This window comes from Asterias amurensis, chromosome 18 (genome assembly GCF_032118995.1).
Source record: "Asterias amurensis chromosome 18, ASM3211899v1".
Taxonomy (NCBI): Eukaryota; Metazoa; Echinodermata; class Asteroidea; order Forcipulatida; family Asteriidae; genus Asterias; species Asterias amurensis.
In genome coordinates, this window is record NC_092665.1 from 1,190,869 (window position 1) to 1,335,047 (window position 144,179).

Below are 144,179 nucleotides of genomic sequence, written 5' to 3' on the forward strand. Positions count from 1 at the left end.
ATTGTTGATCAAACTGCGCCACCAGTTGGCGCTAGCATGGCCAGCTATTAATATGCTAACTACACAATCAATCGTGTTTAAAATAGTTGTGACCAAATTCAACATTATCCGTAAAGATTCAGCACTGAAAAGTCTCTTTTTGAGTTTGTTTCCAAACAATTGAACATTATTTTTTAATATTTTAATAACATTTGTACAAACGATTACTATTTGTTTTTGCTTTGAGTTTATGGCTTTCCATAGTTTTTCAAACTTTTTTGCCCCACAATCTGGCTTTGACATCGCAATAAAAAGTTCATAGGTCAATACTGAGTATGTCACTTGGGTCAGAGTGAGTCTCCATGACAACAGTAATGATCCAACTTGAATACCAGTTCCTCGATCTGTCCCTCAACATCCTAGGAAACAAAACAAAAGAAGACAGCACTGAGTTTATTCACTAACAAACTGAAAACCCAATCAACATTGCAGGCCTACTACCGACATAATACACACTTCTGTCCCTTCTAAACCCACAGAGATCCCATTTTTGTATTTGGTGTGGTTAATGGCCACACTTAAAGCCCTCTGTTGGCCAAGTGTTTGAATAACAAAAAATTGAGGCACTGGGGGTCAAACCATCAGGTCAAATTCTCCAACTAAATCTTTTGATGAAAGCAAAATATTTGACAATAAGTAAATTTCTTCCATCAAGGGCTCTAAAAATCTGCAATGTCAAAAGGACCTGTTACAGTTAGTGTTACTCAAAAACCTCTAACCCAGAATGCTAAAATGCAAGTTTGCGCTTGGGACCAAACTAATTGAGCACATTTAAAGAAATTCTGCAAGATTGACCCCAGATGGCACGATGAAAAGTTATTTGCTAAGAAACACATCAGTTATTTACAAACCTATAGAGAAAACAAAAATCAATAAGTTATTTACAAACCTGTAGACATAACAAAAATCAATAAGTTATTTACAAACCTGTAGAGAAAACAAAAATCAATAAGTTATTTACAAACCTGTAGACAAAATAAAAATCAATAAGTTAGTTACAAACCTGTAGACAAAATAAAAATCAATAAGTTATTAACCTGTAGAGAAAACAAAAATCATAAGTTATTTACAAACCTGTAGACAAAATAAAAATCAATAAGTTATTAACCTGTAGAGAAAACAAAAATCATAAGTTATTTACAAACCTGTAGACAAAATAAAAATCAATAAGTTAGTTACAAACCTGTAGACAAAATAAAAATCAATAAGTTATTTACAAACCTATAGAGAAGACAAAAATCAATAAGTTATTTACAAACCTGTAGACAAAATAAAAGTCAATAAGTTAGTTACAAACCTGTAGACAAAATAAAAATCAATAAGTTATTTACAAACCTGTAGACAAAATAAAAATCAATAAGTTAGTTACAAACCTGTAGACAAAATAAAAATCAATAAGTTATTAACCTGTAGAGAAAACAAAAATCATAAGTTATTTACAAACCTGTAGACAAAATAAAAATCAATAAGTTATTAACCTGTAGAGAAAACAAAAATCATAAGTTATTTACAAACCTGTAGACAAAATAAAAATCAATAAGTTAGTTACAAACCTGTAGACAAAATAAAAATCAATAAGTTATTTACAAACCTATAGAGAAGACAAAAATCAATAAGTTATTTACAAACCTGTAGACAAAATAAAAGTCAATAAGTTAGTTACAAACCTGTAGACAAAATAAAAATCAATAAGTTATTTACAAACCTGTAGACAAAATAAAAATAATAAGTTATTTACAAACCTGTAGACAAAATAAAAATAATAAGTTATTTACAAACCTGTAGACAAAATAAAAATAATAAGTTATTTACAAACCTGTAGACAAAATAAAAATCAATAAGTTATTTACAAACCTATAGAGAAGACAAAAATAATAAGTTATTTACAAACCTGTAGACAAAATAAAAATCAATAAGTTATTTACAAACCTATAGAGAAGACAAAAATCAAAAAGTAATTTACAAACCTGTAGACAAAATAAAAATCAATAAGTTAGTTACAAACCTGTAGACAAAATGAAAATCAATAAGTTATTTACAAACCTATAGAGAAGACAAAAATCAATAAGTTATTTACAAACCTGTAGACAAAATAAAAGTCAATAAGTTAGTTACAAACCTGTAGACAAAATAAAAATCAATAAGTTATTTACAAACCTGTAGACAAAATAAAAATAATAAGTTATTTACAAACCTGTAGACAAAATAAAAATAATAAGTTATTTACAAACCTGTAGACAAAATAAAAATAATAAGTTATTTACAAACCTGTAGACAAAATAAAAATAATAAGTTATTTACAAACCTGTAGACAAAATAAAAATAATAAGTTATTTACAAACCTGTAGACAAAATAAAAATCAATAAGTTATTTACAAACCTATAGAGAAGACAAAAATAATAAGTTATTTACAAACCTGTAGACAAAATAAAAATCAATAAGTTATTTACAAACCTGTAGAGAAAATAAAAATCAATTAGTTAGTTACAAACCTGTAGACAAAATAAAAATCAATAAGTTATTTACAAACCTATAGAGAAGACAAAAAACAATAAGTTATTTACAAACCTGTAGACAAAATAAAAATCAATAAGTTATTTACAAACCTATAGAGAAGACAAAAATCAAAAAGTTAGTTACAAACCTGTAGACAAAATAAAAATCAATAAGTTATTAACCTATAGAGAAGACAAAAATCAATAAGTTATTTACAAACCTATAGACAAAATAAAAATAATAAGTTATTTACAAACCTGTAGACAAAATAAAAATAATAAGTTATTCACAAACCTGTAGACAAAATAAAAATCAATAAGTTATTTACAAACCTGTAGAGAAAATAAAAATCAATTAGTTAGTTACAAACCTGTAGACAAAATAAAAATCAATAAGTTATTTACAAACCTATAGAGAAGACAAAAAACAATAAGTTATTTACAAACCTGTAGACAAAATAAAAATCAATAAGTTATTTACAAACCTGTAGAGAAAATAAAAATCAATTAGTTAGTTACAAACCTGTAGACAAAATAAAAATCAATAAGTTATTCACAAACCTGTATAGAAAACAAAAATAATAAGTTATTTACAAACCTGTAGACAAAATAAAAATCAATGAGTTATTTACAAACCTATAGACAAAATAAAAATAATAAGTTATTTACAAACCTGTAGACAAAATAAAAATCAATAAGTTATTAACAAACCTATAGAGAAGACAAAAATCAATAAGTTATTTACAAACCTGTAGAGAAAACAACAATAATAAGTTATTTACAAACCTGTAGACAAAGTAAAAATCAATAAGTTAGTTACAAACCTGTAGACAAAATAAAAATCAATAAGTTATTAACCTATAGAGAAGACAAAATTCAATAAGTTATTTACAAACCTATAGAGAAGACAAAAATCAATAAGTTATTTACAAACCTGTAGACAAAATAAAAATCAATAAGGTATTAACAAACCTGTAGACAAAATAAAAATAATAAGTTATTTACAAACCCTGTAGACAAAATAAAAATCAATGAGTTATTTACAAACCTACAGAGACGACAAAAATCAATAAGTTATTTACAAACCTGTAGACAAAATAAAAATCAATAAGTTATTAACAAACCTGATAGAGAAGACAAAAATCAATAAGTTATTTACAAACCTGTAGACAAAATAAAAATCAATAAGTTAGTAACAAACCTGTAGACAAAATAAAAATCAACAAGTTAGTTACAAACCTGTAGACAAAATAAAAATCAATAAGTTATTAACAAACCTATAGAGAAGACAAAAATCAATAAGTTATTTACAAACCTGTAGACAAAATAAAATTAATAAGTTATTTACAAACCTGTAGACAAAATAAAAATCAATAAGTTAGTTACAAACCTGTAGACAAAATAAAAAACAATAAGTTAGTTACAAACCTGTAGAGAAGACAAAAATCAATAAGTTATTTACAAACCTGTAGAGAAAATAAAAATCAATAAGTTAGTTACAAACCTGTGGACAAAATAAAAATCAATAAGTTATTTACAAACCTGTGGACAAAATAAAAATCAATAAGTTATTTACAAACCTATAGAGAAGACAAAAATCAATAAGTTATTTACAAACCTATAGAGAAGACAAAAATCTATAAGTTATTTACAAACCTGTAGACAAAATAAAAATCAATAAGTTATTTACAAACCTATAGAGAAGACAAAAATCAATAGGTTATTTACAAACCTGTAGAGAAAACCAAAAATAATAAGTTAAATACAAACCTGTAGACAAAATAAAGATCAATAAGTTAGTTACAAACCTGTAGAGAAAACAAAATCAATAAATAAGTTGTTAACAAACCTGTAGAGAAAACAAAAATCAACGTAACGTTTTCCATAGACAATTTCCTGTCTCATAACGGCATTAAACTCACGTAAAAACAGTTCAAACCTGTGTGCTGTGGACGCACGACATTTTTCACCTCTTCCTCTGAAAAATTTAGACTGCCTAAAAGGTGAATTTCCAGCCAAAACATTGATCAAAATCGACATGAAACACAGCGAAACATGTGTGCCTAGCGTATTTGTAGCAAGGAATTGTGGGATACATTTATGGTAGACGGCCGGCCAAAGGGGTTAAACCATGAAGAGCGAAAGAGGCAATAAAAAAAAAACTTTTGGCAAATCCCTATGGCAAATCTCTTGAGAAACCCACCCCCCCCCCCCCAAAAAAAAAAAAAAAAAAAAAAAACACAATAGACCTTTAATTGAGGCAGGACCAACAATTTCGCATCAAATGACCTGACAATTTGTTTTTTTTTCTTCTTCAAAATAGTGTCACAAACTTAAACTAAGAAGAGAGAACTTTCTAACAATTTTTATATACACTGAAAACAGACCTGGCAATGGTGTTGAACATGTATAACATATCACAATAATAATTATGTCACAGTCAAAAATGTAGGATTTCACTTGGCATCAAAACAGTCAATGGTTTACAAATATTATTGTGTCTCTCAAATTGTGTGATCTTAATACGAAAAAATTTGAACCAAAGAGGCCAACACGTTCAAAATTTTAATTTTTTTGATCAATTGCAAAACACATTATCACATGTAAAAGGTAAACAAATGTCAAAACATGTTTAATAACCCAATCTTGAATCGGGGCAAAGCCGCAAATTCATTAGGTTGGCATAATTTTTTTAATGTTTTTTTTTTACCAAAGTTAAAAAAGATTTCCCACGAAAAATATAAATAAACTAAACCAACACAATACTATACATGGAACTCCTTATTAATTAAACACCCTGTTTGGTCTTTGGTTGGTTGGAATCTTTGATTACATAACGGACCAACCAACATGTGGAAATACTGAGCCAACAGCTGAGTTTTCAGTCGACATGACATGTATCCCTTGCCCACAATCGCCTACCACCACAGGTCAGAAGAGCCGCGCCGTACTATGGTCGGGTACCACCGGTCAGGGATGTACGGTGATGCGGTGAGGCCAGTGTATACTCTCGTTAAACTCAAAACATGCAAACATGCAAACATAAAAGTATCAGGAAATGCGTATTTCTCAATATATCACTCTGAAACTTACCTCGTTAGCCCCAGTCAGCCTCTGATGAACAGCCACATTTACATGAATCCTATGGATGGTCTTGAAGGAGACATTTTGCCTGAAGTTATAAGACGGAAAAATCAGCGTGATCAACGTAAAATGTAGAATTTTTTGGGCTGTTTGTGGAGAGCGCCCTCCCTAGTTTGTTTTAGCCAGTAGTATCAACAGTCAACATGGCGTTACGCACGTGGACAAGCAAAAACTGTTCAACTTTGTAAACTTCAGACAATGTTTCTTACAAGACCAAAGGATTCCGTGTCAAATGAGGCTGTCCATCAAACCCGGAGTATCAACCTACACCATCAGGGTAAGTGACAGTTCTTATTGTTTGATTGTAAGCTACTTTTCCTGCCTTGTTCTGTTGTTTACAAGAAACACCCCTTTCTCATCAGTTCTGCTGTCAAATTCGAAACGTCATTTGTTTACGTTTTTTAATGACTCACCGTTCACCGGATCTCGCCAAAATTAGGCTCCGTGTTCCTTGTTTTACTCGTATCAGCGAGAGCTTAGGCAAGTTAAGGTTGTCTTTATTTATGACCAGCAGAGACCACAGACGATAGATGACAAGTACTAAAAAAAGATGTCAAAACTGAAAGTGAAAGCATTTGAACTGCTGGCTTATGGTGGGCAAGCCCACCATTTTGGACCGGTGCTAATGTTCCTTTATTTGCCATTTAGAAATCTGAATGATTATGAGAATTCGACAATGTTTAGGGGTAGTGTTTGTAAGGTTAGTCCAAGTGTTTATTGGTACTGAGGTAGGTTCGAGTTCGAAATAACTCCTAGCTACTAGTAGTAGTACGTAACAACTAGTACCTTACCAACCCTCATAATACATAACCAACTGGAACTCTGACCAACTCGGTCATCTATTATATTTTTTTCAGAACAATTTAAAACACTATTACGTAGAATTGCAGTTTTCCCTTCAAAGTTCTTAAATTAAATTTCTGTTTGAATGGTAGAAACTATTCCCCATGATTTACTATAAATATTATTTTTATTTGGTTGAATTAAAATGAGAATACACGTTCTTGCTCTCCTTGTGTGGTGTAGATTAGACTAGATTATTTAGACTGAAAGTCATCTACTGCTGAGCTTTTCCTGTCATGGGTTTAGCCTACAGGCCTGACACTAAAACTGCTTGCCTCTGCCCAGTGGTCCAGTGTTTTAAGTTAGACCCCTGGTGGCCCATAATACTTCAAATCGTTATCACTCCCACTTAACCCCATTCAGGACCAGCTAGACATGCATCTTCTTCAAATACTTAACCCCCCCCCCCTTCCCAAAAAGGGGGTGGGGCACCCTCGTTATTTCCCCAGTGATTGTCTTTTCAACAAAAAGTGATTAGCCCAAAAATTTGATTTGTTTTCATGCTTGATTAAAATGTTATTCATGCAAATATTTCTATCTTTTATTTCCTTTGAATAGAACACTCAAGATGATGACAAGCCTTGGTCCAGGTTGACTGAAGAAAGCCTGTGAGATGCAGCATCATCATGAATTCAAAAACGTCATCTCCACACTGGTTGAAGTTCAAGTTTGCTAGTTATTCAATGCTAGGATATTAAGGTACAATTATTTGAACAAAGTACACCCAATATTTCTGCCAATCTCGACCCATCCCAACATATTTGTTGACCCCTTGTGCTTGAAATCTTCAACATACCCTACTTGTCTGCCCAGGCCAAATGTATTCTTCCTTGAACTTCAAATTTGTCCTTTTAACAAATGCCATTTTTCTACCAATCTTTGTCAGTCACCCCACCATCACACCTGATAATTCAAGGAGGCAATAAAGACAATTGCCTCCATGCCACCCCTGGTCATTTCCTTGATGCCCTTAAAATTTCCTCATAGGGTGCCCTTTACCAAGGAGAAAATGCCTTGGTGCCCTTACCCTTTCAAAACAACGCATACAGGCTAGGAATAATACAGTCTGGCAACATTATCACCCATTCACGAATCTGTAATAAACCCCAACACATGACATCACTTTATTCATTATTTTGGTCTTTTTTCTTTCTGTTTATAGAACACTCAAGATGATGATGGCAAGCCTCCGTTGGAAAGATGCACAATCGTGACTGAAAAGAGCCCATAAAAGATGCAGCATCACCAAGAATTAAAGTCATCTCATGACTGCCTCAAGTAACTTCAGTTCAGCTTGGCTAAAGTTGTCACTCTCAGGACTTTAAGGTATGTCGGATGGTAGTTTTTCATCCCAAAACAATATGCACCTACTTGTATGGGCACTCCTTGGTTGGTTGGGAGGGGGGGGGGGGGTTTCTCGAAATGTTACACATCACAATAACCACTTTTTCCTATACACACACACACAATTTTGTTTGTCTTTCTCTGTCCATCCCCCCCCCCCCTTCTTGTTGTGCCAGAACTTTCCCCACTGTTTTACTGAGATTTGGGAAGACGGTTGCATGCCCCCGCCCCCCGTTGGTACCCCTATACAAGTAAAATGTCTTGTATCAGATGAAAGTTTTGTTTGCTTTCTCTGTCCATTTGTCTCCCTTTTTGCTGTGGCCAAACTTTCCCCACTGTTTCACCAAGATTTGATGAGGCAGTTGTATAATATGCCCCCACCCCCGGCTTGTATGCCAATCTGTGATGGATCCGCCTTAATCTATATTGCACCCACTTGCAGGCCTGTATGCTTCGTTTTTAAAAGGACACAATGCACAAAGGCATCTCTTTTATAACTTAGGGCACCCTATGAGGAAATTGTAAACTTCTACTAGAACATTTCAAGGGCACCAAGGCAATGTAACCATGGGGCATTGAGGCAAACGCCTTTGCTGCCTCCATGAAGTAAAAGGCCTGCAGTTTGGCTATAAGTCTAGTCCCTAGGGGTTAGGGCCTGCCCCCATTAATTGTAACCCCCTTGTACTTCAAATCTGTATCTGTTTTGTAGCCATTTTTCTACCAATCTTGGTTCACTCCAACATCATGAACCTTCCACAAACTGTATTAAACCCAGTGTGATATGTAGACATGTCATTCATGAATTAATTTCGTCCTTTGAATTTCTGTTTAAAGAACACTCAAGATGATGACAAGCCTTGATATGCAAGGTCAGGCAAGATGCGTCAGCTGACTGAAGAGAGCCCATGAGATTGCAGCATCCATGAATTCCAACACGTCATCTTCTCATCACCGCCGTAAGAAACTTCAATTGTACTTTGTTTTATATTAAAGGCACTGTACACGTTTGGTTTTTACTCAAAATTTATGTCAGCATAAAAAAACCTTACTTGGTAACGAGCCACGGGGAGCTTTTGATACACCAAGTGAGAAAACTGGTCTTTGACATAATATACCAAATGTGTTCAGTGCCTTTATAGCTAGGATAATAGATGTGTGTAGCGTCTGTTGTGTACAGTCCTATATGACTGTTTTTTAACGGTGAATCATGGGGGGTAATACCTCATTGTGGCAAATGGCGCAATTGCCTCCATGCTGTCGATCAATGCCTCGGTGCCCGTTGAAATGTTCCAGTTATTGACATTTCCCTTCCAACTCTTTAAATTCTACATACTGCTGAGGCAAGGGCAGCTTGCCTTATGTTGAACTCAATGTGCACTTCCAGATGCCAACAAGAAGGCTTCAGGCCTGAAGTATTTTCAGATTCACATTGAGCTTCACAAGAACGAAATATCGGGCCTGAATCACGGGTAATCTGAGATGCAAAAAAGCATTTGTGTTCAGTTAGGCCTACTCCTAAACGTCAAGTCTTTACACCAAGCAGGATTGTTTCAAAACATCGGAAGGAATGCCTTCATGTTCGAGTCAAAGCAGTTAGTTCAGACTACATTTTTATTACTTTATATTCTACATTCTTTATTACATTCTACATTCTTTATTACTTTATAATGTTTGGCATACAATGTAGTAGTAGGCTTGCGATCTTGTTGTACGTGTGTAAAGTCAAGCAGAACTTTTAAACAGATCAGCTGAGTGCGAAACATGCTAAAGATACTTAGTAGGCCCCCCTATGGTTTTCATTTGTGGTGCGTTTGATGTGTTTATACCACAAATGATGATATTTATCTGCAAAACATTGTACAAACCGAGCAGGGACTTTAGTTTTAAACAGAACACAAATATATGGAAGCTTAGAGTGAACATCTGCATTTCCATTAAGTTTTATTATGCTTAGTACTGAAAGCACTGTTTTGTATCTCTCCACCGTTTTATATTGAAAAGTAGACTCCGCAAAGCCACGAGAACCCCCCAAAACAGAGTTATCTAGTTATTTTAGATTTCTTTGATGTATTTAACTTGGAAATTTGCCAATGCAGATGGTCGTTCTAAGCTTCCATACCATTTTTTGAAACAGTTTTGAAGTATGGATCCCTGTCTCTTAGTGCTTATACAACACTATTCTTAATGTAGGTACCAGACTAATTTCTTTACACACTTGTTTGATATAGCTTATGTTATCAAGGTTGTTGTGTATAAAAAGGTCCTTTTTAAACAAGTTTTATTAAATAAGAAAGCTTTAGAATTCAAAGTTGAGTGGAGCATACCATCTGTAACACAAAAAAAAAGAAGTTTGTAGGTTTGAAGCCGCGTACGTGTGTTCTGTGCAATTAGGCTGTTACTATTAGTAGCAAGCATCTACAATTTACGCTAAGTGCAGTTTTACTTTTAGAGTTTAAATAAGCAATTATTTATTAAAAAAGACACTTTCCTGTGAATATGTTTGTCACCAGAATGCGTATTTCATGTAGAATGTCAACAGAGATACTCTGTAGTGTATCACGCACTGTTTTAATGGTGTTTTAAATGTTTTCGATCTCATTTTTTGTAATTTTCAGTGATTTTCATGTGTTTTTTCCCAAACAAAAATTGATTTCAAAAAAAATTAACGAGCATACGTTTCAGGCGATTTTAAGAAAATGAAATAAAAAAACGAAAAATTAGTGGTGATTTTTGCAAGTTTTTACAATTTTTGATTTTCTTTTATGGAAAATAAAAAAAATTAACGAGCGTACGTTTCAGGCGATTTTAAGAAAACCATTCACCGTTAATTTTTTTTTTTTTTTTTTTTTTTTTTTTTTTAATATTAAAATTAAATAAAATTTAATTAAAAAAAAATCTCGTCTCCGCTTCCCTTTCTGCCCGGTCCGCCGCTCCCCCTCTCTCTCTCTCTCCGGGTCCACGCCTCCCCCTGGTGTATCTCCGCCATGTTGCCTCCTCGTCGTGGTCCGGGATCCGTGGGCGTTCCTCTGGTGAGCGTGTCTCCATCATGGTGGTGTCCAGGTCGGGGCTCGAACCCGCACAGATGTCTTCAAGATGTCTTCGAAGCCGCCTCCTTATCCGCTAGGCCATGGCGTTTTCCGGGTTGAATTTTTTTTTTTTAACCCGATGAATTTAAGAACGAAATCAGACGTACGCGCAAGTGTATATAACAGTGGTTTGTCAAGAGTGCGCCCTCTTGTGGCAATATAAACAGGAGAGCTTGAAACAAGACTAGTTGAAATATAGTCTGGTTCCCAGACCCAAAATTCTCCGAATAGGCTTTGTCGAATTAAAGAGGAATCTTTGGTCAGGGGACCAGACTAGTTGAAGTAGCGCCCTCTCTTGACAATATTTATACATTATTGTTATTATTCTAAAAATAACAGCCTACCCATTATAGGTCAGCGGAATTAATAGTTGTTTGCTATTAACGATGTTCCTGTCCATAAGATATACCCCATCGGCCTTTAGCAACATTTTTAGACTTTACAAAATAGATAATAATTATGTTTTATGACCCCCTCCCCCCCCCCCCCCATTTTTTAAAGTTTCTGTTGCCGCTAATTAATCTTTGTCAACAAAAAAATACATGCAAGACAGAAAAAAAAGACAGCCGAAAAGAGGGAACATTACATTATAATTGTTTTCCATTTTATTTACAAATTATTTTAAATTACATGAACCTTTTTAAATAACTTTAATTATCAATTAATTTACCGGAAAAAGTGCATGGTTATTGTTTAGTAGTGATAGATTTTTTACTAGAAAATCATCAACATTCCAGCTCATGTATTTTTACATTTGAATAGGAGCAAACTTTATGCCATGGGATCTAAATAAATATAACATTCTTGTGTTTTAAACATGATAATTCAAAGACTTGCAATAGCTCTATCAGAATAAGATTGTTTCAAAAGCCCAATTTAACGACAGTGGACACTATTTTGGTAATTGTCAAAGACTAGTCTTCACAATTGGTGCATCTCAACGTATGCATAAAATAACAAACCTGTAAAAATTTGAGCTCAATCGGTCATCGAAGTTGCCAGATATTAAATAATGAAAAAAAAATAACCCCTGTCACACGAAGTTGTGTGCGTTTAGATGGTTTATTTCGAGACTTCAAGTTCAAAATCTGAAGTCTCAAAATCAAACACGTGGAAAATTACTTCTTTCTCGAAAACTATGGCACTTCAGAGTGAGCCGTCTCTCACAATGTTATATACCATAAACCTCTCCCCATTACTCGTCACCAAGAAAGGTTTTAATCCAATAATTACTTTGAGTAATTACCAATAGTGTCCACTGCCTTTAACATGTTGTTAGAAAACCCTTTTTAATAAATTGTTTCAAAAACCCAATTTAAAGGCTCTACTTACTCTAAGCAAAGTATTGGCACATACGGGAGCAGGGAATATTGCAATTAGATCATAAGAATGGCGAGCAGAGCCATGAAATTAGGCCTGGTTGATTTCAAGGCACTGGACACCACTGGCGATTATCAAAGACTACGACTTAGTGTACCCAGACAAAATATGCATTAAATAACAAATCTGTGAAACTGGTCATCGGAGTTGCAAGAGAATAATACCAGAAAGAAAACCCTTGTTGCACAAATTTATTTGCTTTCAGATGCCTTTATTAGTATTCAAGTGATAAATTACCACTTTTCTCAAAATCTGTTACTTCAACAGCTCCCCATTACTCGTTACTAAGTAAGTTTTTCAAGCTAACAACTATTTTGAGTACTACTGCCAAAAGTGTCCAGTACCTTTAAACTTAAGATAACAAACTAAGTCATGAACGCTTAAGACATGATTTTCTCAAAAACTTCAACACCTACTTTGGATAATTTTGGTCTGCACTGAACGCCTTTGGTAAAACACATGGTATGCCTAGTATTTCTCACTTGGTGTATCCCACCATGCTTTAAATAACAAATCTGTGAAAAGTGGTTCTCAATAGGCCATCGAAATTGAAAGAGAAAAATGAAAGAAGAAAGAAAACCTTGTTGCACTAATTTGTGTGCTTTCAGATGCCTATTAAAAAAGGCTTCAGGCCTGAAGCCTTTTAATATTTGATTTAGAAATTACCTCCTTCTTACAAACTATGTTATTTCAGAGGGAGTAGTTTTTCACGATGTTTTATACTATCAACAGCTCCCCTTGCTCATTAAGTTACCAAGTTTAGTTTTTGAGTAATAACCAAAAGTGTCCAGTCCGGGTAAAAAAAAAGTACCCGTGTAGGAATCATAAGTTGCTGTCTGTTTCGGAATCAGACGTTGCTGCCCATGTAAGCCAGCTTTACTGTCCATGTAAGAACTAGATGTCGCTATCCATGTAGGAATCAGATGTGGCTGTCCGTGTAGGAATCAGGTGTGGCTGTCCATGTAGGAATCAGATATGGATATTCATGTTGGAATCAGATATGGATTTCCATATTGGAATCAGATGTGGATGTCCATGTGGGAATCAGATGTGGATGTCCATGTGGGAATCAGATGTTCTTCTTTTCTTCCGATTTGGGTCGCTTCCTATAAAATCAGCATTCCCTTCTTGACTTAGATGCCAAAGATCGGCATGAGATCTGCATACAAAAATTAAACGACATTTAATGTGTGTATATAATCCAATTAAAAGGTTTGTCCTGAAAAAAAACAAAATCTAAAAGATTTCTTGTGCCAATTTCTTTTAACCTTGCCTGGTGCATGCTTCCCTTCTTACTATGATCTGCCAACTGTTAAGAGGAATACATGTATCAGTTCCTCAATTCCTTCAGCTTCACTGAGTTTCTGCATTTCTATGTAATCTTCCTTATAGCCCTTATTAACCTATTCTTGTTTTGGGCGAACTTGAAAAAAAAACCCCAAAACAACCCAAAAACTTGAGTGAACAAAAAACTAGGGGGGTTCATATCCCACCAGTGACACAAGTTTTGAACAAAAGTTTCCATTATGGTTGACCTTTCAAAACATTTTTGTACTGACACTCTTGATAAATAATAGGAAATATTTTGAAGGGGCCCATTTCAAGTGTGTTAACCGTTTTATATTATTTGGTCAAGGGGGGGGGGGGGGGGGGGGTTGTGTACGCTGGGGGATCAAGTCCCCCCAAAGCAATGATAAGTAGGACTAGTGTCTATTGTGTGTAATACCATGTCTACTCACCATGTTATGATGTGATGACGATGCTCGCACTGCAAAATGACCTTTGACCTTTGGAAGGACAAACAGCATGCTGGGGGAAAATAACAATGTTTATCCCAAAGAGGTCAAGCTAAAGAATAAATCAATGGAAGGAAATCAGTAGGCCGAATCAAGGACAAAACAGTTACAATTTGTGTTCGATTTGTGCAAAGATTGATTTTTTAAAGAGATTTGTTTTTTCTCTAAAAATGCTCAGCTTTAAAAATTTATTTAAGTTTTGTCTCGAAATTGCGTGGTTTTCCTTTTACTTCGAGAACTAACACAGTCGGCCATTTGTGGGAGTCAACAAATTGACTCCCATAAATGGCCGACCGTGTTAGTCAACGAGGTCAAAGGAAAACCACGCAGTTTTGAGGCATATTTGTGTTGGTCATTGTATTCTACTATGTATGGACCAACATGTCCGATCCAAGGCAACGCGTTCCTTTAACGAACAATGACCTCTAAACAAACTATTTAGTTTACCAGTGTCGTTGATCACCGCTTCTTCTTGCCAACTCCTCGGACTACTTCTTTCATCCATCTGCCTACCCTTCCTGGGTACGAAAACATCCTTATTAAAGCACTCCATCCCATCCCTAGTCCCTCCTTGACGCGATTTGACGCAACTTTTAAAGCCTCCTTTCTGGCCATGGAACGCTCCTCCATCCACAAACCTCGGGCCCTTTTCTGAGCTTGAATTTCAGCAACGAGGAATTTCTGGACGAGTCTGGTGCGTACAGTCTGGTTCTGTACTCCGCTGAGAGGCGTAACTTTAGCAAGACCCTGCCTGAGGAGTTCCTCGTTGAGGGAGCCACTCCTCCAAGGAAACTACAAGAAAATACAAAAAGGAAAGACCAAATAAAAATATTTGTATAAATATAGTGGGTTATGCAGCGCTCATATCCGATACTCAGTGACGCTTAAGGCGCTTAAACATTCAATATTTTCCTGCAAGGTATGTGGGACTACGTTTGAATTATGAGACCTACTCTTCTTACATAGCACCATGTAATGGTTTACAAGGTGCTGTGACGCAATAAGCAGCTAATCAAACCAGAAACACTGGGGCAAAACCTTTATCTTTCTGAATGGCGCACTGCTGGGGTTCTTTTACCTGCGTTACACTACACAACACGCAGGACCAAATGTTTTACATCCCATCCGAAGCATCATAACACAGGTGTCATAACTGGGACTAGAACCAACACTCTGCTGATCAGAAACACCAGAGCTCGAGACCAGTGCTCTTAACCACTCGGCCTCAAGCTCACATTTTAACAGCTTTGTTATTCTAAGCATTTGTTGGGATACACCAAGTGAGGATTTGCTAATTACCCAAAGTATACCCTGCCTTTAAACCAACCTTCCATCTTGTGAGTTCAATAATGCATTGCAGATTGTTGAAGTGATCTACGTACAGCATGTGGAAACGTAATGAAGGATTCTTCGTTAGCTTTTCTTCAAGAAACTCTGCACTTCCATTTTGAAGTTGAACTCCAGCTAGATGTATTGGAAGACCTTTGCACGTATCTTCACAGAAAGAGGAAAGGAATCTGAAAGTTCAATCAAACTCAAAAATAATTTTATAACAACATATATTTAAAGGCACTGGACACCTTTGGTGATTGTCAAAGACCTGGGGTCGATTTCACAAAGAGTTAGGACTAGTCCTAAGTTAGGACTAGTCCTAGGAGATATTAAAAACGTATGGCTAATCCTATAAGTTAGAATGAGCAACTCTTTGTGAAATCCACCCCAGTATTCTCACCTGGTGTATCATTATGCATAAAAATAAGAAATCTGTGAAAATTTTGACTTAGTTGGTCATTGAAGCTGTAAGAAAACATTAAAAGATTAAAAACACCCCTAATAAAAGGCTCCAGGCTTCCTGAAGTCTTAGTGAGAATTTATAATGTCTTTCTCAAAAACTACTTTACTTCAGAGGGAGCCAATTCTCACTATCAACAGCTCTCCATGTTGCTCGTTACCAAGTATGTCTTTATGCCATTATTTTGAGTACTTACCAATAGTGTCCAGGGGTCGATTTCACAAAGAGTTAGGACTGGTCTGAACATAGGAGATATAAAAAATGTACGGCTGGCCTTCACTCATTGTGAAATCAACCCAGTGCCTTTAAAGTTAAAATCTCACCATTCTGTTTTCTTTGCCATCTTGAGAGCAGCCTGAAGTCCAAGATTGGTTTGTGTTCAACAATTAAGTGGACCGGATTTTGTTGAACTTTTACAAAGTGACCAAAAAGTTTCATATTTTTCTGAATGAATTCATCTGGTATGTCCGTCACTTTTTGGAATCTTTGAAACTGAGAAAAAAAGAAAAAGAAGAAGACAACAAATTGATTATTGATAGCTTTTGAAGTTTGCTTGAAATACAAAGTATACTTTTGGTTTTGAAAATGTTTGATTGTTTTAATATAAATGAAGATACAATAAAGTTAACCTGTGAAATTCACAAGATAGTTTTTATCTTCTTTTTAAATATTTTTTTTATAGATAATTGGAAAACACAGTCAGAGAAATGTATCGGACAGTATCATTTCTCAGATTAAAGTTTTTGGGTATAAAACAGTATTCTTTGTCAATAACAATATCACTTTGAAGAGAAAAGGTTCTCCAAATGCTTTATACTATCAATATCTGCAGTACTTCTAATCAAGTAAGTTTTTAATTGCCAGTTGACTTTGAGAGTGACTACCAAACCTATACTTCCCCTTCAGTTAAAGGGTATGTACTTTTTCCTAACAAAAAACACAACGTCCACAGATTTACATTAAACTTACACAGTTTGAAGATTATGATACAAGAAAGCTTTCCTTGAAATTTAACTGAGGTGCTGTAGTTTTTGAGAAATGAGTAAAAGTAATTAATTTTGTCTCAGTTTTAGCATTTAAAAACGTATTAAAACAGGCTATGGTTACGGTATAATATCATAACTGGTTAAGGGGTTTTTACATGCTAAAATAATTTTGGTCTCATGAGACCAAACTGATTTTGTTTTACTCATTTCTCAAACAAAAACTACAGCACCTCAGTTAGTAATATTCGAAGGGAAGCTTTCCACTATCATTATCTTCAAACTCTGTAAGTTTAATGTACCCAAATCCTTTAAAAAGCAAAGAGTGAGGGTTACGTTTATATAGCAACTAATTAATTTGAAGTTATGTTTCACATTTAACTTACCACTCGAACACTGCGTGCAACTAACATGACGCCAACAACTGCAGTGACTGTGATACTGGTCTACAAAACAATACAAAGAAAAGAAACGGAACTTCTTTACTTTATTTGTTTGTTTTGTTTATAATTAAATTAGTAGGGGATAAACATGATAAACAGCTTATCTCTTCCATACGAACAGACTAATGACTCGAGCTGACACTGACACTCTCAACAGTTGAGTTGATTGAGTGGATCAAGTACAGACAGTAATCATCAGTAGTAGTACTCGCTACTACACAAGTAGACTCCTCAGAGTCAGAGAAGTTGTCGGTAATTTGGATGGCAGAGTTTGACGCTTTTGGCAGTTTAAATGAATACTAATAAAGTAGAGGCGTCTGGGCCAGTGGGTCGTGCCCGCTTCTTGTCGCTTGTAAGTTGTTGTGCTGTTGTTGTGCTGTTGCAGTGCCCACTGTGGACAGCTATGAATATGATACGAAGAGCTACTGTACTGTACTGTACCTACGACTGACGGACTGACTACGTACGACGCGAGTCGGAAATTGTGACATTTCTTTCTCACCCATGACTTGACTCACCCTGAACAACTGAATGTTATCGTCCATGAAGTCAGTAAATTTCTGCAATGCGTTCCCCCTGCTGACGGGAAGTCTCTCAATATCTGCTGACACTGTCATGTTGTCAGTAGTGTCAACTTGAACGTTGTTACGCTCGACATTTTCTTTTGTGTTGTTGTTGTGGTCGCTGCTCACGGGCGCCGCCATTTTTAAAACTTCAGAGACTAAGTAATTTGTGTCGCGTGGTGGCGCTTAGAATTAGATTTGGATTTACGAGAGTAAACAAATAATAATAACACTTTTTTTCGCAAAGAGAAGATTCTGAAAATGAGCCTTTTTCTTTTTTTTTTCTTTTTTTTTTGTCTCAATCAGTGTCAGAGATACTGAAACGGTGTAAACTGGTTGGACTTGATTTCAAGTCTGAGGCTGCGGTTATTAATCTCCGCATAAGCCATGCAGAATTCCCCCGGTTGCTATAAAACGACGGAGGTTAATATTATGCAAGAGGGCGCTATTTCAGGCAATAAAGTGTTGGTTATCGGGATGGACTAAAAACACGACCACAGGCTTGAAACCAAGTCTATACACTGGTTTTCTGAAGGTGGTTTCTCGATCTGAGCGTCTTTACATTATTCATTATCTCATCCACGGATTGCTCATTAAACATGCATCCCATGATCTCATGTTGACAGTAACGATCAAAATTATAATAAATGCCTACATGTATACCTTTAAATGACTCCTACATCAATGACCAGGTTTCAGGTTTCAGGTTTATTTTCCTATAGGTAGCAATAATGGAAAAACTACTTAAGGGAATTTAATAATGCCAATGGTATGGGGAGGTCGCAGACAGGAAGCACACAGGCTTTTACAAGGTCTAGCCTCTTCAAAAAGGAAAGCAATGGTTATTAAATGTTTTCTAAAATAATTTACTAAAGAATACAAACTTACTTGGTAAAGGAGCACCGGAGAGCTGTTGGTAGGGGGGGGGGGGTTAGTATAAAACATCGCAAAACAAGCCCCCCTTTGAAGTCGAGAAAGGGGTAATTTCCACCAACATTTTGGATAATTCATCTGAAACCACACCCAGCACTGCTCTGTGGTGACGTTCTTTTGTTCAGTATAGGCCCCTACCCTTTTCCTTCACAGAAAATCGTTCTCAATACGTAACAAAAAAATAATGTGGACATGTGTGTCCACATTGTGTTTCAAGTTTCAACACTAACTTTTGAACCTCACTATTTTTCCCAGGTCCAAATTTTCGTTGTAGCATCAAAACACTTCTATGCAACAAGGAAAAATCTTTTTCTTTCATGATTTTCTTGTAACTTTGATGACCAATATTTGACAATACCAAAAGTCTTAACATTCGCGCAAAATTTCACTGTATAAATAGCCAGTTTTTCAACAATTATAATAACTATTATCACAAAAATCATCAAACTCCAACAATTGCATTGGGCCCAATTTCATAGAGCTGCTTAAGCAGAAAATACTGCTTAAAATATCCCCTGCTTAGTAAAAACGAGATAGGTACCAGTCACACATTGTATATATATGTGACATCGTACTTTGTCTGGTAACCTTGTTCTGGTTAGCATCATTTTGTTTTGCTTAGCTTATTTGTGTGCAGAAGCAGCTCTAAGAAATTGGGCCCTCAGAACGCTGCAGACCCATGCATCTTACACACGCCCTTCATTTCCAATGAATAATAAACCACAGCATTCCTGAACATCGATACAGAACAATGTATTGCAGTGGGAAGTATAGAAATAACAAAAGCTGGCACTAATAATAATTTCACGTGACACATGCTGCGACATTGGCCTTGGCCGACCCTGTTTCATATGATTATTATAATAACCACATGGCAATCCATATAGTGTAGGGTCTACGTAAAACAATATGCTTTTGTTAACTGTTTGGCATTCTGAACAATAGGTGACAATGCTTTATTGTTGAAAGAGTTATTTGTGACGCAGAGTTGTCTGCAAATACATGCTGACTGATAAAACCAAGTTTGCTTAGTGTTTGAAAGGAACTTTTTAAATCACCACTGGTGGATGTCTTTTGAGTGGTTCTTCCATGTTAGCGTAAAGCATCATGGCGCAGTTTAATTGTTTCCAGCTAATTGTTTTAGTGGGTATCTTTACGCAGCGTCTCGCCGTGGCATACGACGAGATGGCACCCCCGATAGCAGCCAGTGCAGACCCGTGTGCACTGGGGACTATTCTGGTTGTTCATTACCCGGGCTTCGGTGATGATTGCGGGGAGACTGTCAACTTGGACTTGGTGTACGAGGGAGAACCGACCCTGGTGTCATTTGCCGCTGCAGACACGGTAGTACAACAATATATTTATGCTTATATTTATTTATATTCATTTATTGATAATCAACAACGGTAATTTAAATTTTCAATCGACCACCCACAGAAATCTGAGAAACAAGCAAGTCATGAATCGTCTCTTTGATACTTTTTCCCCTTTTTTTTTTTTTTTTTTTTGGGGGGGGGGGGGGGGAGAGGGTAATACAATGTATCGATTATCAAAGTTGATCAACAGCTGCAGTGCTTCTTCTAATGAACCAAATAAAAGTTTGCATAACCTTTAATTTATGTATTTTTACCAATTTATGACTATACATTGAACCCAAAACAAATTTGATATTTATAATTATGAAAAGTGGTGATTTGAAACGAAATATTGATTATAGTTTTAATATAGAATGACAATCCCAGCTGTCCAACAACAGATCGATTTTCTAACAGTCTCCTGTAAACCGTTAACTCGACCTTGGTTTTCATAACAAGTAACATAATGTTTCGCTCGTCCCGAGCGCCTTGCCTTAAAGGCAGTGGACACTATTGGTAATTACTCAAAATAATTAGCATAAAAACCTACTTGGTGACGAGTAATGGGGAGAGGTTGATGGTATAAAACATTGTGAGAAACGGCTCCCTCTGAAGTGACGTAGTTTTCGAGAAAGACGTAATTTTCATGGAATTCAAGTTCTCAGATAAATAGCACTTGAGGTCTCTAAATCGACCATCTAAACACACACAACTTCGTGTGACAAGTGCGTTTATTTTTTTTTTCATTATTATCTCGCAACTTCGACGACCAATATTGAGCTCAAATTTTCACAGGTTTGTTATTTTATGCATATGTTGAGATACACCAAGTGAGAAGACTAGTCTTTGACAATACCAATAGTGTCCACTGCCTTTAACCAAAGTCGCTGGGATGGGCAAACATATCAAGCACGCTCATTGGTCTATATCCAGAAAATGCTCAATCCCATCATGCATCACACTCACACTGTACCATAGAAATATTCTGCATGCATGACGTACTTCCTGTGCAAGAATCTGACCAAGCTGATTAGCCTACTCTCGAGACTCTCGAAATCAAATTCATGGAAAACTTCTTCCTCGAAAACTATGTCACTTCAGGGGGAGCCGTTTCTCACAATGTTTTATACCACAAACATGCATACAATAAAAAACTGTAATTCTTTTGGCCCAATTGGTCATCTAAGTTGCAAGAGAATAATGAAAGATAAAACACACTTGTTGTGTGAATTAGAGCCCTCAGTTGTGGTCTCGCAATTCGATTCAAATACTATTTTAGTGAGAATTGTTTTACTTCTTTCTCCCAAACTACATTACTTCAGAGGGAGCCGTTTCTCACAATGTTTTTTTTTATTTTTTACTATCAACAGCTCCTCACTACCCGTTACCAAGTAAGGTTTTATGCTAACACTTATTTTGAACAATTACCAATATGGTCCAGTACTATTAACTGATTGAGTGGAAATAAATTGAACTATGAATTGAATTGAATGATGATTTTGTGCAGAGCAAGATGTACACTCTGATGATGGTAGATCCAGACGCACCCGATGCCATCGATCCCCAATTTGCATACTACCTCCACTGGCTCGTCGTCAACATAGCGGTATGTGAAAATTAATATTCTCAGCCTGTAGTCGTGTTTGTTCGTCTGTATAAAGGCTGTTTTCTACAAGCCTCAGCTTACTCTAACAGCCTCGTGATCTCGCTCCATCTCTTGTACATAGTTCATTACTATATGTATTAATTTGTTATTTGATTTAAAGGATTTGGGTACTTTTTGTAACACAAAACACAATGTCCACAGATTTGCATCAAACTTACACCGTTTGAAGATAATGATAGTAGAAAGCGTACCTTAAAATATTAGTTGCTGAGGTGCTGTAGTTTTTGAGAAATGAGTAAAACAATGTCATGAAAATACGTTTTTACATGCTAAAATAATGTTCGTCTCATGATCACCGAGACGATAGTTATTTTCATGACATTGTTTTATTTATTTCCCAATAACTACAGCACCTCAGCAAGTAATATTTTCAGGGAAGCTTTCTACCATCATTGTCTTCATACTGTGTAGGTTTAATGTAAATCTGTGGACATTGTGTTTCTTGTCCTACAAAAAGTACATAGACCCTTTAAGATTATATTGTACAATTTAATGCGCCTTTGATTTTGTTACATTTCTATGTAGCCTACTGTGTAATTCTCACAAAATAATTGCTTTTTTTCCCAACAAGAGTATGAATTAAATGTATTTATAGAGTTGAATTGCGTTGAATTTGTAATTTGTCTACTGCGTCGTATATTGTACACTTTTTTGTCTTCTGTAGTATATTTTGTTGTTTGTCTGAAACTGTTTTTTTTTAATTATTTTTTTTACAATAATTATGTCAACTCTTATTTATATAAAACAAAATTTTGTCAATAATAATATCTGTTTAATTTGGTTGGTGTAAATAAAAGCAGTGAATTTGAATACCGTTTTTTGTAATGAAATTAAATTGTTAATAACAAGAATTGTCGTCCTTTTCTTTAAACACAGGGTACAGATCTGGCCAATGGGATCTTTGCGAATGGAGATGCACTCACATGTAAGTCCCTTTAGTGCACAACGCACACTCGCAGTGTTTACATTGTCAACATATTTGTTTAATATTTTAACCCAATTTTGTAAAACGCGTTCAGTTTCTTGTGTGTGTTTGAATGCTAGAAACCATTCGAGCAGAGCCCAATTCTGCGCTTACGATCAAGATTCCCCGATTAAGTGCAAGCGCCGAATTTAGGCGCTAGTCGTGTAAGCGTGGAATGCCTAGTAACGTGGAGTAGAAGCCCAAATTCGCCGCTAATCGCAAATACTCGGTACGCGCACATTAGACGTGGAATGCTGGTCTAGCTTGCTATCAAATTTAGGTACTAGCTAGACCAGCATGCACCTCATTCGACAGTTTGCGCTTGCGCAGTGGTATTTGCGAAAAGGTCTATAACGCTTATCGCCCATGTTGTTTTGCATCAGATAGACGGGCTTAGTGCAATCGAGCATAAAAAATATAACCCCCTCCCAACAGTTTGATTTTTTTTTGATTTTGACAAATCTAAAAACTAAAGTCCTTTCTAATATTATCTTTTCGAAACCCAAACCTCACAGCTTACGAACATCCATTACCACCAGAGGGTAGTGGTTTCCATCGCTACCAGTTCTTCGTGTTCGCACAGGCAAGTCGCCTAACCATCGCCCCCCCCCAACGGCAGGGGATTTTTTGACGTCGGGGCGTTCATGAGAACCAACAATCTCGCTGATCCCGTCGCGGGGGTACCAGTATCTGACTGAGGAACCAAGAATTGGGCCGGAACTACCAACTGTTAAACCCGCCACAACCGAAGCTCCGGCTACAACTGCCTCGACCCCTGCACCTATTCCGGAAGACGAGGCCACAGCTACTGCTCCTGTTGTTCCGGAAGACGAGGCCACAGCTACTGCTCCTGTTGTTCCGGATGACGAGGCCACAGCTACTACTCCTGTTGTTCCGGAAGACGAGGCCACAGGTACTGCTCATGTTGTTCCGGATGACGAGGCCACAGCTACTACTCCTGCCGCCGGGGCGGCCATTTTAAAAGGAAACACGGCTGTGCTGGTTTTAATGGCAATAGTTGCGGTGTTTCAAATTGCACGGTAAACGACAGGAAACAGAACGAAACAACAGCAACCATTATTTTTGTTCACCTCTTTTCTATCAAATTAAGAAATAATTCCAGTCTAGTTGCTTTTTGGGATTATTCAAGGGGGATTATACTAAAACAAGATTTCCTAAACTTCTTTAACAACGAGCAGAACAATTAACATAATACTGTTAAATAGATACACATCTGGCGTTATTGTTTTCTTAAAGGCAATGGACACTATTGGTAATTACTCAAAATAATTATTAGCATAATAAAACCTTACTTGGTGATGAGTTATGTGGAGAGGTTGATGGTATAAAACAGAAAAGGCCCCCTCTGAAGTGCTTAGTTTTCGAGAAAGAAATTTTCCACGAATTTGATTTCGAGACCTCAGATTTAGAACCTGAGGACTCGAAATCAACCATCTAAACGCACATAACTTCGTGTGACAAGGGTGTTTTGTTTTCTTCCATTAATTATCTCGCAAGTTCGATGACCGATTTCACAGGTTTTTTTTATGCATATGTTGAGATACACCAACTGTGAAGGCTATAGTCTTTGACAATTACCAATAGTGTCCAGTATCTTTAGGTTGTAACATTTTTATTATCTTTGCACTGATATAACTGCATTAATCTTTTCCTGCATACAACTGTTTATAACTTTAAAAGCTTTAGGGCCTCGTCACAGCACGGCAGCTTTTTTTCAGGCAACTTGGAGGCAACCGGTTACAGTGCATGCTACATCCCAACTTGGGTAGCACATGGGTAATTTTTCACATAATGTCTTGCGATCTCGAAGAAAAATGAATGCCCTTAAATTTTGAGATTACCTGCAACTGGTTGCCTGTAAATTGCCTCGTGTGTGGTGGCCTTAGAATAATTAGAACCACATTACCTGTTCCAAAACAGCGCCCTCTTTGAGGTCAAAGCTTGTGCGTGGTGCTTACACACATGTCAGCCCATTTTGCGACACGTCACACTTTGTGGTAACCCGCAAATTTATCTCCATAATGGCCCCGAACAGCTGACGTCACACGTTAAGGGGCCCCGAACATCTGACGTCAACATTTCGAGGCGCACGAATAACGCCATCACCTTGAAACTTGACCTTGCATATAGGATTGTGTGTGCTCATTTCGAACAGTCTGGTATTTACCAGTCATTGCATGTATACAACTATATCTATCCAATGTAACTATTCGGTTGGCAAGACCAGGTACCAGTCTAACACGTAGATTTAGATGGTTCACTGTTATTGCTATAATGCTATTAAGCAAAACTATGCGGGGAGCCAGTCACGAACAAGCCATGGGTCCATACCTGTTTAGCACAAGCAAAGATAATGTGCGCAACAGAAACAGATTGCCAGCCAAAACAACATTAAGTTTACATTGTTCTGGTGCCCACTCAATTTTTGCTTAGCAAAGATGTGTTAAGCAGTACTTTCTGCTAAAAAACAACTTCATGAAATTGGGCAATGGTCTACTGTTAGTTGTTGCCTAGAAAAACTGAAACACTGCCCTGTTAAACGAGATTAGTGATTGTATGACGTAAGAAGTTATTTTAAGATGGGTGGAGGTGGATCAATAATATGTTACAATGATAGTGGGGTAGGATGGGGGTGATGATACTCCCTCCACACCCATCCAGTCTGACAGATCGGGTTTTGGGGTTATTCTGCTTTAAAACAACGGACTTTAAAGGCACTGGACACCTTTGGTAAATATGTCAAAAACCAGACTCTCACCGGGTGTGTATCCCAACATATGCATACAAAAAAAAAATAGTGGTCATCTGCTCTAAGTTGGAAGAGAATAATGCAAGAAAAAAACCTTGTTGAACACTTTTTGTGCTTTCGGATGCAGCTGAAATTGTTTGAGTGAGAAAGCCGTTTCTCACAATGTTTTACACTGTCAACAGCTCTCCATTGCTCGTTAAAAAGTTTTTTTTTGTGTGTAAGCAATTTTTTTAGTAATTACCAATAGTGCACAGCGCCTTAAAAACATCTTTGCGTCCGACTGATGTATTACGTAAAGTGAGTAAAAGCTAATTAATCTACTGCTAATGTATTTCAATTTATGAATAAAGCTAAACTATCATGTAGGCCTACCTTATTATTCTGTTTTTTTCCTCGTGTTCTTTTTGCTAGAACATTGAACTATACTTATTAAACAAATGCAAGAAAATTTACCAATGTGCGTTGCATAACTACAAACCAAATCCTCCCACATATTACTTTTAGTATTAGTGAGAAATCTAAAGAACTAAATCAAGCAAAAAATAGTATTAGAAAGTGTGCGTGCTACTAAACTCATGAGTACCAAATACCCCTATTATTAGGCCAATTATGATTATAGGCAAGGGGGTTTAAATTCTGCACTCATGTCTATTTCGCCAAAAGGTAATAGTAGGATCCGGACCACGTATAGCGATTTCTGGGCCAAGTCGTCGTATGTGCAGATGACACATAGGCTCCCCGTGAAACGGCTCGGGGCCCAAAGTAGAGTGAGGTGATCACCAGCCGATCTGAGGGCTGATCGACTCTCGGTAACCCTTGCTCACCGCATCGACTGGAGCCTCCAGCAAAACAGGCCATACGATCACCTGTAATAAAAAAAAAAAAAATACAATAAAAAAAATGAATGAATGAAGATCACCACCACATGACCACCATTTCCAGCGATACCACCACCAGCGACAGCAGCAACAAAACAAAAAAAAGCAGCATCAAAAACAACAACAACAGAAACAAAACAAAAACTTCAACAGCAGCATCAACATCAACATTAACAGCAATAGCAACAGCAACACCAAAACAACATTAGCATCATCAGCAGCAATGATATAATCTGAAAGGTAGTTCTTGTTTTGATGCAAATAAGAAACCTTCTTGTTATCCCAAATAGTTTTTTAATGCTTTAAAATAATTGTCTCCGGCAATTTTGATCGTTTTTTCGATGTATCAAATCAAACTACGCTCTGAAAGTGTTGTCTCTAGGAAAATAACTTAGCCACAATTTGGTCCTGTACAAACAAGTAAACATTTATAGCCGTTTAATACACAACATATCACCCAAATAATGAATTTACGAAAGCCCATTAATTAACTATTTTCAACATGAATCACAAAAACAAAAAATCACCATCTTCAGTCAACTCAAGACGAGTATGATCCCGTCCAGCGCCGATGGTGAGAGTCTCTGGTTCCAACCACGGCAGGGATCTTGTCTCCACACTGGAAGGGTTCGTAGAGTCATCAGCCTGCAGGCGAAACTCGACATCGGTCAGCACTCTGAAGGTGTTGAAGGTCAGATCTTTGGCCAGCTTAATGTCCGAAGCTGAAATGATGGTAAGTGTAACTTCAGTCTCCGACTCGTCCCGGTAGTTCCACACGGAGCCCATGTCGGCGCTACCGAAACGAGTCCAGCCACCCCCTGACTCGCTCATCTCACAGTACACCTGGAAGGAAGGACAGGAACACGGAAAATGGTGACTTTTGAACGCTAGGTGGCAGCAGACTTACCAGATAAATCCAAAATGATTGAATTGTAGCATGTTCTTTTATTTCTTGCATGTATTTATAAATGTTTTTAAAACGTGTACACATCATGACAATTATTTTTAATTTCAGTTAACCAATCTGAATCGAATCAAATCAGATCAAATCAAATAAAATTGTACCAATTCAGCATTACATAAAAAATAAAAATAAAAAACCCCAGTATATGTCACTACCTTTAGAAACAATTTATTATTCATGACACAACTTCCAAAGCTGACAAATAAATGAAATGATTCACTGTGGAATGATTTGTAAGTTCAAAAATATTCTCCTAATAATTTTACCTGTGTGAAAATACCTCTCATTATCACAAAATAATCTCCACTTGGTCGCTGGCAAGCTTCATGAAGCTGACTGCAAGAGGCTGCTGGGTGCGCCGCTGTCCCCATCGACGCACATAAGCTATGGCCTTGATTGAAGATGAAAGGCAGATCTATTTTGACCATAAGAAATCTAATTAGTTTCAAGTCTTAAGGGATGCCTTTAAATTTGGTGCATTTAACCGGTGTCCCATGATGGAATTTTATCATGCACGCGTGATGTTATTGAAATTTCGCCTATATTTGTAAAAGAGTGAAAAACACCACTCTTCACATTTCGAGCTGTTCCTCATATAGCTCTTCAAAAAGAGTGGTGGTTATTTCACTCTTTAAGAGGGGTTTCACTCTAGGATAGAGTGAAAATTACCCAAAAAGATCTAAAAGAGTGGAAGATCACTCAAAAAAGAGTTGTCCTTCATATAATGGCTCTTGAAATAGTGCTTTTTCACTCTTTTACATTAAAAGAGCAATGGGACCAAGAGCAGATCCTTGTGGAACATCGATCTGATACCATGGGATGGACATGCACTCACCTCCAATGATATCGGCTATATGCTGTGTGTGCTCGCATTGTGATTCCTCTGGCGACAGGACCACATTCAGTGTAGCCATGATCAACTTCTTCATCTTGGTGTTGTCTTGGTTTACCGTCAATAATGCTGCTTCCATATTTGAGATGCGGGTTTCAATTCCTTAAAGGACATAACAAACATAAATATTTTGTAGCATAGCTGAGCATTGGGACACGGTTTGTAAGGAGAGCATGTTTTTATAAAGGCATCTACTGTATGTTTTTGCGTACCTGGAGTCTGACTAGCGTCTTCAGTTTCCACTGTCGAGTTGACCACTGATGACATGACTAGTGCCATTAAGACACTGTACAACAGGCAAGTCGGCAGATGTCGAGTTGTCTCCATTGTGTAGTGTGGTGTATTCAGGTTTACAGTCGTCCTCGAGACAGAGTTTGATTAGACAAGGAAAGTCTGCGAAGTCTTGACGCGATTGCACAAGAAATGGTATAAAAAGCGAGAGTTATTATTTATAATTACCGGGGTCAGGTAACCTGGGGGTTGTGAATACTAAAAAATCTCCGGGGGGGGGGGGTACAAACGGCTACACAATAAATCTTCTGATAAGGAACCTCCGAACTACGTGATGTTAACAATCAGTTGGTAATTGACACCCTTATGTTCCGACAGGTCGGAACATGGGTTTCGAAACATACTATTAGTCGCGTTTCCAACTAATTGTAATACTATCACGTAGTTCACGACCCCTGTCGTTTCGGCACGTTCCTATTCTAACCCCGACCCCCAACCCCAGCATGTGAACAACGAGAAGGTTTTGGAATAATAGGTCTGTCGCAGAGGGTGTATACATTAACACATAAGATATAGTCATTAGAGATAGTCATTACATGGTGTTACCGCAAACCTTTCTATATCGTATCTCCACCATGCAAAGTTTCAAATCCTACTTATAGTATACCCCGTTACTTCGAAGTGAAATGTTTCTCAAAATGCTTTCGATCTTGGCTGTGCTCCGTGGTCAAAATGGGTTGATGTGCTTAGCAGCCAAAGGCGCCCTTGCATGCCTGCTTCTCGAGCACGTTGTAGCCACGTCCTTCGCAATTCAGCACTTAGGTGCGAGTAAGGATGATTAGCTCCCCAAATCATTATTATTATTATTAAATATTATTTAAAGCTTTCCTGGCTTCTGACCAAAACGTTGTTAATACCATTATTCCTAAGAGTGAATAACACCCAAACTGATTCCCTGATAAATGTATAAGCTGCGATACGCACCCCCACCACAAACAAACCCAAACAAAAACAACAACAGATTTGCAAAACGATCGTAGTTTGGTTAAGCTATGAACAGATTTTATTTAGTTCTTACCTCAAAAATGTCAAGATCGCTGTACAACGACGTTGTAACTGTGTTATTTTGGTGATTAAAATCGACAGGGAGACGACACAACCGTTGATGGTAAACAGATTATGATACAAAATCGACCTTCGGTCCTATATATTTGGACAAAGTTTGGTTTTGGGAGGTTCCAATAGAAGCACGGTTTGCATGTGACTGAATACTGATCTACATGTACGTTCATGACCCTGTGCCAAAATGGATTAAAGGCAGTGGACACTATTGGTAATTACTCAAAATAATTATTAGCATGAAACTTTACTTAGTGACGAGTAATAGGGAGAGGTTGATGGTATAAAACATTGTGAGAAACTGCTCCCTCTTAAGTGCCATAGTCTTCGAGAAAGAAGTAATTTTCCACGAATTTGTTGACGCGATTGCACAAGAAATGGTATAAAAAGCAAGAGTTATTATTTATAATTACCGGGGTCAGGTAACCTGGGGGTGGTGGAACACTAAACAAATCTCCGGGGGGGGGGGGGGGGGGGAGAAACGGCTACACAATAAATCTTCTGATAAGGAACCTCCGAACTACGTGATGTTAACAATCAGTTGGTAATTGACACCCTTATGTTCCGACAGGTCGGAACATGGGTTTCGAAACATAGTCGCGTTTCCAACTAATTGTAATACTATCACGCAGTTCACGACCCCTATCGTTCCGGCACGTTCCTATTCTAACCCTGACCCCCAACCCCAGCATGTGAACAACGAGAAGGTTCTGGAATAATAGGACTGTCGCAGAGGGTGTATACATTAACACATAAGATATAGTCATTAGAGATAGTCATTACATGGTGTTACCGCAAACCTTTCTATATCGTATCTCCACCATGCAAAGTTTCAAATCCTACTTATAGTATACCCCGTTACTTCGAAGTGAAATTTTTCTCAAAATGCTTTCGATCTTGGCTGTGCTCCGTGGTCAAAATGGGTTGATGTGCTTAGCAGCCAAAGGCGCCCTTGCATGCCTGCTTCTCGAGCACGTTGTAGCCACGTCCTTCGCAATTCAGCACTTAGGTGCGAGTAAGGATGATTAGCTCCCCAAATCATTATTATTATTATTAAATATTATTTAAAGCTTTCCTGGCTTCTGACCAAAACGTTGTTAATACCATTATTCCTAAGAGTGAATAACACCCAAACTGATTCCCTGATAAATGTATAAGCTGCGATACGCACCCCCACCACAAACAAACCCAAACAAAAACAACAACAGATTTGCAAAACGATCGTAGTTTGGTTAAAGCTATGAACAGATTTTATTTAGTTCTTACCTCAAAAATGTCAAGATCGCTGTACTACGACGTTGTAACTGTGTTATTTTGGTGATTAAAATCGACACAACCGTTGATGGTAAACAGATTATGATACAAAATCGACCTTCGGTCCCATATATTTGGACAAAGTTTGGTTTTGGGGAGGTTCCAATAGAAGCACGGTTTGCATGTAACTGAATACTGATCTACATGTACGTTCATGACCCTGTGCCAAAATGGATTAAAGGCAGTGGACACTATTGGTAATTACTCAAAATAATTATTAGCATAAAACCTTTCTTGGTGACGAGTAATAGGGAGAGGTTGATGGTGTAAAACATTGTGAGAAACGGCTCCCTCTTATAAGTGCCATAGTTTTTGAGAAAGAAGTAATTTTCCACGAATTTGATTTCGAGATCTCAGATTTAGAACTTGAGGTCTTGTAATCAACCATCTAATAAACGCACACAACTTCGCGTGACAATGGCGTTTTTTTTCTTTTATTATTATCTCGCAACTTCGATGACCGGTTGAGCTCAAATTTTCACAGGTTTGTTATTTTGTGCATATGTTGAGATACACCAACTGTGAAGGCTAGTCTTTGACAATTACCAACAGTGTACACTGCCTTTAAGACAGCTTAGTACGCATGGGCAAAGGATCTCGTGACACCAATGCTTCTTTACCTAATGTTACTATGAGGTTTGTAATGTGTTCTTTTGTTTTAATCTAATTTTACTGTAAGTGTTGAATCTTATGTAAATTGTTGGATGAACCATGGGAAAATGACTGGGTAACATTTTGAATGTTAACTGTTGAAAACAAGAAGTGCAAAACTAAAGATGTTTTTGACAGGCCAAGTAGGTGGGCGTGGCCATGACGCAGCCACTCCCTGAGCATTGTAAAGTATACGGAGTCGGAGGCCTTCAGAAAAGGAAAAGATGTGCCGGCCTGCCAATCAACTTAAAGGAACACGTTGCCTTGGATGGGTCGAGTTGGTCTTTGAAAAGTGTTCTGTAAGCGTTTGTTATAAAATGCATATAGGTAGAAAGATGTTGTAAAAGTAGAATACAATGATCTACACAAATATGCCTCGATATTGCGTGGTTGTCTTTGTACCTCGTCGACTAACACAGTCGGCCATTTATGGGAGTCAAATTTTTGCCGATCGTGTTAGTTCGCGACGTAAAAGGAAAACCGTGCAATTTTGAGTGATACTTGTGTGGACCATTATATTCTACTTTTCAAACATCTTTTTAACCATACACATTTCATAACAAACGGTTTCAAACGCTTTTTATAGACCAACTCGTCCGATCCAAGGCAACGTGTTCCTTTAACAACCAACCGAACAACAACCCACCACCAACCCACCACCAACCCACCAATAACCCATCAGCAACCCACCAACAACCCACCTACAACCCACCAAAAACCCACCAACAACCCACCACCATTCATTGGCTCATAAAACGCTTAAAACCATTAAGGAGTGCATACGATACCCTCATTTCTACTAACAGTAAGTAAAACATCAACAAGCCTAAACTATAATGTACATACAAATTCAGTGCATTTTTTTTTAAATAACACTCTTGCCTGTGCTAAACAGTTCCAGCTTCTTTACTAATAATATATATATAAATACGTGTGCTCTCTTTCCTTCAATTATGGGTGCGTTTGATAAGCTTCCCTGAGTCGACCCCGCAGTGCTCACTCGGGTGAGCTCCTGACAAGAGCTAATCGAACGATCACACTCGCCCTCTCGTGGTGACGGCATGAACCTCAGGTCACCCCTAAGTGACCCACTCCACAAGCAGGGCACTGGGGGCTGACGACCCGGGTGAGCCCCGTCAAAGCTATTCGAACATACCGGGGCTGACTGGCGTCGACCGAGGGAAGCTAAGCGAACGCACTCGAAATACCAGACAATAAAGTTACAATAATGTTGTTCATCAAGTATATTATAGTTTTTTACATATTATACAACTATATCTTAAAGTAACGTTCATTGAAATGTTGTAATACAAAACATAACAATATACATAATAATTAATGTAAATCTGAACAATTAATACTTGATGACAACGTAATATAATCTGTTATTGAAATAGTATCTTAAATTACACCTTGCATTAAAAAAAAAAAAATCCATCCTCATGACCAGTCTTCTTCCGTGGTCCCAAAAGCCTTTTCCCTGCTTCATGTGTTAATGGCAGAAGGGAACCAGTGACATAGCAAACAGACGGAAGACTAGGCTTCCGAACAAGTCGTTCGAGTGAGTGTGTCACTGCGCATGTACGTTGCTGGTCAATAGTCGCCTAAGTGCACACTCGAACTTACTCTATGAATTGCACTGATAAGGAACCTCCGAACTACGTGATGTTAACAATCAGTTGGTAATTGACACCCTTATTTTCCGACAGGTCGGAACATGGGTTTCGAAACATAGTCGCGTTTCCAACTAATTGTAATACTATCACGCAGTTCACGACCCCTATCGTTCCGGCACGTTCCTATTCTAACCCTGACCCCCAACCCCAGCATGTGAACAACGAGAAGGTTCTGGAATAATAGGACTGTCGCAGAGGGTGTATACATTAACACATAAGATATAGTCATTAGAGATAGTCATTACATGGTGTTACCGCAAACCTTTCTATATCGTATCTCCACCATGCAAAGTTTCAAATCCTACTTATAGTATACCCCGTTACTTCGAAGTGAAATTTTTCTCAAAATGCTTTCGATCTTGGCTGTGCTCCGTGGTCAAAATGGGTTGATGTGCTTAGCAGCCAAAGGCGCCCTTGCATGCCTGCTTCTCGAGCACGTTGTAGCCACGTCCTTCGCAATTCAGCACTTAGGTGCGAGTAAGGATGATTAGCTCCCCAAATCATTATTATTATTATTAAATATTATTTAAAGCTTTCCTGGCTTCTGACCAAAACGTTGTTAATACCATTATTCCTAAGAGTGAATAACACCCAAACTGATTCCCTGATAAATGTATAAGCTGCGATACGCACCCCCACCACAAACAAACCCAAACAAAAACAACAACAGATTTGCAAAACGATCGTAGTTTGGTTAAAGCTATGAACAGATTTTATTTAGTTCTTACCTCAAAAATGTCAAGATCGCTGTACTACGACGTTGTAACTGTGTTATTTTGGTGATTAAAATCGACAGGGAGACGACACAACCGTTGATGGTAAACAGATTATGATACAAAATCGACCTTCGGTCCTATATATTTGGACAAAGTTTGGTTTTGGGAGGTTCCAATAGAAGCACGGTTTGCATGTGACTGAATACTGATCTACATGTACGTTCATGACCCTGTGCCAAAATGGATTAAAGGCAGTGGACACTATTGGTAATTACTCAAAATAATTATTAGCATGAAACTTTACTTAGTGACGAGTAATAGGGAGAGGTTGATGGTGTAAAACATTGTGAGAAACTGCTCCCTCTTAAGTGCCATAGTCTTCGAGAAAGAAGTAATTTTCCACGAATTTGTTTTCGATACCTCAGATTTAGAACTTGAGGTCTTGAAATCAACCATCTAATAAACGCACACAACTTCGCGTGACAATGGCGTTTTTTTTTCTTTTATTATTATCTCGCAACTTCGATGACCGGTTGAGCTCAAATTTTCACAGGTTTGTTATTTTGTGCATATGTTGAGATACACCAACTGTGAAGGCTAGTGTTGACAATTACCAACAGTGTTCACTGCCTTTAAGACAGCTTAGTACGCATGGGCAAAGGATCTCGTGACACCAATGCTTCTTTACCTAATGTTATTATGAGGTTTGTAATGTGTTCTTTTGCTTTAATCTAATTTTACTGTAAGTGTTGAATCTTATGTAAACTGTTGGATGAACCATGGGAAAATGACTGGGTAACATTTTGAATGTTAACTGTTGAAAAAAAGAAGTGCAAAACTAAAGATGTTTTTGACAGGCCAAGAAGGTGGGCGTGGCCATGACGCACCCTCTCCCTGAGCATTGTAAAGTATACGGAGTCGGAGGCCTTCAGAAAAGGAAAAGATGTGCCGGCCTGCCAATCAACTTAAAGGAACACGTTGCCTTGGATGGGTCGAGTTGGTCTTTGAAAAGTGTTCTGTAAGCGTTTGTTATAAAATGCATATGGGTAGAAAGATGTAAAAGTAGAATACAATGATCTACACAAATATGCCTCGATATTGCGTGGTTGTCTTTGTACCTCGTCGACTAACACAGTCGGCCATTTATGGGAGTCAAATTTTTGCCGATCGTGTTAGTTCGCGACGTAAAAGGAAAACCGTGCAATTTTGAGTGATACTTGTGTGGATCATTATATTCTACTTTTCAAACATCTTTTTAACCATATACATTTCATAACAAACGGTTTCAAACGCTTTTTATAGACCAACTCGTCCGATCCAAGGCAACGTGTTCCTTTAACAACCAACCGAACAACAACCCACCACCAACCCACCACCAACCCACCAATTACCCATCAGCAACCCACCAACAACCCACCTACAACCCACCAATAACCCACCAACAACCCACCACCAACCCACCACCAACCCACCAATAACCCATCAGCAACCCACCAACAACCCACCTACAACCCACCAAAAACCCACCAACAACCCACCACCATTCATTGGCTCATAAAACGCTTAAAACCATTAAGGAGTGCATACGATACCCTCATTTCTACTAACAGTAAGTAAAACATCAACAAGCCTAAACTATAATGTACATACAAATTCAGTGCATTTTTTTTAAAATAACACTCTTGCCTGTGCTAAACAGTTCCAGCTTCTTTACTAATAATATATATATAAATACGTGTGCTCTCTTTCCTTCAATTATGGGTGCGTTTGATAAGTTCCCTGAGTCGACCCCGCAGTGCTCACTCGGGTGAGCTCCTGACAAGAGCTAATCGAACGATCACACTCGCCCTCTCGTGGTGACGGCATGAACCTCAGGTCACCCCTAAGTGACCCACTCCACAAGCAGGGCATTGGGGCTGACGACCCGGTTGAGCCCCGTCAAAGCTATTCGAACATACCGGGGCAGACCGGGGTCGACCGAGGGAAGCTAAGCGAACGCACTCGAAATACCAGACAATAAAGTTACAATAATGTTGTTCATCAAGTATATTATAGTTTTTTTACATATTATACAACTATATCTTAAAGTAACGTTCATTGAAATGTTGTAATACAAAACATAATAATATACATAATAATTAATGTAAATCTGAACAATTAATACTTGATGACAACGTAATATACTCTGTCATTGAAATAGTATCTTAAACTACACCTTGATTTAAAGACAAAAATCCATCCTCATGACCAGTATTCTTCCGTGGTCCCAAAAGCCTTTTCCCTGCTTCATGTGTTAATGGCAGAAGGGAACCAGTGACATAGCAAACAGACGGAAGACTAGGCTTCCGAACAAGTCGTTCGAGTGAGTGTGTCACTGCGCATGTACGTTGCTGGTCAATAGTCGCCTAAGTGCACACTCGAACTTACTCTATGAATTGCACTCACTTTAACACACGTAGGGTGCGTTCGTTTAGCTTCCCTGGGTCGACCCCGGTGTGTGACGTTTTTTTTTCCAGGACGCACGTGTGCAGATAATTACCCACGTTTGTCCTGGAAAAAAACCCGCCACACACAGGGGATGACCCAGGGAAGCTAAACGAACGCACCCATTGGTTCTCAACACAAACATGAACACCTTTGGGCGACTGGAAATTAAGACTAATTGCTAGCCACGTACGATTGAAATGATCAATTTTTGGGCGACGGCACTCCGAGGGAGACAGTTGCACTTGGTGGGCTTCTTGGTGACATGTTACGCTTGAAACCTGACAACCAATATGTCTGCATCAAGCCTTTCCCCTGTCAAACAGTACCAAACAAAATAATATAGAACTTAATCAATTTACTCGTTTATTATATCATTTTATTTTATTTCTTTTCGCTTAAGTATCGGTACAGCTAATCGGAACGCATCCTATTATAACTTCCAATTTCATTGAGCTGCTTAACGGCACTGCCGTCGATTTCACAAAGAGTTAGGACTAGTCTTATCTCGAGTTAGGACCAGTTACTCGTCCTAACTTACGACTATCCATGCAATTTGTATATCTCCTAGGACTAGTCCTAAGTTAGGACTAGTCCCAACTCTTTGTGAAATCGACCCCTGGGCACCTTTGGTAATTGTAAGACCTGCCGTCGATTTCACAAAGAGTTAGGACTCGTCTTATCTCGAGTTAGGACGAGTAACTCGTCTTAGGATTAATCTTAAGGTCTGCTTGCTACAGTGCAGGGTTGGGACTCGTTCTAAGTCATTAGATTAATCCCAAGTTAGGAAGAGTTTTGTGAAATCGACGGCCGTTTTCATAAATTGGTGTATCCCAACATACACATGCAGTCAAACATCGGTGATTATTCGGACTTAGATGGTAATCAAAAAGACGTTTTTACATGCTAAAATAATTTCCGTATTATGATCACTGAGACGAACATTATTTTCATGACATTGTTTTACTCATTTTATCAAAAACTATACAGCACTTCGGCAAGTAATGTTTTCAGGGAAGCTTATAAGTATCATTATCTTTTAAACTATGTAAGTTTAATGTAAATCTATGGACTTAGTGTTTTTTGTCCACAAAAAGTACACAAAAAGTGCCCCATACCTTGATGTTCATCATACCACGTGACTCCAACAGATACCCACCCAGTGTGACGAGTAGTTTGTGGCACTCGGCGCTTGTGTGAATCTTCATTGCTGTAATGAAATACAACACTGTATCAATAACTACTCACCCCACAAGACTCGATGACAATAGCGTTGCCTGTTTACAAACATATCAATCTGCTGTTCATGTAACAGCCACAGTGTTATTATACATTCATGCAACGGTCGTAGGTAGCGGGAGGCAGCTCTAGTACAGTGGTAATTGCCACTGACTCACACACATACTGAGATCGAGGATGTGGGTACCGTCCCCGTAACTACACCGCACTTATCAATTACCGACTTGATTGCAAGACAACAACCACACAAGCTTGTACATGTATACGCCATTTATCCCGATACAAATTCAACATCTATTACATTTTATAGTGACTGGGGCAGGTGGTCCACCCAGTTTTTTTGCTAAGCATACAAATCTGCTTAGCATTATTTGCGGTTTAACGAAATAGGGTCATGTTCATTAGTTGCTCATCATTGAACTTACATTCGCTGTGTGCTTCCATTCTTGAGGCTGTATTGACGGTGTCCCCGAAGAGACAAAATCGAGGCATCTTAGAACCGACTACCCCAGCAACACAAGGTCCTGTTCGTTACAAAGTGGGAAAAACAAATAAAACAAAACATAACTAAAACTAAAAAAATGTTGTAACAAAATTTGTGAGAAATGGTACCCTTATGAAGTAACGTAATTTTTGAAAAGAAATATCATATTACTAAAATATTTTAACTGAATTCGAGACCTCAGCTGTAAAAACTATAAAATATAATATAAATTGCCTCATATAATTATGAGGCAATTTATATACGACACGATCCTTATACGAACTTCAAAAAAAAAAAATTAAAAAAATAAATAAATAGTGGTTTTCTTTTTATCATCAACTTTACCAGAATGCAAGCCGATCCTGATGAGGATATTCTCAGTGGGGAGATGTGGGATCTTACAGTCCTTAATTTTTTCGACCAGGTCCAGGGCTAGCGACGCGACTTCACCGGCATGACGGTTCCCATTCCGTAAGGGTAGACCGCTGGCCACCATGTAAGCATCACCGATCGTCTCCACTTTGTAAACGTCATGCGTCTCAATACGCTCATCGAATAACTGGTAGAGAAAGTTCAAGAAATTCACCACCTGTATTGAAAGAAAAATATGTAAAAAATCACAAGTTGAATTATAAAGGATGAAGTTATGGATGAACAACTTCACATCAGGCCGGTGTTTATATCCGGTTTCATGGGCATGACAATGACAATAATATTTCCACCCCCTCCCCCTCCCCCAGGGAGTTGCCAGTCCAGCTCTCGCCGGTGTACCTGGGAATTCTGTCCACCGGAGATTTGGAACCCTATACGGGAAATTAACATGGGCTGGAGGAGGACGACTCAAAAGAGGGCGCTATCAGAAGAAGGATGTACACGGTTTAGACCAAAATATCTTCGGGGGACAGAATCTCCTGCCACACCGGTACAAATTTGTATTCCTGTTTGGAGAGAATCAATTATGATGAGATGTCTTGCTCAAGGGTCGCGATTCACCAGGCCGGGATTCGAACCGACATTCTGTAAAGTTCTTTATAGCCTTTTGTCAAGGCCTTTGTGTCGTGAACAGCGGGGCGACTTGCATGCCTGGTCTCCGGACAGCGGCTCTCCTAGCCACGAAGTGGCTAGTAAGTGACAGACTTTGAGTCCATTGCCCCAAAACTGTAAAATGGCGTCACAAACCTGCATGGGGGCGCTTCGTGCGGACATCTCAGTGAATCCAACGATGTCACTGAACAAGATGCTGACGAGTTCGTACGACTCGGCACTGACGTCATCACCAATCTTCAGTTGCTTAGCAACCTGTTTTGGCAACATCCGATAGAGCAAGGAATCGCTCCTTTTCTTTTCGGCATTCAGCTCAAGAGTTCTTTCTGACAAACCTGAAGAATGAATGAAAAAAGGTCTCAAAACATCTAAACCATAATCCTTCTAGGGATGGACACTATTGGTACTTACTAAAAAAATGTATTATTAACAACAGACCTTTAGTAACGAGCAATGGGGGGGGGGGGGGCTGTTGATAGTATAACACATTGTGAGAAACTAATCCTTTTGAAGTATTGTAGTTTTTGAGAAAGAGGTAAATTTGTCACTGAAACAGGCATCTGAAAGCATCACACCCACAATGTGCAACAAGGGTGTTTTTTCTTTCAATATTTTCTCTCACCGTCACTGACTAATATTGAGAGAAAAAAATCACAGATTTGTACGGTATGATCAATTGTGGATTGACAATACCATTCTGATTGTTTGTACTTACTTGATGCGAACTGTTGTATGGAGTTTGTTGCCTTGGAAACGAGTATTAGAATTACTGGAGTGACGAAACACACGACGCACAACAAAATGGCCGCAACAAGAATCTGTCACGGTAAAAAGTCAGTCAAACATCATTGAAGAGGGCGCACTGCTAGAATGCAACCATGGGGGGACTTTAAAACAAAAGGAGACAGCTCACTTCCATGTAAAATCCCATTGTTTACGTAGTTCTTAACATGCGCTCATTACTGAGTACAAGTGATATTACCTGGTCCCAATTTCATAGAGCTGCTAAGCACAATAATTTGCTCAGCAAGAATTGTTTGCCTTGATAAAAACAGGATTACCAACCAAATTTCCACGTGATTTTTTAGAATAACCAGACAACAGGTGAATACCAGGAACAAGCAATATGCAACAAATGGAAACTTGGTTGGTAATCCTGTTTTTATCCGCGAAGACGTTTCATATATGAGCCAAGTTTCGTGCTTAGCAGCTCTATGCATTTGGGCCCCGGTTAGTCTGCTGCCACCAAGCGTTACAACAATTTAAAAATTATATAGCATCGGGTATAATGAATATTCATTTTTGGGGGGTTTGTTATGTTGAATAAAAGGCAGCAACATTACCTCATCATTCGTGGAGCCAATATCTTTCACCAGTTGCTCTTTCACTATTGTCTCGATATAAACACCGACGTTTCGGATCACCTTTAGCTGGGCCGTGGTGTTCCCAAGCCAATCCGCCAATCTCAACTTTCGTAAAGCTAAGACCTCCCCAGTGACTGTTGGTCAAAGAAATAAAAAACGGTATAAAAGGCACTGGACACTATGGGTAATATTATTATTATGACTAAAAACAATTCTCAGCATAAAAATTTACTTGGTAACGAGCAATTGAGAGCTGTTGATAATACAAAACATTGTGAGAAACTGATCCCTCTGAAGTAACACAGCTTTTAAGAAAGATGTAAGATCTCACTCAAATAATACAAAAATTCAGCTGAGGCTGATGAAGCCTTGTGTTTTATGCATCTGAGGGCACACAACACACTGCAACAAGGATGATTTGTTTCCACAACTTCGAATACCAATGGGAAACTTTAGACTATCTGCCAATCACCAAGAGAGGGCGCTCTTCACCAGGTAATGTCAACAACTTAGGAATAGGAGAAGCATGAGTGACGGTCACTGACAGCAAGTACCTTGTGTTTTGCGTGTTCTTGATTTTGTATTTTAGATTTAGCCAAACTGTATTTTGTTTTTCATAACACATTGCCAGCATAAACCAAACTGTTCTGGAACAGGACGTACTGGACACGAGTTCCCCAAGGATAACAAGCGGTGTGCATGAGTTTTTGGGAGTGTTTCTTCTAGGGTAATTAGCAAAAATTCAAAAATGCTGACCTACCAAAAATTTAGAAGAAATCTTAAGTTTAGTTGTATGACAATGTATCTGATTTAATTTTCAAGAGGCTGAGAGACTTCTAAATATTTTTTGAGTATTTTTGAATTTTTAGCATTTACCATTGTTTGCTATAGGAGTTGTGCACCCTTACCTGGTAGGTCTGTTGCCCTCTAGTGGCAGAGCTTTTAAAAAGTCTCCCATTCAGTTCAAATTTTCACAGGTTTGTTATTTAATGCATGTTGAGATACACCAAGTGAGAATGCTGGTCTTTGACAATTACCAAAGGTATCCAGTGACTTCAACACTTGCCTTATAAAACACCCAAGAAATTTGCAATAATAAAAAGGTCTGTCTTTATCTTTGTAAGAGAAGTAGGTAAAAGATGCGAGTACCTACCCCGTATTTCATTCGCAAATATCTCTTTTTTCAAAATCTTCACGTCGTTTGGATCGACCTGCCTTGCCATCAGTCTGTTGTTGTACACGTCACGGGTTTCTGGAACATAGTTCAAACACGTGTTCAAATAAATATTAGCCAGTTCCTCGTTCCGAACGAACGTCAGGTAGTTGTTGGTCGTGAGAAAACCGAGAAGGAAGAACTCCGTTCCGTACGCCGACATTGCTCCGGTGCGTTCCTGCGAGCGTATAATGAAGGAGTAGGCCACGAGGTTCTTCCAGAGACTGGCATGGTTCGTCAGCAGGATGGTCTCGGTCAGGAGCGGCAGGAACGCCTGCTTGACGTCGGAGTAGATGCGAAGAAGCTCGAATGTAGTGGTGTTCTCCTGTCGGCTCTTATCCCTCTGGATATTCAGGAACGATAGGAACTGCTCCCCTGATACGAACCGGGTTTCCTCTGGCCAGTACGGGAGCTCCTCCACTGCAGTGTTGGTCTCAGCGTAGATCGAATTCAAGCTGATCCGGCTGACGTCGTCATAGCGTGTGTACAGCGTCGCCAGGGACTGCTCAATCTCGATGGCGTGCATGATGTCCCCCAAACCGACCGACTGCTGGAACACAAGGTTGAAGTCACGCATCTCGTTGCGCGCCAAGAGCGCCTGTTGGACGTTGATGGCGGTCACGATGAACAGGCATATGGCAGGGGTTAGAGGAAAGAGTAACATCTTGAGCATCTGGAGCCGTTTGCCACAGCGGGTGACGGGGTTGATGTTGAATCGACCCAGATTTATCTGTGAGGGAATCTCGAAGGACGAGTGGCTGTTAGGAGAGGCCTGGGCCATAACTTCTATATTAAACGCTCAAACGTCCTCGTTGATGTCACGGTTAATGAATGCTAAAAGACAAAGAAAACTGTACGTCAACACAAAAACACGTATTGCATATGCAATAATGTCCGCCTGGACGCTGCTGCATATGCAGTTGTGTCCGCCCCGTGCAAAACCGTCCTTGTAGTAAATTAAACGCACTTGGTCGACGGAACACGTTCGCCATTTTGTTTACAAGCTAAGTGCATGTCATGACATGGGATATGTTCGGCCGTTGGGTATTTGCTGCAATCATAAAATACCTGAATATTCATGCTGCATATACGTGTAGGTTCATTGCATGCACGCTCGCTTACGCGCGGACATACATGTATACAGTCGATGCTACATGTCCACCGGACGGTTTTTGCATAGCCCCTGAACACGATTGCATATGCAAAAGTGTCCGGAGCGGACAGTATTGCATGGCGGACACTGCATCTTTCACCGGCACTTAGCTTACCAATTAAATATACAAATATACCCGCACTGTTTCCCCTCAAAGGAACGTTACATAAGTGGTAAGAAACAACAGTCGTGGAGATCACAGATCTACATAAAACTTACCTAGTCTAATAATGATGATAGAAGAAAACATCCCTAGAATTTTTTTTGTCTGAAATGTCACATTTTGATGAGAAATAATGAATCTAACTTCGCATTAATTGGAGTTTCTTGCTCAGTGAGCGTTTTATTCATTTTTATTTTGGTATCGATGCAATGAAAACATGATTTGTAATCGTTTGTTTACTATTCTTTCGTGACCCATAAGGCTGATCGATCTCAAACTTCTACAGGTTTGTCAGTTTGGTATGTTGGATAACATAAAGTGCTTATTTACACTGACAGCAACCGTTTTGTTAGCAAAAACCAATTGTGTAATATTCCTTCAACCAATGTCCAAGGAGAGACGATATTGTGGGGATGACATTGGAAAATGTACACACCACGGATGTTTTTATGTCCAAGGAATCTGTACAACATATGCATAAAATAACAAATCTGTGAAAATTTGAGCTCAATTGGTCATCGGAGTTGGAAGAAAATAATGAGAAAACACCCTTGTCGGACGAATTTGTGTGCTTTCAGATAGGAACAAAAGACTTCTAGCTAGAAGTTTTTTTAAATTATTTTAGTGAGAAATTATCTTTATTTCAAAATCTATGCTACTTCAGAGGGAGCCGTTTCTCACAACAGCTCTCCAATGCTCGTTACCAAGTCATTTTTTAAGTTAATATTTGTTTTGAGTAATTACCAAACGTGTACCTTCCCTTTAAAGTGCCTCGAGCATCACTGAGTGACGGATAGGCGCACTATAATTATAAGGAGACACTTTTATTATTAGGCCTATTATTATTAATATAATTATTAAACCAGTTTCAAATCAAAATATCAAAAGAAACAATCCTACCTTATTTTTTCCCCTCGTTCCTCGTAGACGCAGCTAGCAGAATTTAATATTTGTAACAACAAATTCTTCAGACAATGGATAAGAATAGTTTGCTTGGCAAACCTCGTTAATTTTAAATTAGTTCAAATGAAGAGCGCCGAGCTGGTCTAGACACTATTTTAAAGGTATTTTTGTTTTGTTCTCATCTTAAGGTGTTAGCCAACTTGTTAGAAGATTGTTGTTCGAAAAACCAGTCTGAATCTGTCACCACTTCACGCGATCATATGCTGCAGCTTTGTGGGGGACTCGCGGTTTGTAGCGTACAGTGCGGCGAGCGATTGCGCATGCTTCGTGGAATGGCCGGACTAAACTGAGCATCCTGACGTCACACTTTGAAGCTCGTGAATTACACAAGAGATATGCCGTCGAGACTACGTAAACCCCCTTCCATAATCACCTTTTACCTCCATTGCAGTCAAATCCTACCTATACATACATAACAACATAACCCCGTGCAAGTACATTCACTGTACATAATACGCAGTGCACATAGACAACCGAAGCTTTCCCTATCTGGGTTTTGATTGGTCCGAGGTCAGCTGCAATCTCATCAACTCAGACCAATGAAATCACTGGTTTTGAAAAGCAAGTACCTGTCTTTATCCTTGCGAATAAAGACAGGGGACCAGTCTAAGGATCACAACTGAGTCACTACTTAGGGCACGCGACCAACACGTGTTCAAAAACGTGTTAAGTCTTGTCAGGATATAGGGGCTTGAGACTTTTACGCAGTAATGACATAATTGTTCACCATTTTCACAAAACCACGGATTGGATTTTGGCTACAACTGTTTGAAAGCTCAGTTAAAAAAACACACTTTATTTCATTTGAAAATAACTGCCGACCATCAATCTGGAGCCCAGACCGGGAGCCCAGACCGGGAGCCCAGCTGGAGTCTAGGCCCTAACCCTGGTCTGAGCCAATGCCCAAGCCAGGAGCAGTGGGTCCAAAATCTTTAACATCATCATTATTTCCAAGAAATGTAAAATGTAGAGATGTTTCCATCACATCTCACATACTGCATCCAATTGGAACTCTTTGCATGGTGCATGTTTCCCTTCATCCTACACTTTGTTATTTTTTAAAAAAGGATTTGGGTACTTTTTAAAAATGTCCATAGATTAACATTAAACTTACAGGGTTGAAAGATAATGATAATGGAAAGCTTCCCTTCAAATATTACTTACTGATGAGGTGCTGTAGTTTTTGAGAAATGAGTAAAATAATGTCATGAAAATATATTTGTAAATGATTAAAATAATTTTTGTCTCATGAGACGAAAATTATTTTCATGACATTGTTTTACTCATTTCCCCAAAACTACAGTACCTCAGCACGTAATATTTTCAGGGAAGCTTTCTACTATCATCACCTTGAAACTGTGTAAGTTTAGTGTAAATCTGTGGACATTGTGTTTTTTGTCCTACAAAAGTTACATAGACCCTTTAAAGAGGAACATCAGTTCCTGCCTTCAGCTCCCCTGAGTTAGTTCCATGTTTGATATTTCGCTATCGTAGCCCATTTTACACAGAGTAACCTTTTAGCCTCGCTTGGTGGCATCCACACACATATATTTGTAATTTTGTTCATTTTTGGTCTTTTTTCATCGTTTGTTTTGTATACCCTGCCTGTGATTTGGCTTTTAGTTAAAACCGTGACCCGAGTTGAGTGTACATTTTTTTACGAGTTTTTTTTTAAATCAATATAAACCACATAGAAAACTGACTGAGATTTTTTTTTATGAGTAAAGAATGAATAAATACAATTATTGCCCTTCTGTCACATGAAAAAAAAAAATACTTGCGATCTATTTTGAGATTTACTTTTTCTTTCCTGAAAGTTGTTTTTGTAGAAGATGGATTCGTCGTATAGATTAAGACCCAGGTGTTCCGCGTTAAAAAGAAATATTACGAAAATCAAAAATAATATAACGACATCTAATCCATTCCGGATATTATTTTTTTGCCTGGGTAAAAAAAGATGAGAAAAAAATGATTAAGGTAAAAAGAAAAGGAAAACCAACAGAATGATAAATTTGTTTCTTACTAATGATTACCCCACGCGTCAGTTTCCCTGTAATGACAACTCTAATGACCATACGATAGTACATAAAGCAGATGGTACACTTTACAAAATCAACGTATGGTGCAGTTTGAGTGCACTATCACACAAAATAATAATAATTATTATTAACTGTCCATGTGAAAAAACAATTTGTGAGATTTCAGTCAGTGTGAATGACGTCCCACACTTAAAGAGCACCCTCCTTGCAGCAAAAAGAAGCAAATCATTGGATGACAAGTTGGTGGTACGTGGTGGCTGTTTATAGGCAAAACAAAAACGACCCAAAACGTGTTTGACATCCCACCCACTTCCTTATAAAAGACCGCCTCCCCCTTTTTTCTACGATAAGGATAAATTTTGAAGATCTCGGACGAAACAGGAAATAGGAGAGCCAGTTGTCTAAAAAATGTGTCAGGCTGCCTAGAAAAAAAGACCCCCCCCCAATATAAAAAAAAGGTTTTGCTTATTTCTATGCATAAATTTACGACTAATATAATAATAATAATACATGCAAGCCGTGGGTTTCGTTGGCTTTATCTATCAAGTGAGTAAACTATCTATGAAAGAAGAGGACAAATGAAAACCGGGAAAGAAAAAAAAGAGGAAAAGATGATATACTTTTGTACAAAGAAAGTGAAGGGGAAAAAAAGTCAAAACTACCAACAGAGGAAATCATCTAAAAAGAGGAACTCTCACTTGGCCGATAAACAAACTAAACGTAAACATTGGGATATAAACTATAAATAAATAGTTATCTTGCTAACACAACCATGGTTAAAGGCAGTGGACACTATTGGTTATTACTCAAAATAATTATCAGCATGAAACCTCATTTGGTAACCAGTAATGGGGAGAGGTTATTAGTATAAAACATTGTGAGAAACGGCTCCCTCTGGAGTGAAGTAGTTTTTGAACAAGAAGAAATTTTCCGCGAATTTGATTTCGAGACCTCAAGTTTAGAATTGAGGTCTCGAAATCAAGCATCTGAAAGCACACAACTTCGTGTGACAAGGGTGTTTTTTTTCTTTGATAGTTATCTCGCAACTTCGACGACCCATCGAGCTCAAATTTTAACAGGTTTGTTATTTTGCGCACGTGCTGAAATACACCAAGTGAGAAGAATAGTCTTTGGCAATCACCTATAGTGTCCAGTGTCTTTAGTGAGTGTTAGCTCCGAGAAGAGCCGGTTCGGTCTTGAAGTTTCGAACAGCATACTCTGCTTGTACTCGAGAAAGTAAGTATTGGTTACCTGGTCTGTTGAAAGGAGGAAACACCACCGTGCCAAGTTCAGGGTCCAGGTAGTCTCGGAGTTCATGATATTAATTAGACAAGACTAAGTTTTAAGAAGTGCTGTAGACGGCGAACCTTGCTGGTTGAAGGTACAGAGTTGTGTGACTAAGCCGGCTCTGTGGTCTTTTCTTACCGCGTTCCGCTCCATCAATGCCAATGAATGGGAGGCTGCGTATGGGGGATGTGCACCTGGCCACATGTTTGGGCCGTTTCAATAAGAAAAGGAAAAATTCCTGAGCGTGGCTTCTTAGTATGCCAGCATGTCTCGTGCAAAATGCACTAGGTATAATATGCAGTGCTATGGACATACATTTCCCCCTGAGTCCGTGCCTCCTAACTAGGTGCGCCCCGTTTGAAAATAAGGCATTTTATTATTATTATTATTATTTTAAATAACCCATTAAAAAGGTAACATTTTCATTAACTTTTGAGGTTGTTCTTTCCAGTGTTTTTAAAAACTTATATTTTAATATTAAACACAGAAAATTTGTTTCTTGTACCCTTACGGCGGGTTAACAAACAAAACTGTCAATGCCTGAAGTCAAGATTTGCACTCATGGATGGAGTTGGGGCACCGAGGAGGATGGGGGGGGGGGCACTTTTTGTTTAATTCATTGAGATAATTGCATATCAGCGTCCATTATACTCATCTATGATGAATATGCGGACAATTTCGAATGCTTGCCTGATTGTATGGCTGTTTTTTTTTTTTTTTTTTTTTTTAAGATACTGAAGGTTTTGTGATCTTAAAGATGAGAATCTGTAAGGGATTGATGAATGACGAATTAATTTAGGAATGGAAGGCCAAATGTTCTTGAGGTTGTTGTTTTCTAGAACGAGGATGTGATTGCTGATTGTGGCTATAATTACGAGAGAATAATTGAGCCAACGCGAGGCCTTTACCGCGTGGGGTCCGGATCTGTTTCAGGGCCCCGTCAAAACTATTTCAAACATCCCCACCCCTTTCTCCCCCTCTCTTGTTTGATATACTTCTCAAAGTTGTTTCATCACCTTTAAAAACAACTATATATATTTGTTATAGTATTGCAGCTGAACGTACAGTCCAGTTTTAATATACAGTTTATTGTTTTACTTTTCGTGAAAGTTGGTTGTGCCCTTTTTTTTTAAATGTGACTGCGTCTACAAAATTTATCTTCGTTGTTTTTTACGATATTTCTGATATTATTTTCATTGCCCATTGTGCTTTTAGACTTTTGTTACCAGTCGCTTTTCCAATGTTTTGTACATATCTTGTTTGCCTTTGCTGTACAGGCAAACATTTTCGCACAGTCGTTTCTAAGCATCTTTAAGGCAAAAGACACTACTGGTAATTACTCAAAATAATCCTCACCAGAAAAGCTTATGGTGCGGTAACAAGCAATATGACTGAGTGATTAACAATGATTATATATCATTTGGAGAAACGGCTTCCTGTCATTATTCCGATGATCAATTGATTTAAGACAGTGGACACTACTGGTAATTTTGTCAAAGAGCAGTCTTCTCACTTGGTGTATCTCAACATATGTATAAAATAACAAACCTGTGCAAATTTGAGCTCCATCGGTCGTCGAAGTTGCGAGATAATAGCAAAAGTCGGCCAGGGAATTCAAATCAAAACTTGTCCGTAAAATTATTCTATCAAACACCAAAAACAAAATTGTCTCCGTCTTCCTTGAAAACGAAGCATGAAAAAGAATTGAACTATCGAACAAAGAGAAAGATTAAAAACAAAATCGCAAGTTCCAACAAAATCAGTGTGCTCTTTTATTTAACTGTTCGTTCTGCAACAAGTATGCTACATAGGTGAAATCAACAACGATCTTGAAGGCAATTAAGGGTGTAATAATTCCACAAGTAAATGACCATAACAACCTACTTGATAAAGAGCACTGCACCTTTAAAAGGAAAGTAGTTTTAGAAAAAGAGGTATTTTTTTCACCCCCAAATTTGAAACTGAGAACAGCTTCACACATAAAGCCTTTCTCAAGCATCTGAAAGCACACAATTCTATGCGGCAATGGTGTTTTTGCTTTCATTATTGCCTTAACTTCAATGACCAATTGAGCTCAGAATGTTCAGTGTTTGGTTTTGTCTGAGATACAACGTGAGAATATTGGTCTTAATATTGGTCAATTACCAAAGGTGTCCAGTACCATTAAATAATGCACAAAACATAGACATTTAAATGTTAAGGTACATATTCATTATATCTTTATCATGCTGCCTCCATCTTGGTCATGTTCCTTGTATTGAATTACAATAATGAATGCTTATAACTATTTGAAAATAGGAACCAGACTATTTTGTTCTTCCAGCCTCGGTGTGGTAACATAGATATCAATGGGAGAAATTGAAGATGGCTGCACCGTGATAATGGTATTTAAGCGACACAACAAAAGGGACATTACATAGTGTTATCATCACAACGTGCTACTTGGTCAACTTCAACATACATTTTCCTGTCATGTCATTATAACTTAAAGACACTGGACACTATTGGTAATAGCCTTGCTCAGGGCAGTCGCATTATTCGCTCCGAAAGACGCCGCTGTAAACCCACCCGTATACCCTGTACGTGGTGCGTGCGATCACACCGCATGACCCATCCGTATACACACTGTCACATCGTACGAATACTGTGCACACAAGTCATCCGCACTCGTACCACTAACCGCATGTGGAGGCCGTGTGTACGGGGGCATCGTGTCGTGCGATGTTACGCACAGTGAATACGGGTGGGTTTTTATACAGCGGCGGTCTTTTTTCGGAATGAATAATTCGACTGCCTTGAGCAAGGCTATATTGGTAATTGTCAAAGATCAGTCTTCTCACTTTGTGTATCTCAACTTAAAATAACAAACCTGTGAAAATTTGTGCTTGATTGGTCGTCGGAGTTGCGAGATAAATATGAAAGAAAAAACACCCTTGTCACACGAAGTTGTGTGCTTTCAGATGCTTGATTTCGAGACCTCGAATTCTAAATCTGAGGTCTCGAAATCAAATTCGTGGAAAATCTCCTGTCTCAAAAACTACGTCACTTCAGAGGGAGCCGTTTCTCACAATGTTTTATACTATCAACCTCTCCCCATTACTTGTGACCAAGTGAGGTTATATGCTGATAATTCTTTTGAGTAATTACCAATATTGTCCACTGCCTTTAAAGGAAATTAAACATAATCAAAGATGAAACTAAAGTTTCTCCTAATAAATAACCGTGTTATGGACAATAAAATCGTTCATTTAGATTAGAGTAGATTTCTTTACACCTTCTATAATACTATACATTTTTTTTCCACACAGCTCGGAAAAGTGCAGAGTATACAGTTTTCACACACATCGGTGTATTATGTGTAAAACAAAAGTTTTTTTTTTATCCCCGATGCAAAAGTCCATCTATTTAAAGAGTATTATATTGTTTACATATTGTTCTTTTATAGTAGGTCCTTTTGGTTGGAAAGCAGTTTCCAACAGCTAAATATGTTTTGTTTTACCCCATAAAAGAAATGTACCCATAGTCAACATAACTACACCGCACAACGACAATTTACTAACAACCCTCAACACAATAATACATTACGGAATAAATAATTAGTTAATTAGACGAAAAATACGCGGAAACACATGACAGTTATAATAAGTTACGTAACATTATTACATAAATACATCGGCGATTAACCAATAGGGAACGTGGTAAATTGACACTATATCAATGAAATAATTAACGATTTTTATATTTCTGTAAATCACGAGCATGGAAGTGTGCCGTCAGAGACTCAGGGTATCTGATGAGTGAACGGTTTGCCATTATCACTGGATATGGAAAGGTTTGCGGTAACACCATGTAATGACTATCTCTAATGAGTTGGGCGTGGTTCTGAAAAGAACCGTTGGTTTTCAACTCGACGTTTCGATCAGTATGCTCTGATCGTCACTGGAGTTAGTTCAACGTAGAGGGCACACCGAGGCAATGTACAGCATCTGATGTGATATTGCTACCCGGAGTTATACCACGCTTGTAGTTCATCAACCAATAGGTGTACATCATACCCTTACCCTGTATTAAAACATAACATAAAGATTAATAGAAAGAATTGAAACTTTGTATTAAAGGGCAAATATGCCATACAGACGTTTCCTCCCAAATAGCCTTGCTCAAGGCAGTCGCATTATTCACTCCGAAAAGACGCCGCTGTAAACCCATCCGTATACACTGTGCGTGGTGCGTACGTGTAATCACACCGCATGACCCACCCGTATACACTATACACACTGTCACATCGTACGACTACTGTGCACACAAGTCATCCGCACTCGTACCACTAACCGCATGCGGAGGCCGTCGGGCCGGCCGACGCATGCGGATAGTGTCGTGTCGTGCGTGGCGGTTACACACATTTTACGCACAGTAATACGGGTGGGTTTTTATACAGCGCCGGTCTTTTTTCGGAGTGAATAATTCGACTACCTTGAGCAAGGCTACCTCCCAAAAAGCATTTTCCATTTTATTTAATACTCCTGTCAGAGCGAAATTTGAAAAAAAGACGGCACGGGGGCACAAAATAAAATTTATATTCCACACTGGACTTTGTTGCCGTAATGGTAGAATATGACGTCGTAAATGTGATGCAGAACGAGCCAATGAGTGGAGAGAACTACAACCATGTGATGCAGCAATATAATTCGTTTGTAAGGCCGTGTCCGAATTGGAGACTTCGGCTACAGCTACGGCTAGATCAGCGCGTCTGTCAGTGTTGAAGGATAGGCAGACGCGCGCGCCCTAGCCGTAGCTGTAGCCGAAGTCGTCAATTCGGACACGGCCTAATGATCGAGTTGTGACGTTATAAATATGATGCAGAATGAGCCAATGAGAGGAGAGAACTACAACCACGTGACTTACCTTAATGTCCATCATACCACGTGACTGCAACGTGTATCCACCTAGCGAGACTAGAATCTTATGGCATTCACCGCTCACGTGTATCTTCATTGCTACAATGTATAAAAACACAAATAGAAATCTTATAACACATTATTAGTATTATGCATATTTATTTTGGTAACACCGATCAGTTATCACTGTATAATTTGCACATGCATAATTACTGAGGTGGGATTCGAACTCACAACCTTTGTAATAGACCCTTCCCATGAAATATGTAAATTGCACGTAGCGCGTGCGCACTAACGTTTTGGTTGGCAAAATGAGGGAACATCGCGCTGTTTTGTACACGGCTAATGGGTGCGTAACGCAGACGCGACTGCGCGTCTGCTTAGTGCACAACTCTTTGGCGTTTGCCAACCAACAGGGTCTGTACGCATGCGTGAATGTAATTAGCATATTTCATGGGAAGGGTCCATTCTAGAGCAGTGTCAAGAAGCATCTGTGAAAGTAAACAACTTCGTGCGAAAAGGGTGTTTTTTCTTTTGTTATTTTCTCGCAAATTCAAATTCGACGATTGAATTCAAATGTTCACACAGGTTTGTTATTTTATGCATAAAATGTTGAGATATACCTAGTGAGAACACTGGTCTTTGACAACTACTAAACGTGTACACTGCCTTTAACAAACAACTAAATATTACGTTCGCTGTGTGTTTCCATTCTCGAAGCTGTGTTTACGGTGTCTCCGAAGAGGCAGTACCGCGGCATCTTGGAGCCAACAACCCCAGCAACACACGGCCCTTTAAAAGGAAGCAAGATAAGAGAGATGGAATAGAGGGAGAAGGGAAAGAAGAGGGAGAAGGGAAAGAAGAGAAACAAAATGTGAATCAGAGACAATTTTGCTAATTGCATGTTAGACTCACAAGGGGCCATCTCATTAGGGCGAAGGCTTTATAGAATAATTACCCGCTATCGTCTAATTACGTTGGCTGGAGTAGAATACAAGGTAATATAATTGGGAGCTTAAAGACACTGGACACTACTGGTAATTGTCAAAGACCAGTCTTCTAACTTGCTGTATCTCAACATATGCATAAAATAACAAACCTGTGAAAATTTGAGTTCGATCGGTCATCGAAGTTGCGAGATAATAATGGAAGAAAAAAACACCCTTGTCACACGAAGTTGTGTGCTTTTAGATGCTTGATTTCGAGACCTCAAATTCTAAATCTGAGGTCTCGAAATCAAAATCATGGAAAACTTCTTCCTCGAAAACTATGTCACTTCAGAAGGAGCCGTTTCGCACAAAGTTTCATACTATCAACCCCTCCCATTACTCGTTACCAAGTAAGGTTTCATGATAATAATTATTTTGAGTAATTACCAATAGTGTCCACTGTTTTTACCATTACATTTTTACTAGAGCCTAGCCACACAGGGCAACTCTAACAGACAACTCGGAGGCAAACAACTGTAGTGCACGCTACAGGAACGACTCTAGTAGCACATGAGTTATTTTTCAATAAAACAACAACACCCCCAAACCCACTTACGATGATTCCTGTGGATATTATGTAAACATTCAAATGCGAATTAATGAATTATTCAATATCAGATCTCTCCCTGCCCTGCCTGCCCAATCTAAAAATAGTACAGGGCGCGCGGTATTTGAAGCACGCTCATTAAATATGCAGCAAACTGGAGCGCGTACTCGGAATGCTCATTATATATGCAGCAATTTGAGCGCGTTATTTAAAACGGACATGCGCTTTATGCGTGTAGCTGCATGCGCTGGCTTCATGTTGTACAGTTAGTTTAAAGTTCACCTCTCTCTCTATCTAATTTTGTAAACTGATTGCTTATTATTTATGTGATACGACCCTAATACCTTTAAAAACAGACAAATAAATGTTTATTGGTTTTCTTTTCATCATCAAATTTACCAGAATGAAGCCCAATCCGAATGAAGATCTTCTCAGTGGGCATATGAGGGATGGTGCAGTCCTTGATTTTGTCCACCAGGTCCAGGGCTAGCGACGCGACTTCACCGGCATGACGGTTCCCGTTCCGTAAGGGTAGACCGCTGGCCACCATGTAAGCATCACCGATCGTCTCCACTTTGTAAACGTCATGCGTCTCAATACGCTCATCGAACAACTGGTAGAGAAAGTTCAAGAAATTCACCACCTGTTTTGAAAATAATCATTTGTGTTGATTCGGTGAGTTTGACACAAGTCGATTGAAATACTGGCATTCAACTGGTGTTTGATTATCCTGAAAATTTGGTTGGTAACACTGTTTTAAGATATTTCATGCTAAGAAAATTTGTGTGTTTACAAGTATTATGAAATTGAGCCATAATTCCAATAAGTCCGCCTTGTATAGGGAAACAAATCACAAGCAATCTTTAAGTTTTGATTTGTAATAATAGAAAACTCAGCAACCTGCATGGGGGCGCTTCTTGCGGACATCTCAGTGAATCCAACGATGTCACTGAACAAGATGCTGACGAGTTCGTACGACTCGGCACTGACGTCATCACCAGTCTTCAGTTGCTTAGCCACCTGTTTTGGCAACATCCGATAGAGCAAGGAATCGCTCCTTTTCTTTTCGACGTTTAACTCAATGGTCTTGTGACTGAGCCCTTCCACAATGAATAAAACAACAAAAAGCAAAATGAAAACCAAAAAGTATCTCACTTTTCGGGCAAGTATATTTAAAAAAAAATTGTTGTTGTGCTTTCTTTAATTCTTTTGAAACATTTACACGGGTTTTCATGCATTCTTTTTATCACCCTGGGCCCAATTTCAAAGAGCTGCTTATAAAGCAGGAAATATTTTGTGCTTCAATAGCTCCATGAAATTAAGCCAATATGGAGGTATTCGTGCAGGGAGCCTCTAAATGGGCACGATGAAAACAACATAAGTATCGCAATCGCATGAAGTATGAGAAGACGGCTTTACTTTAGTCTGGTGTACGAACTCACTTGTTGCAAACCTTTGAATGGAGTTTGTTGCCTTGGAGACGAGGATGAGAATTATTGGAGTAACGAAACAAACAATTGACAGGAGAAGCGCAGCCACGAGGATCTAGCGTAGAAGAAAAACAAAATGGACGTCAAGTTAACACAGTCATACAGTCAACACGCAATTTTGCGAATTAGATTTGAATAATGTCTTGAACACCGACTTGCTTATAGTCACAAGTTACCGTGGATCAACCCCTGTCCATCTTCACCTTTCACTTATATTGGGTGCGTTCGTTTAGCTTCCCTGGGTCAACCCTGGACCTTCCCCTGGTGCGTTCGAATAGCTTTGACGTCATTCCAGGGGCTCACCCGGGTCAGCCCCAAGTGCCCTACTTGTGAAATGGGTCACTTGGGGGCTGGCTCTTTATAACAGAAATCAATGGGTGCGTTCGATTAGTTTCCCTGTGTCTACCCCGCGGTGCTCACTCGGGTGAGCCCCTGAAAAGAGCTAACCGAACGACCACACTCGCCCTCTCGTGGTGATCGCATGCACATCGGGTCACCCCTTAAGTAACCCACTCCACATGGACGCAGGGCACTGAGGGCTGACCCGGGTGAGTCCCTGGAATGACGTCAAAGCTATTCGAGCGTACCGGGGGGCAGACCGGGGTCGACCCAGGGGAGCTAAACGAACGCACCTAGTGTGTTTGAGAGTGAAGTCACCCGCAAGTTTCCTAAGATGGGGACTGGAGGCCGGTTTATAGTCGGTCGCGCGATGGTCGGGCGATGGAAATCTTGACGCGCGATCACAAAAAGACACGGTTTTTAGGCCTCAGTCTTAGGATTGCGCGCAAGATTTCCGTCGCGCGACCATCGAGCGACCGACTATAAACCGGCCTTTTAATACCTCTTGTTCGTTTATGCCAATGTCCTTCCTGATTTGTTCTGCTACGACCCTCTCTATGTACAAACCAATGTTTCTGATCACAATCAGCTGGGCTGTTGTATTACCCAGCCAGTCAGTGGCTCTCGATCTGCGAAGACCCGAGCTAGCATCAGTAACTGTAACATCAAACACACACACACATAATATTTAAGGGCAGTGGACATTATTGGTAATTACTCAAAATACTTATTAGCATAAAACCTTTCTTGGTGATGAGTAATAGGGAGAGGTTGATGGTATTAAACATTGTGAGAAACGGCTTCCTCTGAAGTGCCATAGTTTTCGAGAAAGTGAGTAATTTTCCATGAATTTGATTTCGAGACCTCAGATTTAGAACTTGAGGTCTCGAAATCAACCATGTATGTGCTTTTAGATTCAAAATGAGAAATTTCAGTTGAGGTATGTTATTATTTGAGTGAGAAAACACCCCTTTCCCCAAACTACGTTTCTTACATTACTTTTTTTAATACTATCAACATCTTTCAATTGCTCTTTACCCAATGTTTTTATGCTAACATGTTTTTTAACATAGTGCCCTGTGCCTTCAACACCTTTATTTACAATTTGATATGTTGTGGTTCTGAAAAAAAAAAATGCCGGTTCTTTTGAGAACCAAAACCCATTCCTACATTCGTTGTTGTATATTTCTTTCTTCATCTTCTCAATACTCAGCAGATTTATTTCCCTGCTCTGCAACCGATCGTTATACAAGTCGCGTGTTTCTGGAACGTAGTTCAGGCACGTGTTGAGGTGGATCTCAGCTAGCTCTTCGTTCCGAACGAATGTCAGGTAGTTTATTGTGGAGAGGGAACCGAGAAGATAGAACTCCGTTCCGTACGCCGACATTGCTCCGGTGCGTTCCTGCGTTCGTATGATGAAGGAGTAGGCCACGAGGTTCTTCCAGAGACTGGCATGGTTCGTCAGCAGGATGGTCTCGGTCAGGAGCGGCAGGAACGCCTGCTTGACGTCGAAGTAGATGCGAAGAAGCTCGAAGGTGGTTGTGTTATCTTCCCTGCTTTTGTCTCGTTGTAGTTTCAGGAACGCCAGGAACTGATTCCCGGAGACGAATTGGGTTTCCTCAGGCCAGTACGGCAGCTCCGTTACGGCGTTTTCAGTATCAACGTAACTGGCGTCCAGACTGATTCGGCTGACGTCGTCGTAACGGCCGTACAGCGTCGCCCGGGATTGCTCGATCTGAATGGCGTGCATGATGTTCCCGAGACCGATTGATTGCTGAAAGACTAAGTCAAAGTCCAGCAGCTCGGTCCGGGTTGAGATCGCCGTGTTGACGTTGATGGCGGTCACGATGAACAGGCAGATGGCCGGGGTTAGAGGGAACAGCAGCATCTTCAGCAGCTGTAGCCGTTTGCCGCAGCGGGTGACGGGGTTGATGTTGCACCGTCCTAGGTTCATCTGGGACGGTATCTGGAAGGATGAATGGCTGTTAGGGGAGCCTCGACTTATCCCGGCATCGATGGTGGTGGGAGTCACTCGATCTTTCCGAAACCTGCAAGTTAGTGAAACAATTGAAATTTATTGGCGGTTATAAGTATTCCTCTTTAACCCACTGGACACCTTAGGTAAATTGTTAATACCAGTTTTCTCACTTGGTGTATCCCAACATATGCGTAAAATAACAATTCTGATGTGAAATATTTGAACTCAGTTGTTTACCGCGCAGGAGATTAGTGGAAAAAACACCTTTGTTGCACATTGTGATGCCTGTGATTTGTTTTCCAAAGAATTCCAGAAGGTTCCGAGTATAACACAATCCACACATCGGTGAACAAGGATACAACCAAGATTAAAAGGCAATCGATGAGAAACATTTGTTTATTGTTTGTTAATAATACAGAAATTGATAGTAGATGAACGTTTCTGAAAGTAAACAAGTATAAATTGAAAAGGTTTTATAAATGAATATAATTGAATCGAGGTTTAGAAATATTTTCTGTCAATTGATAAATATTGATAATCGAAAAGAATCGATCAGATACTCACATTGTTTCGGCCGGACGGGTCGTCTGGAGAGTGCATATACAGAAAGGCGTCGGCCTAGCCGCAAGTTCACACCCTCCTCTGTTGTGCGACTAGATAGAGAAAGGAAAATAACAGTTAAAGCCGCGGGCCCTTTTCGAAACCACCGTTCGGCTCTGGATAACTATGGCCCCTCAGTTGTTACGCTACGCGTTCAGGGACTCAGACCAGAGAACGGAGCCTGAAGCCGAATCTAAAGCCGTGTATTCGAAAAGGGCCACAAATCGTTGCCAAGATACACCTCGTATACCAGCATGGCCGAACTTCATACATAAGCATGTAAGCACAAAAAACTATCTGAATTGCTTATAAGAAACAGGTTACCAGCCAAATTTGCATAAACTTTGTATCGTCATGCTTGTCGCAGATTTTGTCCTAAAGCGGCCATAGACTTTTGTCAAGGCATACGTGGCTAAGACAGTTTTTTTGAGCCGCTACCTCGAGCTGCCCCGAGCGACTTGCAGAGACCAAACCACTCGACTTTGGGCGTGGTCTCCCATTCCAGTCGCTTGGCGTTGCAGCTAGCTCCACAAAGCTGTCCAAAAGTCAGGAAGGCCTTGAAAAAAGGCCACTTACGGCCCGTTAACCAGCGGTTCCTTTCACAACCAAGACTAATCAAAAGAGATATTTACATGGTTGTTACCGCAAAACCTCTCTTAGCTAAACATATTGACGTCATAGTCTTGACAAATTTAAAGATTTGGTCTCCAAAACGAGAATATATTGCTACAAACGTTCATGACAAAAGTGACAGATTTTGGCTAACGTCCACTCACGTCGTATTGACGGCAATATTCACGAACAAATTTACGACTGGTGTCAGTATTTACGACCCAAAGTCACAAGTCCCGACTTCTTGGCTCACGCCAAATATTGGCTTAGAGGAACAAGTCCGGAAATTTGTCACGAACGTGGTTGCCAAAATACGCGACTTTGTGGACAATTCGTAAATTATTGAGGCAATTCGTAAATTATTGAGGCAAACTATTGATTTAATTTGTTGGTGTCCCTAAAGAAATCACATGGGATAACCTGCGACCAGGAAAGCAAAGAAAACAAACAAAAACTGCTTTAAGAAAAACAAACGTAGAAATTTATAGAGATTAAAAACAAAAAACAAATCCCATGTAATTTTCTTTAGTGTTTATTTTACACGAGGCAATTTCGAGCCCCGATTTAACAATCGTTATACGGTAGCTAAACTAATAATAATAATATAATAATAAATCAAGTTCAAACATAATAATTTCGTTCAGTGAGAAACAATTAATCAAACACTACACAAAATGGAGTTATTTGTTTTACCTTCTTTTCCGATGAATCGTTCTCCCTTCCTCAACAAGTTTTTCCAGCTGCCATTAATAAGTGACACGATGAAATCGCCCACACATGTGCGATACAAGCGCCAATATGAAACGAAGCTAAGATCTTCTAGTCTTGCACAATCTCAAGACACCAGCGTCGCTTTGCGCACCGGCACGCTCTGCTTCTTAACGACCGGCACATCTTGTAGTACTTCCAGTGGCACTTGTCTGCGACCGTCAAACTTGGAGGGGGGAATTCCGAGCTGGGGGTACAATGCTCGCATGTCTTGACAAACACATTAAAAATTCATAATCATAATTCTTGAAAGAATGTGCCATTCTCTGATGAGGTCAACATTGTAGGACAATAGCTGTACCATATAAAACCAGTTCAAGTACGTGTAATTAGGATTTTGGCGTCTGTCAGGAAGACAAAGTATGACCACACACGGAGAATAATTTTGTCTTTAAATGATCTGGATCTTTTGTACTATCAGTTAATTAATTGCTTATTATTTCCGTTGTGAATCCGTAGTCTGTTGACCATAATTATGGTATGGTATGAAACGAGTATACACACGGAACAAGAATGCGTGGGACATGCTATCGGTTAATAGCAAATCAGTTATCAGTGTTTTTTTCGTTAAGAACAGTTTTCAAACTTCAAAATGAACGAAACAAAACTTGTTTTGTTCGCCATCAGGGTAGGTTATTTTCGAAAGCACCTTAAATTGTAGCAAAAGTAAAAAAAGAAAAGAAAGTAAATTACCGGTACGAAAGCAGTACACATCTTTTTTAAGAAAAGTTGTCAAACTTCCAAAATAAAACTATGTGAGTAGTTTTCGAGGGCAACTTCAAGTAAAATTGAAAAAATAAAATACAAATAAAATATTAATAATAATAATAATACAAAATGAGCCGACCACTTTCAGTAAACATGGTAAAACAAAACCATGCAGACAGCACATCATAACATATACGTTAATTACATAAGTAAATGGGGTGGGGATAGGGACAGAAGGAGTTATATACCACTTGTGGATACACTAGACTACGAATCCAACTTCAAATAATACACGCATAAAATGAACATTAGTATCTTATAAATAAGGTACGACTTTATTTCAAAAAATATAATAGAAAAAAAAAATCCAAAACAGATCCCCAAATAAAAAAAGAGAGAAGTAATTTGCCACGAAAAGGCGGTCTCTATAAAATCTCCATTACTCGAGTGAAGTTATGTTTTGGGCTCTTTTCGAAGCCACGGCTTTGACGATCCAGATTCGGCTCAGGCTAGCTTGGTCCCGTGCTGGTTTTGCCCGTATAGTGCATGCTTGACGTACGTGCTCAGGGCTTCCAGACGAAAGAACGAAGCCGGAAGCCGTCGATTCGAAAATGCCCTTTGTTTTCTAATTTAAAACAACCATTGTATGTGACGTCACATGCTCAAAAAGCGTCCCCACCGCGATTTTTTTCCCCTGAACCTTCCGGGCAGTGTACGTGGAGTTTACCGAGTGGTTCAGTGACGTCATCAACACAGCCTTGCGCTCTGATTGGTTAAACTCCACGAACACTGCCCGAAAGGTTCAAGAAAAGAAAAATCACCAGAGTAAAAAAGTGTCGGGTCTTCAAAGGAGAAAAATGATTGGATGATAGTTGTTCTTTGTGCGTAAAAACGTGCGATGAGCTCAGCGTCCATGTAACATTTCCTGTTATGCAAAGGATGGATCTTACAAACAAAAACCCGTCAACCAATTAACAACTTTAAATACTCTTCTTAGTTAAAGCAAGGTTAAAGGCACTGGACACAATTGGTTACTACCAAAGACCAGTCTTCTCACTTTGTGTAAAAAAAATGTGCACAAAAAAGTGAGCTCAATGGGTCGTCGATGTTGTGAGATAATGAACGAAAAAACACCATTGTCACACGAAGTTGTGTGTTCAGATGCTTGATTTCGTCTCGGTAAAATTATCAAGAACCGGGCCTCGTTGGATTTAAACCACTAGTTGAAAACCTCTTCACCACACATTGATTCCCTTAATGTTTCGTAAGATGACTACTATCAAAATCAATCAACAAGGAATCAACAGACTGATTTCCATGATTTGACTGAAAAGAGGTACTCTAAACAAATATGATTAATTATTGCAAAGATTTAAACAAGTTGCCGAAATATATATATATACACCTGATTTGCATTGCAATATATAGGAAGAAATTGAAATCTACAAAAACGGTTATTCAATTAGTAATAGTTAATTTCTTCCACCTTCGTTTGTTAATCAGAAGAGACCACGATTCCAAATCGTTTTAAGCACTGCCGTCGATTTCACAAAGAGTTAGGACTCGTCTTATCTCGAGTTAGGACGAGTAACTCGTCCTTATGATTAATCTTAAGGTCTGCATCCTACAGTGGAGGGTTGGGACTCGTCCTAAGTCCTAATTTTAGTCTTAAGTTAGGAAGAGTTTTGTGAAATCGACGAATGGACACCTATGGTAATTTATTGAAGACCAGTATTCTCACTTGGTGTATCTCAACATAAGCTCAAAATAACAAACCTGTGAAAATTTGGACTCAACTGGTCGTCAAAGTTGCAAGAGAATAATGGAAGAAGAAACACCCTTGTCACACAAGTTGTGTGCTTTCAGATGCTTGCATTCGAAGCCCTCAGCTGAGGTCTCCTATTCAATTGAAATATTTTAGTGAGAAATTACTTCTTTTAACGAAACATCTTACTTCAGACAGTGTTAGAGGGAGCCATTTCTCACAATGTTTTATACTATCAACAGCTCTCATATACCAAGTCAGTTTTTATGCTAACAATTATTTTGAGTAATTACCAATAGTGTCCAGTGCCTTTACAGGACAATAGTCTGTCCCCCTTCTCACAATAATAACAAACTCATAATAATAACCCAATCTACATGTAGGGAACCCGACAGTGACATGGTATCAATTCAAAATATCTATAAATATCATTCGAAATTTTAGTCTAAAATCTTAGGTTAAAAAAATATATAATATTTTGGTTTAATAGCTCGTGTCCATCTGTTGATGATGACTTTTCTATGAAAGATGGGTAATGCTGGGACTGTAATTGGGGCCCAATTAGGAATGGTTCTGGCTGCCCATGGGCCAACTTGGGTCCTCCCGGATCTGACGCTCAATCGTCTTGAAGATGTGTTTGGGCGTCTTCTTGGGGCGAACAAGGCTGACGCATCGACGTAGAAAATTGCTGTCCGCTACAAACGTCTGAGTAACAAATAGGAGACATAGGGGTCTTATAATGCTAAGCTTGTTTTAAAGGCACAGGGGTCGATGTCACAAAGAGTTAGGACTAGTCCTAACAGACTTAGGACCAGTGGGGCTAGTCCTTAAAGGAACACGTTGCATTGGATCCGGGTCGAGTTGGCCTTTGAAAAGCGTTTGTAACCGTTTGTTATGAAATGCATATGATTAGAAAGAAAAGTAGATTATAATGATCAACACAAATTTGCCTCAAAATTGCGTGGTTTTCCTTTCAACTTGTCGACAAACACGATCGGCCATTGTCTCCCATAAATAGCCGACCGTGTCAGTTCGCAAAGTAAAAGGAAAACCACACAATTTCGAGGAAAATGTGTGTGGATCATTGTATTCTACTTTTAAAACATCTTTCTAAAATAAGCATTTTATAACAAACGGTTACAAAACTGCTTTTCAAAGACCAGCTCGACCGATCCAAGGCAACGTGTTTCTTAAAACTCAAGATAAGACTAGTCTTACTCTTTGTGAAATCCACCCCTGGACACCTTTGGTAATTGTCAAAGACCAGTATTCTCACTTGGTGTATCTCAACTTATGCAAAATATAACAAATCTGTGAAAAGTTTTACTCAATTGATCATCCAAGTTGCAAGAGATAGATGAAAGCAAAAAAAACCAAAACGCCCTCGTTGCACAAGTTTCTGTGCTTTAAGATGTATAACAAAAGGCTTCAGGCCTGAAGTCTTTTGTAGTTTGACCTCTTTCTCAAAACCTATTTTACTTCAGGGGGAGGGAGCCCTTTTTTCAATGTTTCATACTATCAACATAGGATTGGAACTGCCTCTAGCTACCGGGCGACCTCGGTAGTCTAGTTGGTAAGACACTGCTCTAGAATTGCAAGGGTCGTGGGTTCGAATCCCACCCGAGTAACATGCCTATGATATTTTTTCACAGGACTCGGGAAAGTACCGTGTATACAGTGCTAACACACATCGGTGTATGGGTAAAAAAACAAAATTAATATCAATCGCTTTCCATTGCCCGTTACCAATTAAGTTTTGATTCTAACAACAATTCAGAGTAGTTTAGGCCAGTAAAGATAACATACAAAGTCATTGACAATTGAATAAATGCACATCTACATGTAGCAAGAAAATACCAGAAAAATTCTCTTCTAAGTATAAATAATTAAATAGTTAGATATGATTTGAGGTCATACTACTCTAAAAAAAAAAAAAAAAAAAAATCAGCAATAGGAACACCACCAATATAGTTTTAATTCGAAGGTTCTTGGTTGAAGTCCCACTTCAGTTAATATTCCTTTGATCAATCTCAGATTATTAAACACATTTACTTAGTCAGTTTCCCTTGTGGGGGAAAAAAAAAAAAAACAGGAAAAAAAAAAGAAAATAGAAAAAAAAGGAAAACAGAATGAGAAAGGGCGCTGAATTTCTGTTGCGGGAAAGGTTAATGTCCACGATAGTGTTGAAGTTGATGAATGCATAATAATCCGTAAAGAGATGCTAAACGCTGAAAGATGTCTTCTTAAATAAGAGCAATTACTGTAATGCACAAAATGAATCTTGATTTTCTTTAAGACGGTCATCTAGGAATACATCAAAATATTCAGAAGAAAAATGATTGATTGCACATAAATATCAGAACAAGTCAATTACAATGATTGATTGCACATAAATATAAAAACAAGTCAATTACAACTCCATAATGATGACTGTCTCCATGGTGAGACTAATCTTAACAGCCACATCGGAGTTTAAGAGAGTGATACATTTTAAAGACACTGTACACTATTGGTAATTGTCAAAGACCAGTCTTCTCACTTGGTGTATCTCAACAAATGCATAAAATAATAAACCTGTGAAAATTTGAGCTCAATAATGAAAGAAACACCCTTGTCACACGAAGTTATGTGCGTTCAGATGCTTGATTTCGAGACTTCAAATTCTAAACTTGAGGTCTCAAAATCAAATCCATGGAAAATTACTTCTTTCTCGAAAACTATGTCACTCCAGAGGGAGTCGTTTCTCACAATGTTTTATACTATCAACCTCTCCCCATTACTCGTTACCAAGTACGGTTATATGCTGATAATTATTTTGAGTAATTACCAAAAGTGTCCACTGCCTTTAAGCGAGACACTTAGCCATTGCCTTCAGATTGGGCTTAATGCCGTTGGTCCAGCGTGTTGTGTATCACATGTAAAACTATTACCATTATTACTATTCTTCTTCTTATTATGTATCAACATTATTAGAAGTAGCAATTTTTTTAGATTGTTTGACGGAACTCTTTAGAAAAGGCATCTGTTTCTTCACTTACCTCCAGTAAAAATGATGCAGCAAAGTTGAAAAGTACGAGACCGAACATAAACAGGACAAAGCTGAGGTGTTCCCCAGCTAAGAGTTTCAATTGCATAACGTCCACGATGAACCAGTTCAGGACCCCCGAGGAGCTGGGTAGGAAGAGCATGAAACTGCTGGCTGTCACCAAGAGGGCAAGGTCCACCATGAAGGGAACTAAAGAGAAGACCGGGTTACAAGAAATAAAAACAGTTATAAAAATAATAATAATAATATGCCTGTAAAATGCCTGTTTCTTTTTTTCTTTTTTTCACAGGGTTCGGGAAAGTACCGAGTATCCAGTCCTAACACAAAGAAGTAACCAAATTTAATATCCTTTATCCCGAGGCAAATTAACTTTTATTATATCGATGCGGTACCTGCTGCCAATTATAGGAGTCAAACTGCCTCTAGCTACCGGGCAACCTCAGTGGTCTAGTTGGTAAGAAATGCAAGGGTTGTGGGTTCGAATCCCACTCGAGTAATATGCCTGTGATATTTTTTCACAGGACTCGGGAAAGTACCGAGTATACAGTGCTAGCGTCGGTGCATGGGTAAAAAAGTCAAAACTAAATAATAATAGATTCTTATAACTACAGGTTTGGATACAATGTGGACTAATTCTTTCTCCTTCAGGTGACTGCTTGATCTTTCATGAAAATGTGAGGGTCTAAGATAATTTGAACAAAGTCTTTCTAAACCCTTAGAAATCAAAAGCCTGTACTTCTGAACACACTGTCATGAAACTTTATTTCTGTAGTAGACATACATGCAGTTTTGTAGGCAGTGGAGACTATTGGTAATTAATCAAACTAATTATTAGCATAAAACCTTTCTTGGTAACGACTAATGGGGAGAGGTTGATAGCAAACATGTGAAACTTTGAGCTCAATCGGTCATCAAAGTTGCGAGATAATAATAAACACCCTTGTAAATCTGAGGTCTTGAAATGAAATTTGTGGAAAGTTACTTCTTTCTCAAAAACTATGTGACGTCAGAGAGAGCCGTTACTCACAATTTGTTATACTACCAACCTCTCCCCATTACTCGTTAGCAAGTAAGATCTTATGCTAATTATAATTATGTTGAGTAACTACCAAACAGTGTCCACTGCCTTTAGGGCACTGTTTAAAGAAGAATACGAGGAAATCAGCTAAGCAGCTGAAAGGTTGCATGCCTGCATAGTGAGGAAAATGTACTGCACACTTTCTGTTTATTTTCAATATGTTTTACTGAAAATAGAAGGGGGGATCAGCAGAACATTTGTTCCATTGTTATGGACCTCAACAAACAATTTTGACGTCCAATTATCTACAAGATAACAACCACGCTAATTACTTGCAGTATGACAAGGTCTTAGATAATGATAAATATTTCCCAAGAAAGGAACCTTAATTGAAATTCTTGTTGTTGAGAAAATAATGAGCCACAGGAGGAAAAAAAAAAAACCAACATTTTTTTTTGCAAAAATGCGGCCGTGGGCGAAATCAACCTTAAAAACAAAATATGGCCCCAGTAGACCTTACTGATTGAAAACAAAAATAAATTAGTCAAATTTTTGCTGTTGGAAAAAAGCAGATTGACTGACAGTAGAAAAAAAGAAAAAAAAAGTAATCCTTGAGAAAAAAAAAAGGTCTTCGACTTAAAATTTGAGCTGGTCCAAATCTTCCAGAAATTGAAAATAAAAAACCTGTCAATTATGTCAAATATCAAGAAGATGGTGTTTGAAATCACTATCACCGTTTCTTATTTCAACTACAGCAACTGAAATAAGCAAAAATCCCTTCTTCAAGAGAAAGAGTAGGGTATACTGTTTGAAATGTGGATACCACACTGGCTCTTTACAGAGCCAACACTCCAACAAAAGAGATTTATACATTGTTGTGTCCGAAAGTTTACTATTTATTTAGGGAATCAATGTGTGGTGAAGAGGTTTTCCACTAGTGGTTTAAACCCAACGAGGCCTGGTTTTTGATAATTTTATCGAGACGAGGTAAATTAACAGTGTCCAGTGCCTTAAAACAAATAAATAAATAAATAAACCGAATAAATGAATACAAACTTACAACTCAAAATTTTCACATTGCTACGCTTAAAGAAATGATTGAAGCAAGTTTAGATCAGTCCTCTTACATGTACACCCCTCACTACCAATGAACAAACCCAAGGAGAGTAATGAGTAATTGTAAAGAGGGACGTACCATTCTTATAAATAGGGGTTCTGTAAGGAGCTCCTTTTGAGAAGGCCGCAGCGAGTATCATGTACTGAAAGGACGATACAGTAAAAACTATGGTGTTCTCATATGTGAAGATGTTATCCTCAGCGTGTGGTGATATCGAGGGAGCTTTCCACCTAAAAAAATTAAAAAAATTAAATTAAAGGCAGTGGACACTATTTGTCTCAAAGTAACTGTTAGCATAAAAACTTACTTGGTAAATAGCAACAGAGAGCCATTGATAGTAAAAAACATTGTGAGGAACGACTCCTTCTGAAGTGATGTATTTTTTGAGAAAGAAGTGATTTCTCAGTAAAATATATTTGAATATATTTCGAGACTTCAAGCATGAGGCCTTGAAATCAAGCATCTGAAAGCACACAGCTTCGCGTGACAAGCATGACAAGGTTTTTTTTTCTTCCATTATCATCTCGCAACTTTGACAACCGATTGAGATACAATTTTCACAGGTTTGTAATTTAGTGAGAAGACTAGTCTTTGACAATTACCAAAGTGTCTGTAATACAAACCATAAATTCAACTTAAAGCAGTGGACTATGAAGCTTTCTCTTATTAAAGAATTATTGTCCAGTAAACATTTTGAACCAGAAGCCCGGAGTAATACGCCTGTGATTTGTTCATAGAGCTCGGCAAAGCACCAAGTGTACAGTGCTAACACACATCGGTGTATAAAGGTAAAACCAAAATTACCATTCTTTAGTGGTTTTGTGGCTTCCCCCCCCCCCAATTGGACCCCCTTGTTTTAAAGATAAAACTGCCCTTTTGTGATGAGACTGTAAGACTCTTACCATGTAGTGTAATGTAGGGAGAAATACGCGATAGCCTGGATTGTGCACACTAGTACAATCTCTATCAGTATAGAGACGAGGAAGATGGGTGCGACCAGGCTACCTGGTGGACGGCGACGTACCAAGGTGGGATGTGAACCATTCAACCCCACTGCAGAAAAAAAGGGAATTAAATATCAATGAATAATGTATCTTAAATCTAAATCATTTGATAATCATAATAATATAACTTGTTTTTAAAACCATTGGACACTTTCGGTAAACAGGAGAAAATAAAGGGAAAACCCATCCTTGTTTATGCACGTTTCGCCGTGTCATGACATGTTGTGTTTAAAATAAATCCGTAATTCTCGATATCGAGAATTGATATTTTTTTAATGTGTTCTCAAAGAGTAAAGCATTTCATGGAATAATATTTCAAGAGAAGTCTTTCACAATTACCTTCTGTAAACCCTGTAAGTTATTTGTAAATCTGTGAACTTTTATTTTTTTCTCGTACCAAAAGTGTACAATGGCTTTAAGCAGTCAGTTAATAATGAAGAAAGATAAGTTAGTGAGTACTTACTGAGAGTAGCCACCGATGTTGTGATTATTAGATCCACATAAAGGAACTGCCAGTCACCGAGGTTTGAGTTGGTCTGGGGAAAAAAAGTCAGACAAAAGTTTGTAAAATTTAGTTTATGGTAGGTTGGGTGGCATAGTGGTATCTATCCTTGCCTTCCATGGCACTATGTGGATTGGGGTTTCAGTCCATACAGGACTGCGACAAGGGTGTTTTTTTCTTATACAGTTATCTCGCAACTTCGACGACCGATTGAGCTCAAATTTTCACAGGTTTATATTTTATGCATATGTTGAGATACACCAAGTGAGAAGACTGGTCTTTGAAAATTACCAAAGGTGTCCAGTGTCTTTAAGTTTGCATTTCTGAGAATCATTGGCTTCAAGACCAGAACCAAGTGCCAGATGTTGGTCTCATTTCTGAACCTCAATATCTTTGTCTTTGTCTTACCCAGTAGAGAATGATGACTGATGTAAACTGAATGATACTGTATAAGGCCATGTACTTGAAGACACCTAAGGAGGTCACCAATGCTGCTCGCCCCTCCCTGATCAAACAAGAAAAGAAAAGGAAAACATTTTACCTGAGGTGTTTTATATGTCACTATTCTCTTGCAACTTCAATGACAAATTGAGTCAAAAATTTCACAGATTTGTTGTTCTTTGACAATTACCAAAGATGTCCAGTGCCTTTAAGCAGATGAACCCTATGTTAACCCTGTAAACACAGAATGTAGTCCCTTAGTTCAGTATCCAACACTATGTAGAAGAGGAGCTATGAACACCACATCTTGAAAGTTTATAATAATAATAATATGATAAAAATTAAAATGTATATAGCGCCAAATCCATCGAAAGCAATTCTCTATGGCGCTTAGTACAGAGAAACATTCAAAAACAAAAACCCTAAATAGATAAACAGAAAACACAACACAGTATAAAAATCAGTTTAAAATCAGCAAAAAATTTCAAGCGAAAAATGAAAGGATTTAAAGAAATAAACAATACAAAGGCCACACAGTTGGAATGCACTCTCCACATCAATCAGGAAATCCAACTCTCTTCGAACATTTAAAAAGTGTATAAAACATTCTCTACATATATCCTATCTAATGCTCAGCGTTCTTGACGTTGTGGCGCTATGAAAATGCCCTATATGTATGTATGTAATCATCCAATATACAAGAGATATAAGCAAGGAGCCTACCTAATGACGATGGGTACCGATGAGATGTTCTGCGTCTTGGAAGTGAAGGGAGAAGCGACGGAAGCCTCCGCCTCCGACAGCGAGATACCAGCATGAGCGGTCTTCAGAGCTCCACAATCATTGGCTCCATCCCCGCACATACCAACGCAGTAACTAAACACAAACACAAGAAAGGCAATAATTATACAAAAAAATGCAGCCTAGGCTCATTTGCGGTTGAAGATTTGAAGAATTCCAAATGGCCGATATCACTACATGAGACCTGGGCCAAATTTCATAGAGCTGCTAAGCACAAAAATTTGCTTAGCAAGAAATTTCTTCCTTGATAAAAACAGGATTACCAGGTAAATTTCCATTTGTTGTATGTTGCTTTCTTACTGGTATTCAGCTGTTGTTTGCTTGTCCTGAATATCACGTGGAAATTTGGTTGGCATTCCTGTTTTTATCAAGGGAGGAATTTCATGCTAAGCAAATTTGTGTGCTTAGCAGCTCTATGAAATTGGGCCCAGGGTTCAATTTCAAGACTCTGCTTACCGTAAGCACAGAAGCGGCGCTTACAGACGGAAGCATGGAATTGTGTGCTTACAGCAAGCATGGAATTTTGTGCTTACGGCAAGCATACTTCACGGGTTGTCGGCAAATTTTGGCTTCTGCGCGTGCAACTCAATACCTGGTCCCCTCTGACTTTTGCTTAGCATAATTGATTGTTCTCACCTGATGTCTTGAAGGGCTTCCACCAGTTGAGTTTTCTGATCAGGGGCCATACGAGCAAAGACTGTCCCTCGCTGGACAATCTACATGGAGACACAAGATCAAAGTTTTCCACAATAGTCAACTTCAAAGGTATGGGTAACTGTTGGTAGGGCGGTACTTCAGACAGTAAATATCCAAGAAATGTTCACACAATTTCTTGTCCACTTATGTTTTGATAGATGTTAAATTTGCACCGGGGATAAAAAATTCCTCAGAAAAAAAAGTACAGAGTATACATTGCTAACACACATCGTTTTAAACCAAAATTAAAATAAAAGTAAAGGAGGCATTCTTACCCTTGGCATGAGGAGAGGAAAGTGCTCTCTGACGACAGCGAAGGATTTTCCTGTAACTGCAAAGTGGAATCTATCATCACCTTGATGTGTCACAGCGTTGCTGTTGTACAACTGAAAGCAATATAAGAACATTCACCGAGTGTTTGGATCACATTTAACTTGATAATTTAGATAATGATGGTAGAGAGCTTCCCCTCAAAATCTTACTTTTCCTAAAAATCATGATGACTAATGAGGTATCGTACCTGGGAATCTGACCGAGTATATTTGCCGCTATTTTCTCTTTCTGGTGTGGTGTCGTAGTTCCAGCTGATGGACGCGAGGCCCTCACCACTAGGTGGCGTGGCATTCACCATGATGACCTTTGACATCGGAGCGACCATTCCACAATCCCTGGCAACACTTATGGCAGTCAGCATGTTGTCACCTTCAGAGTGAATAAGTTGATATTTAAACGAACATTACAGAAATGTGTTTTGCTAACAAAACAGTTGCTGGCAGTGTAGGCACTTTATGTAATCCACTACATATCTGTTTAGCATACAAATTTCATTGCCAGCAAGAAATGCGTGGGGTACGTTAGCTGGTAACATGTATCTGCTTAAAGCAGGATTTTTCTGTGCTTAGCAGATTTTTGTGCATTAAGTGGTGTGGCCAAGCAGTTAAGAGCTGTAGGAATTCAAACTCTGGTGTTTCTGATCAGCAGAGTGTGGGTTGGAATCCCCAGCCATGACACTTGTGGCCTTAAGCAAGACACTTAACCATTCAAAATAATGCGCAAGCATTATTGTTGTTCACCTGTGACCATAATGGTGCGGATGTCGGCCGCCATTAACTCATGAATCACGGGTGTGGTCTCAGGTTTCAGTGCATTCTGCAGGACCAGGAAACCCAGGAAATTCAAGTTACATTCAACGTCTTTCCTGGAAAAGGGAAAACAAAAATTACAAATATCAGAAAATAAGAAAATGCAAACATGGCAAAGGAAACACAGATTCAAAAACTGTTAAACTCAAAGAATTATCTGTAAACATGAAATATGTTTTCATGGGAACATTTTGGCATACCTTAACTGAAACAAATTCAATTACCTAGAAATGCGTTGAGAGTGGTGCCATGACAATTTGGGGTCAAGAGGTCGCCAAGCGAGGGCGATAACACGGTACCCTTGCTGTGTGAAGCTCTGTAACACTTCAAGGAAATCCAGCGGCACTACACAATAAAGAGATAATATTAATAATAAAAATAGAGACGTTTAGAAAGCGCATTATGCAGAAGCCTTTAAGTGCATGAATAAAACAAGCAATGAAAGAAATAGAAAAATACAAGTAAGCAGATGACGAATAGACAGCTACAGACAAATGAGTTTCCAACAGAGACTTAAAGACAGTGGACACTATTGGTAATTGTCAAAGACTAGTCTTCTATTTTCTGTATCTCAACATATGCATGACATAACAAACCTGTGAAAATCAGTCAATCGGTCATCAAAGTTGTGAGATAAAAATGAAAAGTAAAAAAAAAGGCACCCTTCTCACACTGCTTTCTGATGCGTTATTTCGTGACCTTTTCGAGACCTCAAGTTCTAAATCTGAGGTCTCAAAATCAAATTTGTGGAAAAATACTTCTTTCTCGAAAACTACTCAACTCTAGAGGGAGCCGTGTCTCATTATACGTTCAACCTCTCCCCATTACTCGTTACCAAGTAAGGTTTTATGCTAATATTTATTTTGAGTAATTACCAATAGTGCCCACTGCCTTTAAAACAATGTAAAGATCTAGCCTGGCAAATATGCACAGTAATCGTACCAGTCTCTCTGATGCACAGAGATGCGATCATCTCTGGTGCCCCTTTGACGAACACTTCCATGTTCTTAGCGCCTATGGTACGAGTAATAACGCTCATCCGCTGCAGACCAGATGAAAATGGAAACTGTCGAAGGATTCCAACCTCATATGGCGCCTGTGATATCAATTAATAATAACAAAGGATTTAGTTAACGAAGGAACGAGTCTATTTCATTACATTGGTGTGTTCAGAAGACTTCTCAGTTCTGAAAAGAACTGTCCTGCTTTTTAACTATTACCCGGGCGGATGGTATAGAAAATTGGCTGGGACTACTACTTTAGCTTATATGGTCGTCGTTAACTGTACTACCGCAGAGTCAGTTCTTTAATTGGTCTCAACGTTTCGACTAGCTTTCTCTAGTCATTGTCAGGAGACTGAAGAGATTTGAGAGAAGTTGGCCTGTTATCTTCATGAAATGAAGAATTAACCAATAAATAAAAAAAAAAACTGTACCACACTCACCTCATCCGAGTGATCTGACAGTAATGTACCATTGGATGCAGGTTTAACAATCGTTGGGATGATGGTATCGAAACGAGTCGTATCGCTACCAGGCTCTTCCAAAATCTAAAACAAATAATTTAAGAGAAACAATATCTTGCTACGTTTAATGATGTTTGAAGCTGTCCATGGTGTGAAGGATAAGAAAACCATCAATAATAGTAAACTTGCGGGTACAACCATGAAATAATTCTCTTTAGAGGAAGTGTTTGCTCTGTAAAGTTTTGTTTAAACCAATTCCATAAAGTTCCTATAACGTGATCTACGTGATCTTTGTTTTCATCGTTTCTTTAAAGATTAATATATCCGTACCCAGTTGGTCGCTTGGAACATCTTGAGGTCCAGCGGATCGCCGACTAACTCCCCGTCGATCCTCGTCAAGGAATGACACGTTGCCATGGCAACCCTAAAGGGACCCAGCGCCAGGTCGGCGGCATTCTGCACGACGGAGAGGAAGTGTCGTTCCTGTAGGGGGACCACGCCCCAAAGATCTAGACCATCTTCCGTTAAGGTGCCCGTCTGAAGAGGAATGAAATTGTTTTATTTTATTTGTAGGCAGAATTTTAGATAAGAGAGAGTCACTTGAATAATAATCAGCTGAAAACAGTGTCTACTTTCCGAGAAAACCGCCAAAAGAAATCAAAGGAATTTCACCATTTTTGATCCATCCACATTTAGCAAAGTGCACCAACCACAGCTTAGCTAGCATCAACAGTAACCGACTTGTCAACCTCATTCCCATTGGTGTACGATCTCGCCAAGCGCCACTTTTTTACTTCCTAGAATGCCTTGCTCAATTGTATATTTTGGGCGTATATGATGGCCAATCAATGACATGCATCAGAGTTTCCCTGCCAGGGGTTAAAGACGTACGCAGAGCTAGCAGGTGATACGGCACGCTGCCAATTGTAGCGAGGTTGCCGACTTGTTGGCTCAATTAGGCTTTGTTTCCAGATGACGGATTCAGGAGAATGACGGTTAAATAACGTTGATGAAACTACATAATGTTCTATTACTTAAAGTAAAATGAGGGCTGATATTGTTGAAACATGAATACTCAAGAGATGTATCTATGTTAAACTGTTTCTGTTTACCGACCTGTTTTCGCGTAGCTCTTAGAAACTGTTTCGGTCAGTGAATGTTACTTCAGAAAACTTGTTTCTGGTCATGGTCGCCATGACACTTCCCTGTACTCACTTTATCAAAGCAGATGAGTTTAAGCTTCCCACATGCGTTGATGCGCTGAGGGCTGATGCAGAACACGCCTTGTTTCTTGAGTCGGCTCTGAGCATAGACTGTCCCGACCGTCATGGCCGCCGGCAGGGCAGGAGGCACACATATCGTAATGATGTCAAGGACTTTGAACACAGAATCTGCTGTGTCGGCCTGTGAAAATATCATTTTATATCAAGGAAATTCAGCACACTTTATTCACAAGAAATTTAGAGACCAGAAAAAAAAAAAAAAAAAGCAAAAATAGTTAGTGGCCTGATGTTTCAATTAATCTTTAAAACAAACAAAGATGAACTGACCTTTCTGTAGATGAGGATCACAACGCTGTAAATCATTCCCATTAAAGCTAGAGACAATAAAACAAAATAAACATGGGTGTCACTTCTTGCAAAACTTGAGACCGAGTTTAATAACTTTATATTAAAAACAAAAACAAAAAACAAAACAAACATAAGCTGTTCTTACCAACAAATGAAAGGAGCCCAATAAACTTGAGTGCGTCTCGGTAGAATTTGAATCCAACAGGTTTCGGGTAAAGAATCGTCCTGATTAGATCTCCCTTCAGGGTTGAAAAACCTACGGAAAAAAAAATAAAAAAAATTAAGACAGTCATCATGACTGGTTTCCCTAAAAACTTAAAAAACTAACAAAGATGATGACAAATAGGGAGGCCGCCAACATTGTGTTAGATAGCTCAGGAGGCCGCCAACATTGAGTTAGATAGCTCGGGAGGCCGCCATCATAGTAGTTAAAAAGCAGGACAGTTCTTGCCAGAATTGAGAATTCTCCAGAATTGAGAAGTCTCCTGAATTCCCCCCAAAACACTCGACGACAATATATCAAGACAAATTCTCCAAAGAACAAACTCTACCTGGCAAGTAGATACACACATGCTATTACCGCAAACCAAATATTTATTGACACCTCACCATGCCTCAAATCCCATATTACCTAGTCTGTTTCTTTGATAATTTATATAACATCACATTTACAACTTCTCAAAACATTTTTTTTCTTCTGAAAAATACAAACCTGTTCTTGCAACAACGGCCTTGACCTTGCCGCTACCATAGAACCGAGTCTGAATAATATGAGTTCCGCAGAATAGCGTGTGGCGTTTATGCGCATCGGGGGAGTAGTATGGGATGGCTTCTGTATCGCTGGGCGGTGGGTTTGGAAGAGGGGTCTTCGTAACTGGAACACTCTCACCTGCAACAAATCAGAAAGGTGTCCAACACGGGTATAAATGGGTAAAAACGGGTACCTGTGAGGGTAGAGGTTGATATTGTGTATGAAAAAGCCAGTGGAGCCCCACGGCAGGTCAGGGCTGTATACTGCCTAGGGGGGCTAAGAAAGGTTATAGGACTGACAAACCCCTGGACTAAATCTCACGTACCTGTTAGCATACTCTCATTGACGATACAGTTTCCGCTGATGAGTACAGCATCACAGCTCATAACGCAGCCATTCTGAGGGATGAGAACCACATCGCCAGGTACCAGCCATTTGGAATCAGTCTCCTCGCATACTGCATGGACATAAAGCCATATTGGATAGATATTAGTTGAGATATCAAATGACAAACCACAAGGAAAAGAGACTTGATGAATTTTTTTTAGAGAATTGGGACTGAACAAAGAATAAATTGACTACGGCAGGATTTGAACCAACGCAGTTGCATCCCCTTAAGGTGATCCCCTGGCTGCCGCTTTGAGGTTGTATCGTGTACTTGGGTGTAATCCCTGGCTACAAAGCAGTTTTGGTTGTACACGTATTGCTTCTGATTGGCACCCCTGAACAAAATGATTGACCAAATAAGGAGACTCCAACACTGGGTGAGATGCAATGTAGCTTACTCGGAAAAGCGCTTGCACATTAATCTGGACATGCTGGAGGTCGTTGGTGACAACTCTATCGTAGCATCATTGACCGAGGACAGCACTCCAAATAGAATGATAACAATATCGAGTTCCAAGATTTGAATGCATACATACCTCCATTGGGGCGGCACACTATTACAGTGGAATGGTGGACGACCATATCTTTCAGAGTTTTAGTTTGCTGTAAGAGATCAACGACAAAAAACATTATTGAACCAGGAACGCCAGGGCGTCGAAGATAGGACTCTTGAGGGCGCTGTTGTATGGAGCACTGTGCAAGGCGTCTATTTATACAAACCAACCTTTTTAGTTTCGTAGACGGAGACCACCAGTGAGAATATGAGAATAATCACGATACAGATTGTGTAGCTGTAGTATTCCTCAGCACACCACAGGGCAATGCTGAATAGCTCAAAGATGTAGAAAGGATTCAACACCTTGGTAGAACAAAAGACAACACAGAGAAAAACAACATTATTATAAATATTTTGGTAATTTGAAGATTTGTCATCGTATTAATAAAGTCTGTGAGTATACTCAGCACTTTCCAAAGTTCTGAGACATAAAATCACAGACATATTACTCGAGTGGGATTCAAACCCACAACCCTTGCAATTCTAGACCAACTAGACCACCTAGATTTCCCAGTAATAGGGGCAGCTCAAATTCTATATTTTAGAAGCGGTACTGCAACAAGTTCTGGGTTTACAAAGTTTGAGTTATGTCACAGCTAATGGGGCACCACTTTTGGTTCCCTCATTGTATATGTTGCGTAATAATAACTGTACACACATTATTATTCTCATCCAAAACATCTGATGGCATCATCCTGAGAGAAAATGGGTGTCAACTTGGTTTATCATGAGTCCAGATAACATTTAATCAAAACCGCCTTGAATTTGACATGTACAAAGCAGAGATTTGGAAATGATAACTAAAACTGACTTTAAAAAAAAAGAAAAAAAAAGGAGGATTTGTTTATAATTCTCATTTACCTCTTCAATGAACAGCTTGAAGTAAGACTTGACTTTAATATCAATGAGATTTTGACCAAATAGAGAACACCTATCACATTGAAAACACCAACAAATGCAAGTGTTAACAATACATATAGAGGCTCTAAAGGTTATTTCAAATACAATATCAACCTCTACCCTCGCAGGTATCCATTTATACTCCTGGGTGAAGAGAAGCAATTATAGTAAAAGCATTTTACTCAAAGACAAAAGTGTCACGAGCGGGATTCGAACCCACACTCCGATGGCCTAATCACCAGAACTTGTATTCTTGCTTGGTGTATCCCAACATATGCATCAAATAAAAAAACCTGTCAAAATTTTGACTCTGATTATCGAAGTTGCGAGAGAGAAATGAAAGCAAAAACACCCTTTCTGCACAAGTATGTGTGCTTACAGATGCATAGTAAAGGCTACTGAAGTCTTTTATTATTTGAGTGGGAAATTACATCTTTCTCACAAACTACCTTACTTCAGAGGCAGCAGTTTCTAACTGTTTTCTACTATCAAAAGCTCTCCATTGCTCCCTACCAATTAAGTTATTAACGTATGCTAACAATTATTTTGAGAAATTACCAATAGTGACCAGTGCCTTTAAGATTCTTTTGTAAATGCAATGAAATCAAATCAAGACGAGGAACGTTTCTTTACAGACCTCTGTGATTGTTGAGATACCGTCAATCCCTTGTTTAAGTCACTGTAGAAGGACGCGTTGGGAATTCCTTCATCCAGCCCGTGTAAGAACTGATACGACTGGCAATCTCGATCCCAAAAGTAAATCAGTTTCTGGAACTCAAAGTAGCGCAGCTTTGACCTCGGGTCCTGGAAGAATAAAAACGAATGGTTAGAATTTACACCATGAATGTCAATAAACCAATTAAAGGCACTGGACACTACTGGTTAACATTTAAAATAATGTTTAAGCTTGAAAACTTACTAGTTATTAAACAGTGGAGAGATGTTGATAGCTCTATGATATCATACAACATTGTTAGAAACAATGAGGTAAAATAGTTTTCTCACTACGCATCTGAGAGCACAAAAACTTGTGCAACAAGGGTGTTTTTCCCACTATTCTCTTGCAACTTCAATACAAAATTAAGCTAAAATATTTACAGGTTTGTTATTTAATACACCAAGTGAGAACACTGGTCTTTGGTGTCCAGTGCCTTTAAATATATAGAAAAAGTTAAAGTATGTTACTTTTTGTCTTGTAGGTTTCAAGAGTGTCTTAGACGCATCGTCATCATCCTCATCTTCACTGTAGCCGTTTACTTCCACTCCCTCTACGAAACTACTACCACTTTGATGTAAAGCATCACGGGATGCCACGTTGACACTGCACTGCAAGACTCTACGGGCAAATTATCATTCAATGTATTAATGAATAGTTAATAATACAAATAGTAATAACTGGATTTATGTTATTTGGCTTTACCCATATACAACCAATGTGTGTTAGCACCGTATACTTAGTACTTTCCCGAGTTCTGTAAGAAAAAAATTTCTGGGGGTGGGACTCGACTCCATTCAAGTACACAATTGTTTCCATACTTCCATAAAAAAGTAACAACTATATGTATTACGGAGTAAAGCAAAATTATCATTAAATAACAGTGTATGGGGTCGTTTGGGTAAGCATTCTCATGAGCTTGTTATACAAATTTGAACCAGCTACCTTTGCAATTCTAGAGCAGTGTCTTACCATTTAGACAACCGAGATTGCCTGGTAGCTAAAGGCAGTTCGAATTCCATGCTTTAGCAGTGGGTACTGCAACAATTTATGTTAAATTGGCATCGGGACAAAAAGCTAAATTCAATTAATCTTGATTAGATCCCCAAAAGGGTTAATTCAAATGCTTGCATACAGTAAAAACGTTCACACATTCATAAAGCGCCAAATTACCAAATAACCCAAGAAGGAAAAAAGACAAAAGCATAGTGACGGTGACAACCAGCTACAGATTGGAGAACAGGCGAGTCTTGAAACCCTTTTTGAAGGACAGAACAGTCCGAGTGTTTTTGATAGGGACAGGCAGACCGTTCCGTAGGCGAGAGGCGACAGTAGATAAAGCTCTTTTCCCTTTGAGATTAGCTTGATTGGATTTTTCTTTTAAAACTAAATGACATAGAATATAATCACTCTGGGTGCAATGATAAAAGAAATAATAAAAATGACCTAAAAAATGTCTCAACAAGGTGAATATTTCTAGAAAGATGAGCGCAGTGACACCATTTGTATCCCAGAGAAATACTGCTAAATCAATCACCAAAGTTATGAATTATAAGTGTGATTTTTTTGTAGATGTGATCTCGTTGAAGGTTATAAGTTATGCATGATTTGTACAGAAATTAAACAGTACAGAAACAAACAAATGATTAAATTAACCTGGAAACTTCATCCTCTTCTAGCCCAAGCCTGTATGAAAGTAAATTGTCAGGAATATTATTTACATCGCAAAATCATTTTCATCCAATTTGAGCTACAAATTTAGATTAAATCTTTGAAGAGCCCTTTTTACGTAGCGAGCTAAGCTAAATCAATCACAAGAACCATCTCCGCACTCTCAGGTACCCATGTACCCCTAGGTGGCGGAAACAATGGGCAACTTTAGACCATCTGCCGTTCACCAAGAGAGGGCGCTCTTCACCAGGTAATGTCAACAACTTAGGAATAGGAGAAGCATGAGTGGCGGTCACTGACAGCAAATACCTTGTGTTTTGCGTGTTTTTGATTTTTGTATTTAGATTTAGCCAAACTGTATTTTGTATTTCATAACACAATGCCAGCATAAACCGCACTGTTCTGGAACAGGACGTATCGGACACGAGTTCCCCAAGGATAACAAGTGGTGTGCATGAGTTTTTAGGAGTGTTTCTTCTAGGGTAATTAGCAAAAATTCCAAAATGCTGACCTACAAAAAAATTGAGAAGAAATCTGATTTAGTTTTTAAGAGGCTGAGAGACTTCTAAATATTTTTTGAGTATTTTTGAATTTTTAGCATTTACCATTGTTTGCTATAGGAGTTGTGCACCCTTACCTGGTAGGTCTGCTGCCCTCTAGTGGCAGAGCTTTCAAAAAGTCTCCCATTAAAGTTAAGTGTCTTGCTGAACGACACAAGTGTCACCTTCAGGATTTGAACCCACACCCAAATGATGTAGCCACCTTAACTCGAGCTCACTGCTCTTCACCACACGCCCATGACCACACCCCAATTTATAAAAGCCGAACAATAATAATATAATATAATAATAAGTTTCGATTTATATAGCGCCTAATTACTAACACTTAATTCTCTAAGCGCTTTACACTAGTGCCCTGGTCATAGGGCCAATAAAATCCCTTTTTAATGTTTCTCAGCTCCCTTGGGTGTATACAACCTGGGCAACAGTTTTTATCGCTCCAACGGCTTATTCATTCACAATATCAACCTCTACCCTCGCAGGTACCCATTTCTTCCCCTGGGTGAAGAGAAGCAATTATAGTAAAGTATCTTGCTCAAGGACACAAGTGTCACGACCGGGATTCGAGCCCGCACTCCGGTGAAAACGCCCCAGAACTTGAATTCAATGCTCTTAATTAACCACTCGGCCACGACACTCTACAAAATTCATGTTTGGTTTGATTTTGTGGGTTGAACAGAGGAACTTTCTTCAAAGTTAACTGTTTAAATAGATTTGTTACTCGGTCATGACACCCCCTATTTGAATAGCCTAACAATACATGTTTGATTTTGTTTGTAAAGTCGCGTGGAGGAACGCTATCCCCAAAGTTACCTGTTTGAATAGATTTGTCGGATGAGAGTTTCGTCAGCCCCTCTGGTGTGAATCTTCTCCACAAAATACTGACCGTACTCATCCTGTAGTGGCAATTACAAAACGGAATGGTTTAATGTGAAACAATCTATGATCGGCGTTATAGAGCCACCATGTGTCGAGAAGTGGCCAATGTCACAGGTACTGTTAAAACATCTTAGGACATATTCAGCGTTCTCTGCCACTCCCTTTTTATTGGTGTAAAAAAAGGCAGTACATTTTAGTGGATACATTTTAGTGATCTTGGATTAAGAAGAAACTAAATTGTAAACTTCCAGTTACACAGTAAGATCTCTTTTAAGGAAGTGATGGTTCTGAAGATATAAAAAAAACATTTTTTTTGAATAGCAGATTGTCAAAACCAAATAATATGTCTGAGAGCCATACCAACAAACAAAAACAAAACAAAACTCCTTTCTATTTTTTTCAAAAAAAGCTGGGCGACAAATATGTTTTCTTTTTATTTTGTCTCATCACCTTGAGTAAGACAGCCTCAGCTTCTCGGATTGAAGAGACAGAATGAGTACACCACAACCTCCACTCTGGCTTCCAGTAGAGGACGAGCTGGATGAAGCCAAGGGTCACTACCGTCAGGAGAACAATGACGACCATCTTAAAGATGCTCAACCGATATCCAGTACACTCCTGTGAAGAGTGAGGACAAACCGTCAATCTATGATTGACACTCGGTAAACATCTTCATACAATATGTATTAAAAAAAGGTTGTTTAACCAAGTACACTCATTGATGTGTATTAAAGGTTTTTGTATGTTTTGTAGATCAGGTTTTTGGCAAGATGAATCTTTTCTATACCCACTGTGAATAAAGATGTATGTTGTATATTTTACAAAAAATAATTAATGGCTGGACATTTGGACCCTAGCAAAGTCTTTCTCATAAGAATCTGCCCAGGTCAAAACGTTAGGCCATTAGTTTTGCATACACTGTATACCATCGGCCCATTTGGTTAGTTAGTTGTTTGCAACAGCTTATTCTATTTTCTTTAATATAATTTACCTGTAGAAGTTTCAGATTTGTTAGTCGGCAAATTTTTGAGAATAGGAACATCACAAAGACAAAGCGAGGGTTTTAAGAGAGTCACGTGAATATGTTGGCCATGGGCATCTGTTTCTCCAAAGCCTGCCCTTTCACTTTTAGCAACATTATAATAGCCTAGCCAAGATGCCTACTATAACAGAATAAATTCAAGCCCTACATGGAATTTGTAGCAACTGAGATGAACATGTGGACTGTCAGACTTGGGTATTTTGAATATTAATTTATGTTTATTGTTGAAACATACAGTGCATGCAAACATTGACAGTACAATGAAATGTTTACTCTCTAGTCTCTATGTTGGTTTAATACACTAGTGCAGCATGAAGAATATTGTTGTTTGTTAGGATTAATAAAGGTACAGTTTTAAATACTTGTTTTTATTTGTTTATCTAAGGCAGCAACACCTGTTGCGCTGTGTAGAATAAAAACCATTCACGAAACAATGTACAGCAATATCTATTTAGTATGCGGTTACACCATGTGTATCTACATCCAAGCCTGGTAAATTTGTTCGTTTGAGAACTTTTCTGGCTCGATATTCAACTACCATATCGTTGCAACAATTGGCTTGGATTGTGTGTGGGGGTGTGGGATTGTGGGAATGTTCTGTTATGCCTAGAACATGTAGAATATGGCCCACTTTGGGAACACTCTCTGCTATCTAGGGAAGCGTGACTGCAAAAACATCTCTAGCCCAAAACAATTTTACCAGTGTATAGACTTGGTTTCATATGATTTTGTTGAAAACAATTATTCAAAGAGTTACTTGTTCTTAAACCAGTGTATAGAACTAATGTTTTTTTTTTCCTATTAATCATGTGCACTTGACCCTAAGGTTGTATTTTTGTTCAGTCAGTTTTTGTGATACTCAAGGCCAGCCGCTGCCACAGTTGGTATGTATGCCCCGTTGACCCATGCCCTGGAAGGTCAAATCCGCATAAAATGGCCTTGCCTCAGCTATGCTTAAAAACCAGGCCTGCAGTCTAGTACAGTGTTTACTGTGTAATTATTAAGAATAGTACCCCGCAATAAAAACTACATAACCTTGGCAGTTATAAAATAACTTACAAGGACTTCAGTAAGTGAATCAACACAGCCAAGTAATTAAACACAGAAGAAAGAAGAAAAGAGAAAGTCCTTCATTAAAAAAACAAAAACAAAAAATAGCGGTACAAAATCTGTCATAATTTGGTGGTTAGTTTCAGGTTTTGTTTTGTCAGCCTGGATTTATTAACACTTTCCATAGTGGTCTTATTTTGATTGGGGCAACCAAAACAAGCAGTCATTGAAATGTTGATCACTAAATTGTTTTTCTTTCATTTTCAGATGGAAATATTTTAGATTCATTCAGCATTTGTACTGGTAAAACACATGATGTAGCCACATGATGTTTGTAATGAGCTTTCAAGTTGCAACAATTTAAAAACATCTTCTTTTCTTATGATTATTATGACCCAGGCCTTACTCCATGGAGGCAACGAAGGCGATTGCCTCGATGCTCCCTGGTCATTGTGTTTGGGCTCTTTAAATGCTCACAGTAGATTTTTTTTATATTTGTTTTTTTATGGTCATTAACTTGTGGAATAATTTCCAAAAAATACACACTGCCTTTTAAGGATGCAAAACATGGACCTGAACCCACACTCTACTGCCGAGATTAAGCTGTAATTGTCAAACTCACCACTTCATCATTTGAGAGTCCGACTTTCAATACTGCAGAAGAAGAGTTACTCGACCTGGTGTTATTGCTGAATCTGGTTTGCGAGACATCAGGTGGCTCAGCACCATTCCTGCTAGCTGTAAAATAACAATTAAGGCATAAATATTTATTACTTTTTATTTTTGTCTGTTTTGGTTTTACCCTAGACTAGTCGTTAATGGTCCCACGCGGTGAGACAGTCGAGTTGTGACGGTGCTCTCGCGAGATCACTGCTCTCGCGCCAACTGCCGGTTGCCCGACTTCTACTCCCCATTAACTGGGATCATAGCGGTAGTCTTGCGGGGCCAGCAGTCTCTCGAGAATACAGCGCGAATCGCGGGGAGAGTTGTCACGCTATCACTGCGACAGACACTTGATGACTTGTCCACAAGTCTAGTTTTACCCACATAGGTTCATCGATGTCTGTTAGCACTGTATAGGCCTAGTCAGTACCCCGAGCTCTGTAAAAAAAATCACATTCACAGGCAATAATATTATTCGGGTGGAATTTGAACCCACCACCTGCGCAATTCTGGAACAGTGTCTTTCTTACCAACTATTGTAAACCACCGTCGAGATTGCCCGGTAGCTGGAGGCAGTTGTTTGAATTCTATATTTTAGCAGCGGTTTAACACTTTAACATTAGTGAACAGAACAAAGGAACAGTACTCTTTGAGCAGGGACAGAGTAAATTTTACAATACAATCAAATTCAATATCATACAAGACCAAAATCTAAAATGAGAAAGAACTATCGGCAGCCCGCAGAGTGCTTTTTAGTTAGTAAACCAGTTTCGTTTTAACAAGCTCCATGTTTTTTTGGAGTCCATCTTACATTTTAGAGAAGATTTATCTAACTTGCCATAAATACATACTTTGATGTTAAACAGAAATCAACTGAGCTCAGAGTCAGAGTCAACATTTGCTTTTAACAAGCTCCATGGTTTTTTTTTCTGTGGCAGTGCGATAAATTACTGGCCGGCCCACAAAAACTGGTTTCTGCGGGGCTGGGTCATTAATCATTTAAACAAAAAAAGCTAGCATACTTTACCTGTACGGCTCATTGCAACTGTAGAAATCACACGAGTTCTCTCGAAGCATGTTCAGTTCCTATCTTCAGAGGGTCATATCGCTGGAGCTTTTATTCACTGAAACTTGGTCTAAATTAGACACAAAATACCTAGTTAGTAAGTACGCAAAAAAAACCACCACCGAAACTTTTTTGTGTCGCATCTGTTCAGCACACGTCGACGTCTGGTGCGTCGTCGTGTCACACCAGATGCACCAGACTAAAGTGTAGCCCCACTCTCTGGCCCCGCCCCTTGAAGGAAGTTGATTCAGAAGCGGCAGAGGGCGCTATCATAAAATATTTCTGACCAATAACTCGCCATTATTCGGCGGGGAGGGGGTCGTGGCCGTTAAGTGGACTCAAATAAATCGATAGGATGAACACACTTGGAAATAAACAACGTTCTTTAATAATATATGAGGAATTAAAAGTTACAGAAATGGACAGAAAATTACAGTACGGTTCGTGTAGTTTAATAGCCTAAAGGGATCTTCTTAGAAGCCCTGGTTTGGCTGAGGAAATCAACATCAATCTAAGTTAGGCTACGTAACTGTTCTTCTTAGTATAAACCTAAGTGTGCTTCTTCCAAGCCTTGCTTGAAACAATTACAAATCACAACGTTCTTTCATTAACTTTTAACTAAAAGCTTCTGCTTTCTACCTCGGTTTATGCAAGTACAAAATTAATTACACTTTCTTTAGTTTGAACCCAAGGGTTCGTTCACGATATCACATGAGCATTTTGGCTGGTTTACATCCAAAATATTAATACAAAATAGATCTCAAATTAAACCCGTGTTTACGGCTACTTTGGACGCTAGCTCGGTCTCTTGCCTGCTTGGTGACTTTATAAACCAGTTCTACTATAAATATGGCTCCAGCCGGCCCTCATGAAGTCAGTCAGTAGTTGACTCCTCGGACACACTACGTCAAAATAAAGGGTTGTGAGCGTCATGCGTATACAAACCAGGGTTGGTCATCTACAGTGAAATAGTTAGCCAAGAAACATACACAAATATGTTGCCAAAAAACACAATTTTACAGCCAATGCCCGGGCTTTATATACTGAAAACACTATTTGCAACTTCAGAAATAAAATAACCACTTGAAACTTCATGAAACATCTACAAGGAAAACTAAAAATCAATTTCAGAAATTGAGCATTCTTCACTTAGTTTTACTTTGGTTAAAGTTTCACACTCTAAATTTTACTTGCGATATTTTCGTTGTAGGAGGGCACGGTTCTAGGCTGAGGGTGCCGGTGGAAATCGGTCATGATGACTTCCCAAATCACAATATTATTTCGCCGTGGACTCTGTCACACCTGGCCATAGAGCATAGAGCTAGGAAGGGTAACATGGAATATCTATGTATGAGTCTGCCCTCTAATCTGCGAGGGCTGATTCCACTCACGCCGGGTGGTTACGGTCGTTCCACTCTCACTCACTCTCTCTCTCTTTCTCCAGTTAAATTGCGACCATGCGCGGTCGGAGTCATCGTCAATACTATTCCACAATCACTCTATCCCCATACCCACGGAACCTTCCCCCGATTGCCACACCTACATTCCAACATACCATGTTCATACTAGCCCATTCACAAAACCCGAACCATCATGACCAAATAAGGAATTCTCTGAACCTCGACCCAAGAACAATACACGAACTTTTACTACCAGTGACACAATGCAACTTAAAACGGACTGGCCTGCTTGACCAACTCTCCAAGAACTGAAAAGACAAAAGTAATTTCGCGCTACCAAAAACTTAACAATTTAAAAAGCTCCAAAAAAAAAACGGAATCATAATGACACATACAATGTCATTGTAGCCACTTTGATTGTTTTGATCCATATACAATTTGCATAAAGGCTACACTGAATCGACCCCATATGCATGGTCACTGCTTATAATCCCTATTGGATAAAGGCTCACCCATATATAAATGAACATGGTTACTTTCACCATTTTGTTTTCTTCAATAATTATTTGCATATACACTGACCCAGGGTAGCTTTCTACCATTTAACTCCCATTGGAATTGCATGAAGGCACACAATCCACAATATCTCATTTTCTTTTTCATTTTACTACACATTAAAATTTTGTTTTCAAAAGGTAGACAACCACAATAAATTCACAGCCAAGTCACTTATTTCTGGGTGCGTTCGATTAGCTTCCCCGGGTCGACCCCGGTGTGTGGTGTTTTTTTCCAGGACGAACGTGTGCAGATAATTACCCATGTTTGTCATGGAAAAAAAAACCCGCCACACACCGCGGGGTCGACCCAGGGAAGCTAAACGAACGCACCCACTTATTTTACTCCCCATGTACATACCGCCCTCTATTTTACAGTTTGATGTACAGTCATATCCACTCAATCATTTCTATTGTTTAGACAATACAACTAGAAGCCAATCCTTTACGGCAGGACTACTTGTATTAATTATAACAATTAAGATATGGGACTCTCCTTTAAGCAAGCTTGTCGGGTGGAACTCCAATAACTTTATTAGATAGATGTTCAATTTGCATCGGGGATAAAGAATATTAATTTTTGTTTTTTACCCATATACACAGATGTATGTAACACTGTATACTCAGTACATTCCCGAGTCCTGTGAAAACAAATCACAAGCATTTTACTCGGGTGGGATTCGAACCCACGACCTTTGACATTTCTGTGAATTTTTTTTCACAGGACTCGGGAAAGTACTGAGTGTACAGTGCTACATACATCGGTGTATATGGGTAAAAAAAAATCCCCACATTGCAATGGTGCTTTTGTAACGTGGGCTGTAACTGTAGATCAAATTGGGGACACTGTACTCGTTTTTCATCTGCGGTCGACAACATTTCGAGAAAACGAGTATCAGTGTCCAAGTTACTAGGTCATCGGGCTAATGGTGATAAACAATCCATCCATCACTCAGGTCCGATTCCAGCCATTTTTCACGACCGTGTAATAAGTGTTTTCGGTCATCTTAAAGATGACACTGCCTCTCCAATGACCGGGTTCATTTCCACCGTGCCCTTGCCGGAGCCCATGTAAGTACACGCAACAACTGCCAGGTGCACGAGTTCTACGAGCAAAGATTTGCCGAGGGCAAACACTCTCCTAGTTTTACAGCTGTTTAAACGAAATCTTTGTAAAAGTGTCCATATGATAACTAGGGTGTCATGCACTGCCTGAAGACCAACTCTAATTTGATTCCGATATTAATTTCATATTTTTGTTTCCGTTCCAAGTTTGTACAATGATGGCGGCGTTTTGATAATCGATTCCGTACACAATGCACGTTAATGTCAGATTGAGGCATTGTATACGTGCACTGTGTAGACTGGTATTTTGGGCAAGTTAAAGAGCTTTAGAGAGTTTAACGATACGTCAGGATTTCAGACAAAAAGGCGGCATTTCTTAATCATTCCTACTGCAACGTCGCAGCTCGTTTTTTTGCCAACAAACGTTGAAAAAATATGGATTCGAAAGCCTTAAATGCAAAGCAAAAAACACACAGCAACACTTTGTGACAATTACAAACAATTATATATAATGTTGAATTTGTTGAAAACAAAGCAACACATCACGAGATATAGGCTAATGTTTAATTAAAAGTTTTCAGGAATATTGAAATTTTGTGACAATATCTGTCAACGCGATTGATTATTCTGCTACCATTCGGCCAGCCGTGACAATAGACACATCTAGTTCCCTTTTCCTTGTTTTTCCTTGAGCAACCGGGGAATTGTAAGATTCATACTGGGTAAGTATAGAACACGTATAAATATCGCACCAGTCGTCGATTTCACAAAACTCTTCCTAACTTAAGACGAATCTTAGGACTTAAGACGAGTCCCAACCCTGCACTGTAGCATGCAGACCTTAAGATTAATCCTAAGTTAGGATGAGTTACTCGTCCTAACTCGAGATAAGACGAGTCCTAACTCTTTGTGAAATCGACGGCAGTGTCACTGAAAATGTCTTGTTGAAAGATAATAGTTATTCGTGTTCATGGTTATTGGTATTTTCGGCATGGCTGGTTTGGGTGCCGACAATCACGCATTCACGGATTATAAATAAATAAAAAACGAGCTGAACAAATTCCTCCGGGGTCGTGTGGATGGATGTTATGAGAACAGAATCAATTCTTGGAGTTTAAAGGGAGAGGCAACATCGAGAAGACTTCAGTATATGCACAGCATTTTTAAAAATTCACAATTATTTTGCACGTAACTTTAAAGGCACTGGACACTATTGGTAATTACTCAAAATAAAATGTTTGCAGAAAAAACTTATTTGGTAAACGAGCAATTAAGAGCATGTTGACAAATACAATTATGAGAAATGGCTTCCTCTGGAGTAAAAGTACTTTGTGAGAAAGAGGTAATTTCTCATTCAAGACTTTAAAGGCCTTTAACTGCCCGAAACCCTTTTATTTGGCATGGGCAGCATTTTGTGCAAAAAGTTCGTTTTTTCTTTCATTTTTCTCTTGCAATTCCGATGATCATTAAGTTCAAATTTTTAGTTGCTTAATGTTGGTATACACCAAGTGGAAATAATGGCCTTTAAATGGTCTTAGTGAAAATATCTCTTACAAAATTGCCTGATCGAGTCTATCTGAAAAACGCTGATAACAACTACAACACATCAAAAACGGCGTATCTTTTATAAAGGAGTTGATCGTTTGCAGTGAGTTTCATCTTCATGTTAAAGCCATTGGACCCTTTCGGTAAACAGTATTGTCCAAGGCCCACACTTTGTGCACCACAACTTCTATATCGAATAACAAACCTGTGAAAATTTAGGCTCAATCGGTCATCGGAGTCAGGAGAAAACAACAGAAAAACCCACCCTTGTTTCCGCGCTTTTCGCCGTGTCATGACATGTGTTTAAAATAAATCCGTAATTCTCGTTAACGAGAATTTATATTGTTTTGCTGTTTTCTCAAAAAGTAAAGCATTTCGTGGAATAATATTTCAAGAGAAGTCTTTCACCATTGCCTTCTGTAAACCCTGTAAATTATTTGTAAATCTGTGAACTTTTATTTTTTTTCTGAACCGAAAGGGTCCAATGGCTTTAATTTCCAAACTTAATTAAAAACTACACACTTAATATCGATAAAAAGCCACATGTTACATTCGCAATACACAGGTGTATCTACCACATGGAAAATGTAATTCCCCTTCCACGCTGTCAATTGCGTATGAAGATTAGCCTTAAAAAAAAAACTAAAAAAAACCGTTAACATTTCTGTCGATACAAAATATCCATAGTTACATTCGCAATATTATACACCACATGAAAAAATGTAGATCAATTTCATTGGCGCAGATGTCTCATGTAGGCTAATCAAGCGGAATCCGATTATAAAATGCATAATTGGAACACAATTAAATTCGGCCTACTTTGCAACAACTCGACTACGTGGAAATTACGCAAAAAATGAGACAATATTAATTTGTGGCTGGTAGGCCTACATCAATTATGTAAAGTTGACGTTTATGTACACTGTTATTATTAACTACACGGAGAAACAAATCCACTGGTCTATTCCCATACAGTAATTTATAGTATGGGGCTTTGCGTCAGCACACGACGACTGTTTGAGTTAACGTCAGATACATTGTTGAGTAATGTACCATGCCCCCATTTACATGGTTAGGCTCGTCTCCAACCGTCTCCAAACCACGTGACGTAAGAACCAGGAATCACATGATCGATTACTAGTGTACTTACCAGTAACATTACGATAATGAACCGAGAAAAGATATACAAATAGGCTAATTAATGTATTGAGTTTTTGTGTGGGCGCTTATGATCTTGCACATCAAATTCAACAATAATGTTGTGCACAGGAGGACTGTTGGAAGTCTGCCGCCACCTAGCGTTAACAAGTTGTTAGGTTTTTTACAAGTCTTCAGTTTAAACGTCAGGTGCGGTTCTTGGGAGGAAATCCCCATCCACCCGCACCTAATCTTGTATCCATCACGTTTAAAAAATGTTGTGCAAAGGAGAACTTTTGAGATCTTGGTCAGTCTGCCGCCACCTAGCGTCAACAATTATGTTGAGTTTTTGTCAAGTTTACAGTAACACCACGATTGAATATTGTTATTTAAAAAACGGGTATAATGACAATGACCTTGTTGCAAGCTAAGGTAAACTAATTATTGACACAAGTGCTATGATTTTAATAAGGTGTAATTAATAATAGACACGTCTCACTGCGTTTGGATAGAACTAATACCATGCGCAGACTGTTGGCCTCCAAAGTCCAAAGGCATTTGATTGTTTTGCCAAAGCAATACTGGAGAATGCACTTTGTCAAACTTTCACCCACTCCTGCGTAAATCGAGAAAAGGAAGATACCATCAACAGCTCAGAACAGTGGAGACACTTGATCAACTCTACGAATCACCTATCGTGTCGGACACGTGAGAGGGTGCGGGGAGCGCGCGAAGTAAACGTGTCTAAAATGCCACTCGAAACGTGTAGTGTTCCAAACCACGTATGGTCCGCTGACAGGAACTACAATTCTATATCTCGCATCACTGTGTCACCACCCGCTGTTCAAACCGATAACGGGTTTTCCTCCATGGCGTTGTGAAGAGCGTGCGATTGGGGGCTATCAGTGATGTGATCTTCTCTGTACAACATGCGACCAGATAACACCTGTCTGGAACTCAAACTGCCTGCGCTTGGTCGTTAGCGCACTATGATGCGGGAATTATGTGTACGGTCATAAACGGTTTTGCTGTACTTGTCTCACCAAGCAAGAACTTCACACGGTTTGTCTCGCTCGTGCGTGGCTCACCTGGACGTAGCGTCAGTATCCAAGACAAACTAACCGTGTTTTTCACACGATGAGGTTTTAATTAAGCGACCCCTCTCCTCGTAATTCTGTCAATATTTTCTTTTGTTTAAAACTCTGTATACCAGTGTCTCTAAAGCGTCCTCACGGAAAGGTGTTTTAATAATGAGATAATGATTGAGATGAAACAGTGAGCGGCGGATCGTTTTGTGGAAGGTCTATACTCGATCAAAGGGGCGAGGACGCGTTTATGGTTTTAGGGATACCAAGGTAGTTCATCAACTGATAGCACCAGTTCACGTCACATGATTGAGCTGCTACTCACTCACAACGAACGTTGCTGTAAAGGAAAACTCTCATCCAACATTACGGTAAGTCATTTATGGTTTATTCCACACTCCATAACATTGTTTTTTGCTCAGGGTTTGAAAAGCATGTTTTATCCGATGTGGCGATTGTGAGCTTCCTAAAAGAATATTCAATTGGTAAAGAACCGGAGGAAAGTGCTCGTGAAATTTGCTGGCAGTACTGCCGAGCTTAAATGAAAGGATGTATGCTTTAAATCCCGAGGCGATGCCCGAGGGCTTAACTCATTTTGCGCGAATTCTTCCATTAGGCACTTTCGAAACCTTCATTTAACCTTAGCTTTCCAGTGAAAATCTGGCAACGTAACTTGTTTTCTGCCGTTCGCAGTTCAAATCACTTTCCATTATTCACTCCCAATTTGCTTTGTCTCTAATAATATAATACAAAATCAGCATTTAAAACTCGCTTGAGTTGGCGCATTTGCAATTTTAAAGTTCACTAAATAAAATAAAATTAGGCCAATTATGTTTTTTCTTCGGCGGCCAAACAAGGTAGCAAGAACTGAAAGTTTAGAATTTTAGGTCTCGAAATCAAGCATCAGAAAGCACACAACTTCGTATCACAAGGGTGTTTTTTCTCTCATTATTATCTCGCAACTTCGATGACCGATTGAGCTCACATTTTCACAGCTTTGTTATTTTATGCATGTGTTGAGATACACCAAGTGAGAAGACTGGTCTTTGAGTCCTCTGACAACTACCAAAAGTGTCCAGCAGGTCTTCAACCATACGCTGCAGTATTCATCCCTCTGTGACAATTCTAGAAATTGTGAAATGTTCACCGTTTGAATAAAAAGGTGTTAATGTAATTGAAACTGCGGGTGTTTAATGCTGACGAGTGAAAACGTCTCGCCTGAAGACACACACTCTTCACACAGTAGGAGACGTGGCCTATTGACACTTGACAGCTCGCCACATCACAATGTTACGCGGTTTAAGTTTCATCGTTTCCCACCCTAAGATCCATTAAAGAGGAGACACAAAATAAAAGTTGCGACACTTTGGGTAATTTGAACAAGGAAAGAAGCTATTCAAATGATCAGTCAGGTAGTCTCAAACTTGTGACGGGCGGGAGAGAGAAACGTTTTTTTCCCTCTCTTCAGAAACGTTCGCTTCCCTTTGATGCTGTTCTTTACGCGACCGGATGGAAAGCAAATACCATGCCGCAGCCGTGATGTTTACTCTCCTTGGTTCGGGTAAAGCCGAAAGAGTGTTTCCAGTCAGCATGTACTTTTCAGTAACATATCTCTTTCCCCTTTACCCCATCTCAACTTACCCATCTTATTCTCTTGGTGGGACCAGTGGGTGTTTGCTTTGGAGTAGCTTTGGGATTAATATGTCATTGGGTGTATAATGTACACAAATCACACCACGGCAAGTTCTATATGATTGTCTTGCATCATCATATCGCACGCAGTGAATTGTTGCATTGCTGTATTTCATATTAGGCGCAAGATAAATAAATAACCTAACATATCAAAAAGTGCAAAATGTGCAGAAAGCTCAAAATTCAAAACTACATGAAAAGTAAAGTCTCACATTTCTTTTTTACAGTACAAAGAATATTATCCAGTTACTCCTATACACTTTTATCCTGAAATTGACATGGGTTGTCCGAAGGCCCGTCGAGTTTTATATTCTCTCTACAAAAAATAACATTTATACTTGTGTAGAGCTCCAAACGTCTAAGCTTTGATCTTGTGAAAATTTCCTTAAACCTCTTTGAGCAAATAAGTTTTTTTTTGAGGGTCCATAGGTCATCCAAAATACCTAACAATTGCAACATATTTACACTGATTTCCTTTAATTTGGCTCTCAAATCGGTCTGGTATAGAATATTTTGATTGCTCTGCTAAATTGTTCTATACCTCTGGGCAAATAAGACAAATTCTTCCGGGTCTAGGTCATCCAAAATACCGCAAAATGTAGGCCTACATTGTACTGTATGGCTCTCAGATCGGTTTAGTATATTATATTTCGAGACAGTGGTTATGTTAAATTTCCCTACACCTGGGCAAACCAGAACAATTTATCAGGGCATAGTCATCCAAAATTTATACCTAAAAGTGTGCAAACTATTTACACTGCATCTCTTTTATGGCTCTAATATTTAAGGAAAGAATATTTTGATACCACCGCTCTGTTTACCCTAAAATTGGGCATGTGCACCCGGTTAGTGCTTGGGTTGGGACACTGCACATCAGTACCACATTAATGCAAGGCCTTCGATTCAAACACTCATCCTTGGACTTTTCCAATATCTGACTCAAACTATGTCTCAGCATAAAAAAAACAATTTCAGACTAACTAATCACCAGGACTAAAACATATTTCTGCTCAACCGACTTTCTCATCTGTTAATAATTCCCCGCGTTATTAATTTGCTCCCAGTGGGCCAGTTTTTTGGTACGAATATGCATCTTATAGTGCGCATCTCCGTCACACAGTGACGCTCCTGGGGCCAATTTCATAGAGCTACTTAAGCAAACAATTGCTTAAGCAAGAAAATAGCTCGCTTATTTTCACATGTTACTGGCAAAATTTCATGCCATTTACATTGCTTGTGACTGGTATTTAGCTGTTGTTTACTTAGCATATCAATTGAGTGGAGTCTTGGCCGGTAATCTGATTTTACTAAGCAAGGATTGTTTTGGTTAAGCAAAATTTTGTGGTTAAGCAGCTCTATGAAATTGGGCCCAGGTGCTGTAGCACAAATTTTTTTTCCAGCAAGGTGTGGGACTATACAGGTTTGAATTCATAGACACCCAATCCTTTTCAGAGCACCATGTTATCTTTTACAAGGTGCTGAGGCGCAAATCAAACAAGGAACACTGTGGCGAATGCATAATGTTGCGATACACCAAATGAGAGAAAGTTTCACCCACTATTTTGAATCTGAGAAGGCTTCAGGCAAGAAGCCTGTTCAAAGCCTCTGAAAACACACCATTTTATGCAACAATTAGGGTGTTTTCTTTCACTGTTTTCTTGCAACCTCGCTGGCCAATTAAAGGCAGTGGACACTATTGGTAATACTCAAAATAATTATCAGCATAAAACCTCACTTGCTAAAGAGTAATAGGAGAGGTTGGTGGTATAAAACATTGTGAAAAACGGCTCCCTCTGAAGTGACGTAGTTTTTGAGAAAGAAGTAATTTTCCACGAGTTTGATTTCGAGACCTCAGATTTAGAACTTGAGGTCTCGAAATCAAGCATCTCAAAGCACACAGAGGTTTTTTTTTTTCTTTCATTATATTTATCTCTCAACTCCGACGACCAATCAAGCTCAAATTTTCACAGGTTTGTTATGTCATCCAAATGTTGAGATACACCAAGTGAGAAGACTGGTCTTTGACAATTACCATTAGTGTCCATTGTCTTTAATCCCAAACATTTACAGGTTTGTTATTAATTAATGCTTATACGTTTGGATACACGAAGTAAAGATACTGGTCTCTGACAATTAGTAAATGCCTACAAAAGTATACACACTGCTTTTAAACATTTTTCTTTCTTTATTAGGAAGTGTTTACCCCATAAATCTGTTTTACGGTATATGTTTACTATTATGAGGCCTATAAATCGTCACAGACGCTTTGACTATAGATTATGTATTTTGCTTTCGTTACTACTTCATTTGCCATCAATGCTATTTGCACAGTTTTTTTCTATTTTTAGACCGCCTTTCGGTGAATGATTTCGTCCGGCATGATTTTTTGCATTATGGCAAAATATTGCGATTGAATGGGTTTTGTGCACATCCTGAATGCTAGAGTATTGAGTTGCAAGTGATAAATTTTAAGTGCATTATGTGATGCATTTTGCTCACCATGATATTCTCGAACAAATCTTTCACTCATATTTTTGAGTCTTTTTTTTTATTATTATTTTTGCTTGTGAAATATATAAAAGGTGACTTGAGCTATACAACCATCCGCGTGAGCGGAAGAAGGGCATGAGGTTATATGCCATTCTATCCGCACAAAGTGCTTTTCTCGAGTAACAGAAACCCTCAAGCAATAAAATGGCACCCGACGAAAAATAAGACGTACTTTACAAATCTTAAAATACGGTAACATTATTGTTGCTAAAGACATGTTTTACATTCCAATGCATGATTCAACCGTCCTAAACCTATGATGGCAATGGAGTGCGGATATCAACAAAACTAGCATGACTAGCTCACTTGCAAATTAAATTTAACATATCTTGTATCGTTGCGGTATCCGCTGTCAAAGCACAAGATTCGAACTGCCTGTAGCCACCTGGCAACCTCGGTAGTCTAGTTGGTAAGACACTGCTCTAGAATTGCAAGGGTCGTGGGTTCGAATCCCACCCGAGTAACATGCTGTGATATTTTTGTTTCTCGGGATTCGGGAAAGTGCTGAGTATACAGTGCTAAAACACATACGTGTATGCTGGATAAAAAGTAACATTATAATATTAGCTTGATTATTGAAGAAAGACCGCCAGAAATAACGTAAAATTGTAACCATGTGAAAAAAAAAACTGTTGATTGATAAAACTATTCATCTGGCGAACTCGTCCGTACATTATTTTTACTCAATCGATTTTCAACTCGCTATTGTTATTGATCGATAATGTTAAGAAAATAAAACGCTCAGTTATTACAAATAAATAAAAATAGAATAAAAATAGAGAAAGCCAAAAAAGTGGGTCATGGCCGTCGATCTTGTTCGATTAAAAGCACAGTGTGTATCTCGATCTCCAATATAGAGAAATGTTAAACATCTTGCAGCTCAAACCAAAGGAACACCTTGAAGCTCAAACACAACATTCAATACTGAATAAATGATAGAAAAGTTAGTTTGATATTGGACACTGGACATTCACATAGGTTTGTACAGTGAATGTCTACCTTGTACATCAGTATTGGACATTGGACATTCACATTGGTTTGTACAGTGAATGTCTACATTGTAAATCAATATTGGACATTAGTCATTCACATTGGTTTTGTACAGTGAATGTTTACCTTGTACATCAGTGTTGGACATTGGACATTCACATAGGTTTGTACAGTGAATGTCTACCTTGTTATTCGATATTGGACATTGGACATTCAGTGTTCGTACAGCGAATGTCAACTTTGATATTTCGACCTGGACATTCACGTATACAAATTTTGTTTAATTATTTTTTATTAATGGATGTTGGACATTGGTGTACAAACTAATGTGGATGTCCAAAATCGAAATCAAATCAACCAAACTCTAAAGTGTCATAATAATCTAGGCAGGTCCTTCATGTAGGCCAAGCCTTACATAAATAAAGTCTTGACTTAAGGCCACACTGACACACCAACATGCCCGCAAAAAAAAATAGCCCCTACCTGCCGTAAATCACGATTTGGGACTCGAATCCTAATTTGTCTATAGGCATGTCACGAATCACAACACACAAACTGTTTTCATTTATCAATCTATCGAGCGTGCTCCCAATCTTTCGGTTGGCACGGAATCAACATTAACTTAGAAGAAAATTTTTGACGATTGTTTTATTAAATTTTGCAAAATTATAATGTACCACGTATAATTAAATACCCCGTTCGTCCCCCCCCCCCAAAAAAAAAAAGAAAAAAAAAACAAAAAAAACACTCAACATTTTCACATTATTACTGCCATTAATTGTTTTCTTCATTTTTGAAGAGCTCATTCTACTATCGTTTGAAGTCAGTGGACACTATTGGTAATAATTACTCAAAGTAATTGTCAGCATAAAAACTTACTGGTAACAAGCAATGGAGAGCTGTTGATAGTATACAACATTGTGAGAAACGGCTCCCTCTGAAATAACGTAGTTTTCGAGAAATAAGTAATTTTACACGAATTTGATTTCGAGACCTCAGATTTAGATTTTGAGGTCTCGAAATCAAGCTTCTTAAAGGACACAGCTTCGTGTGACAAGAGTGTTTTTTCTTCCATTATTCTTTCGCAACTTCGATGACCGACTGAGCTCAAAGTTTCACTGGTTTGTTAATGTATGCATAATTATGTTGAGATGCACCAAGTGAGGAGACTGGTCTTTGACAAGTTACCAATAGTATCCAGTGTCTTCAAGGAATGATTACTCCGCATCATTAAATGCTAGCGCAGCGCAAGAGCCAAGAATTGTTTCCAGTATTCAGTTTCAACAAATTCTGATGATGAAGCCCAAACAATTATTGCTGAACAATCTGATTATCGTTGGCTTCCTTGGCATCGCACCTGTTTAAATTTCCTTCTTAGAAGTTCTTTAAAATCTCTCCTCTCCGAGACATCAAATGACATGTATGTACAACGCTGCCTACAGTTGGATCAATTAATGTCTTGCATCAAGTGCGAACACATTAATAGATAAAAACAAAACCCTAGTTTGAGTTTATGGGGGTTTATGAACGAACAACGAACGCGCATAAAAAAAAAAGACGAGCAAGAAAAATAGAAGCTCTTTGAAGGCAGTGGACACTATTGGTAATAAATCAAAATAATTACTGGCATAAAACCTTTCTTGGTGACGAGTAATGGGGAGAGGTTGATGGTATAGCACATTGTGAGAAACGGCTCCATCTGAAGTGCAATTTTTTTCGAGAATGAAGTAATTTTCCACGAATTTAATTTCAAAACCTCAGATTTAGATTTTGAGGTCTCGAAATCAACCATCTACTCGCACACAACTTCGTGTGACAAGGGTTATTTTTTCTATCACTTTTATCTCGCAACTTCGATGACCGATTGAGCTCAAATTTTCACAGGTTTGTCATTTTATGCATATGTTGAGATACACCAACTGTGGAGGCTAGTCTTTGACAATTACCAATAGTGTCCACTGCCTTTAAGATTTCTCCGCTCCGACACATCAAACGATACATATCGTGTGTCTTGAATACATTAATGACTCAAAAGAAAACACAGTTGGAGTGGAATGGGGATCATGAACAAAATAACGAGCAAACGCAAATTGAAAACGACGAGCAAGAAAAATAGAAGTTCTTTATATCTTCCGTGTCCGAGACATCAAAGATATCATGTGCGACGAGGCTTTCTGAGTTGAATCAATAAATATGTGTCTCGCAGTGCAATAACAAACAACTAGTGATGTTCTTTGCTCTTTGATGTGACACATTCGCCCCAACCCTTTGGCCTTGATGGGGATTCTATAAACCATCTGGTACAAGTAGTTTTCGTCGAGTGGGGACGCTGCAACGGATGTTTGAGTTTCAGAATAGAACTCTTTGTGAGATTCGTCACTGTTTTCAAGGTTCGGACGCCATCAGTGACAAAAACACTTGCTTTGATGTAGTGCCGCTCTTTTTTCAAAACTGTGTCTGCGGCTGAAACGCAATGCTCTGAAGCATTGGGGCGAGTCTAGTTTGAGAGTAGGGTTGGGTGGGTTAGCAGGTACGGGGCACGGATCGCGATTGCCCAATCGGTTTTCGATCTGTGTCTGCTGCTGAAACGCAATGCTATGAAGCATTGGGGGCGAGTCTAATTTGAGAGTAGGGTTGGGTGGGTTTGGGCGAGTCTAATTTGAGTATTTGGGTTGGATGGGTAAGCGGAGACGGGGGAACGGATCAAGCATGTTACTCGGGTGGGATTCGAACCCACGACCCTTGCCGTTCAGGAGCAGTGTCTAAGCAACTAGATTACCGAGATTTTCCGGTGGCATTGTGTCCCTCTAATAATTCAACATGTCTTACCTTAATGCCTGATTCGGGTGGTTGAAGTTTCCAGAATGAAGATTCGTGCATTCACTTCATTCGTCCGGTGCTTCAATTTGTTAACTGAATGGGAGATAATCAAAATCACGAGTTGAGAACAGGACAAACTGGGCACAGTAAAACAAGTATACGTGGTATAATTTCTTCTGATGTTATCATTCGCCGCTCTTTGCTCTTCTAAAAGGTAAAATATAACAAGTTCTTGACAACGTATAACAATATAAGCTTTAGTGTCCTGTTCTCCACCCCGATTGATTAATAAAATTCGTAATGGAGAATGTCTCATTTGACTGATAAAAAATTAGTCTCCTGACGATGACTAGAGCAAGCTAGTCGAAACGTTGAGACCAAATTAAGAACTGACTCCGCCGCGGTAGTGAAGTTAATAACGATCCTGTATGCTAACGGTAGTCCCAGTTTTGTAAACCTTCGGCAAAGGTGAGAACATATAGAAAGACAGTTCTCTAAAGAACAAACTCTACCTGGTAAGTAGATACAACATGATGTTACCGCAAACCAAATATATATTGATACCTCACCATGCATTGCTTCAAATCATTAGTCGTAAAAGGTGTCTTATTTTGACTATCCTCTCAGTTTGATTATAGTAATGCATCCTTTCCAAAAACCCGGAATGTTTTACTCGTCGGTAGGTCGAGTGGTCTACCACGTCATAGTCGACACAGTACTAATGTCTGTTCACTCAGGCGTACTAATGGCAACTTATGCGGGCCGAGTTGCCATTGTGTTTCATTAACTCCTTAGTCTTATGGTACAGGTGTGCGTGTCTCCTGAGGGAACGTGGGTGGAAGTTTTAGCAATGGTTGAATCAATGTCTAAACGGCTGGGATAATAAACGCACCGAGCGGAGACTATTAAGCATTGATCTATGAATCTACATTACCCACAGGCCGTGTTACACACGATTGAGTTATGCCTGAATGTCGCTGTTAATACCCATCTCTTCGTTTCATTTTTAAAGAGAATCTGTACTCATTTTTTAATTTACGCATACACCGATGTGTGTTCTGCATAGTCAGTACTTTCCTGAGGTCTATGAACAAAAAATATCACAAGTATATTACTTAGGTGGGATTCGAACCCACGACTTTTGCGATTCTAGATCAGTGTCTGACCAACTAGACCACAGCGATTGTCCGGTAGCTATCTTATGTTTTAGCAGCAGGTACTGCAAACGATTTAACAGACATTAAATTTGCATCGGGGATAAAGAATATATATATATTTAACCCATATACACCGATGTGTGTTAGCACTGTACACTCATAATGTGTACGTCTGGTATTTTTCAAACTAGACAAGTATTCCTATTGGTGTATACCATCATATGCGTACAATTATAAACCTGTGAAAATTTGAAATCAATTGGTCATCGATAATGCAAGAGAATAATGTAAGAAAAACACCATTGTTGCAAAAATGCGTATGCTTTCAGATGCCGAAAAAGGGCTTCAGAGTTGTTGAGTGAGAAATTACCTCTTTCTCAAAAAGTACGTTACTTCAGAGGGAACCGTTTCTCTCAACATGTATACAACCAACAGCTCTCCATTACTCGTTACCGAGTAAGCTTTTATGGGTGCGTTCGTTTAGCTCCCCTGGGTCTACCCCGGTATGTGGCGGTTTTTTTTTCCAGGACGAACGTGGGTAACTATATGCACACGTTCGTCCTGGAAAAAAAACCTCCACACACCGGGGTCGACCCAGGGAAGCTAAACGAACGCACCCTACGCTTTCGATTTTGAGTAATTACCAATAGTGTACAGTGCCTTTAAGGTACACGGATAGTTTTCATACCAGCCTCAGTTTCGTGCCACTCTCGTGATTTGACTATTTAAATATAGAGCATAAAATCGTTTCCTTGTGCTTAGGATTTCAAACCGTGTCTGTGTATTTCTTCAAAAGCTTAGATATATCATCTTCCATGGGAAGATGAATTAGCCCAGAGCTGCCACCTCTTATTGATTCTTCAGAAAGTTCACTGAAAATAGCAAAATCTATCCATGTTCTGATGAACACATTTCAAGATCGTCGTGATGATTGAAACATTTCCCTACTATGTTGAGTGTAATTTTAACTATCCTGACGGTTGGACAAAATCTCCCCGATTGCACGACGCAAATGTTGCGAGCTCTGGTATCGCTGTGGGGCATTAATATTGCTTTTCGATCATCGGACCCATCTTTCGGTTTGTTAGGGCTATATTGAAAAATAAAAATAGGCTATATTCGTCTTAAAGGCAGTGGACACTATTGGTAATACTCAAAAATACTCAATTACTCAATTATCATCATATAAAACCTTTCTTTGTTACGATTAATGGGGAGAGGTTGATAGTATAAAACATTGTGAGAAAAAGCTCACTCTGAAGTGACGTATTTTTCGAGAAAGAAGTAATTTTACACGAATTTGATTTCGAGACCTCAAGTTTAGAACTTGAGGTCTCGAAATCAATTATCTAAACGCACACAACTTCGTGTGACAAGGGTGTTTTTTCTTTCATTGTTATCTCGTTACTTCGACGACTGATTGCGCTCAAATTTTCACAGGTTTGTTATTTTATGCATAAGTTAAGATACACCAACTGTGAAAACTAGTCTTTGACAAATACCAACAGTGTCCAGTGTCTTTAACAAAATTGTTCTCATATCTCGTAGGAGCTGCAATAATCAACCACAGCCGACGCTCGAAGCGCCGCCGGCGACCACAAAAACTTACCGAATCATGTTGAAGACTTCAGTTGCTTGCCAACACGGTTTTTTCCCCTCAGTCATAACAATTTTAATGAAAACGGTACAAATTATATTTATCTATATATTCAGGTCAATTCAATCTGTTCCAACAACAATATTTACGTACAGGGGTAACACATAAATGCGAGGCATCACGGAGTTCGAAAAGTTAACGGTTCTCGCAATCTGGATAAGGGCCCAGTTGTATCGAGTTAGCAACCATTGATTTTAATTTGTGAACATTTTCATCTGCGCGGTCAGCGCAGGCAGCTTCGAGTCCCAGCATCGGATATATTGATCATTCGTATGTTTTAAGGAAAAGTTCACTTGATAGTTTTATAGCAAAAACCAAATATATAATTTGCACATGTAATGAGTTTTCTTTGATAATAAACAACGATAATGAACTATAAACTTTTTTTAATATAGGACACCGGAGGACTTTTGAAGTTATAAAACACTGTTATAGTAGGCCAGCATAAGTGTGAAATTACACTTTGGACGGCATAGTTTGTAAATGGCTGGCATCCAAGCTAGATGTATAAATCATAGGCTCGGGAAAACGATTAGGGTGGATGCCAAGCTTGATTTAGAATTTTAAGGTAATTTTTCGGTCAAAAGGTAAAAAAAAAAGGGTCAACAATCAAATTTCAAAATTTGTGTATTGTTTTTTCCTAAGCACTATTTTTTTTTTTTGGCTGGTCTACTATTTGAAACAGAACACACTTTGAAGTAATGTGGTTGTAGAAAAATAGGTAATTAAAAAAGGGAAACTGTGAATCTGGAGAAGGTATCAGGCACCTCTATCAGTTGAGAGAAAGCACACCCTTTTTCGCGTATGCTTGCAACTTTGTTGTCCAATATTGTGTGAAAATTTTTACAGTTTTTGTTGATGCGCGTTTCTTAGATGCACAAAGTGACTGGTGTTTGACAATTACCACAAATTTACCCAGCCTCTCCTGTGAATTGATGAGAGAAGCTAATACTCTGATCACACTGGACTGTACTTTTTAACCCGTCAGCCACCCGGGACCGGAGAGACGCAGTTGTAATATCCTATGATATCCTGCATTCACAAGCAAATATTTTCCCACGACTGAAAATTACCCTTGTGTCTACAAACGCTCCTTCCTCCCCCACGGTTTGCAATACTCTGATCACACTGGACTGTACTTTTTAACCCGTCAGCCACCCGGGACCGGAGAGACGCAGTTGTAATATCCTATGATATCCTGCATTCACAAGCAAATATTTTCCCACGACTGAAAATTACCCTTGTGTCTACAAACGCTCCTTCCTCCCCCACGGTTTGCAAATTAGACTTGACATCATCAGCGCGCATCAATCAAATCTTACCGGGGTTTGGTGGGAAATTTATAGCACTCCTTTGTGTTCCAACCTCGCTCAAGAACTTGTGATTTTGTAATGCAGGAGTTTGACTAATGGCTCGATTGCAGTATAATAAGGTTATTGATAGGTTTGAATGGCGTTGCTTCTATTTTTGAAACTTTGTTCGAGTAAACTGAGTCATTAGTGAGCGGTTAAATGGCGTCATGCTTCTCTGATTTGTACTCAGTCTTGGGTAGTTTTTGGACAGAAATAAACGCATAGGGACGGAGCAAATATTGGATTGATTGCGCAAGACGGCGGGCAAATAAATTGGTTGATTTGTGTTTTCGGTGATAGTTGTTGAATAGTAATGGTTGGGGTGTGTTTTATGGCGTGATGTTTGGTGAGTTTGGTTGATGGCAGTGCAACCTGTTGCGTTGTTTGTGGGGCTAGTGTATGTTGTGCTGGGGTTTGATGATAATTATAGTACTGTTGCTGCATGCTTGGTGCTGGTGCTGTTGTTTTGTTGCTGGTGCCGCCGTCGTTAAGTCACACGTTTTGCGCCATTTGATTTGGCACAATAATGAGGTCGTTTAGTTTGAATGGGAATTACCATTCAATCAAGAAGTTAAAATTCACGCTGTGCGTCATTTGAAGTTGACGCAACTTCTCCCGTGGGACAGTCGCCGGTTGTCTGAGCGAGCCTCTAGCCGGGGGGCTCCCAGGGCTCCGGGCCGATGCGATCGGTAGACTCCGGAGTATAGACCAAGTCGACTCGGGTTACCTACTCGTTGGGAGCGAGACGATGATATGATGGGACCCTTGGTGTCTTTAAGACGAGTGGAGAGAGAGGATAATGGCCTCGTTGATGAGAAGGAGGAGGCGGGGATGAGGTTGACAATAATCAGAACGGGGAGGAAAGATGATGCGGGATGTAAACAACACAGATCTAGTGGGGACATCACGAGGGAAAAACTTCATTCACGGGAAAACATTCTCCCAATTTCCAATCGATTGATTGGTGTTTCTATAGTTTATCCCAAACAAAACAAACTCCAAATACCCAATTCTCTGCTTCTTCTCTCGTCTCTTTTTCTTTGCACTTAAAGGCACTGGACACCTTTTGCAATTATCAAAGATCAGTGCCCTCACTTGTTGTATCCCAACATATGCATACAATAACAAACCTGTCACAATTTAGGCCCAGTTGGTCATCGAAGTTGCAAGTTACAAATACAAGAAAAAACACCCTTGTTGTATTGTTTTTTTTATATTTTTTTTATTATCTATTTAGCATTTAATTATTTGAGTGAGAAACTACCTCTTTCTCAAAAACTACGTTACTTCAGAGGGAGCCGTTTCTCACAATGTTGTATACTATCAACAGCTCTCCATTGCTCGTCAAGGAAGTCTTTATGCTAACAATTGTTTTGAGTCGTTACCAATAGTGTCCAGTGCCTTTAACGGAAATCTATAGCTCGACTTCATTCCGAGATGCCTGCGAGCGAATCAACGCCGATGAACGGTAATACCTGGCGTAATATACACGTTTTGCGTGGGTTTACGACTTAAGGGTGGACCCAGTTTCGAAATCGCTAGATCACGTTTATGGACGGGACATAACCCAATCGAATATCCATACCCAATGATTAAAGGCAGTGGACAATATTGGCAATTGTCAAAGACTAGCCTTAATAGTTGGTGTATCTCAACATAAGCATAAAGTAACAAACCCGTAAAAATTTGAGCTCAATCGGTCATCGAACTTGCGAGTAAAGAATGAAAGAAAAAAACATCACTGCAGTGCAGAAAACTGCAGCAATAGCAACAAGAAAAGCAACGATAGCCAAACATCCACAAAAATAACAACAACCTGAACATCAAGAGGCAAGCAAACAAACAAACAAACAAACAAACGCCCCTACAAAAACTGCAACAAACAAAACAGACACAAAAGTAACACCCTAACCTTAAACAAGCCCAATAAAAATACTATAACAAATATACAAAATAGTGCAATAATATCTTATTAAAGTTGTGTAAGGTATTATCTAAGTATCATCTATTCAACCGGAAATAACTTGTTATATTTTGCAATACTTCACCCCGTTATTTCTTATCAGTTCACCTTCGTTTAAGCATGCGAAACCGATAGGGATCGGTTTCTTCCGCTTAACGATGGTTAGAGGCAATGATGTGCTGGATGATACAGGTTCCCTGCGTACAGCGATAGTCTACCCTCCCTCGGGATACGGCCGATGAAAGATACCGTAGCGAAGAAGGTTTGAGGGAAGACGTGAGATAAATTACAAGAGTTGAATATTATGCGTGCCCTGCATGTGTTTTTTTTTGGAAAGGGGGCGGGAGCAACTTGAAATGCTGAGACAACCACGCACAACTTTACAGACTCCCTTGTGGTGTACGGGTTGCACAGAGAATTCTTTTGCGGGGTCCATTGTCCCTATGTATTAAATACCCCACACCGACGCTCACGTACGCTCAAGCAGCAAAGCGTTGCATACACTCTGTGGACATTCTTTTGAACACTAAAAATCAGTGGGTTTGTATGGCCTACCCTTCGAGCACATTGTAAAAAAAAATGAATGGATACACTGTGTTGACCTCTTTCGCTCACAGGTTCACACTTTGTATGTACTGCTTGTCCAAACAGTATTATTTGTTGCCTCATGCCTTAGACACCATCTTGCCCAATGCATACCCCTCCCGCCCCTCCCCTGAGGTTTCACAACCGGATACCACATAAAGCCAGTTATAGTAAACAAAACTGCCACAGTTCATGACACACACCGGAATCATAACGACTAGCGTTATCATTACGTATTTAATATTTTTCTTACAAAACACCAGGGAGGATGAATCGAGGGTTGACCCCAAAATAGGGTCTTTACGGAAACGCGACCCCGTTCTGTCGTAGATCAGCGGAACTCGCAGAAAATAAAATAAAAAAATATGTAGGTTGCTGGATCGATCGTCTGGTTGTTTGTCTTGTGTTTCCATTGAGCTTTATCTGCCGCGTCTTTTTATATGGATCTTTATATGACAGGTCTGTGGGTTTATAGACGTCACGTGTATTCCTTTTTGTGGTCGCAATTTTTTTCCCTTCAAATAAAGTCGGCTACAAATGTTTTTTAATTAGGGACACTAAGTATGCCTTTATCACAAATATGTTCATGAAAAGGTGAACACAGAAACAAATCACGCCTATGCGGGTGATCCAACTTCTTCCACCATGAACATTGTGGAACTTGCGCAACGACTTGAATATATTTATAAAAAATGTCGCTATCTTTTTTTGCTGAACCAGGCAGGTGAGAAGTACATCGACTACAAAATAAAATACTTTCTGCCTTCAATAATACTGTAACTAATTACGGAACGTCACTTTGTCGTATCATTTAAACCTTGGAAACAATCAGTCTTAATGTCGTTCTCAACGAACTTCAATTACGAAAATTTGTCAGTATCAAACAAAACAGCAGATAAAGCTGTCTGCTATCTTAAAGAAGATTTGTGCACGTTTGTTTAGTCTGATCGTAGTTTTGACTTATCGCTCTCTTTTTCATTTTCCCCGAGTCATTTCAAGTTCAGTGTTTAAAGGTCATTCGATCGCTAAAGCGGGCAATAAGATTTGTCTTTTTCTGCTTCAGCGAAGAAAAAAAAAGAAGCCGTTGCTAAGATGCTCTCGTAAGCGTGCTGACAGCTGAAGAACCGTCGGGGATAATAGCGCCTGGCGCCGGCGGGCATACAGCCACTCCGTCTCGCTCTCGCTTCGTTAATTATATTTCACAACATGCCGTAAAACTTCACATACACTGTTTTCGTACGACGTTATTAGAGCACGTCTATACCACTCCTTAGTGCGTGTATAGCTATTAGAGGTATGTACTTTCAGCACAGTGTTACAAATCGGTAGCCCAGTGAGATGTATGCACTCTAACTTTATTGGCTTATGAAAATGGATAGTGTTTGGTTTGGTAAATATGTGCAAGTATTTGCCACAATCCTCACCAACAGCTTTATATTAAAAATTGATATTAAAGCCAAGTTCATACTTCCTGCGAATGCGAAAGCGAAGCGAATTTTGGTGACGCAACAATTGGTACGCGCTCCTTTTCCCTTTGTGACGCAATGACATTCGCGTCGCACGAAGCATTCGCAATAAGTATGAACCGGGCTTAAGTCTCTTTCTTTTATGACATGCACAGTTTTGTATATTGGATTTTCTCAGTTCTGACAGCAATTGTCCTGCTGGGCGGAAGGTTAGGAAAATCGGCCGGGACTACCACTACAGATTCAGTGGATCGATGATCGAAGGGGGGGGGGGGGGGGGGGGGGCTTCTCTTTATAAACTTCACTACAGCGGAGTGAGACCGTCTTTGAATGTTTGCACGTATTAAGGATGTTGCCGTTGCTAGGTGCAGTAGCCAGTATTAAGCACAGGAAATTGGCACAGTGCGATATTGCGTTAGCTGAAATAGGTTTTCAGAAAACAAGCCACGGTTGTGTTCTTTGATGTTCCGACTGCTAATTATGTTTTGACATTTTTTTTTGAGGTTTTGTTTATAAGGAAAGCATTACATACGAAATGAGAACAAAATAGGTCCACATAAATTAGGTGAGTTTTGTTTAAAGACTCAGTGGACTTACACAAGTCCATACATGCAACTCTGTAGTTCTGTACACTTAAAGGGACACGTTGTCTTAGATCGGATGAGTTGGTCTTTGAAAAGTGTTTGAAACCATTTTTTATGAAATGCATATGGTTAGAAAGATGTTTTAGAAGTAGAATATGATCATCACAAACATTTCCTCGAAAATGCCTGGTTTTCCTTTCAGGTCGCGAACTAACAGGGTCGGCCATTTTCTGGAGTCAAAATTAAAGTTAGAACTCTTTGCGAAATCAACCCCTGTGACTTTAAATGAAGACTAGGCTCATATTGTTAAATTGGAAAGTTAGGGAAAGTCTCTGTTACTGTATTGATGCACTTTGTACGCGTTTTTATTCATTCAAGTTTAGTTGAGGACGACCTTGATCATATGGATTGCTGTTCTTGCTGCTCTGCAGTTGCATTAAATTACATCATTTGGAAGCAATTAGTTTCTAAACTACCGTATTTAATAATAGCTCCTCGCAGTTTACCTGCACTTTTTCTTTGGGAAAGGAAATTGGTTGAACATATTGTCCACCTTGCCAGCCGAGGAATCCATATCTGTGACGTCAGCTAATACGTACACGTCATTGTTAATTGTGACATGAGAATTATGAATGATAACTCTCGATAAATCACGGAACATATTACACAGGGCATAGAATAAACAGAGAGACGTGTTTTACCCTCGTTGAGTAGACGGGAAACTAAACTCTTGCCTTAGGTACACGCAATAATTCATAATTAACTCTTGGATCCGCTTGTTAGTCTAACTTAGGTTGTATTACTGAATAGACCTTCGCTGGACATGTTTATACCGAACGAGCGCTATACAACGAACAAATATCACGTATCCCGTCTGCTCGTTACAACGGCATTTTAAAGACACTGGACACTACAGTGGTAATACTGTCAAAGACCAGTCTTCACACTTGGTGTATCTCAACATATGCATGAAATAACAAACCTGTGTCAATTTAAGCTCAATTGGTCGTCGAAGTTGCGAGATAATAATGAAAGAAAAAACACCCTTATCACACGAAGTTGAGTGCTTTCAGGTGTTTGATTTACAGACCTTAAAATCTAATTCTGAGGTCTCGAAATAAAATTTGTGGAAAGTTACTCCTTTCTTGAAAACTAAGTTACTTCAGAGGGAGCCGTTTTTACAATGTTGTCAACAGCTCTCCATTCCTTGTTACCAAGAAGTGTTTATGCTAACAATTGGTTTGAGTAATTGCCAATAGTGCCCAGTGCAAATCACAACGCAACCTACGAGCAAAAGCGATCAATAAATTTCGCTCCATCGTTGCCTTCAAAAGGAACTCATATTTATTTAGTCTGACAGACGTTCCATTTCCACCCAAATCCATAAGAATATTTGCTTTTTCATCTAACCCCCCGAACCTCATTTATTTCACAGGTTACTCTTCGGTCGACCAAGCTTTCGTCTGTCGGACTTTAAGCCGTTAAAGTGTGTCTGCCTGACTAGACGTGGAAACCAGTCGTCCATAGAGCAGCAGCCTTTATCAACCCAACACATTTTGTACTGAGCGAGGTAAGAGTGACGCGTAGCTTTTGACTCGTATCAAGACTACACGAGCAGACTACGACGTTAGGTTGACCGTTGTTTTTTATTAGTTGTCGAGTGGAAGAGCTGACCTATTTTTTGGTGTACCCTCGAGACCACAGCGCCATCTGTTGTCCATGACATTTGGAATGACTAATAGCTGCGAATTAATTAAACCGTAATTGGATCAACTGTATTATTCATCATTGTCAAACCGGGATCTTGCAGACATTTTTTTATTTTACTTTGAGGAACAAAACCTTCGGCACAGCGTGGCAAGTGGAGCTTTGTTTGTGCAAATATGGCGTCCGTCGGAAATTCTACCGTGGAGCCGTTTTCGGACTTGTATGGTGATTCTGATTGGATCTACTTTGTAACCGGGTCCTTTTCGTACATTGTTTGCGTCATCGGACTGTTGGCGAACACCTGGGTCATATGCGTTTTGCTATGCAAGCTCGGACTAAAGACCGCCGGTAATATGTACATTCTAAACCTAGCCATTGCGGATGACCTTTTCTTAGCTGGTCTTGCCCTCCAGGCTGCCTACCAGATCACGGAGGTCTGGCACTTCGGGGAGTTTCTGTGCCGTGCCGCGCTGGCTTTTGACGGATTGAATATGTACGCGAGTGCCTTCTTCGTGACGGCTTTGAGCATCGAGAGGTACATGGCTGTCAGCCGGTCCAGCCGGGCGCGGCTCCATCGCAAACGGCGCCAGGCGGCTGCTGTTAGCGTCCTCATCTGGGTGATTTCTATACTAGCCGCCATTCCGACGCTTCTAGCAAGTTACTACATCACCAACACGAGGGAAGACTACATCTGCATCACGACGTTCTCAAACTTCGGCGACCCGGGCGTTGAGTTCTGGAACCAGGCGTTCATCACCTACAACTTCGTTCTCGGACTCTGCGTGCCGCTACTGGTCAGCTGCTTCTGCTACGGTATGCTGATTGTTCAAATGAGACAAGTGTCAATGCGGAATGACGCAGGTGCTGACGTCAAACGCGTCACGCGTATCGTCACCGGAGTGGTCGTAGTCTTCTTTCTGTGCTGGGCGCCGTTCTATCTAGTACGAATGATACTAGTCTATAACCCAAGCCTCATGTACTGGAGTGGTAAACCATTTGTGTTTGAGCTTAGTCTTTGCTTTACGTATATAAATAGTTGTGTCAATCCTTTTATTTACGCGCTGATTAGTGAGAAGTTCAGAGAGAACTTACCGTGTTTGGCACTCCGGGGTCGCGGATACATCAGCGGGAAAAGAACTGCCGTCTGTGACCGGAACTCGACGGCACTGACGGACATCCACCGGAACTCTGTCATAACAAACAATGATTCCAGTTAGAAAATCTACTCTCTGGTTTGAAAGGGTTGTGAACTTCGTGAATAATGTTTTCGCTGAAGAGATTTTTGCGATGTCCGGATTAACTTTAGCTGGTTCGCGGTACAGTGCAATGCTGCGCTGGTAACTGTTGACATTATGTCTGCAGAGTGATCATAACTCTATGAAAAGACCCGTCGGTGCATGATACCAATGTTTGCGGGTTATCATGAAGACCAGCAGAGTATACTGTTCGAAACGTCAAGAACACGTATACCAATGTTAACGGATTATCATGAAGACAAGGAGAGTATACTGTTCGAAACGTCGAGACCACACGGGATCGTTACAGAGCCAACACCCCCCCCCCTACAATATTTATACTTAATTGTACTGGCATGTTTACTAGTTATAGTTATAGTTAGATTGTAACAAATTGTGGCTAGTTGTATTGTTTCAAAAAAATTCCCAACCGCGGCTGGTAAACACTTCGGTGGTGGAGTGGCAAAAGAAATGTCTTCTAGGAGTCTTTCTGTGTAAAATGGCACAGGCGTGATAAAGTTCTAAAGGTTAACAACCTCCAACAAGGGAACTTTCAAGACCCCCTTTTCATGCATAATCAGCGATTCTGTATTCCACGTAGTGAATTCAAACGCCCACACCTCTGGGGTCAGTAGGACGTCTTCATTATCTTTTTTATTATAAATACCAATGAATTAATCAGCAGTAAATGAAATGATTGTCGAGGAATAATTTAAAGTATTGTTGACATTTGATATTATATTAAATCTATTCATTTGTTACCGTCTTAAAGGCACTGGACACTATTACTCAAAAATAAATGTCAGTAAAAAAACTTATTTGGTATAACAAGCAATGGTGAGCTGTTAAAAGTAATATACATTGTGAAAAAAGGCTCCCTCTGAAGTAACGTAAATTTCGAGAAAGGTAAAAAATTTGAATTTGATTTCGGGACCTCAGAATGAGATTTTGAGGTCCCGAAATCAAGCATACAACTTTGTGTGACAAGCGTGTTTTTCTGTCATTGTTATCTCGCAACTTTGACGACAAACTGAGCTCAAATTTTCACAGGTTTGTTATTTAATGCATATGTTGAGATACACCAAGTGAGAAGACTGGTCTTTGATAATTACCAATAGTGTCCAGTGCCTTTAACCTAGGACGCCAAGATGGTGTATTGTTAATTACCATTTGGAAATCTATGCTTATGTATACAGTTATTTACAGACAGCATGTGTACACAGATCACTTGATTTTAAATACAAACTATACGATATACGCATATTCAATTGCTTATATATATCGCTAAGTATTTTCAATTGAGTTCATTGACAGCAAACCAGAAGTTGATGAAGACAAGTTGGTAATCTGTACGCTCTTAAATACACCACTTCAGTTCATTGGTGCCCACTCGAATCACAACAGCTCTCCAGGTTGAAGCCTTCACTTTGCATTTGCTATATCACTAAACAATATTTTCCAGCTAATTCCGGCAGTGCGGCTAGTTGCCGGTGGGCAAGTACTGTACATAAGCCTCTCAAAAAACACACAAACATACACGTTAGTGATTTTCGCCTCTTTAGTTAATCGATATGCATTATGGGATGTGTCGGGAATCTCACCGCTAAGTAACAAGAACACCTGTTCAGGGGTGAGTGTCATCGAGGGGGTATTTGTCATGTTACGGACTCGAGGGCGACAAGAGTTGGGGGGGGGGGGTCATTAACAGCGTAAACTTCTTAAAGGGGGACATACACCATTATCAAGATGCCACCATCTTGGTCATGTTCCTTGTATCTAGTAGCAGTAATGAATGGTAACACCCATTACACAAGAATGGAACCAGACTATTTTCCCTTACAGCCTCAAGGGTACATTTACCTTTATTTGTTCTTTGTTTATCTTTGTATTTCCAGGCAACACACAAACAACACACATAAAAATAATACTAGAAATGAGACTACAAGCCTGCGGATAACCAAAAGGCGAAAATAATCACAATCTAAAAGGGCGATCCAGACAAAAAACAACCCAAAGGCACTGACTTGCCTATCTTGGTTATGTTCCCCTGTACCCGATAGCAGCAATAAGGGCTAACACTGAATACACAATTATGGAGCCAGACTATTTTTTTTACAGCCTCGGTTCGGTTATGATGGTTTGAATGGGCAAACATTAAAATGGCCTCTTCGAGAACAATGTATATTGGTGATGAATCAAAAGTCTGATGAGCTGGTTTGAAGTGAAAAAAAAAATCCTTGGTTGGTTGTGTGATTTTTACGTATTCAAAAACTATCGACTCGATACATTCATGTAGAAAAAACGAAAAAAAAAAAAAAACAATAGACACTCGCTTATAAATTTCTCTGAAGTGTTGTAAGATATATTGTGGTCTGTATGTGGGATGAGAACAAAAAATGGTTGAGGCAGAAGCGGTCACTGATGTGAGAACACCGGGAAGAAAGATGTGTTTGTTGAGATGGATGTAGTCTGGACGTCGTGCGAACACAGAATGTGAACACAGAAATCCAACCATTGTAGGCAGCAAGAGTTTTACTTATGAATGGATACTCTCTTAATGTAAACGAGTGTAACTGTCACTCTCCTGTCCGAGTGGTGTCAGATTCGCACTTTCGAGAGTGAAAGTCAATCTGTATCATTGGTATGAACTTCACTCTAAAGTACCCGTCTTTCACCTCAAAAAGAGTCTGCCATATGGCTCTTAGCAAGAGTTGTATAGCAGACAACACGAGTGGCGTTTCACTCTTCTAAGTTAAGAGAAAACAACTAGAATCTAACAAAATCCAGGGTGAGAGAGGCAGTTGCAATTTTGTAAAAGTGAATCTAGAAGTGTGTATGAAAAAACAAATGCATGTGTTGAAGGATGATGTAGTGAAACAATGGCGTTGATGAAGGAGACACCACTTAGGGTATCTCCGTCATCACTGGCAAACGGGTGTATTGTCTGATACTTGAATGGGTTGTTTGATTGGGGTACCGGTGAGTAGGGCAGGAGATGTTGGTGGTAGCAGAAGAGATAGTGAAGAGAGCAAGGCCCTAATCATGGTTCTGCTTAGCAAAGAATCGGCGCTAATGCCAAAATTCGGCGCTTGCCGTGTAAGCGGATAATGGTGATCGTAAGCGCAGATTTCGGCGGTAGCAGAGCCATGAAACTGAGCCCTGGAGGTTATTGATCAACTAAATCAATGGAGAGGACTCTGATCAGTCGATTTTGTGGATGTTAGAGAAAGGGAAGAGGGAAAGAGTACAAATTCGAAAATAGATTGTTTTTTCCCCCGACTAGAGTCAATGAGAAATACTCCGTCTGTGGTTGCTATTTCATTAGATGTTGTGTCTTTCTCAAGATGAGCTATTTGTGGTGAGATCTCTGAATGAATCTGTGACCTACTCTTACCTCAGCGTATTGGGAAAAGCCCACGGCATGAAGTCGAGATAAACAAACTTGGTTGTGTGTTCTCCCTCGCTGTTTGAGCGATCTTTTATATGAATAGTGTCTAGACGCCGAGAACAAGACTCGGGTTTGATTTAACCATGTCAATACCATTGACCAAACATGAATATATATCCTAACGATTTATGCATCACACCTTGATACCACAAGGGTACCACTGTCGGCTGAGGTCTTGAATTCAATTCAAATTTTTTAGTGAGAAACTACTTCTTTCTCAAATACTACGTTACAGCTTCTAAATCTAAGGTCTAAAAATCAAGTTCGTGGAAAATTACTTCTTTCTCGAAAAGTACGCCGTTTCTCACAATGTTTAAACTACCAACAGCTCTCCATTGCTAGTTACCAAGTTAAAGTTGTTATACTAGCAATTATTTTGAGTAATGACTATAGTGTCCAGTACCTTTAAAGCCATCTATCTAAATGCCCCCCTTGTGCACAAAGGCGAACTCTCTCTGCCCGCACCATTTTCCATTCCTGATTACTGTTCATTGTTAATACCGGTTTCCTGTTTTGTTTGCTCTTTGCCTTTCCATTATTACCACACAACAATGTCTTCAACCTGATTGCACATAATGAAAACTCGCGTCATGAAGATGGTTTATAAATAAACTTTTCTTCTTGATGAAAATGTCTGGGCTTGGATGTTATAAAGGCGCTACATAAATACCTGTACTATTATCATTTTTTAATTATCGTCATGGGTTAAGTCTCGTTTTTCCGAAAACACCTTCTGAAGAAATCTGCTCCGAGCTTCAAACCTATTTGAAAAATGTATGGACATTTTGTCTAAAGCACCAAACCATCTCATAAATTTAGCTAATTCATTACACTTGAAGTATTCTTAAATAAACAATTCTTCCTCTTCCTCCACAAGACGCTCCAAAGGAGTTTTAAATTATTAGCAAATCCCTTTGGGTTTTTCATGGGAAAATGTAAAATTAACGAAGTCATGCACGCAACTGTGATCTTGGCTAACCGCGTCTTATACATAATTAAAAAGATTTAATAAATGTTTCAAAAGGGATGCCGGGGTTTTTGAAATAAGAAAGTGTGAAGTTGTTTCTGATTGATCTAAAGGATGTGGAAGTGCGGTCAAGAAGGTAGATGGTGAAGTAGTGGCAGGAAGATGATGGGGGAGGATGGAGGATGGTGACGGGGGAGTGACAGGCGGAGGAGGGAGAATACATAAGAGGATCTCGACAGTTGATCCGTCTTGAGAATTGAGATGGAGAACGAGGGGAGAGAGCTGAGAGAAGAGAAGAAAAAAATGATGAGGGTTGATGCTTTTGTCATTTAGAGGGAAGTGCTTCGTGTTAGAGTAGTGAGATTTGGTGGAATGCTATTTAAAGAAATGGATGATTTTTGGGGGGTTAGGATGTGGCAATCGTTTGATGCACGTTTTAGGATACAGTGAGTGTTTTGTGGTGGCAATGAATAAGTAATGTTCACCAGTGTACAAGGTGTGAATGATGAACAGTTTACGTCACAGCAGCGATTGCAGAACCGTGTGAAAATAATGGCATGGAAATAGCAACACATCTGTCGTGTTCCCTGTGTACATAAACACAAAACGTATAGGTATACGCAATATACTGAGATGACAGACGTTTTATACTTCCAGCCTATATCACATTCGTATATTAAAGCAAACACAGTCTGAACTGTAAATATGCCTCTCACATCAGAATTCCGCCGTGGAATGCCGGAGGCCTGCTTTCAGTTATTAAAGGAAAACACTCCTGAGTGGAGACGTGGAGGGGGGGGGGGGGGGGTGGCGAGTGTATAGGATCGCAAAAGAGAACGGCCAAACGGGTAGAATCAAAGCTGCACCCTGAGGGCATCTAACTTTTCAGAATGAAAGAACGGGTAAACATTCGTAAGTTATGAACCGCCGAAAGTGATTACTGACTACAAATATTATTACATTAGCAGTGATAACTTGGGATTTTAACACTGTAAATGAGCATTACATACGAAGTATACACCTGAAAACAAAAGAGGTCCACAGGGTTTTCAAACACTATGTGGACCCACATACGTCCACACATGTCTTTTTTACCAGTAATCAGAAGAAAAGGTGAAAGGGCGCAGAACAAGGCAATTTCCACAGAGAATGTCTTACACAGAGCAGCGTGTGTGGGTGTGGATCACATTAAGTGTTGTCAAGCTATGTTATCTGCCTCACTAAATAATGTCTATTAGCCGACACTATACTAAGATATCATTTTGTTCCATTGTGAGATCGCACCTACACAACTATCATGGCTTTCTGATATGCCACCCCATGCAGATGGTCTTTATCCACTTCACAACGCTCTGATATTCATAATCACAGGGCAAAGTACTTTCTTTTGTTCATGTCGTCAAGGGACGTCAATCATCTCTCTACATACCTTCAACAACAGATCTCCAAACGAGAATAATGCTGTCATAGCTTGAGAGTATTACTACCTTAAAGGTAGGGGGAGGGGTACGTCGTGCTTGCATACGAGAAAAGAATACTTATAAAAGAAAGACCAAAATGAATCCAGCTTTTAAGTGACATGATGTGTGCGTCAGAGTATTAAACGGATTTTCAAATTTGGTGATGATTGAATTTTTTGCTTTTTGGAAAGACGTGATCAAGTGTGGGGTGGGGGGGTTGTTCCAGAGCAGGCTTGAGTTGTGGGATTTGCTCCAACCCGAAGAATGCACGTGGGTGTCCCCATGTGTTTGTACAGCTTCATTTCTGACAGCGCGTGGACAACTGGCAGTATTTTAGCCATGGACGCTGAAATATTCCTAGCTTTCGCAAGACACTTCAAATCGCATCGCAAATTTTTCTATGGGGAAAAGGGTCTCCAAGTTTAAAAACCTACAACAGAATGAACTTAATGAAGGTTTTGATGGTTACTATTTTTTTGTGAAGAATTTAATGCGTTGTACATCACTGCTAAGAACAATGGTTACGCTTAATAGCAGAAAGAAAGAAAGAAAGAAAGATATTCGCTGGTTTAACGAGTTTGCTTCTAAGATGAACAATTTGCTCGACGCAGTTTTCACATACACAGTTTTCACATACACAATGAACACACGTTTATGCGTAATGCGTTTATGCAGCAACTCTGTGCCGAATGTGTACTTCAAAATGCTCCGCGCGCATGCGTTATGTAATTAGCATATTTCGAGAGAAGGGCATTATCTGGGGCCGAATTCGACCCCCCCTTTCCAATTATCATCTCTGATTGTTTTGGCGGTTGCTAGGAACTCTGATCGCACGACTTATACTAAGTTTTTAAAAGGTGGAGCTTATCAAAACGGTCTTGAATCCACAGATTATACTTTTGACCCAATTAGATGTTCATTTGAATAACTATGACTAATACTCAACAAATCTTGAGATTATTTCTCGAACAGAAAATGATCGTCTATTTTGTCTAATATTAATGCGTTCGTAATCATAATAAGTGCCGACAGTAAGCTTACAGAATGCCCTATAAGTAGACTATTTTGACAAAAGTGCCGGGTCTTGCTGCTGCTGTACTTAACCCGTTATTCCTTAAACCAACTTAACCCCAATTCCGCAAAGCTGCTTACTGGCAAAACAACACTAAGTAGATAATGAGCATTTGTTAGTGTCTGAGATATCCTGGAGTGTGCCAGGGAGCTGAAGGAAATGGAAGTGTAGGTTGGATGTGTTAAGTTTGTTAAAATGCTTCGTACATAAAGACAGTAAAGTTAGTTCGACAGTGAACGTTGATATAGGTTTGGTATACAGCAAATGTCAACTGTTGCATTTCGATATAGGACAATGGACATGCACATAGGTTTGTACAGCGAATATCTCCTTTTTGGCTATTTCAATATTGGACAATTAGATTTTCACGTAGGCTGGTACAGCGAATGTCTACTTACTTTGTTGTTTCATATTGGACATTTACTATTCGCTGTAATAATCTATGTGTATTTCTCATATCCAATATCAAACCAACTTCTACTGTCGTTCGTACAGAAGATATTTTGTTATATCTTGTATTATGCGGTATTTTCTTGTACTTATTGCTTATTTTAGAGTTATGTCAAACTGTGACTTGTATAATATAATATAGATGTGGTCTTATCATATATGGTCGCCCCGCCCCAAAAGGAACGGTCTTAAGGAAAAGTATAAACACATTTGATAAACAAATATCTTTAAACAAAATGTATGTTGTTTAAAGATACTGGACACTATTGGTAATTGTCAAAGACCAGTCTTCTCACTTAGTGTATCTCAACATATGCATAACATAACAAACCTGTAAAAGTTTGAACTCAACTGGTCGTCGAAGTTGCGAGATAATGAAAGAAAAAATCCTTGTCACACGAAGTTGTGTGCGTGCAGATGCTTGATTTCGAGACCTCAAAATCTAAATCTGAGGTCTCGAAGTCAAATTCGTTGAATACTTCTTTCTCGAAAACTAAATTACTTCCAGGGAGCCGTTTCTCACAATGTTTTATACCATCAACCTCTCCCCATTACTCATTACCAAATAAGGTTTTATGCTAATAATCCTGTTGAGTAATTACCAATAGTGTCCACTGCCTTTAGAGAAACAAATTGAGTCGTGCCCGAGAAAAAGAGACAATCAATAAAAGAGTCACATTGCGATTAAGTCTCCTTAAAAGAGGATTCGTTTTTTGAAACCCCAACGATCTTATTTTTGATTACAGCATAATAATATTATGCACTTTGAAAAATAGGCCGGCAGTTTGGTGATGAAACAAGCCGAGCAGCCCACCATAAAGTAAGCTTAGTAGACCAATATTTATTTAATATTAAACTAATTGGGCCATTTTCGGCATGAGCTATTTACTTTGATCACGTGACACCCACTGCATATCACCCACCAATCACAATTAGGCTGAGAATAAAACCAGAAGAAAAAATGCAAGGTATTCAGAAACATAATAAACAGTTAATTACATCCTGAAATAAAACTGTACATAACGCATTCATTTATGTACATAAATTGTAATTTTCATCCACGATTTGCAGCATTTTTCTCACATAAGTTGTACAGAGTGAATGTATTTTTGTTCGTATAGCATTGTAGATATTGTTAGCAATCACGTTCGTGTTTTAGACACTATCTATTTGATGTTAAGACACCTTCGCTGCAATATGTATTATACAACGTACGTGTTACTGTGTAAATTAATGTCAGCGCTTGTATTTTACCAACACACATGTGTGTAAATATATGTTCAAGACAACTTACTGTTTAAATAGAACCCTTGAATTGTCAACTTGGATGCTAAATAAAACGATATTTAAAGATAAGGTTACATGTGTGTGATCAGATTCTTTTTTTTTTTTTAATGTGTAAACATTTATCTTCGAACAGCTGTGTACGTAAAGCGAGGTTCCTGCTGAAGACAATCTGAGCATACTCATCGAAACGTTGAGTGCCTACACTACCGAATCGTTTCAGAACCACCACTACGCAACGAGAGATTGCAAGTACATGCGGTTATGTCAGTCCCCATTGTTACATGATACAAGTGTTGTAAACTTATCATACCAGCCGTCGATTTCACAAAACTCTTCCTAACTTAAGACTAATCTTAGGACTTAGGACGAGTCCCAACCCTGCACTGTAGCATGCAGACCTTAAGATTAATCCTAAGTTAGGAAGAGTTACTCGTCCTAACTCGAGATAAGACGAGTCCTAACTCTTTGTGAAATCGACGGCAGGATGCGAACCCACACCATCTATGCACAGAGTTCACCGCTCCCAGACCGCTCGGCCACTACAACATTATTTATTCTTCTATTCTCTCAAAGTGTATTTGCCACATTTGTTTCTAACAACAGTACACAACATTTATAAGGCGCTTAATACGGTTGTTTCTAAGTGCACATTCAGTATTTTGCTGCAAGGTAGACGGGACTACGTTTAAATTATGAGGCCTACTCCTTTAACATAGCATCATGTAATGGTTTACAAGGTACCGTGGCACCATGCTGCCAATCAAACCAGGAACACTGGGGCTAACCCGTTCTCTTTCGATAAGTACACTGGGTTATGTTACGTGCATTACACAACTCACGTTACCAACGGCTTCGCGCCCCATCCGAAGGACGAGTCATCATGGTCTTAAGGACACATGTGTCACGACTGGGACTCGAACCCACACTCTGCTGATCAAAAGCAACAAAGCTTGAGTCTCATATTCTTATTCCCTAGGCCACAACACGCTGTATTTTTTTGTGATTTGTTAAAATCAGGTCAGTTCAACAGAGCCATCTCACTCTATACAGACAGCATCCTTTCAAAGTGTCGATTATTCGATTCCGGCAAACCGATCAATCTCCAACCGGTCACTTGGGAGTCATATTTGCTTTGACTGAATATCACATTCGATTCATTCGCGGCTCATCCGTCAACAACACTTTTTATATCAATATAGATAGAGACGATTCCACACTCAGGATCGATCCGAAAATTTGACACTTTCGTCAACAAACTGATTTCTTTGTTCAGCTCTTGTTTTATTTAATAGTGAGATAAGCTATTTATATACTGTGGGTTAAATAACAAGGGTATTAAAATACAGTTGATTAAAGTTCACATGCAAAAATGTGTATTCGTCATTACATTTTTGTATTTTATCTAATAGCAGTGTACTAGTGATACTCTAAATAATTGTTAGCATAAAACCTTACTTTGTAACAAGCAATGGGGAGCCGTTGATAATATAAAACATTGTGAGAAACGACTCCCTCTGAAGTAACCTAGTTTTCGAGAAAGAAGTAATTTTCCACGAATTTGATTTCGAGACCTCAGATTTCGAATTTGAAATCTCGCAATCAAGCATCAGAAAGCACACAAATTCGTGTGACTTTCATTATTATCCCGCAACTTCGATGACCGATTGAGCTCAAATCTTCACAGGTTTGTTATTTCATGCGTATGTTGAGATACAGCAAGTGAGAAGACTGGTCTTTGACAATTACCAATAGTGTCCACTGTCTTTAAGCATCTAGCGATCTTCAGTTCAGATATCGAAGTGCACTGAACAAAAAGGTTCCTCAACTATTCTTCCTTATTGTAAAAGGCATAATCGCACAAACAACCAATACTAGGATTGGTTTTCCAATTTCGAGAAGGGGGGGGGGGTGGTGTTGAGGCTTCAAATCGTCTATTATTTTTTGCTCCTCGATATTTCAGGCTAATTTTGTGGGACAGTAATCACATTTCGGAATCGTCCCCGTGGTATGAGAGTAAACAAACTCTCTGATTGGAATCATATGGGGTTGACCGAGGAGTGGATGACTTCGATTGCCCGGTGGGACGCTGTTCTCCGCAGAGGCCTACCTCTACGTGGTTTACTCCGAAGCGAAGTGTTAATGGCCGTTTACCCCGTTGGCGCCATTTTGGTAAATGTATGAATTTAGTTGTTTTGAAGAAGGGTAAAATTTACAGAGTTTGTGTTTTCCCCTTACGCGTCTAGGGAAGCTCTTCTGAGATTCTAAATCCCCTAGGTATCCGACGTCACCGACAAATTAATATTGGTAATTAGAGGCAGAAGGTAGACGCCTTTCCCGCAATTACACATAAAGATAAACAACCACAAGTAAAAACAAGTATGATGTAAGCGACTACAGAATGCAAAACTGTACTTTATGTTAGGATCTATTATTATAATATATGGCCAATGCAATTCTTAAAATAGTTCTTCACACATCACTTTGTACATAAAGCATAGTTACAAAAATAGTCAATGAAATGTACAACGGAGTCACATATTGATTCCCATAAATGGCGGACCGCGTTATCCGACCACGTAAAACTGTGCATTTTGAGGCATGTTTTTGTGGATCATTGTATTCTACTTTTACAACATATTTGTAACCTTGTGCACTTGATAACAAACGGTTACAAACGCTTTTTCAAAGACCAACTCGACCGATCCAAGGCAACGTGTTCCTTTATCAATAATAATAGTCATAACCATTACAGCGGTCAGTTATAACGCGCCACGTCTGTCTAAGACACCTTTGGTGCCAAATAGATGCAAATCAAATAAGTTGGCCTACAACGTGTTACAGAGTTGGCACACTAAAGTAAGTTTCTCAAAAGAGTTTTGAAATTGTTTTATGTAGTGAATTTTTCGGAAATTATTAAGTGAGTTAATTCTATTGGCTGTATTCTCCCACGGGAGCTGAGACGGTTACAGGAATGAATTAATGTCCAGTGACCAGGGGTAATAACGTATAGTAAGTGCTTTGAGGGTATGCGAAGCGCTTAATATTAAAGTGATGGGCCGAAGTGTGACAAAGATCGGGTTCCCCGTGTTGAGTGCCGTGTGCGTGGAATGTGAAGAAGGCTGGGTGTCAGATGATTGGAGTTGTATGCAGATGTTTAGGGTTCTGGGCCGATTTACAGCAAATCAATCGTAGTTGCTAAGCAAAGTGGGATGCAGGGAATAAAGTGTCTCTTCAAAAAAAAGTATTAAGCTAACTGTCCTGTCGTTCAGTCTCTCAATCGTGCTACCGGCGCTGCATACTCCTCAAGAGTTTCCGGAATGCCTTTCACGCGATGTCCGGGGAGAAGGGAAAATGTTATGCATTTTGAAACTGCGTTGAGAGGTGGTTAAGTGTTAACTGTGACTTATGTGCTTGGGGATAACAAATTTCGTACAATTTATGCACCATTTTGGAGGATTAAAAGCAAAAACAAAATAATAACGTTTCCTTTTTAACAAAACCCGCCCTTCCCGATAAATAACGAAAAGTTAAAATCGATAACTTCGTTTTGTATGGTCACAAATTTTTGCTTTTAAAGCAAGATGAATTTCAATGAAGGTACTCAACCAAAAAGGGGCACGATGTATGTGTTCACTTCCCCAAACCCTTACGTGCCTAAGTATTAAGACAGTCATGTACGTTGTAATCTCCTTAAGTGCTCATGTAAAGTCCGTTCCCTCGCCCCCCCCCCCCAAAAAAAAAGAGACTCCTTGTTTCGTTACAGCAGCGTCTCATCGCAGATCGAAGATGGCACCAGCGTGAACAACTCGCCCTCCAGGCGAGAAGGGGAGTCAAGATAAATCACACTCTTGTTTCTTTGTTTCTGAAAACATTTCCACTTGAAGTTAGACTTGGATTCTTTCTGAGAAGTGTCTGCAACACGTTTCACACTTGACGTGTAAGTGATTTAAGCGCCTGGCGTGTGGTGCCTCTCGAATGATCAAAACTGGCCACCTCATCATTAGCGGTGTCATTACATGCATCCGACACTCATAAACTAGTTCACTAACACTTCACCAAGGATTATTTTATTACGCTGTTGCCATTTCTTATTTTATTTATTTATTTTGTGCATGGGTCGAGTTCCCAATGTTCAATTACAACACTATGGATCTCCAAATCATCATATATCTAAACGGATACACGACTGCTTTAAAGGAACACGTTGCCTTGGATCGGACGAGTTGGTCAAAACAAAAGCGTTTGTAACCGTTTTTTATAAAATGCATATGGTTGGAAAGATGTTTTAAAAGTAGAATACAATGATCCACACAAGTTTGCCTCGAAATTGCGTGGTTTTCCTTCTACTGTGCGAACTAACATGGTCGGCCATTTATGGGAGTCAAAAAATTTTGACCCCCATAAATGGCCGACGTGTTAGTCGACGAGGTAAAAGGAAAACCACGCAATTTCGAGGCATGTTTGTGTGGATCATTGTATTCTACTTTTACAACATCTTTCTACCCATATGCATTTTATAAAAAACTGTTACAAACGCTTTTCAAAGACCAACTCGGCCGATCCAAGGCAACGTGTTCCTTTAAAGGCAGTGGGCACTATTGGTAATTACTCAAAATAATTATTAGCATCAAACCTTACTTGGTTACGAGTAATGAGCAGAGGTTGATAGTATAAAACATTGTGAGAAACGGCTCCCTCTGAAGTAGTGTAGTTTTCGAGAAAGGAGTAATTTTCCACGAATTCGATTTCAAGACCTCAAGCTTAGAATTTGAGGTCTCGAAATCAACCATCTAAAAGCACACACATTCGTGTTACAAGGGTGTTTTTTTTTTCTTTCATTGTTATCTCGCAACTCCGACGACTAATCGATCTCAAATTTCCACAGGTTTGTTATTTTATGCATATGTTGAGATACAGCAAGTGAGAAGACTGGTCTTTGGCAATTACCACTAGTGTCCACTGCCTTTAAAAGGAAGGAACCTCAGTCGGTAATTACTCTTGCAATAAAATGGATTGAAAACCTTTGGTTATTAAAAACCCACAGCTGCTTTCGATAGCGTTAAGGATCTTAAGAAATATTTCAGTATATTTTGGTTTGCGGTGACACCATGTGTGTATCTACTTGCCAGAGTTTGTTCTTAGAGAACTCTCTTGCTTAATTCTACTACCGCGGAGTAGCTTGTTCGGATGTTAATTGATGCATATGTAGAGATACACCAAAAAAGACTGGTCTTTTGCAATTTACAAAACGTGTGCAGTGTTTTTAAGATCATAACCTAGTACCAAGGTGTTTTTTTTTCTCTTCTATCTTTGCGTTTCCATATTCGAGTTACACTAATCTGATCGTCTCGATAAACTCTCATCGGTTTCCCCCTGGAGTGTGAACCTCCAAGCCACAATGAATAATTCAAAGTCATTTTCAGGTACAAAGCGTCCGAGGCACTCAACCGCGTTTCCACAATGTGCATCGTAAGTGCATTAGTTCTTTCTTTTTGAGGAAAGGCGATTTTCAGAAGTCACATCTGGAGCAAACCGAGTGTTCTACCCGGTAGATAAAGCAACTGACTCCATTTAAAGCGATGGATACCTTTGGTTATTGTTGTAAAAGACCTGCATTTGCATGTGGTGTATCCCACCATAATGCATGAAATAACAAACCAGGGGTGGTTTTCACAAAGGTAGTCCTAACTTAGGACTAGTCCTAGGTAATGCTAAGAGATAGGACCAGTCCTAAGTTAGGATCCTAACTTAGGACTGGTCCTATCTCTTAGCATTGCCTATGACTAGTCCCAAGTTAGGACTACCTTTGTGAAATCCACCCCTGTACACATTTGGGCTCAATTGGTCATCGAAGATGCGAGAAAATAAATGAAAGGCAAAACACCCGTGTCGCACAAAATGCCTGTGCTCTCAGATGCATACTAAAATACTTCGGCTAAAGTCTTTTAAAATTTGATTGAGAAATTACCTCCTTCTCATAAACTACGTTACTTCAGAGGGAGCAATGGTTTATACTACCAACAGCTCTCCATTGCTCGTTACCTACCAAGTAAGTTTTTAAGCTAACAGATATTTTGAGTAATTACCAATAGTGTCCAGTGCCTTTAAGAAGTTCTAGGTGAAGGGGGGTTAATATGAATTGCCGTCTTGTGGGGGCTGCTGAGCGATTCTTATAGCAAACTCGATATATTGAATAGGTATAGACTATTTGTTATCTGATTTCACGGCCTTATGTCAACTCCAGTTTAAACTGATTTATAGTCCGGCGAACGTCGATGGGCGTGCGAGCGATATAAACACCGCTGTGTTTAGCGGACGGCTGGTGCTAGAAGTCACCCGTGCAAATATTTGAGTTTTTAGCTCGGTGTTCATATTTCCTGCTAATGCGAATGCGATACGAATGTTGACGTCACAGCCCTGTTTTCGCTGCGAATGCTTGACAGGGGTTGAGCACATTTCAACTGATGCGAATTGTAATTTGTGACGTCACAGTTCGTATTACATTCGCATGAAGTATGAACCGGGCTTAAACCATGCATGGCGTTTTACCTTGTGCTGGAAGTCCCCCGTGCAAGTGTTTTTTATTGACTTTGCATTATATTCTTCTGGTGACGTGAAGCCATTGGCGAAGAAGAGACATGCCAGTCTCAGATGCAATCGTGTCCTCCATGCAATATTGTCCGCTCCGGACACTTTTGCATATGCACTCGTGTCCGTATTTATGCAAAAACCGTCCGGCGGACATAAACATGACTGTACATGTATGTGCGCGCGTAAGCGAGCGTGCATGCTCTGAACCTACGTATATTCAGCATGAATATTCACGTATTTTATGATTGCAGCGAATACTCAATAGCCGAACATTTTCCATGTCATTCACGACATGTACTTCGCTTGTAAAAAATGGCGAACGTGTTCCGTCGACCAAGGGCGTTTAATTTACTGCAAGGACGGTTTTGCACGGGGCGGACACGACTGCGTATGCAAATGTGTCCTCCGGATAGTATTGCATAGAGGACATAGTTGCATGCGACACCGGAAATTTTAAATCCCAGTCTTGTTTTCGGCGATATCTCATCCACCTTTCGACATAAATTTATTCACAGGTTACTTGAATGTATTGTATTTACACATAAAAAGGATTAAAACCAATCAAATGGTTCCAAAACCCAAATTAATGTATACTTTCCCTTTCACAAAAGTGTTTTGAAGAGAGTTTTCTAGATACAAAAACAAGATATTTCTTGAGACAGAGGCTAGGCTTAAGAAGTTGCTGGAATGATATTTGCGGGTTATCCAAGGAGACGACTTGAAAACAAAAACCGACTACGGCACTGCGGGGAATAACCGTAACCGACGACGTGAAGCGAATCATCCGATTCAAGGCAGCACCGCGATATAGTGTAATCAACCAAGATGGCTTAAAGGCAGTGGACACTATTGGTAATTACTCAAAATAATGATCATCAAAAAAGAAATTCTTGTCTGCGAGTAATGGGGAAAGGTTGATAGTATACAACATTGTGATAAACAGCTCCCTCTGAAGTGACGTAGTTTTCGAGAAAGAAGTAATTTTCCACAAATTTGATTTCGAGACCTCAAGTTTAGAATTTGAAGTCTCGAAATCAAGCATCTGAAAGCACACAACTTCGTGTGACAAGGGTGCTTAACAATTAACAATAGTGTCCACTGTCTTTAATGGAAACGGAAAAAAACCCAATCGTGTCCGGATTGGCTGCAAGAGACGACTGCGGCTAGACGTCCGCGTCATCATGAGTTGAGGTATAGAACGACCTTAGCAACACCATTAGCAACAGCCGTAGCCGTATTAAACTATAGAATTCGGACACGGCCCAATTATCGCACCCATCATTTCATACATCAGCGGCTTTGCATCAACGCCATTGTAACCAACCACCAAGAACCTTGATTCTATGTTGTATAAGTTCATTTGGAAAGGGGTTGACAGAGTTACTAGGAATCAAATGATTCAAGATTATAGCCAAGGTGGAGTTAAAATGGTGAACACCCGTACATATTTTAGTGCCCTCAAGTGTACGTGGATTCGCAGTTTGCTAAAAGCGGAGGCCTCTGGTTGGACTTCCCTGTTCTATACATTATTTAATTTCAAGAATATACTTTTCCTAGAAGGCGGCCACCCGAGTATTGCTCAAATTTTACAGAGGGCTGTTTACCCCAACCGGTCTCTTATGTATGTGATCTTCTAGATGAAAGGGGTTCTTTTCTTACTATGGTGGACTTTATGGCTAAGTTTGGTGTTAAGACAAATTTCCTTGAATACGGTGGGATAATTAAGGCCATAAAACAATCCTTTGGTACAGCGATGATGGGCAAGGATGTAGCGAGTATTTGCTTCCCTTTCATTCCATTCAACTTTAGGCTTCTCCTGCAAGATAAAAAACGATCTAACCGTATTTATAACTGTCTTACATCTGCTAAAAAGGTAGCCTATAAATTCATTGCTAAGTGGGAAACAAAATTGAGTATTCAGCTTACCAAACCTAAGTGGATGGTCCTTTGTAACATTCCATTTTGTGCTACCAACGACACCAGACTACGGTGGTTTCAATACAGATTAGTCCACAGAATACTTGGAGTCAACTCATTCTTAGCCAAAATCGGTAAAAGGGATAACGGTCTTTGTACATTCTGCCAAGTAGAGAGTGAGACGCTGGTTCATTTATTTTGTAGATGCAAGTATTCAACTATGTTTTGGACCCAATTTGGGGATTGGATAAGGAGTATACTCTTAATATTAACATTCGCTTGGACAATGAGGCTATCCTTTTTGGTATTACAAAAAAATCTTGGAGTGCTCTTAATCTGATCCTTCTTTTGTGTCGTTTCCATATCTATAAAATGAAAATGAGTGAGAACAGACCCTCCCTTGCACTATTAAAACTGGATTTAAAGCTTTATTATACTTTGGATAAATACATCTCCATCACCAACGATTCCACTGTTAATTTTCAAAAAAAATGGGACTCTTTCAAACTATTGGTTCAAGGCTAACTTTGTAATTTGTTTATTTCTTTGTAATATTAGGAGTGGTCTTAAGTGTGAATAAAAAATTCCTCCGTGGAAAAAAAGAAGAAGAAAAAAAAAAAAACACAACCATACAGCTTCACCTATTCCACCACACACCTTACCGAAAACAACAAAACTGTATTCCCGAAATTGACGTCGAAATCTAATCCCCTTAACATCCTCAAAGATGGGAAGACGCGAGGAGCTCTTGCGAAACATTTAAGAGGTTTCGTGTTTTAAATAATGAGACAGGAGTAGCCTCTCCCTCGAGACGGAAATGGTTGTCCGCTGTGTTTGCTCAAGTGTGATGAGCACGAGAAAGTTAGACGAGTAAGAGAATATTTTGTATTCGAGATGGAAGCATCAACTCTACAAAACGGAAGGGTAATTGAAGAGAATGACTTCTTACTGGGCCCATTCACTTGTAACATAAGACGATCGCCAATATTATGGTCCCAAATCCTCTTCTTTTTGCAATGGATTGAGTGGAAAAATTGATCATAATAATTTGACAGATTAGTGTCGGGAGAAGTTTTTTTTTTTAGCAAGACAAATGGGAACAGCTTCCGAGAAGTCTTTACAAAACCCGGATTGAATAGTTTAAGGCAAATTGATTCATATTTTACAGTAACCGCGGGAAAAGTCGGGAAAATATTTATCTGATATCTGCCTTGCAACATGATGACTTAACTTTTGTAGGACAAAAAACACAATGTTTTACACTAAACTTACACAGTTTGAAGAAAATGATAGTAGAAAGCTTTCCTAAAAATATTACGTGCTAAGGTAATGTAGTTTTTGGGAAATGAGTAAAACAATGTCATTAAAATAATTTTCGTCTCATGAGACGAAAACTATTTTAATCATTTACAAACGTATGTTCATGACATTGTTTTACCCGTTTCTCAAAAACTACAGCACCTCAGAAGTAATATTTGAAGGGGAGCTTTCCACTATCATTATCTTCAAACCCTGTAAGTTTAATGTAAATCTATGGACATTTTGAAAAAGTACCCAAATCCTTTAAGTCTTTAAAATAAATAGATTCAGTTAAGGCAACTTAATTCATATTTTACAGTTCATATTCTAAAATGCGAGACAAGTCAATCAATATTTGTGTGATTTCTGCCTGTCAAAACAATAAGATAAGCCGTTTGGAAAATGGATTTAAAGTTATTTTACAGAAACTGCATGAAACTGCGGGACAAGTCGAACAATATTTATGTGAACTCAGCCTGCCAAAACCATCAGCTAGGAATAACACCTTTGTTCCGAACAATTTACTTCCAAAGACTGCACATAAGTCCGGAAGAACAAATTGTTCACGCATTAAAAAACCGGACCTGCGTTATTTATTTTTCCTTTTTTTTCGTTCCTAAAGTTCCTAGATAGAATGGCAACTGTATTGAATTATGTACAATTCTGCTATGGAGTGGAAAATCCTATGTGACAGACGGTCAACAACTATTAAGATTGTCGAATCAAATAAGCCCCTGCCGGAAAGAAACAAGGACGGGCTCTGTTTTTGGAGCAATGAAATGAAGCAATTGTGAAAACCTTCCATTTCTTTGGTAGTTGTTTTCCTAAAAGTGAACCGTGGTGAACAGTTTCAAAATGTGACTGAAGACTTATTAACCAGTTGGTTGATTGACTGGTTGAATGGGAATGAGAACCAAATCCTTGGGTGTGTTCGTTTAGCTTCCCTGGGTCGACCCCGGTCTGCCCCGGTACGTTCGAATAGCTTTTACGGGGCTCACCCGGGTCAGCCCCCAGTGCCCCGCTTGTGGAGTGGGTCACTTGGGGTGACCTGAGGTGCATGCCGTCACCACGAGAGGGCGAGTGTGGTCGTTCTATTAGCTCTTGTCAGGGACTCACCTGAGTGAAGCTAAACGAACGCACCCCATAAAGTGACCTTGACGGGATATGAACCGGGATCCCACAGTTGGCAGGTTAGGAAAGAAACCACTACGCCATCCGAACGCCAATGCACCTTTTTTTCTTATAAATGATCAAGATAGAACAAGAAAGTTGCTACAAAATAGATATAAACGACATTGTGAATTGTATGAAAATGGAGCTGTCAAAGAGACAATCACAAACAAATACTGGTCAAATCACCCCAGCCTAGCTCATGGGATATCCCGTTTCAAGGGCTTTCTTCTCGTACAAATTTTAATGCTGTGGCGATTTTATAGGCGGGGCCAGAGGCAAGGAAGTGGACCCCATACCATCTCAAAACTAGTGCGATGGGTGAATGCATGATGGTTATACACACAGCGCGTGGCACAATTAAAATGCTGACGGATTCTGTTTTTTTTCCAACAATGGTTTCAAAACAAAGCTACGATTTGGCTAGCTGCATAATGCTTTAAACCATCTATGGGGATGAAAACATTCTGCTTAAGGATTAAATAATAATAAAATAATCCATCACTTAGTTCATAATGACCCTTAAAACCAGACTTACTGGAGCAACTTTTAAAAACCATTTGCCAAGGGAAGGTTCTTTCAAACAATCAACAAATCTAAAGAAATAACAATAAAACCTTCATCAAAATATTAAAAACAGATCTAACTGCAGATAAAACAAAAACCTCGGCTAAGGTTTCGAAAATCAATTCAAATATTTGGGCGAGAAATTACTTCTGTCTTAAAAACTACGTTACTTCAGAGAGAGCCGTTTCTCACAAGGTTGTATACTATCAACAGCTCTCCAATGCTCGTTACCCGTATAAAGTTTTCATGATTACAATTGTGTTGAGAATAAACCATTAGTGTCCAATGCCTCTAAATATCACTTTACTGCAGCAAGACGTAGCCCGTGGTCGCCACGGAGGCCGGGGCTGACCGTTCGTGACTAACCTAGGCTACATGTGATCTCAACCGATACTTCGTTATTCGAAACACGAACTAAAACCCGAGTTATAAGAGAAAATTCAAGGATGGTTAATCGGTCCTTCCAACCGACTACCATTTTAATGGAACCGTGTATTCGATTGTTATTATGAACCCTGATCTTAATGTTCTGCCAAGGTTAAACAAATCCAGGCCATTAATTTGTTGTTTTTATAATTTTCATGCGGTTTGTCGGTAATCGTATTATAGCCAACATGTATGCTATTAACTTTCAAGGCATAATAAATTCATTTATCGAAAATCTCTAAAAGGTAGATTTTGTATCCAAACTCTTGATTTGATAAACTTGATGTTATCATTTACAGGGGTTCACGGGTAATAATATTGATTATAATATTGAAGTCTTATACATTTCGTATAGTTACTTATTCACGATTCCAAGGGAGTGTGGACATCAACATTTCATATGTTGAGCATAGTGTTTTGCTTCGAGTTACTTATTCACGGTTCAAAGGGAGTGTAGGCATCAATATTTCGAGTGTTGAGCCAAGTGTTTTGCTTCGAGTTACTTATTCTCGATTCACTAGTGTAGGCGTCAACATTTCATATGTTGAGCCTAGTGTTTGCATCGAGTTACTTATTCACGGTTCAAATGGAGTGTAGGCGTCAATATTTTGAAAGTTGAGCCATGTGTTTGCCTTGAGTTATTTATTCACTATTAAAAAGGAGTGTAGACATCGACATTTCATATGTTGAGCCTAGTGTTTTGCTTCGAGTTACTTATTCATGATTCAAAGGGAGTGTCGTATGTTGAGCCTCTTGTTTTTCTTTAAGTTACTTATTCACGATTCTAAAGGAGTTTATACATCGACATTTCGTCTGATGAGCCTAGTGTTTTGCTTTGAGTTACTTATTCACGATTCAAAGGGAGTGTAGGCATCAACATATCATATGTTGAGCCAAGTGTTTTGCTTCGAGTTACTTATTCATGATTCAAAGGGAGTGTCGTATGTTGAGCTTTGTGTTTTTCTTTAAGTTACTTATTCACGATTCTAAAGGAGTTTATACATCGACATTTCGTCTGATGAGCCTAGTGTTTTGCTTTGAGTTACTTATTCACGATTCAAAAGGAGTGTAAACATCGATATTTCGTATGCTGGGCCTAGTGTTTTGTTCTGATAGCAATTTTGTTTACACCGCGAGGCATATTCAATAACGTCAACCTTGAATACCATAACGTCAACACTGTACAACAGTGTTGTGGATAATATTGAGCCATCATGCTGTGACACATGGAAAATACTGACATTGGAAATATTGAAGCGGCTCGGCTGATTAAAGTTCTGCTTGTTGGTATAATGACATTTGGGACAGTATTGTCGTTGAATTCTTATTCCATCACAATACTCTGATCTATCCCAGGCTCGGTAAACAAGATCACTGTACTAGTTTTTTTTTTTCAGAAAAAGAAGAAATAACAACAACAAAACTAGAAAATAAATGCTCCACTATAAATTGAAAGAAGAAATAATAACATTACATACAATCAGCCAATGTTTTGTTGTCTGTCTCTTTGGATTTAGGACAGCAATTGATCAGAATTACATTCGCTCCCATTGCCAGCTAGATCAGAAGGGCAGCAAAACTAACCTTACACATAATAAATTCTCTTGCCATTAAAGAGGACTTGGTTAGATAGAGACAATAACCAAGTCCATTTCAAAGGCCAAATCAAAGTGTTCCAATATCGAAAACAAAAATGCACCACTAAAACGAAAGTTCAGTCAGTTTGGCCCATTAACTGGTAAATGAATTGTTCACTCGATCTAGTTTAAATTAAATGTGTTTCCCTCGGAAAAACTGATGTTGAATATTTTATGGGTTTTTTTTTCCTTCTGAGGGGAAAGGGTACATAGCCCTTGAACAGATATTGCCGAAGACCCCCTTTAGGGATTTCATTATTTAAGTCAATATATTCCTTACCTCATTACATTGTATTGTTCTTCCCATAACAAATACGAATCCATATTGCAGGATAGTGATATCCGCTAAAGCAAACCGTGCGCGGAATGACAAGTCAATTCAAGTGATGATTAGAGATTGACGTAGACGTGTCCTCAAGGGAGGGGGGAGGGGGGGGGGGGGTAGTCCTTTATCGACAAGTGTGCGAAGTCGTTTTGGGAGTGTACGCTGCTATGTTCATTCTCGCAACTAGAACAACGGATGTCTCCAAAAAAATCCGATAAATCTACTCCGCGTTAGTATAGAACATACTCTACCTGGCAAGTAAATATATACACATGGTGTTACCGCAAACCAAATCTTTATCGACACCTCACCATGCAATGCCTCAAACTATATAGAAGTCATAATGGACAAACTAAATGTCAACATTTATCAAATAATGCTGAAAGTTGGCCACTCAGAAAGTATGTTGGTATATGACGTCATGTGCAAAGCTACCAATTGGGTCGAAGTCAATGTGTCTGTCGTTGCAGTTCTACGTGACGTCATGCATGTCACAAGTGCTCAAAGTATTCAGTTACTTCCGATTACGAAGAAGTGTCTGTCCTTATGATCCATGCATGTTTGACACTAATCTAAATTCATGTATTCTAAAAGTTCCCCTTTTTAGTTCTCGGGGCAACATTCCCGTTCCCTTTTCTTAAATGGTAGACCATTCAACCTTAAAATATTAAAATGAATTCACTCTCTCTCCAGGTGTAACTTATAAATTTTCCATCTTTCAATTCTGTCCGCAGTTTATACATAATTGATAGCCACCTCGGGACAGTTTATGCACAAAGGTTATTTTTTCATTTTGTTGGTCGCGCTTTTGAGATGTCGCCAAAAATCTGGAGCTAGTTGTCTCCACGCACAAAGAATGATGTGTAAATGGAAAGTGTTACTGACATTAACGCTTTTCAGATTCAGATGTTAGGGCATCTGAGATATCTTCTGACATAACCGCATTACTACGAAGTGAAATGTTTCGCAAAATGCTTACCACTATCGAGCAGCTTTAAGCTTCTAAAACGAAACATGATTGTTGCCGTTCATGGTGAGCGTTTATCAAACGTTAACCTTCCCTTTGAAGGCACGTGATACTATTGGTAATTGCTGAAAATGATTGTTAGCATAAAAACTTACTTTGTAACAAGTAAAGAAGTACTGTTGAGATAGAAAACATTGTGAGAAACGGCTCCTTCTGAAGTAACATATAGTTTTAGAGAAAGAAGTATTTCTCACACTTAAATATTTGAATTGGATTTCGAGACCTCAGAATTTGATTTTGAGGGCTCAAATTCAAGCATATGAAAGCACACAACTTCGCGTGACAAGTTTTTTATTTTTCCAATTATTGTCTCGCAAATTCAACGACCAACTGAGTTCAAATTTTCACAGGCTTGTTATTTTGTGCATAAATGTTGACTGTTGAGATACACCAAGTGACACGGCTGGTCTATGACAATCACCAAAGGTGTCCAACGTCTTTAATGAAAAGACAAAGAAAAGAAGAAGATCAAACACTGATGAAGGCCCAGAGCAGGGGCTTTGACCTCTTGGACATAACAACATGAAATCTACAGGGCTTTCGGTCCTACGTCTCAATTCTTCTGCTTATTCACTGGGAAGTAATCTAGCTTAACATCCGTACAAAATGCATGGGGCAAAATATATTTCATGCAGAATTGAAATATGCCTCATTTAAGCTCAGACTGATCATTGCGTAGTTTGTTATGGTTTATCGAGCGCCTCCAAGGTTAAATCAAGTTTAGGGATGCACGTATTTTCCGATTGATAGAGTCCTCTTGGAAGCGTTAAAGACACTGGACACTATTGGTAATTACTCAAAATAATTTTTAGCACAAACCTTACTTGATACTAGTAATGGGGAGAGGTTGGTAGTGTAAAACATTGTGAGAAACGGCTCCCTCTGACGAGATCTCAAGTTTAGATTTTGAGGTCTCGAAATCAAGCATCTGAAAGAACACAACTTCGTGTGACAAGGGTGTTTTTTTCTTTCATAGTAATATCTCGCAACTCCGACTACCAATCGGGCCACTGGCTTTAAAGACCCTGGACACTATTGGTAATTGTCAAAGACCAATCTAATCACTTGGTGTATCTCAACATATTCACCAAATAGCAAACCTGTGAAAATTTGAACTCAATTTGTCGTCAAAGTTGCGAGAGAATGGTGGAAGGAAACACGAAGTTGTGTGCTTTAAGATGCTTGATTTGGAGACCTCAGCTGAGGTCTCGAAATTAAGTCAAATGTTTTAGTGAGAATACTTCTTTCTCACTTCAGAGGGAGCCGTTTCTTTAAACGAGTACTGCGCGGGAACAGTCGCGAGTGCAACACATTTGATGCGCACCTCACTTTTAAGAAACTGGAGTGACATAAATGCTCAAGGTCTGGAGCAATTTTGAACCATTCCAGATGAGTAGATCATTGAGAGGGTTAAACCCGTAAGAACTGACAACGATGGATGAAAGTGCCGACTTATGTTGCTGAATAATGACAGGAGCAAGGTCTCGTCTCAACCTGAAATTGATAAACCCGTCCAGGAAAGGCTCTCTCGAGAAACAACCTAAGACCTCCTAAAGATGACTAGAGCAAGCTAGTCGAAACGTCGAGATCATCTTAAAGGCAGTGGACACTATTGGTAATTACTCAAAATAATTATTAGCATAAAAACTTTATTGCTGACGAGTAATGTGAAGAAGTTGATGGTATTAAACATTGTGAGAAACGGCTCCCTCTGAAGTGCCATAGTTTTCGACAAAGAAGTAATTTTCAACGAACTTGATTAGAGACCTCCGATTCAGAACTTGAGGTCTCGAAATCAACCATCTAAACGCACACAACTTCTTGGGACAAGGGTTATTTTTCTTTCATTATTATCTCGCAACTTCGATGACCGATTGAGCTCAAATTTCCACAGGTTAGTTATTTTATGCATATGTTTAGATACACCAACTGTGAAGGCTAGTCTTTGACAATCACCATTAGTGTCCACTGCATTTAAGAGCTCACTCCGTGGTAGTGCAGTTATCAAATGTCTTTTTAAGCTAAAGTAGTAGTCCCAGCCAATGACCACTGAGGTCTCGAATTCAATCCAAATAGTATGTTAGTGAGAAAGTAGGCCTTTAAAAAAATACGTTACTTCAGTAGGAGCCGTTTTTTATACTATCAGCAGCTCTCCATTGCTTGTTACAAAAGTCACTTTTTATGGCAACAATTATTTTGAGTAATTACCAACAGTGTCCATGCCCTTTAAATGCATTTTGACGAGGTATAGCACTAACACTTTGTATTGTATATTCTTAGGGCAAGTCTGAATGATGTAAAGTCTCCTTTATTGGAGGGAAGAGCTCGTCTTATGCTGGCCAAAACTCTTCGGCATTTTAGAATGGATGAGGCATTCTGCCTGAGCTGCATTTGAGCTCTGCTCAGCACTAACAATTTGCGGCAACCTGTTTGTGTCTCTCTAAAGAAGAAAGTCTGCTGATCGTAAATCCACCGTGGGATCTCCGTCTTGATCCAGATCCTGATGAGTCCATCGGGGGGCACTGACCGTCCTGAAGACGGCAGAGAGTCGAGGGAGTGATGTCTAGGTATGGAGCGCCATGGGAGAACAGCCTCACTTAAAATTGAAGTTCATAGTATCGCGTAGATGTCACCGACGGCCTGGCTAAATTATTGAAACAGTACTCGTTACTTGCTTCAAGTCATTTCAGTGTGATAGATAGAGTAAAAGGTCTTTTAAGGGATGAGAGCTTAACACAGAAAACAATCGGCATTGGTGACAAATTTGGGGGCATAGGTGATTTATTTCAATAGTAATCGCTACGTGTTTGAAGTCACTTCAATTTTATAGAGTTAAAGGTCTTTTGAGGGATGACAGCTTGAAACACAGAACACATTCGGCAGTGGTGAGAATAAACATAGTCAAGAAATGTATTGATAAGTTTGGGTGAAGTTAAATTATATAACTAGTATTCGCTACGTGTCATTTCAGTCTGATGGGGGTAAAATGTTGTTTAAGGGGCGACAGCTTAACGCGGAATACAATCGGCAAGGTGAGATTAATGTAGTAAAGAACCGTAAAAAGTGTTTTGAGAAGTCAGATTTCAAAGATCCGTTCTTAGAAGTGCATTAAATGCCCAACTTAAGAAATCCCACCTTTACAAACAATTCGAACTTCAAGGCATAACTCTTACACGTCGTTGCTGCCTTGCCGTAAGGTTATTCTTCGCAAACAGTTAAGTAAAATGTTTCAGCTAGACAATGTTCTTCAAGGATAGTATTGTTATTTTGGATTGGTTGTACGGAAGCACTCAGACATCAGCACGTAACATCACGCGATCTACAATTACATCAAGAGGGGACGCTTTACTGCTAGTAGCTGAAAAAATCGCAGTTCAAGTTTTTTTTCAGCTGACGCGATCGCGTCTAATTCTGTCATCATGAAAAAACAACATTTTTTTAATGAAATTTATTCATAAAAAGCTTAACAAAATCATCATCTCTTGAAACATTTACCAGAACAACATGTTTTCGACATTAAGCTGTTTGTAATTTAGATCGGCATAAAGACAATTTGAGGGATTTGAAAGCAAATATGGAAGAGTCCCATAATGCCACCGCTGGGCAAAGTGTACTTAGCGGCATCACGAACTATTACCAGTAATTAGCTCTGACATAACTTATAAAGTTATTGCTGCACCACGCAAATAATTGCAATAGCCCCCGGACATTATTGACCAATCACAGCCAGCCCAGAACCACGTGGGTATGGGACCCAGTGGCCAGGGACCAATTTCATGGCTCTGCTTACCGCCGAATCATAGGATGCATTCGATAAGCTTCCCTGGGTCGACCCCGCAGAGCTCACTCGGGTGAGCCCCTGACAAGAGCTAATCGATCACACTCGCCCTCTCGTGGTGACGGCATGCACTCACAGGTCACCACAAGTGACCCACTCCACAAGCAGGGCACTGGGGGCTGACCCGGGTGAGTCCCGTCAAAGCTATTCGAACGTACCGGGGCAGACCGGGGTCGACCCAGGGAAGCTAAACGAACGCACCTGATGAATTGTGTGCTACAAGGGTTTCGTAAGCGCAGAATTATTTGGCGCAGAATTATTTGGTAAGCAGAGTCATGAAATTGGGCCCAGGTGTATCCAGGCTTTGTCAGATTCTTGCCCAGAAAGTACGTCATGCGTATGATGCATGATGGGACTGAGAATTTTCTGGATAGACCAATGAGCGTGCTTGATACGTTTGCCCATCCCACAAGTGAGGATTAGACTGCTGTCACATGTTTGCCTCGGGATGACTGTGTTATGAAGTGAGTGCAACGACAGTATCCTTAATGAAGACTGATGTGTGATCTTCTGCATTTCTTCTCTAAAGCCACATTCAACATATAGATGTAGTTCTTATGTTTCTTGCCGACGGCCAAGAGACACATTGAGATGTATGCTGATACTTCCGCTGTTTAAAGACGAGATGCAACATTCAATAACGCTGTTTCAAAATGTGTGTTCGCCCTGCGGCCATTTGCAAAGTTCATGCATGAATTTTTGTGCACTTTTTTTCATTTGATTTCTAAGAAACAGGGATATTTCAGACGAAATTAGTTCGGATTATGTTTACTACAAATTACCCTTTTATCACACGTCAACTTTCAGATATAAACATCACACTTCTGCTCGCGGGTTATTCATTACAAACGTATCACAATGACCTTTAATTACGATCACATTATTACAACACTATATTTTTCATAATTTTATGCATTTTTCAGCATGAAAGCTATAGCAATATTTCTATTGTACAATTGTGTGTTATAAGCAGCAATAAATAAAAGTTATTCTAATATAATAATATTTTGTACAGCAAATCAAGATCAAATTTACCTGAACAAAAAGTTGTTTTTATTTTGTGTATACGTTTTTTGTATTAAGACATGAAGAAACTAGGATGAAATTGTCTGTTTTTAGAGCGTCCTTTTTTGACCCCCTTTTTAATTCAACAGATATAACTGACCATCTCTTTAATTAAATCGGATCATATAAGCATACACGAACAATGGCGGCTTTGTTTTTACGGCAAATGACAGTGCGTGAAGGACTACCGTTGAAGGACAGCAGTTACCACCGCAGGAAATGATCCGTACAGGTTGTTTTATTAACGAAGTATTTTGTTAGTTTATCGCTTTGTGTTTTTCCAGTTTTAAGAATATCTATAATCATGAATGCTGGTTTTAATTAAACCGCAATCCAAATTTAATTATGACTGTAATATATATTTGGCGTTTGCAAATGTTGATTCATGTCTGAAGATTCAATTGGCAATGGGTTAGTTGAGTCCGGAGGAAAACAAACTGCTTACAAAAACATGGTGTTGGCACTGTTCTGATGTCTATGGTCGGTCATTTCAGTTCATATTGATATTAAAGGCAGCGGACACTATTGGTAATTACTAAAAATTATCATTTGCATAAAACACGTCTTGGTTAATACGAGTAATGGGAAGAGGCTGATGGTATAAAACATTGTGAGAAACGGGTCCCTGTGAAGTAACGTAGTTTTTGCGAAAGAAGTAATTTCTCACTAAAATGTTTGAATTGAACATGAGACCTCAGCTATAGCCCTCGAATTCAAGCATCTGAGAGCACAAGGAAATTTTGATACCAACAATCCCACTGACTCCGACTATACTATGTCTGCTCCATCACCAGGGTGAAAACTATGAACTGTTGTTGAAGCAGTCGATTTTTATATGAAGTAATTTATTATAATTTCTAGTTGATGAACTCCTCGGGTATGAGTGTTTACCTGGTTATCTGGAGGCTGATTCGATCAATCGAGTTCACAAAATATTGAAAAATCATTTTTCATTTTCATTTTCATTTTCAATCTTCTTTTTCTCTCTGCGTTATATTGTCGGTTTGATCAAATCGTCAGTAATTTGTGCCATCATTCTTCAAAATTATTATTTGGGCAGAACACTGCTCTGTATTGCTGACTATGAACTGCTAAACTTCCTCAATCACAAAAAACAAATCAGAAAACACACCAGGCGACAGCAAACAAATAAAAATGAGAAAGTTTGGCAGAAGAGGTGGGATTTGTAAGTACATGCTGCAATTTATGTCATATCAGAAAACAAGTATTGTAAAGGGACTGAGTTCAGAGACTGTAGTCTTTTGACCAGCCGTAATGTTTGGGGACTAGTCTTTTGACCAGCCGTAATGTTTGGGGACCGTAGCCTTCTGATCAGCCGTCTAATTCACGCTCGAAACCCACCAATTTGTCTCGAGGATACCTCTCGAGACTTTCGATTTCTCGCTGACCCATTTATCGACAAAAGACTCGACCCATTTTTTGGGGTCTGCATAGTCTTGGACTCGGCTCGAAGGACTGCCTTGAATTAATGAAATGGTCCAGGTTTCTTACTTTCTGTTTGTGGCATCTTTGGTTGTTCCTCAAGCCCCTACCTACATCTCCAAGGTTAACAAAGACAGATCAGAGAGCAATAGCGCGGTGATTTGGTTTTTTAGGGCATGCTTTTCCTCGAATGACACGGCCTAGTTAGGGCAAGGACGACCTTGCATCGATGGTGGACAATCGGTGTAAAGGCACGAGACAAGTGATTTAAAGGTAAGGCACGACGAAGGTCGTGTAGAAAATTCATTACCGGCTTCGTCTGTCAGCTGAAACTATTAATAGAGTACGTTCTTCTACCGCGTATAGTGATGTTGTGTTGACGGTTGTTGACGGCTTACATCTCACGATGAAGGCCAACGAATCGACATCTCCTTAAATCAAAGGATCTACTGTCAATAAAGCCCGTCAGGTGAAGGGGAGTCAAAGCCAGGTGTCACTTAAAACTAAAGTTAACATCTCACGGCTACGGCTGTTACTAAGGGTGTTGCTAGGGGAAAGGGGGCACATCTCAAAACTTGTCCTGATTTTACTTAAATAACTCCGGGTTTATGTGGAAATTATGACACAAATTGTCAACTTTCCCATTATGACCATTGCAAAATCTTGCCTGCCAGACCACTTAAAGAATGTACAAGTTCACACTTCTTGCAAACGAAGTTCAGATGGTCAAGAGGATTGCCAGTATTTGATGCATATGTGGAGTTACACCATGTGAGAAGGCTAGTCTTTGATAATTACCAAAGGTGTACATGGTGCCTTTAAAAACATTTCCATCTTTCTTCAAAAAGAAAATATTTCTGCATACATTTGCAACATTTACATGAAAGTAATTTCCTGGGCTTGACGAAAATAAATAATAAAAGATCGTTTAGTCCTAGACAAAATTGGATCCGAGCATCAAAGATTTCTGAATAAGTTTGACCTAAATGGAACACCATATTAAGTTATAGTTTTTCGGCAGCGTGTTTTACTTCAACAAAAAGATCTGAAATAATAAAATTTAATAAATTCTGTATCTGCGTTTTTTTTTTCTTCTTCATTTTTTTCTTCACCGCAGAAATCACTGTGCTTCGGGCAGGCTTTGTGCATCGCAGCAGACATGCATTTTACATGAACACAAAATCGGTTATAATATACAGTTTGACGTTCTGCGAGAAGATTGTTTCGTGCTGTGAGGCGATTGTTTCGAGTTGCTTTATTTCGATCGTGTGTATGTCACATCCATTGGCAAGGTCGTTGAGTAGTAATAACCTACGGCGTTTTGTCATTTTTCGACTGTGAAGATTTTTGTAGACTCCATAACTCTCCTCTGTGGCCCATAATCTTCGGAAACTGCAATTTAGATGATTTTTTTTTTCAAGAATATGCTTTCAAGAATGTAGAGTTCTTATCTCTATTTAACAAATCGCCACGAGGATCTACTTCTACACTCTCTGTTCGCCACCAGGGCCAAATTTCATAGAGCTGCTAAGCACACACATTTGCTTAGCATGAAATTTCTGTCTGCCTTGATAAAAACGGGATAACCTACAAAATTTCCACATGATTTTTCAGGATGAGCAAACATCAGCTGAATACCAGTAACACGCAATATGCAACAACTGGTAATCCTGTTTTTATCAAAAGGAAGAAATTTCATGCTAAGCTATTTTTTGTGCTTAGCAGCTTTATAAAATTGGGGCCAGTCAAATTCAATAAAAAAACCGGTTTCCGTTTCTAAACATTGAACGTCGGACCTGTGAAAAGGGTCTCAACAGTTCTGCCGGCTGCCGCTCGATAGCACATCGTCAAGGAACAACACAACCTCAACCAGGAAAAGTTAACCCCTCGTCTTACAAGACAACCATTGCGGGAAACTGACTATAGTTTTAAATGGATTTTTGGTGTTGTCCTACCGGAGATGTAACGCTCCAACATAAACAACGGTGCCCCAATTCCTCCATTAAGTGCAGGTATATGACAGAGAAGTCAAAACACAGAATCTTATTCTTGAAAATCAATCTTGAATTAAAGCAATGGGAATTTTTCTATACGAATGATGAGACACATTGTGGTATATCAGGAAAGTGTTAATTTGCTATAAATTATATACTTTTAGTTATAACTTACTTAATATTAATGAATACATTATTATATCAAACGAGACAGGGCAATCGCAGTGGCAAACCGAAAAAAAAAAACATGTTTGTGTATGTGGTATGAGTATGGTTGGGGGGGGGGGGGGATTGAGAACACGTATGGGAACGAGCATTAGTTCCAGTACGAATGTACGAAGACACGAGTACAAGTACGAGTACATGTACGAGTACACGAGTACATGGACGAGCACATGATCACGTATACGAGCACAGGGGTACATGTACGAGTACACGAGTACA

General features: G+C 39.1%; 5 protein-coding genes, 1 long non-coding RNA gene and 1 pseudogene across 7 annotated transcripts; 3 read left to right on the plus strand and 4 right to left on the minus strand.

The window, feature by feature from the left end:
- The first annotated feature begins 5,821 nt into the window (after window positions 1–5,821).
- On the plus strand, window positions 5,822–10,682 carry LOC139950695 (uncharacterized). Its single transcript, XR_011787688.1, has 4 exons — window positions 5,822–5,956; window positions 7,081–7,221; window positions 7,685–7,848; window positions 8,701–10,682. It is a non-coding gene; the product is annotated as an uncharacterized lncRNA (long non-coding RNA).
- A 946-nt stretch (window positions 10,683–11,628) lies between these two features.
- LOC139950504 (protein C3orf33-like) lies at window positions 11,629–18,040 on the minus strand. 2 transcript variants are annotated; one of them, XR_011787662.1, is made up of 7 exons: window positions 17,865–18,040; window positions 17,290–17,349; window positions 16,244–16,412; window positions 15,456–15,622; window positions 14,576–14,920; window positions 14,072–14,141; window positions 11,629–13,491 (listed from the first exon to the last, which is right to left on the minus strand). XR_011787662.1 is itself a non-coding variant. In XM_071949223.1 (5 exons), exons 1-5 carry the CDS (start codon window positions 17,961–17,963, stop codon window positions 14,588–14,590), a joined length of 828 nt encoding a protein of 275 aa, XP_071805324.1. In that variant the 5' UTR covers window positions 17,964–18,040; the 3' UTR covers window positions 14,448–14,587. The 2 variants fall into 2 exon arrangements, 1 of the variants encoding a protein (XP_071805324.1); XM_071949223.1 differs by lacking the exons at window positions 11,629–13,491; window positions 14,072–14,141 and having other exon boundaries at window positions 14,448–14,920.
- Window positions 18,041–19,520: 1,480 nt separating this feature from the next.
- On the plus strand, window positions 19,521–25,973 carry LOC139950460 (phosphatidylethanolamine-binding protein 1-like; annotated as a pseudogene).
- Window positions 24,435–47,675, minus strand: LOC139950915 (uncharacterized). Its single transcript, XM_071949756.1, has 14 exons — window positions 47,552–47,675; window positions 41,807–42,652; window positions 40,633–40,787; window positions 40,005–40,107; window positions 39,425–39,624; window positions 38,591–38,834; window positions 38,187–38,285; window positions 37,641–37,732; window positions 36,795–36,837; window positions 28,544–28,708; window positions 28,275–28,433; window positions 27,706–27,854; window positions 27,003–27,318; window positions 24,435–26,463 (listed from the first exon to the last, which is right to left on the minus strand). The coding sequence occupies exons 1-14, from the start codon at window positions 47,673–47,675 to the stop codon at window positions 26,246–26,248; spliced, it is 2,913 nt and encodes a 970-aa protein (XP_071805857.1). The 3' UTR covers window positions 24,435–26,245.
- Window positions 47,676–49,250: 1,575 nt separating this feature from the next.
- On the minus strand, window positions 49,251–58,418 carry LOC139950536 (uncharacterized). Its single transcript, XM_071949274.1, has 9 exons — window positions 58,277–58,418; window positions 56,904–57,782; window positions 56,237–56,402; window positions 55,348–55,450; window positions 54,806–55,005; window positions 54,305–54,548; window positions 53,063–53,161; window positions 52,377–52,468; window positions 49,251–51,533 (listed from the first exon to the last, which is right to left on the minus strand). Coding segments are annotated over exons 1-9 (1,902 nt in total). The 5' UTR covers window positions 58,279–58,418; the 3' UTR covers window positions 49,251–51,416.
- A 2,463-nt stretch (window positions 58,419–60,881) lies between these two features.
- LOC139950545 (polyamine-transporting ATPase 13A3-like) lies at window positions 60,882–111,633 on the minus strand. The gene is made up of 31 exons (XM_071949283.1): window positions 111,610–111,633; window positions 100,056–100,139; window positions 85,170–85,278; window positions 84,102–84,217; window positions 81,838–82,005; window positions 81,322–81,404; window positions 78,748–78,898; window positions 78,200–78,366; window positions 77,524–77,593; window positions 76,831–76,965; window positions 76,643–76,709; window positions 76,045–76,176; window positions 75,681–75,857; window positions 75,114–75,224; window positions 74,948–74,994; window positions 74,613–74,801; window positions 73,728–73,934; window positions 73,377–73,481; window positions 72,875–73,028; window positions 72,157–72,277; window positions 71,864–71,988; window positions 71,311–71,492; window positions 71,066–71,176; window positions 70,731–70,810; window positions 70,017–70,169; window positions 69,261–69,357; window positions 68,814–68,886; window positions 68,249–68,399; window positions 67,425–67,576; window positions 65,204–65,400; window positions 60,882–62,870 (listed from the first exon to the last, which is right to left on the minus strand). Exons 3-31 carry the CDS (start codon window positions 85,180–85,182, stop codon window positions 62,727–62,729), a joined length of 3,678 nt encoding a protein of 1,225 aa, XP_071805384.1. The 5' UTR covers window positions 85,183–85,278; window positions 100,056–100,139; window positions 111,610–111,633; the 3' UTR covers window positions 60,882–62,726.
- On the plus strand, window positions 110,694–111,734 carry LOC139950546 (somatostatin receptor type 2-like). Its single transcript, XM_071949284.1, has one exon. The coding sequence runs from the start codon at window positions 110,694–110,696 to the stop codon at window positions 111,732–111,734; it is 1,041 nt and encodes a 346-aa protein (XP_071805385.1).
- The last annotated feature ends 32,445 nt before the right edge of the window (window positions 111,735–144,179 follow it).

Coding starts and splice junctions, on each gene's coding strand:
- LOC139950504 (XM_071949223.1), bottom strand. CDS start 17,963: ATGACAGTGTCAGCAGATATTGAGAGACTTCCCGTCAGCAGGGGGAAC. Junction 16,413..17,289: donor TTGCACGCAGTGTTCGAGTG/GTAAGTTAAATG, acceptor TTTTTTTCTCAG/TTTCAAAGATTCCAAAAAGT. Junction 14,921..15,455: donor TTGAACTCACAAGATGGAAG/GTTGGTTTAAAG, acceptor ATTTTCTTGTAG/TTTCCTTGGAGGAGTGGCTC.
- LOC139950915 (XM_071949756.1), bottom strand. CDS start 47,675: ATGTGGCCAGGTGCACATCCCCCATACGCAGCCTCCCATTCATTGGCA. Junction 39,625..40,004: donor CATACAACAGTTCGCATCAA/GTAAGTACAAAC, acceptor TTCATTCTTCAG/GTTTGTCAGAAAGAACTCTT. Junction 38,835..39,424: donor CACGAAGCGCCCCCATGCAG/GTTTGTGACGCC, acceptor CTTTCAATACAG/GTGGTGAATTTCTTGAACTT.
- LOC139950536 (XM_071949274.1), bottom strand. Junction 53,162..54,304: donor TCGGATTGGGCTTCATTCTG/GTAAATTTGATG, acceptor TTCCTTTTAAAG/GGCCGTGTGTTGCTGGGGTT. Junction 52,469..53,062: donor AATGGAAACACACAGCGAAC/GTAATATTTAGT, acceptor TATACATTGTAG/CAATGAAGATACACGTGAGC.
- LOC139950545 (XM_071949283.1), bottom strand. Junction 65,401..67,424: donor AACCCCTATTTATAAGAATG/GTACGTCCCTCT, acceptor TCTTCTCTTTAG/TTCCCTTCATGGTGGACCTT. Junction 62,871..65,203: donor CTGCATCATTTTTACTGGAG/GTAAGTGAAGAA, acceptor TTTGTTACTCAG/ACGTTTGTAGCGGACAGCAA.
- LOC139950546 (XM_071949284.1), top strand. CDS start 110,694: ATGGCGTCCGTCGGAAATTCTACCGTGGAGCCGTTTTCGGACTTGTAT.